The 144,179-nt window shown below is 33.5% G+C and overlaps 3 protein-coding genes, 2 long non-coding RNA genes and 2 pseudogenes across 14 annotated transcripts; 3 read left to right on the top strand and 4 right to left on the bottom strand.

Annotated features, from left to right (window-relative positions):
* The first annotated feature begins 30,170 nt into the window (after positions 1-30,170).
* Positions 30,171-31,430, top strand: LOC131598223 (uncharacterized). The gene has a single exon (XM_058870844.1). The coding sequence runs from the start codon at positions 30,171-30,173 to the stop codon at positions 31,428-31,430; it is 1,260 nt and encodes a 419-aa protein (XP_058726827.1).
* Positions 31,431-46,512: 15,082 nt separating this feature from the next.
* LOC131600143 (uncharacterized) lies at positions 46,513-49,708 on the bottom strand. 5 transcript variants are annotated; one of them, XR_009283030.1, is made up of 4 exons: positions 49,498-49,708; positions 48,328-49,038; positions 47,790-47,888; positions 46,513-47,141 (listed from the first exon to the last, which is right to left on the bottom strand). XR_009283030.1 is itself a non-coding variant. In XM_058872356.1 (4 exons), exons 2-4 carry the CDS (start codon positions 48,331-48,333, stop codon positions 47,069-47,071), a joined length of 318 nt encoding a protein of 105 aa, XP_058728339.1. In that variant the 5' UTR covers positions 48,334-49,038; positions 49,498-49,708; the 3' UTR covers positions 46,513-47,068. The 5 variants fall into 5 exon arrangements, 1 of the variants encoding a protein (XP_058728339.1); XM_058872356.1 differs by having other exon boundaries at positions 46,513-47,166; positions 47,790-48,003; XR_009283029.1 differs by having other exon boundaries at positions 46,515-47,141; positions 47,790-48,003; positions 48,987-49,038.
* Positions 49,709-55,500: 5,792 nt separating this feature from the next.
* LOC131600142 (amino acid permease 2-like) lies at positions 55,501-65,090 on the bottom strand (annotated as a pseudogene).
* Positions 65,091-72,485: 7,395 nt separating this feature from the next.
* On the bottom strand, positions 72,486-76,447 carry LOC131595761 (uncharacterized). 4 transcript variants are annotated; one of them, XR_009282043.1, is made up of 3 exons: positions 73,892-76,447; positions 73,272-73,464; positions 72,486-73,163 (listed from the first exon to the last, which is right to left on the bottom strand). It is a non-coding gene; the product is annotated as an uncharacterized LOC131595761 (long non-coding RNA). The 4 variants fall into 4 exon arrangements; XR_009282046.1 differs by having other exon boundaries at positions 72,494-73,464; positions 73,892-74,003; positions 74,408-76,447; XR_009282044.1 differs by having other exon boundaries at positions 72,495-73,464; positions 73,892-74,023; positions 74,408-76,447.
* A 16,094-nt stretch (positions 76,448-92,541) lies between these two features.
* LOC131600141 (uncharacterized) lies at positions 92,542-96,170 on the top strand. The gene is made up of 5 exons (XR_009283027.1): positions 92,542-92,661; positions 92,896-93,085; positions 93,178-95,306; positions 95,432-95,492; positions 95,589-96,170. It is a non-coding gene; the product is annotated as an uncharacterized LOC131600141 (long non-coding RNA).
* A 2,853-nt stretch (positions 96,171-99,023) lies between these two features.
* Positions 99,024-102,552, bottom strand: LOC131595760 (amino acid permease 3-like). 3 transcript variants are annotated; one of them, XM_058868226.1, is made up of 6 exons: positions 102,058-102,552; positions 100,446-100,524; positions 100,282-100,354; positions 99,846-100,071; positions 99,621-99,754; positions 99,024-99,539 (listed from the first exon to the last, which is right to left on the bottom strand). In XM_058868226.1, exons 2-6 carry the CDS (start codon positions 100,475-100,477, stop codon positions 99,447-99,449), a joined length of 558 nt encoding a protein of 185 aa, XP_058724209.1. In that variant the 5' UTR covers positions 100,478-100,524; positions 102,058-102,552; the 3' UTR covers positions 99,024-99,446. The 3 variants fall into 3 exon arrangements, with proteins under 3 accessions (XP_058724209.1, XP_058724208.1, XP_058724207.1); XM_058868225.1 differs by having other exon boundaries at positions 99,846-100,048; XM_058868224.1 differs by having other exon boundaries at positions 99,028-99,539; positions 99,846-100,060.
* A 24,437-nt stretch (positions 102,553-126,989) lies between these two features.
* LOC131598222 (amino acid permease 4-like) lies at positions 126,990-128,135 on the top strand (annotated as a pseudogene).
* The last annotated feature ends 16,044 nt before the right edge of the window (positions 128,136-144,179 follow it).

Below are 144,179 nucleotides of genomic sequence, written 5' to 3'. Positions count from 1 at the left end.
GCATAATGCATGTAGAACCAGATATAGTTGAAGAAATCACATCACAAAAACAATTAAAGTACTTAAAAAAAACTTGACTTTAGGACTCATGTGTTCTCTAACAGCATCATTATCAATATAATCAAGACATTCACCCTTGAAAAGAAGATGGGTACGTAGTGTAAAAAGTAGATAATTAAAAAGATACCACTATCATGGGCCAACAATTCATCCAACCTGGACGAACGACCATGGTAAGGAAAGCACGGTCCTTGAGATGAAATTAAGGCCCATTCTAATGGTAAGAAAAATAACTTAAACTCTTGTTTTTTCATTCTAACCCAAGTTAAGATTGCACAATATTACTAATGAGTTGTCAAACTATTTTTTTCTAGGTTTAGTTGATTTTAGAAAGGCATTGATCAACTAAATTTATACCACTTTGTTATGTTCCAATGACTATTAACTCTTTAATCTATTTTTCAAGTGATCAATTGGAGAAAAGTTTTGTAATTTGAATTATGGGGATTAACTTTCTATTTGTAAGAAGCATATAACCATAGGCCCTTTAATTTTACTACTCAATATGACAAATTAAATATATAAAAGATTCTTAACGTTCTTGTCGGGAGATTGATTTTTTATTGAACATCATATCTATTGGTTCTATTACTTCTTAATAGTACTAACAAATTGTAAAAATCATTAGTAATTTGTGTGAGAGGAGATGAACGAATGACTCTACGTGAAAAGTTTAGTTGTGACTTGTGAGGTAAGCTTAAATTCAAATGTACAAAGTATTTAGTCAGCAAAATGCGTGCGCACGCACATATTTATATATCTAGCGGATTTCCCGTGTTGTTTTCTTTCTGAAAAACTACACAACCACATGCCACATATCAAATTATTGTTACTGCAACACTAATTAAAGTGGAATTCTTGATTGCTTTTGATTGGGAGGGAGGGGATTTGATTTTCTTTTGTGTCATAATAAGGACAGACACTTCCAATTAAGAACCTATTATTAAGAGTCTCTAAAAAACCTTTTTGTTTGTTAAAATTACCTTAATTTATATAAGAATTGTGAAGTAGGAATATCCAAATGTAATGTTACTAATAGCAGCAAAAATTCTCCAATTTTTTTTGTTTGGTATCACATCAATTCCACTTAAGCTTCCTTGGATAAACTCCATAGTTTCCGTGTTCAAATTTAAATCAAAATCGGTACCTAATGAATTTATCCAAGTATTTCATTTAATCAAAAATTCTAAAAGAGAAGATAGTAGAGACGCCTATAACTTTACTTACACCAATGCCAAGGGAAATGGTTAAGTAAGTGAATGATATTAGAGCAGCAAAAGCAGAAAACCACCATTGTTTGACCAACTCTAGAATTTGAGACAAAAAGATTTCCAAGATACCACAGGAAATCATGTAAATGATTCCTTTGATATGACAAGGATAGTTTCCTCCAATTTTATGCAAACAATTGCATCTACTAATTGCCTTATTACACACACACAAAAATCAAAAATAAACTATGAGAACCACATATTTCATATTAAGGAGTCTTAAAAATTTCAAATATACTTACATAATGCATAATGCATGTAGAACCAGATATAGTTGAAGAAATCACATCACAAAAACAATTAAAGTACTTAAAAAAAACTTGACTTTAGAACTCATGTGTTCTCTAACAGCATCATTATCAATATAATCAAGACATTCACCCTTGAAAAGAAGATGGGTACGTAGTGTAAAAATGGATAATTAAAAAGATACCACTATCATGGGCCAACAATTCATCCAACCTGGACGAACGACCTTGGTAAGGAAAGCACGGTCCTTGAGATGAAAGTAAGGCCCATGCTAATGGTAAGAAAAATAACTTAAACTCTTGTTTTTTCATTCTAACCCAAGTTAAGATTGCACAATATTACCAATGAGTTGTCAAACTATTTTTTTCTAGGTTTAGTTGATTTTAGAAAGGCATTGATCAACTGAATTTATACCACTTTGTTCTGATGCAATGACTATTAACTCTTTAATCTATTTTTCAAGTTATCAATTGGAGAAAGGTTTTGTAATTTGAATTATGGGGATTAACTTTCTATTTGTAAGAAGCATATAACCATAGGCCCTTTAATTTTACTACTCAATATGAAAAATAAATACATAAAAGATTCTTAACGTTCTTGTGGGGAGATTGATTTTTTATTAAAAATCTTATCTATTGGTTCTATTACTTCTTAATAGTACTAACAAATTGTAAAAATCATTAGTAATTTGTGTGAGAGGAGATGAACGAATGACTCTACGTGAAAAGTTTAGTTGTGACTTGTGAGCTAAGCTTAAATTCAAATGTACAAAGTATTTAGTCAGCAAAACGCGTCCGCACGCACATATTTATATATCTAGCGGATTTCCCGTGTTGTTTTCTTTCTGAAAAACGAAACAACCACATGCCACATATCAAATTATTGTTACTGCAACACTAATTAAAGTGGAATTCTTGATTGCTTTTGATTGGGAGGGAGGGGATTTAATTTTCTTTTGTGTCATAATAAGGACAGACACTTCCAATTAAGAACCTATTATTAAGAGTCTCTAAAAAACCTTTTTGTTTGTTAAAATTACCTTAATTTATATAAGAATTGTGAAGTAGGAATATCCAAATGCAATGTTACTAATAGCATCGAAAATTCTCCAAATTTTTTTTGTTTGGTATCACATCAATTCCACTTGAGCTTCCTTGGATAAACTCCCTAGTTTCCGTGTTCAAATTTAAACCAAAATCGGTACCTAATGAATTTATCCAAGTATTTCATTTAATCAAAAATTCTAAAAGAAAATATAGTAGAGACGCCTATAACTTTACTTACACCAATGCCAAGGGAAATGGTTAAGTAAGTGAAAGATATTAGAGCAGCAAAAGCCGAAAACCACCATTGTTTGACCAACTCTAGAATTTTAGACAAAAAGATTTCCCAGATACCAAAGGAAATCATGTAAATGATTCCTTTGATATGACAAGGATAGTTTCCTCCACTTTTATGCAAACAATTGCATCTACTAATTGCCTTATTACACACACACAAAAATCAAAAATAAACTATGAGAACCACATATTTCATATTAAGGAGTCTTAAAAATTTCAAATATACTTACATAATGCATAATGCATGTAGAACCAGATATAGTTGAAGAAATCACATCACAAAAACAATTAAAGTACTTAAAAAAAACTTGACTTTAGAACTCATGTGTTCTCTAACAGCATCAATATCAATATAATCAAGACATTCCCTCTTGAAAAGAAGATGGGTACGTAGTGTAAAAAGTAGATAATTAAAAAGATACCACTATCATGGGCCAACAATTCATCCAACCTGGACGAACGACCTTGGTAAGGAAAGCACGGTCCTTGAGATGAAAATAAGGCCCATGCTAATGGTAAGAAAAATAACTTAAACTCTTATTTTTTCATTCTAACCCAAGTTAAGATTGCACAATATTACCAATGAGTTGTCAAACTATTTTTTTCTAGGTTTAGTTGATTTTAGAAAGGCATTGATCAACTGAATTTATACCACTTTGTTCTGATGCAATGACTATTAACTCTTTAATCTATTTTTCAAGTTATCAATTGGAGAAAGGTTTTGTAATTTGAATTATGGGGATTAACTTTCTATTTGTAAGAAGCATATAACCATAGGCCCTTTAATTTTACTACTCAATATGAAAAATAAATACATAAAAGATTCTTAACGTTCTTGTGGGGAGATTGATTTTTTATTAAAAATCTTATCTATTGGTTCTATTACTTCTTAATAGTACTAACAAATTGTAAAAATCATTAGTAATTTGTGTGAGAGGAGATGAACGAATGACTCTACGTGAAAAGTTTAGTTGTGACTTGTGAGCTAAGCTTAAATTCAAATGTACAAAGTATTTAGTCAGCAAAACGCGTTCGCACGCACATATTTATATATCTAGCGGATTTCCCGTGTTGTTTTCTTTCTGAAAAACTACACAATCACATGCCACATATCAAATTATTGTTACTGCAACACTAATTAAAGTGGAATTCTTGATTGCTTTTGATTGGGAGGGAGGGGATTTAATTTTCTTTTGTGTCATAATAAGGACAGACACTTCCAATTAAGAACCTATTATTAAGAGTCTCTAAAAAACCTTTTTGTTTGTTAAAATTACCTTAATTTATATAAGAATTGTGAAGTAGGAATATCCAAATGCAATGTTACTAATAGCAGCGAAAATTCTCCAAATTTTTTTTGTTTGGTATCACATCAATTCCACTTGAGCTTCCTTGGATAAACTCCCTAGTTTCCGTGTTCAAATTTAAATCAAAATCGGTACCTAATGAATTTATCCAAGTATTTCATTTAATCAAAAATTCTAAAAGAAAATATAGTAGAGACGCCTATAACTTTACTTACACCAATGCCAAGGGAAATGGTTAAGTAAGTGAAAGATATTAGAGCAGCAAAAGCCGAAAACCACCATTGTTTGACCAACTCTAGAATTTTAGACAAAAAAGATTTCCCAGATACCAAAGGAAATCATGTAAATGATTCCTTTGATATGACAAGGATAGTTTCCTCCACTTTTATGCAAACAATTGCATCTACTAATTGCCTTATTACACACACACAAAAATCAAAAATAAACTATGAGAACCACATATTTCATATTAAGGAGTCTTAAAAATTTCAAATATACTTACATAATGCATAATGCATGTAGAACCAGATATAGTTGAAGAAATCACATCACAAAAACAATTAAAGTACTTAAAAAAAACTTGACTTTAGAACTCATGTGTTCTCTAACAGCATCAATATCAATATAATCAAGACATTCACTCTTGAAAAGAAGATGGGTACATAGTGTAAAAAGTAGATAATTAAAAAGATACCACTATCATGGGCCAACAATTCATCCAACCTGGACGAACGACCTTGGTAAGGAAAGCACGGTCCTTGAGATGAAAGTAAGGCCCATGCTAATGGTAAGAAAAATAACTTAAACTCTTATTTTTTCATTCTAACCCAAGTTAAGATTGCACAATATTACCAATGAGTTGTCAAACTATTTTTTTCTAGGTTTAGTTGATTTTAGAAAGGCATTGATCAACTGAATTTATACCACTTTGTTCTGATGCAATGACTATTAACTCTTTAATCTATTTTTCAAGTTATCAATTGGAGAAAGGTTTTGTAATTTGAATTATGGGGATTAACTTTCTATTTGTAAGAAGCATATAACCATAGGCCCTTTAATTTTACTACTCAATATGAAAAATAAATACATAAAAGATTCTTAACGTTCTTGTGGGGAGATTGATTTTTTATTAAAAATCTTATCTATTGGTTCTATTACTTCTTAATAGTACTAACAAATTGTAAAAATCATTAGTAATTTGTGTGAGAGGAGATGAACGAATGACTCTACGTGAAAAGTTTAGTTGTGACTTGTGAGCTAAGCTTAAATTCAAATGTACAAAGTATTTAGTCAGCAAAATGCGTTCGCACGCACATATTTATATATCTAGCGGATTTCCCGTGTTGTTTTCTTTCTGAAAAACGAAACAACCACATGCCACATATAAAATTATTGTTACTGCAACACTAATTAAAGTGGAATTCTTAATTGCTTTTGATTGGGAGGGAGGGGATTTAATTTTCTTTTGTGTCATAATAAGGACAGACACTTCCAATTAAGAACCTATTATTAAGAGTCTCTAAAAAACCTTTTTGTTTGTTAAAATTACCTTAATTTATATAAGAATTGTGAAGTAGGAATATCCAAATGCAATGTTACTAATAGCAGCGAAAATTCTCCAAATTTTTTTTGTTTGGTATCACATCAATTCCACTTGAGCTTCCTTGGATAAACTCCCTAGTTTCCGTGTTCAAATTTAAATCAAAATCGGTACCTAATGAATTTATCCAAGTATTTCATTTAATCAAAAATTCTAAAAGAAAATATAGTAGAGACGCCTATAACTTTACTTACACCAATGCCAAGGGAAATGGTTAAGTAAGTGAAAGATATTAGAGCAGCAAAAGCCGAAAACCACCATTGTTTGACCAACTCTAGAATTTTAGACAAAAAGATTTCCCAGATACCAAAGGAAATCATGTAAATGATTCCTTTGATATGACAAGGATAGTTTCCTCCACTTTTATGCAAACAATTGCATCTACTAATTGCCTTATTACACACACACAAAAATCAAAAATAAACTATGAGAACCACATATTTCATATTAAGGATTCTTAAAAATTTCAAATATACTTACATAATGCATAATGCATGTAGAACCAGATATAGTTCAAGAAATCACATCACAAAAACAATTAAAGTACTTAAAAAAAACTTGACTTTAGAACTCATGTGTTCTCTAACAGCATCAATATCAATATAATCAAGACATTCACTCTTGAAAAGAAGATGGGTACGTAGTGTAAAAAGTAGATAATTAAAAAGATACCACTATCATGGGCCAACAATTCATCCAACTTGGACGAACGACCTTGGTAAGGAAAGCACGGTCCTTGAGATGAAAGTAAGGCCCATGCTAATGGTAAGAAAAATAACTTAAACTCTTATTTTTTCATTCTAACCCAAGTTAAGATTGCACAATATTACCAATGAGTTGTCAAACTATTTTTTTCTAGGTTTAGTTGATTTTAGAAAGGCATTGATCAACTGAATTTATACCACTTTGTTCTGATGCAATGACTATTAACTCTTTAATCTATTTTTCAAGTTATCAATTGGAGAAAGGTTTTGTAATTTGAATTATGGGGATTAACTTTCTATTTGTAAGAAGCATATAACCATAGGCCCTTTAATTTTACTACTCAATATGAAAAATAAATACATAAAAGATTCATAACGTTCTTGTGGGGAGATTGATTTTTTATTTAAAATCATAACTATTTGTTCTATTACTTCTTAATAGCACTAACAAATTGTAAAAATCATTAGTAATTTGTCTGAGAGAAGATGAACGAATGACTCTACGTGAAAAGTGTAGCTGTGACTTGTGAGCTAAGCTTAAATTCAAGTGTACAAAGTATTTAGTCAGCAAAATGCGTGCGCACGCACATATTTATATATCTAGCGGATTTCCCGTGTTGTTTTCTTTCTGAAAAACGAAACAACCACATGCCACATATAAAATTATTGTTACTGCAACACTAATTAAAGTGGAATTCTTGATTGCTTTTGATTGGGAGGGAAGGGATTTTATTTTCTTTTGTGTCATAATAAGGACAGACACTTCCAATTAAGAACATATTATTAAGAGTCTCTAAAAAAGCTTTTTGTGTGTTAAAATTACATTAATTTATATAAGAATTGTGAAGTAGGAATATCCAAACGCAATGTTACTAATAGCAGCAAAAGTTCTCCAAATTTTTTTTTGCTTGGTATCACATCATTTCCACTTAAGCTTCCTTGGATAAACTCCCTAGTTTCCGTGTTCAAATTTAAATCATAATCGGTACTTAATGAATCTATCCAAGTATTTTATTTAATCAAATATTCTAAAAGAAAAGGTGGTAGAGATGCCTATAACTTTACTTACACCAAGGCCAAGGCAATTGGTTAAGTAAGTGAATAATATTAGAGCAGCAAAAGCAGAAAACCACCATTGTTTAACCAACTCTAGAATTTGAGACCAAAAGATTTCCAAGATACCAAAGGAAATCATGTAAATGATTCCTTTGATATGACAAGGATAGTTTCCTCCACTTTTATGCAAACAATTGCATCTACTAATTGCCTTATTAGACACACATAAAAATCAAAAATAAACTATGAGACCACATATTTCATATTAAGGAGTGTTAAAAATTTCAAATATACTTACATAATGCATAATGCATGTAGAACCAGATATAGTTGAGAAATCACATCACAAAAACAATTAAAGTACTTTAAAAAAACTTGACTTTAGAACCCCATGTGTTCTCTAACAGCATCATTATCAATATAATCAAGACATTGACCCTTGAAAAGAAGATGTGTACGTAGTGTTAAAATTAGATAATTAAAAAGATACCACTATCATGGGCCAACAATTCATCCAACCTGGACAAAAGACCATGGTAAAGAAAGCATGGTCCTTGAGATGAAAGAAAGGACCATGCTAATGGTAAGAAAAATAACTTAAACTCTTGTTTTTTCATTCTAACCCAAGTTAAAAATGCACAATATTACTAATGAGTTGTCAAACTATTATTTTCTAGGTTTAGTAGATTTTAGTAAGGCATTGATCAACTGAATTTATACCACTTTGTTCTGTTGCAATGACTATTAACTCTTAAATCTATTTTATAAGTTATCAATTGCAGAAGGGTTTTGTAATTTGAATTATGGGGATTAACTTTCTATTGGTAAGAAGCATATAACCATAGGCCCTTTAATTTTACTACTCAATATGACAAATTAAATATATAAAAGATTCATAACGTTTTTGTGGGGAGAATGATTTTTTATTTAAAATCATATCTATTGGTTCTATTACTTCTTAATAATACTAACAAATTGTAAAAATCGTTAGTAATTTGTGTGAGAGGAGATGAACGAATGACTTTACGTGAAAAGTGTAGTTGTGACTTGTGAACTAAGCTTAAATTCAAATGTACAAAGTATTTAGTCAGCAAAATGCGTGCGCACGCACATATTTATATATCTAGCGGATTTCCCATGTTTTTTTCTTTCTGAAAAACTACACAACCACATGCCACATATTAAATTATTGTTACTGCAACACTAATTAAAGTGGAATTCTTGATTTCTTTTGATTGGGAGGGAGGGGATTTGATTTTCTTTTCTGTCATAATAATGACAGAGACTTCCAATTAAGAACATATTATTAAGAGTCTCTAAAAAACCTTTTTGTTTGTTAAAATTACCTTAATTTATATAAGAATTGTGAAGTAGGAATATCCAAACGCAATGTTACTAATAGCTGCAAAAGTTCTCCAAATTTTTTTTGTTTGGTATCACATCATTTCCACTTAAGCTTCCTTGGATAAACTATCTAGTTTCCGTTTTCAAATTTAAATCAAAATCAGTACTTAATGAATCTATCCAAGTATTTCATTTAATCCAAAATTCTAAAAGAAAAGGTAGTAGAGACTCCTATAACTTTACTTACACCAATGCCAAGGCCAATGGTTAAGTAAGTGAGTGATAATAGAGCAGCAAAAGCAGAAAACCACCATTGTTTAACCACCTCTAGAATTTGAGACAAAAAGATTTCCAAGATACCAAAGGAAATCATGTAAATGATTCCTTTGATATGACAATGATAGTTTCCTCCACTTTTATGCAAACAATTGCATATACTAATTGCCTTATTTCACACACACAAAAATCAAAAGTAAATTATGAGTACCACATACTCCATATTAAGGAATCTTAAAATTTTCAAATATACTTACATAATGCAAAATGCATGTAGAACCAGATATAGTTGAAGAAATCACATCATAAAAACAATTAAAGTACTTAAAAAAAACTTGACTTTAGAACCCCATGTGTTCTCTAACAGCATCATTATCAATATAATCAAGACATTCACCCTTGAAAAGTAGATGGGTACGTAGTGTAAAAAGTAGATAATTAAAAAGATACCACTATCATGGGACAAAAATTCATCCAACCTGGACGAACGACCACGGTAATGAAAGCATGGTCCTTGAGATGAAATAAGGCCCATGCTAACGGTAAGAAAAATAACTTAAACTCTTGTTTATTCATTCTAACCGAAGTTAAGATTGAACATTATTACTAATGAATTGTCAAACTATTTTTTTTCTAGGTTTAGTTGATTTTACAAAGGCATTGATCAACTGAATTTATACCACTTTGTTCTGAAGCAATGACTATTAAATCTTTAATCTATTTCGCAAGTTATCAATTGGAGAAACGTTTTGTAATTTGAATTGTGGGGATTAACTTTCTATTTGAAAGAAGCATATAAACATAGGCCCTTTAATTTTACTACTCAATATGAAAAATTAAATATATCAAAGATTCATAACATTCTTGTGGGGAGATTGATTTTTTATTTAAAATCATAACTATTGGTTCTATTACTACTTAATAGTACTAAGAAATTGTAAAAATCATTAGTAATTTGTGTGAGAGGAGATGAACGAATGACTCTACGAGAAAAGTGTAGTTGTGACTTGTGAGCTAAGCTTAAATTCAAATGTACAAAGTATTTAGTCAGAAAAATGCGTGTGCACGCACATATTTATATATCTAGCGGATTTCCCGTGTTGTTTTCTTTCTGAAAAACTACACAACCACAGGCCACATATAAAATTATTGTTACTGCAACACTAACTAAAGTGGAGTTCTTGATTGCTTTTGATTGGAAGGGAGGGGATTTGATTTTCTTGTGTGTCATAATAATGACAGACACTTCCAATTAAGAACATATTATTAAGAGTCTCTAAAAAACCTTTTTGTTTGTTAAAATTACCTTAATTTATATAAGAATTGTGAAGTAGGAATATCCAAACGCAATGTTACTAATAGCAGCAAAAATTCTCCAAATTGTTTTTGCTTGGTATCACATCATTTCCACTTAAGCTTCCTTGGATATACTTTCTAGTTTCCGTTTTCAAATTTAAATCAAAATTAGTACTTAATGAATCTATCCAAGTATTTCATTTAATCAAAAATTCTAAAAGAAAAGGTAGTAGAGACGCCTATAACTTTACTTTCACCAATGCCAAGGCCAATGGTTAAGTAAGTGAATGATATTAGAGCAGCAAAAGCAGAAAACCACCATTGTTTAACCAACTCTAGAATTAGAGACAAAAAGATTTCCAAGATACCAAAGGAAATCATGTAAATGATTCCTTTGATATGACAAGGATAGTTTCCTCCAATTTTATGCAAACAATTGCATCTACTAATTGCCTTATTACACACACACAAAAATAAATAATAAACTACGAGAACCACATATTTCATATTAAGGAGTCTTAAAAATTTCAAATATACTTACATAATGCATAATGCATGTTGAACTAGATATATATATATATGAAGAAATCACATCACAAAAACAATTAAAGTACTTAAAAAAACATGACTTTAGAACCCCATGTGTTCTCTAACAGCATCATTATCAATATAATCAAGACATTCACCCTTGAAAAGAAGATGGGTACGTAGTGCAAAAAGTAGATAATTGAAAAGATACCACTATCATGGGCCAACAATTCATCCAACTTGGACGAACGACCATGGTAAGAAAAGCATGGTCCTTGAGATGAAAGTAAGGCCCATGTTAATATTAAGAAAAATAACTTAAACTCTTGGTTTTTCATCCTAACTGTTGAATGCAGTACGGGGCAAGCAACAAAAAAGATTTGGAAATATTGATCCGGGAATTATCGTCCTCAGAGATGGAGAGATGCCATTCAACAGTTTCTATAGTTTTGAACTTTGGATTGAATGAGAAAAAAGTAAACAAAGATACAGACAAGAAAAGAATAAACACATTCTTAGAAGAGAAATAACTTATCAGGAATGGAAATATATTCACTCTTCACAAACATACACTAACCAACCCGTTATACTCAACCTACGATACTCATCTATGTCATCACGTATCTCTCACATAAGCGTACATCTCTGGAGCACAAACGAGATCATCTCACAACTAAGGTTATCTCTAACGCGAAGTCACGAGAACATCCGTATTCTCGCGTCGGCGATCTCTCGCGCGCCGCTCCAACACAAAAGCATTAAGTACAGATACCCACAGTGAATGCTAGATCTAAATCTATCTCTAGAGTTCAGAACCAACAGATTATCATCCTAGATAAGGATTCAAGAAGTTTATCTCTAAAGCACCCCAAATCCCCAACATAGAGCAAAAATCCAGGATAACATCAACACAGATTCGTAAAGCAAGTTAAATATAACATTATAATCGGTAAATATACATAAGATTCAAGTAAATATACAAATAAACCCAACCAAAGAGAAATACACAAAGAAGAAGAGAAATGAACCGAAAATCTCCCGGTTTGTCAGCTCCGTTCGACGCTCAATCCACCCCCGATCATCCTTATACAACCTCCAAAGTTGTTTTCTAAGCTAATTTTGATCTAAGAGTGAAGTTAATGGTGTTGGGACTCAAAAATACCCAACCCATGACCTAAAAATGTGATTTTGGCCCCTTTTAACGAGCTGCTGTCTTAGCAGGTCCGCTTAGCGGACCCCCTCCGCTTAGCGGACTCAAATATGCATTCAGACGCTGATTTTCTCCGCTCAGCGGACCCCCCTCCGCTTAGCGGAGTCTGCTAAAAATTAGACTTTGTTTTCGCCATAACTCGAGAACCGTAACTCCGAATTGCGCCCGGTTCGAAGCGTTGGAAATCTTATTCAATGCTCTATCCAATAATGAATGAATGGAAACCAAAATGATGATTTTGGTCATCCTTATTTTGAGTCTTTGGAAGTCCGCTTGACGGTGGCTAAGCGGGCTTTCACCGAAATTGCGAAATCGAAGCCGTGTCTTTGACACTTTATTCCTCAAGGCTCCAATAAGCATGAATACCTATAAAAACAAAGGAAAAACTATCAAATGGTATAAAAGTATATGAAAATACAATTATTCACAAAGTATACGTATTTATACACAAAACGGGAAGTTATTCAAACGGTATTAACAAAAGTATCGATAAGTGCCACTATTTACATACACAAAATGAGTACGTTTTGGCACTTATCACTAAACCAAGTTAATATTGCACAATATTACTATTGAATTGTCAAACTATTTTTTTCTAGGTTTAGTTGATTTTACAAAGGCATTGATCAACTGAATTTATACCACTTTGTTCTGAGGCAATGACTATTAACTCTTTAATCTATTTCGCAAGTTATCAATTGGAGAAAGGTTTTGTAATTTGAGTTGTGGGGATTAACTTTCTATTTGAAAGAAGCATATAACCATAGGCCCTTTAATTTTACTACTCAATATGAAAAATTAAATATATAAAGGATTCATAACGTTCTTGTGGGGAGATGGATTTTTTATTTAAAATCATAACTATTGGTTCTATTACTACATAATAGTACTAAGAAATTGTAAAAATCATTAGTAATTTGTGCGAGAGGAGATGAACGAATGACCCTACGTGAAAAGTGTAGTTGTGACTTGTAAGCTAAGCTTAAATTCAAATGAACAAAGTATTTAGTCAGTAAAATGAGTGTGCACGCACATATTTATATATCTAGCGGATTTCCCGTGTTGTTTTCTTTCTGAAAAACGAAACAACCACATGCCACATATAAAATTATTGTTACTGCAACACTAATTAAAGTGGAATTCTTGATTGATTTTGATTGGGAGGGAGGGGATCTGATTTTCTTTTGTGTCATAATAACGACAAACACTTCCAATTAAGAAGATATTATTAAGAGTCTCTAAAAAAACGTTTTTGTTTGTTAAAATTAACTTAATTTATATAAGAATTGTGAAGTAGGTGTATCCAAACACAATGTTACTAATAGCAGCAAAAATTCTCAATTTTTTTTTGCTTGGTATCACATCAATTCCACTTAAGCTTCCTTGGATAAAGTCCATAGTTTCCGTGTTCAAATTTAAATCAAAATCAGTACCTAATGAATCTATCCAAGTATTTCATTTAATCAAAAATTCTAAAAGAAAAGATAGTAGAGAGGCCTATAACTTTACTTACACCAATGCCAAGGGCAATGGTTAAGTAAGTGAATGATATTAGAGTAGCAAAACCAGAAAACCACCATTGTTTAACCAACACTAGAATTTGAAACTGTGAGATATTGGATCGAACTCTAGTATTGTCGAAGGGTAGCTTCTTGGTTCGACAGTTCGACAGAGTTAAGCATGAAGTCGAAGGATTGTTCACATGCTGGTGTCGAAGTGTGCATGCTGTAGTCGAAGATGGGTCTAGCATGCAGATGTCGAAGATGCTAGAGTTGTTAGCATGTTAAATTAGGTTTTAGTGTTTAAACCCTAATTTGTTAAGTTAGCTTGTTTATTAAGTTGGCTTGTGTAATGGGCCTTGCTGAAAAAGCCCATTAGTTAGTATGTTAGGTTTTATAAATAGCATACTAGTCTCTCATCATTGCTAAGCTGCAAATCCTAATTTAGGGTGAGAGAGGTTATTTGTTATTCTTGTAAACTTGTAATCTTGATTTAAGAGAAAGTGAAAGGATAGCAGTTATAACCAATTCTTGTGTTCTTATTCTCTTCCCTAATTCCCTATTATACTTTGTTATTGGTATCGTTTTTCGCAACAAATTGGTGCGGTGAGCGTGGAGAAGATGCCTTCAACAAAGTATGAGATTGAAAAGTTCACCGGAGTGAATGATTTCGGTCTGTGGCGCTTGAAGATGAAAGCCCTACTGGTTCAGCAGGGTTGTTTGGAAGCGTTGAAGGGAGAGGCAGCCATGAATGCAGAATTGACGGCAGCGGAGAAGACAAATATGATCGAGAAAGCACACAGCGCAATTTTGTTGAGCCTTGGTGATAAGGTTCTCCGGCAGGTATCAAAGGAGACGACGGCATCAGGGTTATGGGTGAAACTTGAAAGTTTGTATATGACCAAATCGCTGGTAAATCGACTCTACCTGAAGCAAGCTTTGTATTCATTCAAGATGATTGAAGACAAAGTATTGGCTGAGCAGTTGGATATGTTCAACAAGCTGATTCTTGATCTTGAAAATATTGATGTGAAGATCGATGATGAAGATCAAGCGCTGTTACTATTGTGTTCTTTGCCTCGATCACATGCTCACTTCAAAGAAACTCTCTTGTATGGAAGGGAGTCCCTGACGTTTGAAGAAGTTCAATCAGCCCTGTACTCTAAGGACTTGAATGAACGAAAGGAGCATAAACCTTCGACTGTTGGCGAAGGTTTGGCCGTTAAAGGAAAACTCTTATGAAAGGATGGTAAGTTCGACAAGAAGAAAGGCAAAAGCCAGTCGAAGACTTACAGTGGCGAAGCATCTGGCATTCGATGCTACCATTGTAAGAAGGAGGGTCACACAAGAAAGGTGTGCCCTGAACGCTTGAAATATCATGGAGGTAAGGATAATGGCAACGCTGCCATTGTTCAAGATGATTTCGAATCATCTGATGTTCTTGTGGTTTCAAGCAGTGACTCTAAGAAGGAGTGGATTATGGATTCAGGTTGCACTTGGCACATGACTCCAAACAAAGACTTGTTCGAGGAATTATGTGATCAAGATGGTGGATCAGTATTGCTGGGAAACAACAAGGCTTGCAAGATTGCAGGTGTTGGATCTGTGAGATTCAAGCTCCATGATGAGTCAATAAGGTTGTTGACTGAAGTCAGGTATGTTCCTGATTTGAAGAGAAATTTGCTTTCTCTTGGTGAATTCGACAAGAAAGGATATGTTTTCCAAGGAGAGAAAAGTATCCTAAGAGTCATGAAGGGGTCGAAGGAAGTCTTGAGAGGCGTGAAGAAACAAGGCTTGTATACCCTTGAGGCTGAAGTTGTAAGTGGTTCGACAAATGTTGTATCCACGAAACCTTTGTCGAAGACAGAAATCTGGCACATGAGATTGGGCCATGTCAGTGAAAGGGGTCTGGTCGAATTAGGGAAACAAAATCTGCTTGGTGGAGACAAAGTCGAAAAGCTGAAGTTTTGTGAACCCTGTGTACTTGGAAAATCTTGCAGAGTGAAGTTCAACAAAGGCAAACAAAGAACACATGGATCCCTTGATTACATCCATGCTGATCTTTGGGGGCCTGCAAGGTGTGCATCACATTCAGGAGCAAGGTATTTTCTATCCATAGTAGATGATTATTCCAGAAAATTATGGGTATTCATCTAGAAGACTAAGGATGAAACTTTTGAGAATTTCAAAAGTTGGAAGACTCTGGTTGAAAATCAGACTGGCAGGAAGGTTAAGAGGTTGAGAACCGACAATGGCCTTGAATTTTGCAATGAGGCATTCGACAGTTTTTGTGCTGCCTTTGGTATTGCAAGGCACAGAACTACTGCAGGTACTCCACAGCAAAATGGTTTGGCTGAAAGATTTAATCGAACTATTTTGGAGAGAGTCAGATGCATGTTGACTAGTGCGGGGTTAAAGAAGGTGTTCTGGGCTGAGGCTGTTTCGACAGCAACATATCTGATAAACAGATGTCCTTCGACAGCGTTAGATATGAAGACACCTGAAGAAGTTTGGTCGGGACATCCACCAGATCTCGACAAACTGAGAGTATTTGGCTGTGTAGCCTATGCTCACATTAGGCAAGACAAGGTCGAACCTAGAGCTCTGAAATGCATGTTCATGGGATACCCTGAAGGAGTCAAAGCTTATAGGCTATGGTGCCTAGAGCCAGGTCACAGGAGGTGTATCACCAGTCGAGATGTAGTTTTCAATGAAGCTGAAATGGCTTTTAAGAAAACTGATGATGTTGGTCGAAGTACAGAAACATCTGACGAAGAGCTGGAACAGGTAGAGATTCCTGTTGAGGTGGAGCATGTTGATGCTGAATTGCATATCCCAGATGAAGTCGAAGAAGAAGCAGAAGATGCTGAAGTTGAGGAAACTGACGATGACTACCTATTGTCGAGAGATAGGTCGAGAAGAGTCATCAAGCCACCTCAGAGACTTGGATATGCAGATCTTATAGCTTATGCCTTAATCTCTGCAAGTGAGGTTCTAGACGAAGAACCTAGAGACTATAAGGAAGTTATGAGGAGTCGAAATAAGACTGAATGGCTAAAGGCCATGGATGATGAGATGAAATCTCTTCATGATAATCATACTTGGGAACTGATCAAGAAACCTGTTGGGGCAAGGTTAGTCAGCTGTAAATGGATTTTAAAAGTTAAGGAAGGAATTGAAGGAGTGACGTCGAAAAGATACAAGGCAAGGTTAGTTGCAAGGGGTTTCACTCAGAAAGAAGGTGTCGACTTCAATGATGTGTTTTCTCCTGTTGTGAAGCATAGGTCCATTCGAATGTTGCTTGCCATGGTGGCACAGTTCGATCTTGAACTGGAACAGATGGATGTGAAGACTGCGTTCTTGTATGGTGATTTAGATGAAACGATCCTGATGAGGCAACCTGAAGGGTATGTCGAAAAGGGGAAGGAAGATTATGTGTGCAAGTTAAAGAGATCTTTGTATGGGCTGAAACAATCTCCTCGACAGTGGAATAGGAGATTCGACAAGTTCATGGCACGCATAAGTTTCATTAGAAGTCAGTTCGACCACTGCGTTTACTTTAGATTTCGACCTGGTAATTCATTTGTTATTTTGTTGCTTTATGTGGATGATATTCTCATAACAAGCAACAATGTTGAAGATGTGACGAGGGTGAAGGCTGAACTCAATAAGGAGTTCGATATGAAGGATCTGGGAGCTGCTTCCAGGATTCTTGGAATTGACATTCGAAGAGATAGAAAGAAGTCGAAGTTATGCCTATCTCAAGAGGCATATCTACGGAAGATTCTTGAAAAGTTTGGTATGTCAAATTCGAAGCCAGTTGTGACTCCAACAAACCCTTAATTCAAGCTGAGTATTGATCAGTGTCCCAGTACTGATGTCGAAAGAGCCTATATGAATAGCATCCCATATGCTAATATAGTCGGTTCTTTGATGTATGCTATGGTCTGTACTAGACCCGACATAGCATACGCAGTAAGTCTTGTAAGCAGGTACATGGCGAATCCTGGAAAGGCTCACTGGCAAGCATTGAAGTGGATTTTAAGGTACATAAATGGATCTATGAACAGAGTTCTAATTTATGGTGGAGCCTTGGGTGAAGATAGTAAAGCAGTAATAGAAGGATATGTCGACTCTGATTATGCAGGTTGTATGGATTCCAGAAAATCTATTTCTGGATATGTTTTCACTATGTTTGGCACTGCAATTAGTTGGAAAGCAACACTTCAGAAGGTTGTTGCTCTATCAACCACTGAAGCGGAGTATATTGCCCTAACTGAAGCTGTGAAAGAAGCATTGTGGCTTGAAGGTTTTGCAAAGGAGCTAAAACTTCAAGGTCGAGGTATCACTGTTAAATGTGATAGTCAAAGTGCAATACACCTGTCGAAGAATTCGGCCTATCATGAGCGAACTAAGCACATTGATGTGAGGCTGCATTTCGTCAGAGGAGTAATCGAGCGTGGAGAAGTCCAAGTGCTGAAGGTTTCGACTGAAGACAATGCTGCTGATATGATCACCAAGACATTGCCGAGTTGCAAGTTTTTCCACTGTATGCAGTTGATAAAGCTGCATGAAGAAAGCTAGTTTGTTCCTTGACGTTGTAGAGTTAGGTCCAAGGTGGAGATTTGTGAGATATTGGATCGAACTCTAGTATTGTCGAAGGGTAGCTTCTTGGTTCGACAGTTCGACAGAGTTAAGCATGAAGTCGAAGGATTGTTCACATGCTGGTGTCGAAGTGTGCATGCTGTAGTCGAAGATGGGTCTAGCATGCAGATGTCGAAGATGCTAGAGTTGTTAGCATGTTAAATTAGGTTTTAGTGTTTAAACCCTAATTTGTTAAGTTAGCTTGTTTATTAAGTTGGCTTGTGTAATGGGCCTTGCTGAAAAAGCCCATTAGTTAGTATGTTAGGTTTTATAAATAGCATACTAGTCTCTCATCATTGCTAAGCTGCAAATCCTAATTTAGGGTGAGAGAGGTTATTTGTTATTCTTGTAAACTTGTAATCTTGATTTAAGAGAAAGTGAAAGAATAGCAGTTATAACCAATTCTTGTGTTCTTATTCTCTTCCCTAATTCCCTATTATACTTTGTTATTGGTATCGTTTTTCGCAACAAATTGGTGCGGTGAGCGTGGAGAAGATGCCTTCAACAAAGTATGAGATTGAAAAGTTCACCGGAGTGAATGATTTTGGTCTGTGGCGCTTGAAGATGAAAGCCCTACTGGTTCAGCAGGGTTGTTTGGAAGCCTTGAAGGGAGAGGCAGCCATGAATGCAGAATTGACGGCAGCGGAGAAGACAAATATGATCGAGAAAGCACACAGCGCAATTTTGTTGAGCCTTGGTGATAAGGTTCTCCGGCAGGTATCAAAGGAGACGACGGCATCAGGGTTATGGGTGAAACTTGAAAGTTTGTATATGACCAAATCGCTGGTAAATCGACTCTACCTGAAGCAAGCTTTGTATTCATTCAAGATGATTGAAGACAAAGTATTGGCTGAGCAGTTGGATATGTTCAACAAGCTGATTCTTGATCTTGAAAATATTGATGTGAAGATCGATGATGAAGATCAAGCGCTGTTACTATTGTGTTCTTTGCCTCGATCACATGCTCACTTCAAAGAAACTCTCTTGTATGGAAGGGAGTCCCTGACGTTTGAAGAAGTTCAATCAGCCTTGTACTCTAAAGACATGAATGAACGAAAGGAGCATAAACCTTCGACTGTTGGCGAAGGTTTGGCCGTTAAAGGAAAACTCTTACGAAAGGATGGTAAGTTCGACAAGAAGAAAGGCAAAAGCCAGTCGAAGACTTACAGTGGCGAAGCATCTGGCATTCGATGCTACCATTGTAAGAAGGAGGGTCACACAAGAAAGGTGTGCCCTGAACGCTTGAAATATCATGGAGGTAAGGATAATGGCAACGCTGCCATTGTTCAAGATGATTTCGAATCATCTGATGTTCTTGTGGTTTCAAGCAGTGACTCTAAGAAGGAGTGGATTATGGATTCAGGTTGCACTTGGCACATGACTCCAAACAAAGACTTGTTCGAGGAATTATGTGATCAAGATGGTGGATCAGTATTGCTGGGAAACAACAAGGCTTGCAAGATTGCAGGTGTTGGATCTGTGAGATTCAACCTGGACGAACGACCATGGTAAGGAAAGCACGGTCCTTGAGATGAAAGTAAGGCCCATGCTAATGGTAAGAAAAATAACTTAAACTCTTGTTTTTTCATTCTAACCCAAGTTAAGATTTCACAATATTACTAATGAATTGTCAAACTATTTTTTTTCTAGGTTTAGTTGATTTTACAAAGGCATTGATCAACTGAATTTATACCACTTTGTTCTGAAGCAATGACTATTAAATCTTTAATCTATTTTGCAAGTTATCAATTGGAGAAAGGTTTTGTAATTTGAATTGTGGGGATTAACTTTCTATTTGAAAGAAGCATATAACCATAGGCCCTTTAATTTTACTACTCAATATGACAAATTAAATATATAAAGGATTCATAACGTTCTTGTGGGGAGATTGATTTTTTATTTAAAATCATAACTATTGGTTCTATTACTTCTTAATAGTACTAACAAATTGTAAAAACATTAGTAATTTGTGTGAGAGGAGATGAACGAATGACTCTACTTGAAAAGTGTAGTTGTGACTTGTGAGCTAAGCTTAAATTCAAATGTACAAAGAATTTAGTCAGCAAAATGCATGCACACGCACATATTTATATATCTAGTGGATTTCCCGTGTTGTTTTCTTTCTGAAAAACGACACAACCACATGCCACATGTAAAATTATTGTTACTGCAACACTAATTAAAGTGGAGTTCTTGATTGATTTTGATTGGGAGTGAGGGGATTTGATTTTCTTTTGTGTCATAATAACGACAAACACTTAAATTAAGAAGATATTATTAAGAGTCTCTAAAAAACCTTTTTGTTTGTCAAAATTTCCTTAATTTATATAAGAATTGTGAAGTAGGAATATCTAAACACAATGTTACTAATAGCAGCAAAAATTCTCTAGTATTTTTTGCTTGGTCTCACATCAATTCCACTTAAGTACTCTATTAAATCAAAATTTCTAAAAGAAAAGGTAGTAGAAGATATCTATAGCTTTACTCACACCAAGGTTGCAACACCCCAAAATAATTAGATTATTATTTAATTGTTTTAGGATGAGTATTTGTGAAGTGTTTGTATATGACGTTTTGATGAAACATTGATGCTTTGAGATGTGATGTGTGGGCTACATTGTTTGGTAGGGCGTCATAAGAGGGCTATGAGGATTAATTATATTTTAGATAATTAGAGTAATTATTTTGAACTATTATTATTAGAATTTAAATAATAAGTTGGATTAATTAGATTTAATAATATTATTTTGAATTAGTATTAGAGATGATAAGGTGAGATAGTCAATTCAAGAGGCTAAGTGAGAGTAAAAAGAGAAAAGAGGGAATAGAAATTCATTACGTACGATCGTAGAAATTGGAAGAAAAGAGAAGAGGCTAGGGCACAGAGGAAGGAGAAGAGAAACCCGGGAGATTTCGGTAGAACGCAGGGAGAAATCAAATCCAACCATAAATTAAGGTAAGAAGAGTTTTATCATTGTTATTATAATTAATTTAAGGTTTAGATAGTTGAAGGATTATTGAGGTTTTGGGGTAGTCTTGTTAATGAGATAAACATGATGAAATTGATGGTGATTTGATGTGGTAATTGCTTCCAATTGATCCATAGAATGTATAATTAATTGAGTTGTTGTATTGGGTAAACATGAGGAAATATGATGATTTTTGTAACACCCCATATTTTCCAGTATTTAGTTTAATTAGAATTTAAATTAATTATTTGGATTAATTGGCATTTTATTGGATTAATTCGAGAAATTGTGAAATAACGGTATTGGGCCAGTGTCGTGTTTAGTAAAGGGGAGGTATTAATTGGGGGTCCTTTTACTAAAGTTGGATTATATTTTCATAAAACAAGGAAATAAGGGAAAAGAGGAAAATAGAAGTAAAAGAGGAGAAAACCAAAGAACGTGGAAGAGCAAAGGAAAGAAGAGAAGAACATTCAAGGGCATTTGGCTAAGGTAAGGGGTGACAATACATCTATCCTATATTATTAGTTTAGATATGATAGAACTTACTTATGTGTGTTATTCATATAGATTGAATGTTTTAGGTTTTGGGATTTTTTGGCGTTTTGGAAGTTTTACGACCTTTGGAGTGATTTGATGAAATTGGATGAATGATGAATATGTTTGATGTTAAATGACCTATAAATGTGTTAGAGCCGTGTTAGAATATGAGAATTGGTTATGTATTGGTGTGATAAAAGTTTTGGTGTGATAGGATTGGAATTGGGTGAAGAGGAGTGCCAAAATCGCACAGCAAAAGTTCTGGTTCTGGTGCGGAGCGCCGGGAAGACAGTTTGAGTCGTCGGGCGAACGTGCGCCTACACGTCTTCACCGAGAAAGTGTAGTGGGTGAGGGGGTGGCATGCTACTGCCATAAAGCTTCGGGCGAGCAAGTCGGGCGAATGAGCCCAGTTTTGAAAAATTTATAATTTTTGTATCTTTTAACCCGTAGGTCCATTTTAAGCGCCGTTTTGAGCATTGTAAAGGGAATGAAATATTTTATATGATACAGTGATGAGACGGGTTGTAGCTCGATTTTATTTTAAAAACTCTTCGTAATGATGCGGTCTTCAATAAGTTAGAAGCGGACAACTTTTCTTGGAAATTAAGTGAAGACGGTTCCTTCGCTGCTAGCTCTTGTTATCACCATTTCAGTAGGGATGATGTTGTATCTTTAGACAACAACATTGTGGAAGTCATCACTCATATTTGGGAGTTAAATGTTCCCACGAATATTGCCTTGTTCGGGTGGAGGTTCATTCTCAATAGATTGCCAACCAAGGATCAATTATGCAGAAGAGGGGTCATTATGGACAGTTTGTGTGCATTGTGCAGTGTCGAGGATGAGACCGTGTTGCATTTGTTCGAAGGGTGTGTCATTTCTAACAGTGTTTGAAGGAATATATATAATTGGTTGGGCAGTGCGGTGAAGTTAACTCTGGTGGAGTTTTAGAGCCTTTTCCTCAATTGGTCCAAAGTGGAAAGTAAGTCAATTAGAATAACTGTGGCGGTAATTTGGCTTGCCACATTGTGGAGTTTGTGGCTGATTCGGAATGACGTTATATTCACCAATTTCAAGTTCAAATTTGACGAATGTAAGACATCTATTGTTATGAGATCTTGGAAGTGGATGCCCTTTTATTATAAAATTTTGATTGATTGTAATTTTTTCTTTTGGAACTCTAATCCTCTACTTTGCTTAAGAGGGTAAGGTTTTGTTTTATTTTGGGGTGAAATATCCCTTATACTCCCTTATAATAGATTTTCCTATTAAAAAAAATCTATTTGCAAGAAGCATATAATTGTAGCCCCTTTAATTTCACTACTTAATAGGACACATTAAATATAGAAAGGATTCGTAACTTGGTTGTGGGGAGATTGGTTTTTTATTTCAAAACATAACTATTTGTCCTATTACTTCTTAATAGTACTAATTAATTGTATAAATTATTAGTAATTTGTGTGAGGAGAGATGATTGAATGACTCTTCGTGAAAAAGTGTAAGTGTGACTTGTGAGTTGTATAAAGATGCTGATAATTTTTGTTATTTTAAATCTTCTAAAAATTCCTTCTTTAATTTTCTTTTTGTTGGCGTTAGCTGTCAACAAGATTGTAGGAACTATAATAGGAATATAGTTATTAATTGTTAATTACCTCGATTTGGTTATAATTATCCTGATTTAATTATAATTAGAAATAGGATTTTCTGTGTATATAAATATAACCTATTTCCCTTTGTAATATACAATTTGAAATATTTAAAAGTGTCGTATCAGTTTAACATGGTATCAGCCGCCAGGTCTTAATCCAAACTTATGGTAAAACTTTCCATCCTTCTTCCATGGCAGAATCGGATTCAAACTCCGATAAGGCTACCTCGTCTTCTATTCTTGCTGAGTTGACGACAAAAATGACGGAAGTTCTGAATCGTGCTTCAGCCCCGTCACAAATTGGCTCTGACCATACGGTGGCACCAATTGGCATCAAGTTAGATGGAAGCAAATATCCCCTTTGGTCCCAAGTGGTCGAGATATATATCTCTGGCAAAGACAAATTGGGATATACCAATGGAGATCTCCCGCAACCCCCTCAAACAGATCCTACATTTCGACGTTGACGAACTGACAACGCAATTGTTAAGGGGTGGATAATCAACTCGATGGACTCTTCTTTAATCAATAACTTTATTTGATTCTCCACTGCCAAGATGGTGTGGGATGCAATTGCGACCACATACTTTGATGGCAGTGATATCTCCCAGGTGTCCGACCTTTGCGACGGGTGACACGTCTTAAACAAGCTGGTGGTTCTCTTGAAAAATATTATAACGATCTCCAAGGACTTTGGCGTGAGATAGATTTTCATCGTCCAAATCCGATGACATGTCAAGTTGATATCCAACACTACAATACACTTGTCCAAGAAGAACGAGTGTATGTGTTTTTGGATGGACTTGATGACCGCTTATATAATATCAAAAGCGATGTTTTACAAATGAAACTGTTTCCAACAGTGGAGAAAATATATGCACATGTTAGGAGGGAAGCTCTTCGTCAGGCAGTGATGACAGACAACTCCAATGAATTATCTAGAGCAGTTCTCGCATCTAAGGTCCTCAAATTACATAACAGTAAGATATTATCTCAATCCAAACAAAAAGAACCATCTAATGGCACTAAATGTTCTCATTGTGGAGGTAACATACATACTAGTGAGACATGTTTTAAGCTCCATGCTTATCCAGACTGGTAGCCAGACTTTCAGGCTCGAAAGCATCGCAAAACAACAGAGAGCAACCCGGGTAAAGCTGCAGTAGCTACTGCTGAACCACATCTTTCCCTCATTCCGAAATCAAGTTCCTACACTACTGAAGGTAATGTTCTAATTTGCTCTAATCATGGTGATGACTCTAATGCATGGATACTTGATTTCGAAGCTACCGATCATATGACGTTTGATGCTGTTGATTTTTCTGAACATTCAACCCCTCGGCGCTCAAGTATCGCGAATGCAAATGGTGGTTTATCGGTGATAACAGGGGCTGGAACTATGATGTTATCACCACCCCTTTTGCTTTCAAATACACTACTTGTTCCCTCTCTATCTCATAAGTTGTTGTTTGTGAGTCAAGTTACAAAAGACTTGAACTGTGTTGTGCTAATTTATCCGTCTTTCTGTTTCCTTCAGGATATTCACACGAAGTAGATCATTGGGCGTTGTACTAAGATAGGGGGACTTTACTATATGGAGGATTTCAGTGTAGGCTGAGCGCATCACATGCATTATCCAAGAAACAACAAAATGGAGCAAGTCTTACTTTGGCATCGTCGATTAGGCCATCCTTCATTTGGTTACCTGATACATGTGTTCCCAAATTTATTTTCTACATCTTTCTTGAACTTCAAATGTGAAGCTTGGATTTTAGCCAAGAGTCATCGAGTCACTTTTCCATTAAGTATGAATAAAAGTAATGTTTCTTTTGCTTTAATCCATTCTGATGTATGGGGCCCATCCCCAAAATCTTCTATCTCTGGTTATTGATGGTTTGTGATATTTGTTGATGATTGCACTCGAATGACTTGGATTTATATGTTGAAAGAAAAAAATGAAGCGCTACACATATTTCAACAATTTCATTAAATGATTCAGACTCAATATTCAAAGAAGATTAGGATCCTTTGTTCTAATAATGGTGGGGAGTTTGTAAATCACCAATTCCATCAGTATTTCAAAAACACTGACTTATTCATGAAACTACGTGTCCACAAACTCCACAACAAAATGGTATTGCAGAACGGAAAAATCTCCATATCCTTGAAACTACTCGTGCTCTTTTACAAGGAGCACATGTGCCTCACCACCATTGGACTAATGTTGTTATTACAGCAGTATATCTCATCAATCAGATGCCGTTGAAGGTTCTTGAATTTAAAACTCTGCTGCAGACCTTGGCCATATATGTACTGCTGCCTACAATACAAATGCTATCACCTCGTGCCTTTGGGTGTGTTGCGTTTGTTCACCTACATAAAAACCAGCGAACAAAGCTTGATCCGTGTGCCATTCGTTGCCTATTTTTGGGATATGGTGTACACCAGAAAGGGTATTGCTTCTATGACCCTACTACTTGACGCATTTATGTAACTATGGATGTTACATTCTTGGAATTGACCGTTTATACTCTTCGGCATCGCCCAATTATTCTCTTCAGGGGGAGACACCAAAAGAAGAGTCGAATTGGTCAACATTTGACTGGTTCAAAGATATTGATATACCATCAACTGAAGTTTTTGGTGATTATTGTCAAACTCAAATAGACCATATGATTCCTGAAGTTGAAGTATCAGAGTCCCCCCCCCCCTCTCCAGTACTCAACGATCCATCTCTTGAGAATATCATTGAGGTAAGCTCTCCTATATCTCATGATAATAATAATAATAATAATAATAATAATAATAATAATAATAATAATAATAATAATAATAATAATAATGGTGATATCTCTATTAGCTATGAATTGCCTCACAGGCATAATCGGGGAAAACCACCGAAGTGTTACTCTTCTGAAGAAGAGGGTCATAGATCGAGGTATCCAATTGCTAATTATGTTTCTATGAAAGACTTATCTGAACCCCTTAAGAAATTTGCAAATGAGCTATCTTCACACAGTGTACCTTGCAACGTTGAAGAGGCCATTGAAGACCTTAGATGGGTTCAAGCTATGAATGAAGAAATGGAGGCATTAAACAAGAATGCGACCCGAGTAAAGATCACATGTACGCAGTAATTCAAATCATGCGGTACTTGAAGTCATCGCCTGGAAAAGGCTTGATGTTCACAAAGAATAATCATGTACAAGTTGAAGGCTATACAGACGCTAATTGGGCAGGAGAGATCACTAACAGAAAATCCACCTCAGGCTATTTTACCTTTATTGGAGGAAATTTGGTTACTTAGAAAAGTAAGAAACAAAATGTTGTATCATTATCAAGTGTTGAAGCAGAGTTTCGAGGGATGGCTAAAGGTCTTTGTGAGCTTCTTTGGCTTCGAAGACTGTTAATTGAAATTGGCTTTGCTCCGAATAGTGCGATGAATCTTTTTTGTGACAACAAGTCTGCAACTGAAATTGCTCATAATCCGGTTCAACATGATTGAACAAAACATGTGGAAGTAGATCGACACTTTATTAAGAAAAATTTGGAGACCAAGATAATTCAATTTCCGTTTGTTAAATCTGAAGATCAATTAGCTGATATACTCACAAAAAATTGTATGTAATAGAGAATTCTACAATGCACTTGACAAGTTGGGCATTCGAGATATCTATGCACCAACTTGAGGGGGGTGTTGGCGTTAGCTGTCAACAAGATTGTAGAAACTATAATAGGAATATAGTTATTAATTGTTAATTACCTTGATTTGGTTATAATTATTCTGATTTAATTATAATTAAAAATAGGTTTTCTGTGTATATAAATATAACCTATTTCCCTGTTGTAATATACAATTTGAAATATATGAAACTTGAAATATATGAAAGTATCGTATCAGCTTTAACACTTTTCATTATTTTCTGATTATTTATTATTATTGATTAACCTTTCTCCCACTAACTTGTAATAACTACGTAAATTGATTAACCATTGCAACCACAATTGACTCAATGTCATGTATTTTGTTAAAGAATGCAACGAAGAATGAGCATAAGCCTTGTTTAACAAAGAGCATGGATTTACTGAAGATGAAGAGAAAAGAAGCTAGCTGCATGTGTATGAACTCTCTTATGTGACTATTTGTTGAGTTAATTTGTTTTTCAATGAAATCCCACATCAATTTTATAATAAATAATATTAGTGTTTATAAAGCTCATATATTCCCTACCAAATAATTGACTTGTGAATATTGAGCTAACATTGACTTGTGAATGCTGAGCTAACACTGTACTGAATCATATGAATACTGGATTCAGAATTTTAAATAAGTTTTTTTTTTATGGATACCTTATTTATCTTACGTTTTACATGAATGCGGACATCGTAGATTGTCCCTTAATCCTTATTGAATCGCTAATACTCCGATCAATTGGATTAACTCCCTCACACTTGTTGGGTTCGTTCCTCCGGGATCGGATGCTTTATCCACAACCTTCCACAAGTTCCGCGCCATCAAGTCTAACATTTGAGGTGGCGCTAGCTATCGAAGTTAGCCGGGACCTGAAGACGATAATTTTAATCGAAAATCCATTGTATATTTGGAGACAGTGCCGATTGTGTCATTGGTGATCCGGGTTAGATACAGGTCGGCATCGCCAATCTTTCGAACCTTTCTTTTTGGAATATGACTGTCGATACCCAGAGCTAGTATTGTCTCGGTAATACCGTGGAGTCAACCTAAGTCTCCTAGGAAGAAGTGACTCTTTCAGTATAATTTGTTACTAAAAGAATAGAAAATAGGATTGGAAAGTTACGTCGCCAATTACTATGAAGTGACGTCGCCAATTGATACTATAGAATGATACAATACAAATTCAACCTGCAAATAACATGAAAGATATTTTCTATCATAAAAAGAAAGGAACAAATGTTAAATACCGGTTTGTACATGAATAGTCGTGGGAATGGCTGGAATTGCAAAAATAGTATAAACCAAATTTTTCACGATTAGGTTTGATGAACATGATAGAGAATCTGAAAGTATGATCGATTATATATAGTAATGATAAAACCGTTTTGGAATGTGGAAGGTGGAGGGCTTGGAAGGTGGAAGGGTTGGAAGTTATGGATCGAAGAATAGAAGTTTGAGGCTGCTGATGTGGAATATTGTGGAGACAGCAGCTGATGTGACAGTCCCAATGATCAAGAAAAGGGAGACTTTTCTTATATGATAGATTTAAACAAATATTGTATTTAGAAACACATTATAGTATTTATAAGAGATAATATAGTACTTAAAAATTTATTATGTTTAAAATAACCTAATTTTTAATTTTATTTATAATAAATATTATGGAGTTTTTATTTTAATTTTTTTAAATAAAAAAATCCATTTAGGGCCGGGTGGCCCAAAGCCCATCTAGGGCCGGGCTCGGGTAGTAAATCTCGAGTCCATATTATATCGGGTCTTTTTGGCCCAGCCCTGAAAAGCCCAAGGCCCGCTAGGGCCAGCCCATATTGACTGCTCTACTACCATGTATCTAATTGAAGTATTTTTTTATTTAAAAAAAATTTAATGACATGGCAGATTTATGACTTTCTATTGAATGACAGTGTAACATGGCAGATTTATGACTTTCTATTGAATAACAGTGTAAAATAACACTTTAATTTATCTATTTATTTTAATATTTTATTTATTTTAAATATGATTAATCATTCTTATTTTATAATTTTAATATTTTATATGTTATTTTAAACCTATTATATCATATATTGTATCTGACATCATATATATATATATATATATATATATATATATATATATATATATATATATTAAATTAACAATTGTTGTAATTATAGTAAGATTTTCTAATATAGAAATAATAAAAATTGTAAACTCTCTATAATTATGACATTTGTCAAAATTGTCAAAAATTGTCAAATATTTTTTTAATTGTATAAATAATAATAATAATAATAATAATAATAATAATAATAATAATAATAATAATAATAATATCATTAATTTGTGTTTATTTTATAATAATGTCCATTAAATAGTGTTTAAATTTTGTAATTGACCAATTGTTTAGAAGAGATTATATTAAAAGCAATTGTTTAATTATGTTTTTAAGTAAAAGTGTTTACAATAATACGGTATGAAAATGGTAGATACCTTGAAATTTGAATCATAAAAAAACATCATTTTCATTGAATATATTATCTATTAACCGTGATAAACTCTCACTTGAAGATCATAATCATGAATGTCACCCATGTAAGTCTAATACATACATTAACATGCTATTTTCTAAAAGTTTATTTAAATAATTTATTTATTTTTAATAAAAATAATATCTAATTTATTGTATCACCACTTATATTGCCTAATCAACTATGATTCTCTATTACTTCGAATCCACTCCACGTGATTTCTAGAGAGAAGGCAGACCTTCTCTCTCTAAAAAATCTTATCGTGTCCCTTGCCCTCCTCCTCTATTGGCTGTAGTGGCGCTCCCCCAGATTCTCTGGTTTCTCAACCTATCTCTTGATTAGGTTTCTTGCTCCCCTTCTTGGGTTTTCGTTCTATCCTCTCACAGCGGTTTTTGGCTCTTATCGACATCATGGAAAAATGGAAAGATTTCTCACTCTCGAAGGAAGAAGAAGAAGGAGTGGTAGTGGGTGAGGGTGAACTTTTTGAAGACGAATCGCTTCAGAGAACTCTAGCTGGGAAACTGTGGACTGAAAGTAATTTCAATAGCCGAGCCTTCAAGAGCACAATGCTAAACGCATGGAAGCTGAAGCACACAGTGGAAGTTCAAGATCTAAACAAAAATCTTTTCATCTTCAAGTTCAGCTCAAAGAGAGACATGGAATACGTACTGAAAACTGGACCCTGGAGCTTTGACAGAGCCCTTCTTGTCCTAAAACGCATCTCAGGTGAAGAACAACCCTCTGACCTTGACCTGCACTTCAGCTCCTTCTGGGTTAGAATTTACGATCTTCCCCTTATACTCAGATCTGAAACTATGGCTAGAAAATTGGGAAATATCATAGGCACCTTTGAAGAGATGGACGTTAGAGAAGCCCACAGGAATGGTAGGTTCATGCGTCTAAAAGTCAATATGGATTTGAAGGAACCTTTGAAGCACGGCACAATTGTATCCTTTAAAGACAAGAAGATTAGGGTCCATTTCAAATATGAAAGGCTACCCATTTTCTGTTTCATATGTGGGAGAATGGGTCACCAGATTAAGGACTGTGAAGCGGTGGAAGAACTCAATGATGAGGGCTTTGAAGATATCGAAGAACAGGATCTAGCCTTTGGTCAATGGTTGAGGGCTTCTCCATTGCCGAAACTCACCGACGAATTCAAAAAGCGTGAATCAAGTTCTAGCTTATGCAGTAGGGAACTTTTCAACGCGTCATCTAGCCAGAGTCAATGTGAAGCAAAAGGAAAAGACAAGGGAGAGGACCTAGAAGTTCATCAAACACAACCATCTCCAAATCAACAAAGTAGCGGTCACAAGGGAGAAAAGGACGCCTCCAAAAACAACGTGGATGTGGAAACAGTGGCAGAAACTCTGGGTGCAGTCATGCTGTCTACCAATAAACATTCACCTAACGAAGCTCCAAAGGCTGGAGAAGAGCAACTAAGGAAGTGGACACGCAGAAAACCGACAAAGCAATCTAAGGTCAATTCCGGGAAAGCTTCTAAACCCAAGATTGGGAAACGCCAATTGGTGGATGTAATGATAACAGAGGGACCCTTGGATGAATATGTTAACGGAGACAAAAAAAGGAAGCAGGCCGAGGTAGAAGGTAATCACCAAAGACTTGAAACAGAGGTGGTGTTGGACGACCAACACCGCCTACACCAATGAAAACGATTAGCTGGAACTGCCGGGGATTGGGGAGCCCCTGTGCAGTTCGAGGCCTTGCGAGGCTTCTAAAGATGGAGAATCCCCAGTTGGTCTTCTTGATGGAGACACGTTTCAAGAAAGATGAATTGGCTATTCTGAAACAGAGATTTAATTTTAAGTTTGAGGTGTCAGTGGACTGTAGGGGAAATGGAAGAAATAGAGCGGGAGGATTGTGTTTATGGTGGAAAGAGGATCTTGATATTGATATTATCTCCTATTCTCAAAACCATATAGCCGGTAGCTGTAAACAGGATGACGAAGACGAATGTTGGTCCTTCGCGGGTATTTATGGTTATCCTGAGGAAGTAAAGAAAAAGGAGACGTGGAGTCTGATTCAAGAATTACGTGAGCAAGGTAGTAATAGGATGATCTTCTTTGGTGATTTGAATGATACAATGTCCATTGCTGACAAGAAGGGAGGCAATAGCAGATCTGCATCTCAACTCTTATGGGGCAGGAACACCATGGAGATTTGTGGCCTTCAAGAGGTGAGCTTTGAGGGCTACCCCTTTACTTGGTCAAACGGGAGAGAAGGTGAAGCGAACATCCAATGCAGATTGGATAAAAGTCTTGCTTCGTATGAATTCCTTCAGTACTTTCCACTCACCAGAGTTGTTCATTTGGAGCGATTTTGTTCAGATCATGCCGCTCTTCGAATCCTTATTCAAAAGGAAGCAGTTCCGGAGAAAAGAAGATACTTGTTCCGTTTCGAGGAAGCTTGGTCTAAGGAATCAAAATGCGAAGATTTAATCAAACAACTTTGGCAAAGAAATTCAGAATCGATACACCAAAGGATTAGATCTTTACATGAGCTGCAGCACGAATTCAAAAGTATGAGGACCAACGCTATCCGAAAAGAAATCCTAAGGCTAGAGGATCTCATCAAGGAAGACAAGAGATGGACGGGTGATCCGACAGAAATACAGCAATTCAAAGCTTTGGAGAGACAAAAGGATTGGCTCCTGAAAACTGAGGAGACACTTTGGAGACAACGAAGTCGGGCTGTTTGGCTTATGGATGGAGATAAAAATACAAAATTTTTTCATTTCAAAGCTGATCAACGGAGAAAAACTAATCAAATCAAGAGACTAAAAGATGAGGATGGCGTCTGGAAGCAAGGTCGGGACAATTGTGAAAGGATCCTAATCTCCTATTTCAAGGAAATTTTCAAATCCTCCAGCCCCTGCAACATCACCCCAGTGTGCAAATTCGCTCATGGAAGGCTTTCAGGCAACGAAAAGCAACTCTGCGCAAGGCAATTCACTCCTGAAGAGATCCATACTGCAATTTTTGATATGCACCCCACAAAATCACCGGGTCCAGACGGGCTGCCTGCACTGTTTTATCAAAAATACTGGTCCATTGTGGGAAATGAGACGGTTCACTATGTATTGGAGATTCTCAACAATGGCAGGGATCCGACGGACATCAACAACACTTTCATTACGCTTATCCCTAAGAAGAAGAATCCTTCAACGCCTAAAGATTTCCGTCCAATTAGCTTATGCAATGTCATTATGAAGGCGGCTACCAAAGCTATTGCCAACCGTTTGAAATCCTTTCTTCCCGACATCATAAGTGAAGAGCAAAGTGCTTTTATTAAGGGCAGACTCATTACCGATAACGCCTTAATAGCTATGGAATGTTTCCATTGGATGAAACATAAAAAGAAGGGCAGGAAAGGAATCATGGCGCTGAAACTCGACATGTCTAAGGCATATGACAGGATGGAATGGTCCTTTGTGCTTGAAACTTTAAGAATCATGGAATTCCCATCTTCCTTCATCACTCTTATCCAGAAGTGTATTACAACTGTCTCCTACCAGTTACTTATTAATGGCCAACCAAGCAATCGATTCACTCCTGATAGGGGTCTCCGCCAAGGAGATCCACTCTCACCCTATTTATTTGTTCTTTGTGCAGATGTGCTGTCCGGGATGCTGAGGAACGAAGTGGATAATGGTAGGATTCACGGCATAAAAGTTGCGCGAAGATCCCCCATCATCTCCCATCTTTTCTTTGCGGACGACAGTTTGCTCTTTGCAAGGGCAAGTGAGGCTGAAGCTGGGCGTATCCAACAGATTCTGAAGGTTTATGAGCAAGCTTCGGGACAGAGCATTAACACTGAAAAATCCGAAGCTTCTTTTAGCACCAACGTTGGTGAAGAGGCAAAAGACAGAATCAAGAATATTTTGAAGTTCAAGGGAGTTAATCATCATTCAAGATATTTGGGGCTCCCGGTGGTTTTTGGGAGATCAAAGAAGGAGGTCTTTAGGCTGGTTGTTGAGCGAGTATGGAAGAAGGTGAAAGGTTGGAAAGAAAAATTTCTCTCCAGAGCCGGCAAAGAAGTTCTGATAAAAGCGGTGGCACAAGCTATACCCACTTACATTATGAGCTGTTACCGTATCCCGGAGAGTTGCTGCAAAGAGATTGAATCTATGCTGGCAAAATTTTGGTGGGGCTCGAAGGAAGGCGAGCGGAAGATTCATTGGATGAAGTGGGAGAGAATGGCGAAGTCTAAAAGGGATGGAGGAATTGGATTCAGAGGCATTCATGATTTCAATATCAGTCTGTTAGGCAAACAATTTTGGAGACTGCTCCAAGCTGATGGATCCCTCATGGAAAGGTTTTTCAAAGGGCGTTATTACCCGCGGTGCTCTATTGCTAATGCTATACCTGGTTTTAACTCTAGCTATGCATGGAGAAGTATCTTAAGCTCAAAGGATTTAGTGATAAATGGTTCTCGATGGCGGATTGGTAATGGGGAGAAAGTCAGTATACTTGGTGATAGATGGATTCCGACTCTGCCTGGTTTCAAGCCTTCTTCACAGGTCTCTACTCTCGAGCCCTCATGCAAGGTGAGCTCATTGATCGACTCAAATATAGCATGCTGGAACATGGAAGCACTCAGAGGAAATTTCAACGAGAATGAAGTTCGGCACATTAGCAGCATTCCTCTCTCTTTTAACCTCCCGGAGGACAAACTCATTTGGCACCATGCTTTGGACGGAGAATACTCAGTAAAAACTGCTTATCACATTCAGGGGAGAACTCGCAGCAACAACAGCCCCAGCTCTTCTTCTTTGGATACTCACGGTTTTTGGAAACAGTTGTGGAAACTCAAAGTTAATCCAAGGATTAAAAATTTTCTGTGGAGAGTCTCAAAGAATATCCTGCCCACAAAGGAGAAATTGCGAGGTAAAGGAGTCGCGTCGGACGGTTTATGTCCTTTTTGCCATACTGACACTGAGAATATATGTCATCTTTTTCTTCGCTGCAGTTTTGCTAAAAGAGTCCTTTTTTCTGGGCCTTTGGGTATTAGAGCACCAGAGGCAGGTGATGTCGCAGATTGGCTAGATGCCATTTTTACGAAAAAAGACTTTAACCTTGGGCAAATGGTGGCTATATATCTGTGGAAAATGTGGAAAGTTCGGAATTGCGTTATTTTTAAAAAGGTGAATCCCGACCCGTGTGCTGGGGCATTGGAAATTTGGAATACTTTTAATGAGGAACTGCTGTATGTTGCTGGTAACGAGTCTCGCAGGAGATATAGTATGGCAGCAACGACTTGTCCAAAAGGATGGGTGGTGCAAACTGATGCTGGCTGTTTTGAGGATGGGATCATTTCTTTTGGTTGCGTCATCCGCGACCCTTCATCCAACATTTTTCTTGCTGCCACGAAGCGAATATTTAGTGTTACCAACCCTGCTGCTGCTGAAGCTATGGCCATTAGATGGGCGCTGCAAGTGGCGAAGGATTTGGGAATTAAGGACTTTACTCTCCAATCGGACGCCCTGGCTGTTGTAGATTGTATTAATGGTTGTACTTCCGTTGCCGATCTTAGTCCTATTGTCTGTGATTGCAAAACATTAATGTCTAGTTTTAGTTGTGTTGGAATTATGTTTATTAGTAGGACTGAGAATATTGATGCTCACCAACTTGTTGGTATTGGCAAAACACTAGGTTCTAGAACATGGACTGGGCATATTCCAAATGTTAGCCCTGCTGTGTGTATTTCTTCTTCATCTGCAGCTTAATGAAATAGTCTTGCTATCAAAAAAAAAAAAAAAACTTATATTGCCTAGAAGTCCAATATCATCATTTCAAACCACAAAAATCTGAGTTGTCTTATTTCAATCTACTTCATCCTCCCACAAAACTTTAGGAAATAACGGTCCCTTTCACCTCTACAAATATGCATGGTAGTAGCTTATTTCAAATTAAGATCTTTAAGTAGGCTTTCCTCGCAAGCATATTTCAAATCACTGATTTCATAATAGACAACCACCAAACCAAATTGGGAAGAAACACAATTGGACAACAACTCAAATATTTGTAGCTGCTTTATAATTTCTACCTTGGCTGTACCTGAAATGAAAAAAAAATTCTTATCGAAAGAAAACAATAGAATTGAAATATAAATATTTCAATGTATGGCTACAATTAACGTTATCAAATACTAATTGAAATATTACTAATTGTAATCTCATTCATGACATGTGCAAAGAACTTGAAAAATTACTACATAAAATGATTTATATGATGCCTTAGATATCCAGTTGAAAATTGGAAATAAATATACTGTTGTCAAAAGTGGTAGTGAGCAAACAAAATGAGTGAAATGATAGTGATTATCTAACAATCATCAACCGTCAATGTTGATGCACTCAATTCAAACAATTTTTTTGAGGTAAACCACAATGATGCAGAAACAGTCCCGCATACAAACATTGTAAAAAACTATTATAGAAAAGAATAATTAACAATCAAACAAAATAGAATCAAAGAGCACGAATGTAGCAGAATCGGTTTCGTCAATCACCCTAAGATTAATACGGTATCTATACATTTAAGAAGTAATATTTAAGTAATAACATTAGTTAACAAACATGAAATACAGTAAATTACTTATGAACAATACGGTAAATCTTGAAGCCAATTGTTGCATATGATAACATCATGTGTTATGCAAAAGAGAAAGACACTCACATTTCTAGCTTTACTCTATATGTTTCAAGTTCAACTCTCCATACACTTAATAATATGTGAAATCGCAGCCTAATTTTTTGAACTACCTTTTGCAAGAAGTAAAAGCAATATATGTTATGTTATTATGTCGACCTCGGCACAAAATTCCAATAAGCATTCGCACACATGACAATTTGCTCTACAGGGTGTGTTAGCATTGTCTTATTTTTACAAACGTAAATACCTGAAAAATAATCAAACTCATTGAGACACTTTAAAAGAGCTTATAAAAATAGTTTATGATCATGTACCCCTCATTTGTTTTTAGCTTATTTCCATAAGTATCTCCAAATATATAATTGGCATAAATTAATTTTTAGATTATTCTATAAAGTTCAATCTCATTCAAATTTCAATAGAACATACATCTGGTATATATGCTAACAATAAGATAATTTTCCTGTTGAATAAGTGCTTGGTTAAATGGTGTATCTAAACAAAGATCATTAGTCAAAGTGTCATGTGTGAGGGGAAATGTCTAACCTCACCCCATAGAGCAAGGTGTCATGTGTGAGGGGCAATTTCTAACCTCTTCTGCATAATTTGGACACGAACCCTTTAGTTTTGCCAAGTCGTTCCTCCACAAGCGTTGAAGTACTTTAACTGTGAAAAAGGAACTTAAATAACTTACAAATATAGAATTGAAATGAGCTAATAAAAAATTTTGAAGTCTGCATTGAGAATTTTATCAATTGAAGTAAAGAAAGGTGTTTAGCAGGAAAATAATTTTTACCTGAAGCTGAAGCAATTGGATATGATAATCCTGAGTTCAACGCATTTTGATGAGCCAAGCTGATGGCGTAAAACATTGGTCCACACATGTTGAACTACCAAATGCAAAGAATAGGACCCATGTACTCGCCAATGTAAAAATCATAGATAGATCTTCCTGCCCTACATCCACATCATTCAATATTAAGGTGAAGAAACCAAGAATAGAGGAAGAAGAGATGGAATCTCAGTAACAACTTAAATTATTTTAAAAAATGAAACTTAAGATAATTCAAGGTCTAGTAGCATTACTCACCATTTTTTCTTCCCAAGCCCCTTCACTCTAATCTTGTTTACCTCCAAAGATGTTGTATCCTATCTCAAGACTCCATATCTGAAAAATCAAACTCATAAAACTCAGCAATCTCAAATTTCCGTTACAGCTAAGCTCACATTGCTGTTACAGATAAGCTCGTGAACACATTCCATTTCACGCTGAAAGATGCCAAGAATGACCAGTGAAGGTACGAAGCGAATATCCGGCCTGCATTGGTAATTACATATAAACTAATGTCTAATAACAAATGAGAAAGACATAATCCATGAAACAAACTATCATAATACAATTTATACTCATATTCATATATAAATGAACACATGCAAACATCTTCTATTTTTAAGTTTCTAAATATTTTGCAACTTCTCAACTTCTTCAAGAGCTTCAAAAAAGACAAAGTCAACCCAATCCTCTTAACCACAATACACATATTTCACCAACCTAGCATAATCTTTAGCAATCTTACCAATGAGATTCCTAGTAGTGTTATCTGACCAAGTGCATGCTTGTAATGATCCATGCTTGTAATGATCCATGATCCTAACAGTGCAATAATATTACTTACATTTCAGTGTGGGCTCACAGGAACAGGTTCTTCTGCTAATATAAAAAGAAAATTAAAGTGAGATGTTAAGCAAGCACATACCGAAAGAGTAGTAACTAATTGGGCATCACTTTAAACCATAGAGAAGTAACGGCTCATTCCATCGTGATCAAGAAAGGCAAGCAATCCACCGTTCAAGAGTTCGTTATTAAAAATCGTAAGATGGGAAAGCTCTGGAGTTGTTTTCCAATAACAAAAGCAAAATAGTTGCACTTAGTTTTCATGACGAATGATGTTGTATAAATGTTGTCCCTAGTTTTCGAAAAACCTGTAAATATGGAAGTTTTTGCATACATATTAACCATCACAATAATCAAGACTTCTCTTTGTCAAAACAATGTTATTGAAAATCAATTTTTAGTTATTAAAGGGAAAAAAATGGCATGGAACAAAACTAGTTCATGAAAACCAAATTGCAAGTAATGTTACAGGTATCATACCCCAAAATTTGCCCCATACATTTTATTTATTTAGGTGTGTCGAATTTTCCTTTATTTATCATTTCATATTTCATTCAAAAAAAAATTAAAAAATATATATATATTTAGCATCATGATATTTCATTTACAATATTCTTTTTTAGTTTTTTATTCACAAATCTCAAAAAGATATAGTTTGTTTTTCAATATTATCTTCTGGTTTGGATTTTAATTCTAACTCAATTTAAAATATCTTTTTAATATGGATTATTATTAAAGTTCAAGTTTTTTTTTAAGTTTTATTATATTTGCATTTTTATTATATTACTATCACTTTTTTTTGTTTATTATTATTATTATTATTATTATTATTATTATTATTATTATTATTATTATTATTATTATTATTATTATTATTATTATTATTATTATTATTATTATTTTGTCCAAAATATAATAATTATTAAATTTGGAAACCACACAAGTTGCTTCATCATTCATATTCATGCCAATTTTATCCTAAAGTCATGTTGTCCAATACAATACAAAATTCGCTACTGCTATACTGTCCAGTACAAAACAAAAAGTCTGTTACTGGCTTACTGCATCTTTCACCAAAATGGACAACCACCAACCTGCACAAAAAAGCAATAAGAACAGAGCCACAATCAACACCGGAAGATCCATGACAAGAAGAACAAGGTAAAAAGAAAACTGAATCAGAACCACAAATAAATCAGAGCAACATACCTTGTTTTTTCATTCACCTTCGTTTAATTTCTGTTATCTTCATACCATGTAATTGTAACCAATGATTGAATCATAGTAAAATTGGGGCTTTAGGGTTTTTGTGGGATAAGGGTATCGATTTTGATTGCTCTGTTTGATATTGTTGTTTGAGCCGCGAGAGTGATCTTGAGCGAGCGAGGGGAGATTGAGAGTTTTCTTTTTCTGCCATTGTTGTTGTTCTGCAGCTAGAAACAGAGAATCGTAAGAACAGAGTGAGAGAAGAGATGAAGCGTTAGAATAGAAAGAGTTTGCATCGGTCCCTTCATTTTTTTTCTTTAATATTTTTTCTGAAAATTAAATAATTGAGTGAATCAATAGAAGGTTAGGTTCCATTTTTAGGGTTTTGATTGTTTAATCCCTCTCTCATTTCCAAGGTTGCTGGCCAAAATGGGCCTATGTCCAGAACCAGCGGATCATTCTTTGATCACAACCCTTATCCTAAGCCCATTTCTTTTGTATGATTTTATTTCTCACTCATTTGATATTTTATGATAGCTGCATTTTTTTTTCATAAATGATAAATAATTATGCTAGACTTTTAAATTAGAAAGAGATTCAGGTTTTCTTCATAAAAAATCATCAAAAAAATATGTTTGTTTTTAGATGTATGTTAGGATTAAAATATTTTTAAAAAAAAGATCAAAAAGTTTCTTAGTTTCAAATTAACTTCTTTTTAGGATTAACTTTTATTTGTTTTTGTCACTTAATTTGCTAGGTGTTATCTTTGTGTGTGAATGCTTGATTCAAATGTTAAATCGATTTTACAATTTAATCCAACCAATCTTGGTCAATACCAAGCGCATTTTCAAAAATACTTTAAATAATCTAATCAAGTCTAGTTTATAATGGATGAATCAAGAAGGGTTTGTACGTACTTGTACAAGTTGTTCTAAAGCATTTAGTTGACGGTCGTTAAGCCTTTGTTTGAATGCTTAGATTCCATTAAGGACTCATTCAAACTCGATTTATCTCACTTTTCACAAAAACACTTAAAAACAATTCCAACCCACCTAATCACTCTTTTCTCGCCCAAGAGTGAATCCCTTTCATTGCCCAAGTGCGAATCTTTTCATAACAAATCTTGGTCAATACCAAGTTCTTTTTTCCAATCAAAATGCTTTTTATAACAGAACCGAGTTTTGTCCATAATGGAAGAATTTAGAAGGGTGTGTACGTACTTGTACAAGTTGTTATAAAGCATTTAGGCGATGACCATTAAGCATTTGTTCGAATGCTTGTATTCCATTAAAGGATTCTTAAAACTCAGATCGTCATCATTTATTTTCTCGCCCAAGTGCAAATCTCTTTCATAGCCCAAGAGGAGTTTGTATGTACTTGTATAAGTTGCTCATTAAAGCATTTAGGCGATGGTCGTTAAGCCATTGTTTGAATGCTTGAGTTCCATTGAAGACTTCTTAAAACTAGATTCGTCTCGCCATTTCGTAAAACACTTTCAATTCAAAATCATCATTTCTTTGCCCAAGTGCGAACCCCATTTCAAACAAAGTCTTTTCCGCCCAAGCGGGATTAGACCCATCAAAATCTTCTAACAAATTTGAAGTTCTCAGTTCGAACTACAATCGCTCTGATTCTTCACTGAAGATATGTAGGCACAAGACGCGATGTCTTAGCGAGCACACTAATAAAAAATCCTAATTTTGTAGTCCACAAACTACGACGCTCTGACTTTCCCATTGCACGAGGGAATACGTAGGCACAAGACTCAAATGTCTTGGTGAGCACAATCATAAAAAATCCAAAAATCTTTTATTTTATTTCTTCGCATGATAATTAGAACAAAAGTAAACATCAAGCTGACAATCGATCACAAGACTAACTAAATGGTTTCCATCGAGTACGATGGAGGTAAGGGGTGCTAATACCTTCCCCTTGCTTAACTGACTCCTGAACCCGAATTTGGTTGTGAAGACCAACTTATCCATTGTTTTTATTTCCAATGGATTTTATCAATATTTTCTCTTTCCCTTTGGAATAAATAAAATTTGGTGACGAATCTGTTTGATCCTTCGAAGTGCGATTATTTTTTTTACCCGCGACAACAGGACTATAACCTCACAAAAGAAGAAGTTCATGACCTCTAACAATCTACTAAGGACATTGTAGCCCAAAACCTCTAAATCCGGAACTTTCCACATTGGAACCTAAAACATAAAACAAACACATCACAATATTCAACAATCCGAAACATTCAATAAAAGCATAATAACAGAAACTTACCAATGATAGGGATAATAGTGACGATCTAAAAAGGAGATCTAAAACGGTCCGACACAATGAATCGAAATGAATTGTTGCGAATGAACAGTTACAGATTTGAAAAGGGGATAACGAAAGGATATGAAGAATTTGAAATGAATGTAAAACAATAAAGTGAAAAGCAAACCTCTAAAATCTGAGAAGAGTCGGCGTCTTTTTCTTCGTTTACGATTCATCTCCAACCACCACACGCAACGAAAACGTAGATGCTCCACAGTCGCTATGAAATAATATTCAAATCAAGTACCATTTTAGTAAAGTAGAAGACCATTTTGTCGTTACCCTATTGCCCCAAGAAGTAAAGTTTTGCATATAATGGAGAACCTGGGTGAAGAAGGAACCACCCTTGATTTGTAAAAAGATATCAAACAAAAACATGAAGAAAATATCCAAATGAGTTATATATAAGGCTAGCTACTTGTTTAGAATCACTGTCAGAAACTGTAACATGGTCAGATACAAAATTCTGAAAGGTCAACATAGAAAATAAATAGACCATATCAACATTCAATATATGTATATATCGTCGGAGTATGTAATTCAATCCAGAGCACTAGTTACACCATCAGAAGTAATAAACAATTGTCTGAAATTGAATGAACAAAGATATAGTTAGTTTCATGACACAAAAGTGATTAATTAATTAGTGTATAAATAAGAAAGAAATTATTGTGACCTTTTGTATTTGAAAGAAGGAGGATTTCTGAAGAAGTTGAGGTAAACAGTTTGAAGTTTAGTACTGAAGACCTAAGTTGTGACGGAAAATCTTCCTTGAAGATTCCAACATTTGAAACGATTGCGTCGTAGATTTGGGAGGAGTTGTAGGTGAATTCGACGAGGGATCCTGAGAATCTTGTGAATAGATATTGAAAGAAATGGATTTCGAGGAAAGATAGGAGAGCAAAGGCGCTGGCGAGGGAGTAGTGGTGAATTGGGATTTAAGATAGGGATTAAAGGAGGAGTTTGTAGGCATCGGAAGAAGAAGGTGGAATGAGTTGGAAGTTGGAGTAGTTGTAATTCATGGAATTTGTCAGTGGATTTAGTGAGAGAGCATGAAAAATGAAAATGAATTGTGAAGAAGAAGAGAAGAAGGAAAAGAGGAAAGATAGGAGAAAAAGAAATGACAGAAGACAAAAATGATGGAAAAGAAGAGGCATTTGGATTCTCAAAACTGTTTGATTTCCAATTGATACCCTTTCAATTTTCAGTGTAAAAATTTCTGAAATGTGATTATTGGATTGCCCTAGGTGTATTCGATTAATATTAATAAAAAAATATAATGAAATAATTAATTAAAGGGTCATGCTAACGAGTGTTCCAGGGGCACTCTTTAAGCATTCTATTTAAAGAAAATATTCTTTAAAAAGTTCATTATTTCAATTTTCGATGCATTAATTAGATATATTTCCAAGAAAAACTTACTTTTTTAAGCTCTTAAAGAGTCCCCCTGAGGCACTAGTTAGCATTTCCCTATTTATATATCTTATTAATTAAAGTTGTTATGTCATTGAAGTATATTTTTGAGGTAAAATTAAAGTTATTTGAGTAATTTCATTTATTATTATTAATCAATTATGAAATTAAAAATAATAATAAATTATTAAATTGGATAACATGACACATTACATACTAAATTACTAAGGGTGTGTTTGTTTTATGGTTTAAGATTATATTCCTTGGAATATTATTCCTAGGATTATTATTCTGAGAATATGGTTCCAACCCATGTGTTTGGTAGAAATTTAGATTCTTAGGTATAATAATAAGATTTGTTTAATTTTAAATTATAAAAAAATAAAAAATTATAATAAATTATAGTTGAAAGTTAGAGTTGGTTTAACTTATTCTGATGAAAATATTTTATTCCCAACCTTTATATCTTAGAATAAGAATTGAAAAAAAATGTGTAAATAATATTTTTTGGAATAAAAAATTTCTTTGAATAACTTTTTAAAACTTGAATCAAATATGAGAATTTTGCATTTCCATATTTATATTTTCATAAATATATTCTATAACCTTGAAATAAATACACCCTAATCCCTTTAAAATTTGTTCAGTTCATAACTTAGACACTAAAAAATAGGAAACTATTAATAATATTAATTTTAAATAATTAATAAAAATATTTTGAATTATTTAATAATTAATTAATTAAATATCATATCATACTAAAATTTGATTCTATAACTTCTCAAACCAAAACTTCTTACCAAAATTTTCAATAATTTAAAATAACAACAATTAATTAAATTATTGAATTAGTTAATAATACATTTTAAATATTACACGTTATTCTATAACTTCTCTTACCAAAATATCGTATCAAAATTTGCATTAAATTAGTAAATCATTAAATCTTAACTTACTAACTAAACATAGAACATTACTACTAATAACACCAGGGCCGGTCCCGACATTTTAGAGGTCACGGGTAAATATTTAATTTTATATTTTAATTTATTATTGTAAAATAAATTTTAATAATAATTTTTTAATAAATGAAAATAAAAAGAATAGACTAAACATAAATAATAATTTATTATACTTGATTATATAAATTTAATAATAAATGAATTTATTATATGATAAAAAATTTAAATATAATTTATATATGTTATTCAAAATTTAATTTTGAAAAATTGAAAAAGTTCTTAAGATACATATATGTTTTTTTTAGTTATATTAATACAATTTTTTTTATATTTATATTAATACAGCGTTTTATTTGGAAGTTTGCTCCATTAAAAATAGGTGATAGTCTTATATTTAAGACAAACTTTTAATTTTTTAAATATATAAATAAAAAGTTAAACCATTAAACATTTTTATAGATGATAGTGTTATATATAAGACAAAATTTTAATATTTTAAATATATAAATAAAAAGTCATTCAAAATAAAGTTGGAGTGAGAAGGTGAGCAAAACATAAATTATCTCTAGATTATCATACATTAACATTTTTCAATTGCTATTGTGGGTCATAAAATAAAAGTTAAAAAAATAGAATTGTAAAAGATACTCTTGATAAGTCTCTAGCAGAGGACACACAGATGGCAACATAAGGAGACAATACCGCTAAGCTAAAGCAGTATTTTATTATGATTATCGCAAGCATCGTATTTATTACTTAATATTTATTATAATTTTTTACATTTCACCCGATTTTGAGGCCCCGGTTTTTTGAGGTCTTTGGTCTAGGAGTGATCAAAACCAAACCAACCCAATAGAAAACCGCAAACCAAACCAAATCAAACCGAAACCGCAAAAAACCGCATTTGGTTCGGATTAGTTTGGGTCAGTTTTTACAAAACCGCACGGTTCGGTTCGGTTTGCGGTTTGTATTTTGTAAACCGAACCAAAAAGAATCAAACGGCACTATGTTACAACCTAAATTTTACTAACTCACATCCAACCCAAACTTAAACTTATTATACATTAGCATTATGATTACGAACAATTTTCTCATCCTTACACATATAATTTCAGTCCCGATCTTCTAAAATCTCTAATAATATTATCGCACCTTCTTTGCCACATACATCTTCCCTCTTCTTCTATAATCTCTACTCTCTTATATTCTTTCTTTTTCACCTTCTCATTTTTATGTAAATGTTCCGTATTTCCGTTTCGTTTTTATCGCATATCTTCTTCTCTAATCTCTCAACATTTTTTTTCTTTTTCACTTTCACTAATCTTTCGTCTCTTCTATTTTTTTTTCGCTATAATAATTTTTATATTGTTTTATGCTATTATTTTATGTTTAATATTCCACTTTTGTCTAATTTAATTTTTACATATTAAATGGAAAATTATTGTCAAAATATAACGAGTTTTGTTGTTATTTGATAGTGTATGAATGTATAAATACAAAATTATGTTATCATCCATATGTGTATGTATGGCTCAATAAAATATTTGTAAAAAACCGAACCAACCGAACCGAATCAAACCGCATTAGTTTGGTTTGGTTCGGATTTTTTTTAAATGCCAACCGAACCAAACCAAACCGCACTATTTTTTCTCTTGCGGTTCGGATGATTTTTTTCGTCAAAACCGCCCAAACCGCACCGCGAGCACCCCTACCTGGGTCGGCCCTGAATAACACACCCAATAACCATGTTATTACTTTCACTTATCCCCAACCAACCACAGCACATCTAAAAAAACCTCCCACTAACCACATATATTACTTATAAAATTGACATATAAACAGCTCATTTGTTAATTTTAATTTTTTTTTCTTCCTTTTATTAGCTAAGTTTCCCTAATAACTTGCATTATCATTGTGATTCTCTTGATTTTTCTTAATTGGTTCAACATCAATTCTCAAGGTATAAAATCTCTCACTTATACCTCATATATTACACTACTAGAAATACACGTATTTCCTGCGGAATTACCTGCGGATTTTTGTTAAATTTCCGCAGGAAACGTGTTTCCTGCGGATTTTCCTGCGGTTTTGTGTCCTCAGCTAAAACCTTCGTGGGTAATATTTTTCGCAGGTAATTCCGCAGGTGTTTCCGCAGCTAAATCCGCAGGAAACAATTCGTAGATAAATTCGCAGGTAAATCCGCAGCTAATTCCGCAGGTAAATCTGCAGGAAATGTATATCCGCAGGTAAATCCGCAGGAAATTTCTTTCTCAAATTAAATAATTTTATTATTTTAATAAACTTTTGAACCATTATATATATTTAAATAACTATAATATAAAATAAAATTATAATTTTCAATTTAAAATAAACTTGAATTCATAAACATAATTGGAAAGAAGTACTTACATAGTCATCAAAAATAAATTCATCATTTTTAAACTTGTGACCTTAAGTCTAAGGATCACAACAAATTCATCATTTTTAGTAATGGTGTGTGAAAAAGTAATGTAACTTAAAATAAGATCTTAAAGATAAAAAGATAAATTAGTTCTAAAATTTATTTATCTGTTAACCAAATATATATATTTTTTTATTAAAATTATCTCTAAGAATTTAAAATGGGGATCACAAATCACATCTTTAATTTGCATTTCCTTGTACATTCAAGTCATCCTTCTTCAATAGGAGAATTGGCATGAACCACATTTTACCTCTAAAAAATCTACTAATACTAAATATAAGAAATGTGAATGGACATGGCTTAAAATAAGAAATTCCATTCTATCAAACTTCACATTTAATAAATCAACCACACCTAAACCTTTAAGGTGTCTTGGACATAAAACAGTAAGGGTTACATATTATTGAAACTGACCGCGATGCCAAAAAGCCAATAAATGAATTCATAACATATCCATACAATAGCTGCCTGGAAAATGGTTTATAGAATACTGTACTCAGAAACCCCCCAGCCTGTTCGCCCTGTTCCACTGAGGTTTCTTATCATGAAGTGCACTAAGGTGCTACATTGAATCGTTAACTTTAAGTCAATGACACTAAGCTGTAATCCTAAACCGACCCTTGGCTACTCTTCGAGCAATTACCTTTTTGCCACCCTTGGTTGCCTTCCTGCTCAAGCAAAAGAAAAATCCTACTAAACAAAGAGTGCAAAAGTGAACATTCAAATTTGATTCCCTTAGCTTGATTTTAAATCAATAATTTGCCCTTTTGCATTTATTATCATATATTATTTTTTTTATGAATTGGCTTGCAGCCATAAAGGGTCAAAGAAAAGCTTTAAAGAGTTATGAGATAGCTATAGGTAGGATCAATTAGAAGGAGAATAAATATTTTATTAGACAATAAATGGGGATTAATTAGGCACCTTCTAATATTAGTTGGAGATTAACTAAGATTATTTACTAGAAACTAGCAATTGGTTGCTGCTAAATTTATCCTAACTAATTCACAACTAATCTCTAACTAATTGAGAATGCATAAAAAAAATAACACCAAATAAAATTTTACAAAAAATATTAAAAAGAAAAGGGTGTGCTCATGGTTCCCTAGCTAGATTGTTTTTTTAAGAAAGTTTAGCTTGAAACTAACTTAAAGAAAAAAGCTAAAAGCAGACTAAAAAGTTACTTACATTTATATACTGTTTCATCAAAGTTTTTTATTTCAGAATACTTATCTCAACCATGAAGTTTCAAAGCAATGAGATTTTCAACGAAAAGTACACAGCAAGAAAAACAACCAAAAGTGCTTTTCTCATACCTTTCACTCTTCTTCTCATCATGTTTCCTCTTATTCTCATGAGAAACACAGAAGAATCATCACCATCATCATCTTCGTCGTCTCCTCCAAACATTTCTTCTATCAGACAAAAAGAAGAAATGAAACAGATTATCAAAACAGAATCTCCCAGCAACTCAATACGTTCCATAGAAAACTTTTCACATGATCTTAAAGTTGTAAGTGCTTCAAGAATCTGACAGACAAAAAGAAGAAACGAAACAGATTGTCATCATAAAAGCACAAATCAATGCGTATCCATTCTACAAAATCAAATTATAGAGGACAAACCAAAGAGCTAGGTATTTTGCGGGAGGCTACGGGTTTTTGGGTGACATATATAAAAGGATGTTTCCAAATTTCAACGAGCTTTGTTGCTTAGATATTTTGGAATGTGAGTCCCTAACATGCCTACCAACTGAATTCTTCAATTTGAAGTTTCTAACAAGATTTCGTCTCAGTGGTTCTATAGAAAACTTAATAGCGCTTCACTTAAACGGTACAGCAATTAAAGAACTACCTTCATCGTTGCATCATTTGGTCGGGCTTGAAGAATTGACTTTGCGAGGTTGCAGAAAGCTTAAGACTATTCCATCTTCCATTGGAAATCTCAGCAAACTTCTCAAATTACACCTTAATTACTGTGAGTCACTTGAAACTTTTCCAAGCAGCATTTTCAAATTGAAGTTGACAGAACAGAATTATTTAACCAGATTATTGTGGACACTAATACCAAGTTGTCACAGTATTAGTATTTTGATGGTATGCTTCAGATATTTTAGCATAAGATAGGTTGTCGCATTGTATTACTAATATAATGCTTTATGGAATTTTTTACAGAATTTGGTGAGTTCACTGGAAAAGAAAATTGATGAAACTGAAAAAAGGTATGAAGAGGAAACTAAAGTTAGTGAAGAAAGGTTGAAGCAAGCTTTGGATGCAGAATCGAAAGTAATCCAGATGAAGACTGCCATGCAAAGGTATGGTCCATGATTAAGTTTTGCTAATATCAGAGAAATATTTAATTGAACATTACGCCTCTGGTTCTAACTGTAATCATCCAGTTACCCTTTTTGCAAATTTCACAAACATTAAATCAAATGAACTGAATTCTCAATTCAATCAGCTTTGCTAACAAGGAAGACCATATCTAGATGTTGTCAATAAGCAAAGACTAACCTCATCTGCTGTCCAGCCACCCTTGGCACGCCTTATAGGACCAGTTATTCTCCTGTACAAACATAACATGGTGTAAATCAGTTGCAACCATATGGTATTATGCATTGCATCATCCTCCCTCCCTAAGATATTTTGTACATATATTAATAACAATTTGAAAAATAGATACCATTTCATTCTAGATATTCATAGTTCAGGATTCAAATAGCACATAAACAACAAAGCGAAGAAATAATCCGGTTGGGACATTTCATCGAACACCTTGCGAGCGAGAACAAAATCCGCATTTTTCTTCATTTCAACCAGTAAGTACTCATCCAATTTAGGTTTATGAAGTTGTATACTCGTGTTAATTTTAATTCAAACTCTTCACCAAAATCGAATCACAATCAAACTGTAATAGAACCCAGTAATAGAACCCGTAATTGAGTCGAAACCGTAAAAATGCCAGAATTCCAAAATGCAACCAATTTTGAACTGAAACAAAACTCGATTTGAAATCAAAACAAACCTGTGAAAAAACTGCTCGAATCCAAACTCTAAACTGAGTTGAAACCTCCAAACTCGAACCAAAACGGCATTGATACACGAAGATGCAGGAGCATTCGACGGGAGGACTCGCGAGGGTGGATAGAGAGAGATTCAGTGCAACCTTCATGTGGATGGAGGCGATTCATGACAAGAGAAGAGAGAAACAGAGCTTCAGATTGAAACACGATTAGATTTTTCTTTCTATATAAAATTTATAAATTTAAAATCCTATATATAATTTGATATTTTAACAATATTATTATTAGAGTAGTAGGATTAAAACTTTATAATAATAATAATAATAATAATTAACAATTGAACATGTATAATTTTCTATAACTCAAAATGTATAACTCACAATGAGATTAAATTTAAAATTTAGAAATAATTTTAAAATATATTAAAAGAGAAATTAATAAAGTATATATAATATTCATTTTAGTAAATTATTTTTTTAATAGTTGATTATTTGGTCCAATATATGACACATAGTAGGTTCGATTCCTATTCTATAAATTTTATCAAATTTTTATTTTCACTGGAAAATATTGGGCTTAATTTGGTTCACTTATTGACATTAACACATCTTTGACAAACAACTAGGTTTTTAAAAGACATCTTGAAGTTAATTCCATTGTTGAATCCTATAGAGCTAGCTATGGCCCTAAGGTTTGTTATTTGTGTTCTTCATTTCTTGCTTTGAAAGGGTACAGCCTGTTTTCTACACACATTTAAATTTTATATAGAATATCATTAATTTCGTTGTTTTATCAATGTGAGAGGTCCATGTGTATTTTCTATTTTTTATTAAAATATAATTTTTCTCTCAAAATAAATGACATATTTGCAACAATAAAACTTGTATTAAAAATAAATTTGGTGAAATTTCAATTTTTAAAATGATATTAGTTCTTTCTTAAAAAATTATAGTATTTATTATATTCGATAATCGCACAATCTAAGTAATATTACACTTACACCCAATAATTGATATATTTCATATTTATCCATGTTAATGGTCATTACATTTGTAGCTATATGAATTACATGATGAATTATCTGTGCATGTGATTAATACCAAATACTTGATATGTTTAATATGATTGAATTGTGTCCACCTTTTCTTTTATATATATATATATATATATATATGGGGACGACTCAAGTGAGAACACTTGGTTATTATGAGAAATGAGAACAATGAATCACGACCATTAAATTTTGATTTTGTTGATTTAAATGGATTGGATTAGTTTCTCTTTTTAGATACTTAATATTTATTTTAAATCAACATAGAAATAGAAACCAATCCAGTCCATTAAAATCAACAATATCAAAATTTAATGGTTGTGATTCATTGTTCTCATTTCTCATAATAACCAAGTGTTCTCACTAGAGTCGTCCCCTATATATATATATATATATATATATATATATATATATATATATATATATATATATATATATATATATATATATATATATATATATTATGTGGGGACGACTCAAGTGAGAACCCTTGGTTATTATGATAAATGAGAATAAAGAATCGCGACCATTAAATTTTGATTTGTTGATTTTAATGAACTGGATTGGTTTATCTTTCTATATGTTAATTTAAAATAAATATTAAGGATCATAGAAAGAGAAACCAATTCAGTCCATTAAAATCAACAAAGCAAAATTTAATGGTCGTGATTCATTATTCTCATTCCTCACAATGACTAAGTGTCCTCACTTAAATCGTCCCCATATATATATATATATATATATATATATATATATATATATATATATATATATATATATATATATATATATATATATATATATATATATATATATATATATATATATATATATATATATATCAGTTAGTTAGTTATTAAAATAAACCATTAATAACTAACTAACTGATATATATATATATATATATATATATATATATATATATATATATATATATATATATATATATATATATATATATATATATATATCTATATATATATATATATATATATATATATATATATATCGAAACTAATATAAACTCAAATTATAATTTATTCTCATAAATATATGATTTTATTATAATAAATAAGGTTAAACCGTATATAAATATTTAAATATTATAAAATAAATTCTGCAATATTATCCTATATTATTAAATATTATTGAATAATGAATTTAATAATATTTAAATATTAAATAATCTATTTAATGTATTGAATAATGTATTATTGAATAATATTCGTATTCAATAATATCCTATATTATTTATTATTTAATTATTTCAGTTAATATATTTAAATTAATTTAATTAGTATCGGTTTATTTTATATATATTAATTTAGTTTAGTTATTTTATATATAATTAATTTTACATTAAATTAATATTATTATATATATATATATATATATATATATATATATATATATATATATATATATATATATATATAGATAGATAGATAGAGATAATATCAAATCACACCAAGGTGTCAAAGTTTAATTTGACACCAAATCTCAACCGTTAAAATAATTGATCAAACGGTGATGCTAAATAGCCTATTTTTTAGGAGAAAAATATGCCTTGTATTTTTTTATTATTATTTTATTTCATTTAGCATCACCAATTGATCAAGTATTTTAACAGTTGAGATTTGGTGTCAAATTAAACTTTAACGTGTCATTTAATCATATCCCATATATATATATATATATATATATATATATATATATATATATATATATATATATATATATATATATATATATATATATATATATATATATATATATATATATATATATATATATATATATATATATATATATATATATATATATATAAGGGAGAGTAAAAATTACAAGTATATTAAAGTTGCCTATATAAGGGAGAGTAAAAATGATAATAAACCCTATTAAATATTATCACATTATACAAACTACTTAATTATACATTAAACAACTAACTTCATACACCATTTCAATAAAGTTCAATAATATTATCCCGTCATCCATCTCATATTACTGTAACAATCCATTTCCATTTCATATCATATAACGAATTACTTAATTATACCTTAAACAACTAACTTTATAGATCATTACATTAATATTATACTAAAAAATAGGTAATGTTAAATTAAAAAATCAGTAATTACAACTGCAATGATTTTTTCATCATATTCAAATCATGGGTACCATGCCGGTGAACAATATCCAAAAACACACAAAATCAGAGCTATTTTATTTCTGAAATTAAAACAAAAACTGTATCAGTTAAATTTCACAATAATTTCAAATGTTGGAATCAAAACCACATTGACCATAGCATAAAACGTTCCTGAGAAAAAGAAGAGGAAAAAGAGATAGATTCTTCTTACATTTGGATATGGAAAGGTTTCGGAGAAAAAATAGAAAGGAATTGAGAGTATGAAGAGAGAGGAAAACGGAAACAATTAGGGTTACAGAGATTCCTTTTCTTTCTATTTCTATATCTATTAATCTATATGCGTACATCAGAGGTTTTTCTTATGGTTTCAAAATAATGTTTTTATGGAGAATTATATATTTTGCGCTCGGGTTATGAAGCAGTTTATGGACATTGTAACTAACTATTATATCGGTGAGACTAGTAGAGATAAAGGGCAATGTGAAATGGATGAAAAAAATCTCTTGCTTGATTGGTTTACAGACAATGTACGAGTTTTACAAAGTTGAATCGGGTTTAATGACCTTGTTGCGAAATTCTTTGGAGTCTGAAACTGAGAATTCAAAAATCATTTTGTCCTGTTATGTTGATCATTTCCAGAGCCTTGATTCTGAGGATGCTGGATGGGGTTGTGGATGGCGCAACATTCAAATGCTTAGTTCTCCCTTGCAAGCACAGAGGCGGAAAGCAAGAGAGGTTTTGAGGTTGCTTGGGAAAAGGGTTTTGATGCCTCGGAAGCTGCTTAACTTGATCATGTTGTTTATGGTTCAAAAAAATGGATAGGAACTACTGAGTGTGCTGCTCTCTTGCATTCTTTTGCTCTTTGTTTAAGAGCAGTGGATTTTGGTCTTAAGGAATCTCAATCTGTGGTTGGAACAAATGTTGATAACACGGCAGATAAATCAAGAAGCGACAAAGTTAGTTATTGGTTGTCTTGTTGCCGCATGTGTGTCCAATAAAATTGAGAAGCTATGCATGCGATAGTGCAATTAATGTCCGAATGTCCCCCAATTGGCGATGAATGAAACTCCTCTAAGATTGTTTGAATGAGTGTGCTCTTATATGGTATAACTGGTCGATTGTGCCAAGACAAAAGACCATGTTTACTGCCGTAGTTCAAATCTGGGCATGAATTTGATTGACATTGCTGCAGTAAGGTCAACAAGCAAGGATCATGTTGAAGTTCTGCACGCAACGCATCCAGAAGTGAACACCTTGGTGCAGACCAAGCCATTAAACACACCCTAGAGAGTGCATCAGCAGCCACGTTCTTTTTACCCGGCTTGTATTCAATAGTAAAATCAAATATAGTGCTCAGACCATCACCCCATTACCCTCTGCTGGTCAACACATGAAGATTGTTTAAGAATTGTAAATACTACTTGGAATATGACAATTACATTTATTGCATTTCAAACAAGAAAATAACATGATGCTTTGCACCATTCCTACTTACCAAGAGATCAATGACACATCATTTTAAATTGTTGAGCTATCGGGAGGAATTGGGGTCAAATACTCTATAAATTTAAAATCAGAAACAAATTCTAACAGTGATGATTAGAGATAAAAACTGAGAAATTCATACGCAAATATACACATCACGAATAAAACACAGGTGTAGAAAAACCTGGAGATCATAGAAACAACTCAAAACAAGGGAGAAATCGATTAAAATATTTCAAGTGGAAATTTAAAAACACAAACAAATTCCTTTAGAAACAATGATTAGGGATCAGGACAGAGAAATCCAATGTCATGCTGAAGAAACAAAACATTACAAAAAAAATTGTAGCTTCATAAACAAGATTCACATGCATATCAACAAAAGATCATTAAAACCTAAGAATCGCAACAACTCTAATGGTAGAGAAGCACAAGAAAAATGGATTATAAGAATACTTATGCGACCAATTTTCATTCCTGAATGAGCCAAGGCACGACGGAGAGCAGCCTGAACAAGCCAAGAAATGGAAAAGGACATCAGATTGTGTGCTAAAGTTTGACACACTCCAAAATTTTCAATTTGACACACTCTGTTCAGTCTTGAATATAAGCAAAACTTTGTCAAAGAAAGTTGATATTATGTATTTAGTCCTAAGCTAAAGATAGCAAACAAACCGTTTTTGAGGTAATTTGCATTTACTAAAGTAAGTTGTTTCAAGAAACTCGCCTTTTCTAAATGGAGCATACAATTAGTTGTGTGATGAACATAATTCCGACAATGGAGTATATCTGTTTTGAAGCAATATCAGAATTTATTTGTTAGTTATTCTGATGTTTGTTATAGATTCAAACTGTTATGGTGTTTTATTGGGAATATGATAATTGACGGTCTCTTCATGGAAGGAGCTACGGAATTGAAGCCATCATGGGCCGAGGTACCATACTCGTTATTTGCATACCCCATGCAGACATTATCGGATGTGTTAGTAGAAATTGATATACCGGTTATGTTCTATATTTTTCTTGCCCTGGTGTAAGCGTATGTTTTCTGCTGAATCTTAAGCCGAATCCACGCAGTTGTTAAATTTGATATTTGGCACAGTTTAGCATTTTGTGGTTGTGCAGCCAGTTTAGCACAATATAGTATTTTGTGGCTGTGCAGCCAGTTTAGCACAGTTTAGTATCATATGCATACCACTTCAGAAACTATTTGTAACAACATCAAACAAATAGGTTTATCAACAAGCTATAGTTTCATTTCAATAGTAGTTACATTTAACATGAGTACAATTCAATTTTTACACTTTGATCCTTGTTTTAGACCGAAACATCGAATGGCTCATAAGTTAAAAAATCAGTAATAACACCAGCAACATAAACTACTACAGAAGCTACACAAATCACAAAAAATACCGCACTAAGCAGGTGTAAACAAATCCATTTTGTGCTCCATTTTGGTATTTTCTGTTGAACAATGTACATTTCCACTGGAAACTACACTGTTAAAGGCCAAAATCCAATAACTACAACAATTCCAATAATATCTTGGAAGAATGGTAGAACCAATGCTATCATAGTTATTAGGATCACAAAAGAAGACCTCCAAACCAATTTAAATAGGTTGATTTTAAACGGAGAGAGGATCCCAGTAATCGAAATTTCAACATCTTTGTTGATAAAATTGCTATCTGGGAATCTTTCAGTCGCGGTTTTCTCGACTTTTAGGTAAATAGGATGACAGTAAACTTGGAATGCGCCAACTAAATGTATAACGATCGCGACGTTGGCTATATCGACTAACCAGAAAGGATTATGGAAACCGAAATCTAAATCGGTTAGTAGGTTTCCTGAGCTGTCATCACCGAAAGCAGCGTATCCGAAACAACCGCATAGCATGTAGAAAGTTGTTGTGCTTATTATACTGATCAAAGAAGCCGGCTTTAATGTTTTTGATTCTGATGGAGGGGAACTGATGGTTTCCTGTTTCATAATAACATAACAAACAATTGACTTTGAGATTTTAATTTAAGAAAATGTTAATGTTCATGAGATCAAGAGTTTCACCAACTTTTGTTAAGATAAATTAATTTTACCCGAGTTTCTATGAGAATCATCAAGTAAGAGTATGCAAAGGCTATGTTTCCAGGAGCTGCGAAAATTCTCCAAAACTTTTGGGACGGTATCACGGGTACACCAGTTAAACTTCCTTTAATGCCCTGATTTTCTATAACATGTGCAGTTCAAATCAAAATTAGTCCAAGTAGTCTAATGAATTTCTCGTAAAAGTAAAGAAAAGGTAATAGAATCATTTATACCTATAATTTTACCAACACTAAGGCAAAGACCAATAGTGGAGTATGTAAAGGACATAACAGCAGCAATTAAAGTACATGGCAGTGATAAGGGATCAAAATCAGGAATTTGAGACAAAAATATCTCCATAATACCAAAAGAAATCACGTATGAAATATCTTTGAAATGACACGGATCATCCCGTCCATTTCTATGCGTACAATTAGACCTTTTATGATAAAGAGGGTTGAACAACTATACTACCAAAACTAGGAATTCACCATTGAATAGCACACAAAATACGTAAACAAGAAAGAAATAAAATTCTGAATTTTTCCTTAAAGCTGCTGCCATGAGGCAAGCTGTCTTAAATACAAACATAACCCTAATGGGTCAAAACGGGTCAGGCCCAACAATGAAATAAAATAAAAACTATAAAATAAAAGTGATTATTTGGGCACAAATCCTGTCATCCATGTGGGCTGTCTCTTAATACGATTGGGCCTTCTATCACTACTATCCGGCCCAATAACAACCTTGTCCTCAAGGTTGTGTGTAATGTTGGTGGGGAAAGCCCAATTTGAAGGTCCACTTGCGGATGCAGCTCCCATAGTGGAGAATTTGAAATTTGGGCGGTGGGAAACAGCTGTAGGCAGACTTGGATTTTGTGTAACAGTAGGGTAGGTGGCGCCAGGCTGTAAAGGAGTATGGGGAGACTGAAAATTAATTGCAGTATCTTTTACCAAGATATTTGGGGCCATGGAGTAAGTTGGGTCACGTGAAGAGTTTACAACAATCAACGGTCCAGATTGTGGCATAGAGGTAGGTGGGGTAATGGATGGAGCAGATTTGTTTGTGATAGATACGTTGGCCAGAGGTGTACTTGAAGTGGGACTTAAATGACTTTGGATGCTTTTCTGTTTGCTCATAAACATAATATCTTTCTCATTTCTTGTTTGAGAGGTACACGCCAAACTCTCTTGCCTTTGTCCTTCTTTTTGAAACTCCCCTTTTCTCTTGTTGTCTTCTCCATCTAAAATATTCGGTTTGTTTCTCGTGAGGTCTGAGACTGAAGGTTGTTCTGTATCTTTTGCATGCATCTCAGTTGGAAACGGAGCGAAGTGCGAAGCCGGATCCTTGCCATGGTACGCGCGCAGTTGGGAGACATGGAAAACGTCGTGAATCTTGGCCGATGACGGTAGATCCAGTTGGTACGCGACCTTGCCGATTTGTCGTAGTATCTGGAAGGGACCAAAGTAACGCTTCGAAAGCTTCTGCGAGGTCCGGCGGTTGACGGAGACTTGGCGATAAGGTTGAAGTTTAAGCCAAACAAAATCTCCTTCGGTAAAGGTACAATCGGATCTTTTCTGATTTGCATGTGATTCCATTCTCTGTCTACTGCGCTTGAGGTTTAGTTTCAGTGTTTCTAAAAGTTCTTTTCGGTGTTGCAGGTTGTCTTCCAAGGTTGGAATGTTCGAGCGACCACGAGTGTAGCGGAGAAGAGATGGTGGTGGACGTCCGTAGAGAGCCTCGAAGGGTGTCATGTTAATGGCAGAGTGATGAGCCGTGTTATGCCAAAACTCGGCAAGATGTAAGTACTGAAACCATTTTTTTGGATTGTCGCTCGTGAAGCATCTTAGATAAGTTTCGAGACAACGATTAGTAACTTCTGTCTGTCCGTCTGTTTCAGGATGGTAAGCTGAACTATACTTCAGCGTTGTACCCTGTGCTTTGAACAATTCTTTCCAGAAGTGGCTGAGGAATAAAGGATCGCGGTCTGAAACAATGGAAGATGGTATACCGTGCAAACGACAAATCTCAACCGAAAACCGGAGTGCCAGATCCTTAGCTGAGAAGTTAGTTGGAAGCGCAATGAAATGAGAAAATTTCGTCAATCTGTCACAGATCACCCAGATAGTGGTGTGTCCAAACGAATTTGGTAAGTGGGTGATAAAATCCATGCTTAGCTCATCCCAAACCATTTCTGGTACATTTAGTGGTTGTAATAGTCCCTGTTTCTTCTGTGGCATAGATTTGTTTTGTTGGCAAACTAAACATCTTCTCACAAAATCTTTTGTATCTCTGTAAATACCAGGCCATAAGAAAGCAGCAGAGATGCGAGCCAGAGTGGGCTGGAGACCGGAATGACCAGCGGAAGGTGTGGCATGATATTCGGCAAGCAACACTTCACGCAAATCTGCAGAAGAAGGTATGAATATACGACCTTTATAAAACACGAGTCCTTCTGTGATTTGGAACTTGGGTTGCAGTGTTGGGTCATTCTGTATTTTTGTGATAAAAGCTTGTCCTTCTTGAGATGTGTTGTAATGTGTTTTTAATTGCTCTATGAGGTGTGGAACTGGTGAAGAAATGGAGAGCAGCACAGCATTGTCCTCAGTTGGTCGGCGGCTCAAAGCATCCGCAACCTGATTTACACGACCAGGTTTGTAAAATATATCAAAATGAAACCCCTGTAGTTTTGCTGCCCATTTTTGTTGTTCCGGTGTTTGTATTGTCTGTACCAGTAAGTTTTTAAGACTCCGTTGATCTGTATATATATGAAAATGCCTGCCGATTAAATACTGCCGCCATTTTTTTACAGCTTCCGTAATCGCATACATCTCACGGACATAAACAGATGAAGCCTGAAGCCTGTTACAAAGCTTTTTGCTGAAAAATGCGAGAGGGTGACCTTGCTGTGAAAGAACTGCGCCAACAGCTACACCTGAAGCATCAGTTTCGATGACAAAGAGTTGGGAGAAATCTGGAAGCCTCAAGACGGGAGTTTCTGTCATTTTCTGTTTTAAACTTGTAAATGCGGTCTCCGCTGCTGTATGCCAATGTAATTTAGTGGAATGTAATAAATCGGTGAGTGGAGCGGCGAGAGAGGCGTAGTTACGAACAAAACGTCTGTAGAATCCGGTGAGGCCTAAAAAACCCCTGAGTGTCGTGAGCGAGGGAGGCCTTGGCCACTCTAGAATAGCTTGAATTTTATCAGAATCTGGGGTTACACCATCACTTGAAATAATATGACCTAGGTAATCAACCTTAGGGACAGCAAAAACACATTTGGATAACTTGGCATAAAACTGATTAGTTAAAAGCAATTCAAGAATCAACTTTAAATGAATAATGTGATCAGAAAGAGAAGAGTTGTAAATTAATATATCGTCAAAGAAAACTAAAACGAACCGTCTTAAGTAGGGGCGAAGTAAATCATTCATTGCCGATTGAAAGGAGCTAGGAGCGTTAGTTAAGCCAAAAGGCATAACCAAGAACTCATAGTGCCCGTCAAACGTTCTGAAAGCCGTTTTGTGTGTATCCTCCGGTGCTACCCTTATTTGGTGATATCCAGATCGCAAATCGATCTTAGAAAATATAGTTGCAGAACCCAATTCATCAAATAGCTCATCTATTGTTGGGATGGGAAAACGATCTCGAACAGTAACTGCGTTCAAAGCACGATAGTCAACGCAGAATCTCCAACTACCGTCTTTTTTTCGAACCAATAGGACAGGTGAGGAATAGGGACTGTTGCTGGGTTTTATAATGCCTTCTTGAAGCATTTCATGAATAATACTAGACATAGCATCTTTTTGGGAATGGGGATACCTATATGGTTTAACATTAACCGGTGCAGAATTTGGTAAAATGGGTATGTGGTGGTCGTGTAGCCTAGGCGGTGGTAAACCTTGGGGTTTTTGGAAAATACTGGAAAAAGAGTGAAGGAGAGTGTAGATGTTTTTGGGAATTGAGGTAGGTAAGGAGTCAAGAGATAATAATGTGGGGGCAGTAGTGTTCTGATCAAGGTTTGAAGAGGGTTGGAATAAGAGTAGATGGATGGAAGCTACTGAATCTGTGTTTATAAGATGACATAAATGGTTATAGGAAGATGGTGTGGGTAGCGATTTAGGATCCCCTTTGATTGTGATGTCATTATTGTTATGGGTGAATGAAATTTTTGGGATAGAGAAATCAGCCACAAGTGGTCCTAATGTACGAAGCCATTCCATGCCTAGCACCACATCGGCGCCTTCAATGGGCAGTAAGTGAAAAGGGATTGTGAACAAATTATTTTGTAGTGTAATAGGTACTTGGGGACATAGGCCAGAGCAACGCAATTTAGAACCATTACCCACCATGACCGAGAAGTTTGGGATAGGTGTAGTTGGTAATTTTAAGTGCTGGGCTATGCGGGGTTGAAGGATGTTGTGGTTACTGTCTGTATCAATTAAAACTGTAACTGTTAGCCCATTGATGTAACCACTAAACTTTAGGGTTTTAGGGAAAAATTGTCCCATAGCTGCTTGAGGGGATAGTTGAAAATAGGTCTCCGTTGAATCTGTATTAGTAACTGATTGGTCAGCTTCTACTTGATCATCCATGATAGAGTCATCATCATCAACCAAAAGTAAAAGGAATTTTCCTGCTGCACATTTATGACCTGGGATGAATTTTTCATCGCAATTAAAACATAGGCCCTGTGCGCGACGCTCTTGGAGTTGACTGTTTGAAAGGCGGCGTATGGGTAAACGGGTAGTATTAGGGTGAGAAACTGGTTTCGGGTGAGTTGCATTTGTTGTTGTGAGTTGGGGCTGAGTGTTTTGGCGGGCTGGTGGGCTGGGTGAAAAGGGTTTTGTATATTTAGGTTTACATTCTCTTAGCTTAGACTCAATCAATTTGGCAAGACCAATTGGTTGAGAGATGGAAGTGGGTTTATGAATAGCAATTTCATGTTGAATCTCAGGTGTCAATCCTGAAATAAAACAATTTAAGATAGCCTCATGCGATAGACCAACCACTTGGTTGCCCAATTTTTCAAAAGCAGCTTGGTACTCCACAACAGAATTTGTCTGCTTCAATTTAAATAATTCCGCTTGATGGTTTTCAAAAGTAGAAGGGCCAAACCTTAGTTCTAAGGCTTTTGTGAAAGAAAACCAATCCAACAATAAGTTATTTTGGTGCATCCACTTAAACCAAGCTAAAGCTTCCCCTTTCATATAAAAAGACATCATAGAAAGTCGATTTTCGGGTGGTAATTGATAAAAAGTGAAAAATTGCTCAGCTTGAAATAGCCATTCGAGGGGGTTAGACCCATCAAAAACAGCAAGCTCTAACTTTGGGGTGCGAAAAGTGGGTAATTGCGGAATCGGGAACGGTTGGGTGTATGGAATTTGTGGGGGGGGGGAAATGTAGGGATGGAATGATTGGGGGAAAAAGCGTCTGTCCCAAGTGAAGGGATGAAGGTCTGGGCTGTTGAAAAGGCTGCTGTTCCCAATGAAGGAACAAAGTGCTGAGCTGTTGAAAAGGGAGGAATATAATGGCTGTAAGGTATGAAGGCAGGTGTTTGGGAGGTGGGTATTTTAGAACTACTAGGAACGGTGGGTTGAGTGGGTGGTTGGGAATAAATAGTGGAGTTTCTATTAGAGGTGCGTGTGGGGGTAATTATAGTGGACATTGTAGATGTGGTCATAGATGAGGGAGAGGTAGTTTGAGGAATACTGGATGCTGACGCTGCTGTGTGAATAGTGGGGGTAGATTGGGTGGTTTTTTGAGCTACTAGCTTTGTAAGAATGGACATCATAGAATCATACCTTTTATCTACAAGTTCTCTATCATTTTCCATCCTTGTGTTCAGTTGCTGCATGTCCGTCGATGCAAGAGCAAACCTTTCATCAAGCTGCTGTTGTGTCTCTTGTAGAGCGTTATTAAGATGAAGGGTGGAAGTTTGTAAAGCTGTTTGGACAGCTTCATCAATGATTTCTTTGGAAGATGGGTTTGGGGGTTTTGGAGGAGCCATGAGAACAATTAAATGAAAGCACCAATGATAAAGAGGGTTGAACAACTATACTACCAAAACTAGGAATTCACCATTGAATAGCACACAAAATACGTAAACAAGAAAGAAATAAAATTCTGAATTTTTCCTTAAAGCTGCTGCCATGAGGCAAGCTGTCTTAAATACAAACATAACCCTAATGGGTCAAAACGGGTCAGGCCCAACAATGAAATAAAATAAAAACTATAAAATAAAAGTGATTATTTGGGCACAAATCCTGTCATCCATGTGGCTGTCTCTTAATACGATTGGGCCTTCTATCATTTTAACTGTCCTGTTAATCAAATTCAAACACAAAAAACCACCAATTAATACAGAGTTCATATCATCAAATCTTTATTATTTCAATTAAACTTTTGTCACATTTTATTTTATTTCATAATTAATACTCACATCATGCATGTGGAAGCTATTAGAGTGGATCCAATAGACACGCCAAAAAGATCCAAATATTGAACACATCCACAAATTTTTCCCTTAAAGCCGCCAAGATACACTCTGACAGCATTCTTGTAAGTGTAGTTTCCACTACGACAACATTCAGTGAGAAGAGTAGAAGTGTAGTGAGTAACTACTGCAAAAACTAGTATCAACGATGGGCCAGCAATCCATCCGAGTTGAGAAATAGACCATGGCAATGAAAGCATAGCCCATGATACTGACAACATCTCCGAACCTATCACTGAAGCGATTATGCGTGCACTTGCTGTCCATTTATTTCCTGTTTTTGTTCCACACAACACAAGATTGAATGAGTTAGGAAAACAAAACTTGTAATGTATAAGAAACTTGATTGGATAAAAGTGAAAGAGAAAGCATTTAAATTTACCTTCCATAGCCGAAACAAATGAGAAAGATTAGCTTGTATGAGTAAGTTCGTAGTAAAAGTCTGAATGAAAATGGAAAAGCCCTGCACTGAATGAGAACTTAGCTTTCAAGGCTTCACCATAAGAGATGAAAAATGAGCTATACAAAACAACTCAAGGAAGAAAGTTTAGACTTTTTAAAGGGTAAATGGAATCAAATTGTTCTTACATACTCATGAGAGAATGTTTCATTGAACTTTATCACACTCCACATAGAACCAAAGGACCTTTAACAAGTGATCCAAATACAAAAGGTAATCTTAAAGCACAAAACCAAACTTGGTCACAAAATGAACTAAGCAAAGATAATCACCAACAATTTATTGAATATTCCAACATACTTTATCAAGATTTAAAAGGCTAGCACAAGATCATAACATGCCCAAAGATTTGTCTTTAAAATGTGACTTCAAAATGTTCAATAATAATCAAACACAATCACTAAACACTAAAGGCTGGTTCACTTTCAAAAATCAAATGAAATAAGTAGAAGACTAAAAAAAACATCATTAAAATAAACTAAACATCCTAGTAACATCTAAATATCAGAACTCATCCTTAGAGCCCTTGGATTCCCATGGAATTGATCCATTGATGTGGAATCAACAAGTGTAAAGAGAACCTAAAAATAAAAACAGAACCTAAAAATAAAAGGAAAATGTTCCTATAATATTGAGTCACTTAGGAACATCACAAAAAAATTTGTTTGATTTTATCAACATCAGAAAGTGATTTTTAAAAATCAACAAGTCATAGAACCAACCAAAAAACCCTAATTTGGATTAACAACTTCAAAATTATATTTTTAAAGTTATATTCCAAATAAAATTAATATAAAAACATCTAAAATTAAATAAAACAGAGAAGCATATAGAAAATATTTTTTTCAATTTTTTGAATAAAGGATCAATCAGAAATAAAATAAAACAAAATAAAATAAGGAAATGACACATTTAATTAATTATTTAATTTAACATGTCACGAAAAAATAAAAAATAAAATAAAAATAAAGTCAGAAATTAGACTCATCAAAGATCATTGTCTAATTTTCTTGGAATTTTTTAAATAAAGGAACTAGTTTAATAAAATTATGAAACTAAATAGAAAACAAAGAAATTAAAATAAAGGCATAAAAAACAATAGTCAAAGCATTGACGGCCACCAAGGCGTGTGGGTCCCAATAATCAACAAAGCAACCAATCAGACTTCGTCTTCTTCAATGGAACAACCCTAAACCGTAAACCAACCATGCTACTTTAGATCCATACCAAATGCTCGTTTCTCCACGTAATCTTATGGAACTTGAATCAAAGTTCAATATCTCATTTCATAGAACATCATTGAATCAAGAGAAAAAACAAACGAACACAAATCCATACAGAAAATAAGACTCAAAGTCACTGAATCAACTATTTTTTTCATCTTTCAGAAAAAACGAAAACACCATATAAATCGAAACCAAATACAAATATGCATTGAAACTGATATTTAAACTCGCCATCAACATGTAAACAAGCTTTACATCATATGATACAAACTAAAATGGAAGCAAAAGGATTTGTGTTTACCTCTTGAGAGTGAGAAATAAACTCACTCAGTGCCTCGGAATAAAGCTAGAAAAACCCTCTGATTCTTCCTCTTTAGCTTCCACGAAGGAGAAAATGAGCAAGAGTTTTGATATGGAGGAAGCAAAAGAGCAGTTTAGTTGCACAACTTTGAAGAGAACTAAAAGTGAGCAAAGCTTCCGTAAGAGCAAGAGAAAAGGCTTCCAGGGTTTATGAAACGATTAGAGAGCTTATATAGGAGCTCAAGAGTGAGTGTAAGAAGGTATTTGAAGCTTAGAGTCGTTAGGGGGCTCTTTGGACATTTTGGAGAAAAATGTAAGTTGTCATGGTGTGATGCGTTTTATGTTAAGAAGCTGAGCATTATTGTGCGTTTTGGTGAGCAAATGGTGAGTGTGAACGAATGAAAAAAGTGTGAGGTGCTGAGCTACTTTGGTGATCACATGGGGTGCTCATGGTTTTGCACGAACTTTGCCAAAAATGGCAATACACTACAAGAGAGAGGTCATGCAAAAAGAATGTATTTGTTTGGCATCTTTTGGTAAGAAAAGTGTGTACAATTCGTGCATAACATGTGCCTTTAACACTGAGCGTAAACAACAACTAATTGTGCATAAAAATGATCCAATATGAAATCACCAACTAACTAAATTGTGACTCAAGTTTCTCTAAAATGGATCGAGCATTTTGAATTTTAGAGAGGCCTTTCGGAAGCTCTCTCTATGAAGATGATGATAGGGCTTTTAATTTTCGAATTTGGAGTTTGCATCATGGAGAAATTATGCCACAAAGTTGAGAAAAAACAGGGCACGGCAAGACTGGCTGCGCGCGTGCATGGGCCTGTATGGCTGGGCATTAAATCAGTTTTGAAACCTCAACTTTCAAGAATCATATCTCTCTCTCATGTTTTGGCCAATTGTAGTGATTAAAATCTTGTTGTGAATCTTACATGGTCATTTACAATTTACTTCCATTTATCCTTTCAGTTGTTGCTTCCATTACAAGAAACAAGCTTGCACATTTAGCCTTCCAACTGTTTGATGAAATACCTATGCATGGTGCAGCATCTGCCTCATAATTTGCCCAACATGACTTGAAATGCCCTGAACTTCTAAGGTCTATATCTCTTAATTTTCAGTACAAAATGCAAAATTTATATAAGAGACAAAGATGTAGATCTAACTTTCCTCTTCAATCTCCCAAAAGAATCACTCCAATCCAATAAAATATAAGGAGTTATGGTCGTTCAAAGTTAGGAAAAAATCATCTAACACTTGAAATTTTTTTTTATCATCCAAAGTATTTTATTATTCAAGTAAACCTTAAAACAATCATTTCTCATGATTTTAACTCACCAATGATCATTTCATATGAAAATATGGTCTTTGAACTTCATGTTGACCAAAGTCCACTTGGTCAACTTTGACTTTATTTGATTTTTAGGTAAAAAGATCATTTTGCCCCTTTTGGTCAATTGATCCCTTTTCACTCAAAATTGATGATCAACCCTTCAATCATGGATTCTTTAGAACTCATAGACATCATAGGAAAATAAATGGCTCAAAAACTCCAAGCAATCCTGATTATATCCAAAACCCTAGTTCAGATCCTTGTCGTAGGAGAATGATGACCAAACTTCAAACCCTAATTCCTCTGGACACTCAGACAAATTTCTTGCACAAAGAATGTTTCAATGAAGAGGGGAGAATAGTGCCTCAATGATTTTGCACACACACAAAAAAACCTCCAGCCCTTTAATCAGTCAAAAACCCTAATTTCAAATGATGCTTCAATAATTGACTCTCCACAGCATATTTCCTTCTTCTAATATATCAATGAGATACCTTGAGGAATGAGGAACCCTAAAAATAAAGAAACCCATAATTTAGGGGATGAGGCCCTCCAATGCATTTGTTACCAACATGACCACATCTCTGGAGCTAATAAAATCCCAGACAACCAAAATGCCTTGATCCATCCTTAATGCAATGAATGTTTATGAGATGCAAGCCAATCATACTTTAGGAATGAAGAGGGTAAATTTTGGGGTGCAACACTTATATATATATATATATATATATATATATATATATATATATATATATATATATATATATATATATATATATATATATATATATATATATATATATATATATATATATATATATATATATATATATATATATATATAAAACAAACACCTATGCGATGCACGGTTATATTTTATTTAAATGTCAATGATAATTATTATAATTTAATATTATTATAAATAATTTTATATTAGTTGCCTCTCTAATTCTAAATATAACTTAGTTGATTTAATGTTTTATAGTATTGTTTAAATACTTTTAATAAAATCTTTTTCTTGATATATAGGTTGAATACTTTATACTTGCACAAACAAAAGATTTTCTAAGAAGTTTCCTTGAATCAGCATTAGGAAGAAATGACCAAACAAAGCATTAAGTGATTTGAAATTATGTAAATTTCTAACTGTAAGTGGAAATCATTGGCTTATATGGGGTCCATATGGAGACTAAGTCAAAGAAAAAAAAACTCAATAACACGTTAAGGAAACTTAATTCTCTCTTTCAAATTATTGACTAAACACAAAATATTTAGTATTTAAAAAAATTAAATTTAAAACTATGAGAGAAGCACACTCTTAGACAGGGCCGGTCCTGAGTTTTTAGAGAAAGTCATTGTGTTAGACTTAAAAATTATAAAAAATAAATTACTTGTCGTTTAAAATATAAAATAAAATTAATAAATTAAAATTTTATAAAATTATAAAATCAAAATTTAAAAATGCAATATTAAAAAAAATATCATTAGAAATATAATACATTTGATAAAGTTTTAAAACCAAGTATAAAGGTATTTAATGTTAATTCAATGTCTCCAAAGATGAAGACTTTGCAATGATATGTCAATGCTGTCTGTCTAACGCTTGAAATTTGAATGACTCAGCAAGCTTAATTAATAAAATCAAATTGTAAAGTAACAGCGCACGTTCGATTTTTTTTGTTGATTCCTATCTAATTTGTTCGATTCTTTTATGAGTCCGTTTGTTTTGGCTTTTTTAAAAATGATTTTTATAGTATTATTAAATTTTGTGAAATTTTTTTTATAACCAAACTTTTTATAAAAACTTTAAATGAAAATTTTGTTTGAATAGTTATTCTTATAATGTGATTTTAGGTATTTCATATATTTATAGGAAAAAAATTTGGATATCAAAATTTCAAAAAATCACTTAATTTTTAATTTTGAAGCTATTTCAAATAAATTTTCATAAAAATCATTTTTGAAATACGACTTTTTGAAAAAATTATGATTTTGACAAAGTTTTGGTCTTCAATTTTGTATATTTATGTTATAAGATGTCAAAATTAGTGTTTCATTTTAGAAAAAACGAATATAAAAAACTTGTAATATTTTGAAAAACGGTTTTAGAAAATCTATTTTCAAAAATACAAAGAAAAAATTCATTTTTTTAAAGCTGAAACAAACTGGCCCTTAATGGATTGGATTCAATTCATCCATTTAAATCATGGATGGATCTAATCCATCCAATATGTTTCAAAAATCCAATAGATTATTTTATTTTATATTTTAAATTTAATAGATCATTTTTATTATAAAACATATAAAATATTTTTATTCAATAAATTAAATTATTTTTTAAATTTTATAATAGAATATTTAAATTTTATCTTTTATTTTATATTTAAAAAGTCGTATTATTCTAAATTCAATCTTTAATCTCTATTTTATTTAAACAATTAACTTTATTAATACAGATTTTGTATCAATTTGTCTACGTCGTAATTCTATAACTGAAATCATAAAAAAACGAAAAAACACATTTTGATTTTTGTTACCTTATATATAAATGAATAGCATATAAATGTATAGCGCAAAAAGTAAAAGTGTAGCATAAGGGTGCAAAAAGTAAAAGTAGCAGAAGGATGCAATATAACACAGAAGGATGTAATATAACACACGTTATTTGTAACTAATTGATTATAAATGGGTGGTTATAGTCCATATAATGTTTAATACAATTATGTGTGATTACATTTTATTTTTTAATAAAAGGACAATTTAGATGGAACTATTAATAGTTTTAGTAAAAACAGAGAATTATGTAATTTAAAAAAATATTTGTTATAAAACTTTTTTTTTTGGAGAAATAAAGAATTTTATTAAGCCAAAACATATTACATCCAAGCGATCCCATAGGATCCAGCTATCCATCCTAGGCTAAGAACCTAAGGCATCATAATTTTGCTAATATGTTTCCTCAATTGAGGCTTCATCCAAATGCGATAAACTACGCTATCTATAATTCTACTGTCAACTAACGATTTATCCGTATGTTTCCCAAAACAGATTTCATTCCGGAATCTCCACGCTTCGTAGATTGTTTCCGCAAACGCACATTTCAGAATGGTAGCTTTCCATCCTTTCCCTCTGCTCTGCGTGATCATCCATTTAAGTTCTTCGGACCAATGCCCAGGCTGGTGCATAACTCCTAACCAGTTCAAAACTTTTGCCCAGATCACTCTCATAGGTGTACAATAGAAAAAGAGGTGGTCTAAAGTGTCAGTTTGCCCACAAAATACACAATTGTTATTATCCACTAGACCAAACCGGTGTAAGCGTTCCTTGGTTGCAAGGCGGTTGTTACACGCCATCCACGTTATGAAAAGAGCACGTGGTCTCGCCGCATTTCCATACATAAGTTTCCTCCACGGTACAAAAGGATATTGTACTTTAACCTCTCTATACATACCTCCAGTGCAGAATTTCTGTTGCTGTAGAGTATTGATCTAGTTTTGATTATTATCCATGCCCCCTCTTTGAGTAAGGATGGCCTTAAGTATCCATGAACATGTCGAACGGATCGGAACCTCCATCACATCAGCTCCCTTCAAGTAATAAGCGTGCACCCACTTTACCCATAAACTGTCTCTTTTACCACTCAAATTCCACAAGAGCTTTAGAAGGCAAGCTTTGTTCCAGTCCGAAAGGTCAATCACATTCATTCCACCTTGTTTCTTTGGGGTACAGACTCGTTTCCACGCAATCGGACTTTTCCGTGTTATTTTATCCGTCCCGGCCTAGAAGAAGGATCTGCACCTAGCCTCAATCTCCTTAATAACACTCTTAGGCATTGGGAGGCATTGCAGCCAGAAGTTAACTAACGCAAACAGCACACTCTTTATCAATTGCATCCTGCCCGCGAGACTAAGCAGCCGTGCACTCCAATGGGTTATTCTCTTCATCACTTTTTCCACCAATGCCATACAATCATGGGTCTGCAGCTTCTTGCCACTCAACGAAATGCCCAGGTAACGAAATGGGAGCGAGCCATTAGAAAAATTAGTCAACCACCTGATTTCGCGTTGATGGTCATCCTCCACATTACCAAAAAACACTTTGCACTTGTTTGGATTTACTACCAGCCCCGTGGACAAAGAGAACTCCTGGAAGGCCTTCATAACTATCTTCACAGACTCAGGCTCACCCCGCGAGAAAATCAGCACATCGTCCGCAAAACTCAAATTAATCACTTTCAGTTTTTCACACTTGTGGTGAAATTTGAAAGGGTTGTTTCTAGCCATATTCTGTAAGATTCTGTACAAATACTCCATCACCAGTACAAATAACAACGGGGATAGCGGATCTCCTTGTCGTAACCCACGGTTTGCGCGAAGGATTTGCGAGCTTTCACCATTGATGCGGTACCTAAACGAGACTGTAGATACTGCCAGCATTACCCACCGAATAAACTTATGAGGGAAATTTAACTCTCTCAGAACACCTTCAAGCGCCTCTCAGTCGACAGTATCGTATGCCTTCTGCAGATCCATTTGAATCATTCCCTTAGGCGGTCCAGTTTTCGTATTATACCCTTTGATTAGTTCAAACGCAAGTAGGATGTGGTCGTGTATATTTAGGCCGGGAGTGAACGCCGCTTGGCTATCATCAATAATACTCCTTAATACCTTACTCATTCTCACTGTAAGTATCTTGGATATTATTTTATAGAGCACAGTGCAGCAGGATATTGGTCGGAAATCTTTGGCCATCGTAGCATTATCGGTTTTTGGGATCAGGGTGACCAACGTGCAATTCACCGCTTTGAACATTTTTTCCTGGACAAAAAACTCTTGTACAGCTTCAATAGCATCATGTTTAATTATGTCCCAAGAGGCCTTGTAGAATTTCGCGCCATATCCGTCTATACCCGGGGCTGAATCATCTTTAATGCCTTCAAGAGCACTTTTAATTTCCATCTCTGTGACAGGCGCTTTCAGCATCTCCCTGAGATCCCTATTCAACTGTTTTCCTTGTCTCAATGCTACAATATTCACACCCTTCAGGTTTTCCTCCTTACACCCCACAATTTTACCATAATAATCCAACACTTCTGCTTCAAATTCATCCTGAGTAGTTAACACATTTCCATCCTCTCTTGTCATAGTTTGAATTTTATTTTGCTTCAGCTTATTTTGCAGGGCAGCATAGAAAAGTCTATTATTACCATCCCCCAATTTAAGCCATTCGACCTTGGATCTTTGCTGCAGTATATGCTCCTCAATGTTGTTCAATCTTATCACTTCTTCTGTCAGCTTTTTGGCCTCCATAATACATTCAGCATTCTGTTTATCTTGGCTAAGAGTTTCTTGCACCATTTTCAGCTTCTCTCTTGTTTTAACCAGTTGGGGCGTAATATCTCTGAAAGGCTGACTTAACTGTTATAAAACTTATTTTTAGAGGTATTACAAAAATTAATACAGTATTTTTTATAAAATAAACAAAATTAAATTAATTTTATGGATGGATGGATATCCATCCATTAAAAAGTTGTTAATAGATGGATTGGGCTTTGGCTAATATGCATAAGGATTCTACTTATGCACCATGCATAAGCCTACATAAGTCCTTGGATCATGTTTTTAATCCAGTATTGAGTATTGAGTATTGAATATTGAGTGGTGAGTATTGAGTAATAACAATTGATATCTAGAATTTGATCTAATGATCCAAGGGTCCATAATAATCTATGCATGGTGCATAGATTTTTATCTATGCACGGTAACTGCACCCGATGGATTGGATGGATTATATTCTTAATAGATGGATTGGATTGGATTTTTTAAAGATAGTGTTAGTGGATTATTAGCGGATTAATGGATTATTTTGATCATCCATTAACAATCCAATCCATATCCATCCAATCCATCCATTTTGTCACCCCTAATTTTTTTATAATTTTATTTTTTATTTTTTAAAAACTATCATACTTATTATTAAAATATAAATTGAAGAATTGTATATATATATAATTCAAAATTTGCATACCATTTATTTATTTTATTTAAAATTAATATTAAAATTAAAATTAAAAATTAACTAAAATATATTATAAAAATAATTAATAACATAGAAAAAATTAAGATTAAAAATTAAAACTAAACTAAATAAAAAAACACCATAAATATAATTAATAAAATAGAAAAAATAATGATTAACGTTTTTAATAAATTTAAATATTGAATTATGTCAAATCCGCAGGTAATTCCGTAGGAATATTTCCTGCAGAATTACCCGTGAATACTGTATTACATTTGGTTTTAATAAAAGTTGATATTTGCAGGAAGATCCGCAGGAAATTTTCCTGCGGGTGAGATTTATGTTTAAAATATATATTCCGTAGTAAAATCCGCAGATTTTCCTGCGAAATAATTTCCGCAGAAAATTCAACCGGTAATACGAGTATTTCTAGAAGTGTACCTCACTGAATCATCTCATTGTTATACAACTTGGTTATATTTATATCAATCCCTAAAACATCTTTAAGCTATTTTTAAAGTCACATGATTGGATGCTTAGATAATATTTAAACTTTAATCTTAATCCTTCATGAGACAATGTAACAACAAGATAGTAGAAAAGTTCAGCAAATTAAAGGCGACAAACCATTAGAAAGAAAAAAACTGAAATAAAAGAATAATGAATTAAACGACACAAACCCAAATGCCACAATAAATGATTTTCTACTTCAGTGTCTCCATCATGCTGCGACTTTGCCAGTTCAAAGTCGTCAACCATGTAGAAATTTAACGCAATCAATTAATGAACCGGACATTAAATCATTTCAAAATTTCTTCATCCATTTATTGTATTTCTAATCAAGGACATAACTTTTGCATTCCCAGCACACATAAAGTTAAATCTATAACAGATAGTTAATGATTATAAATGCAGTAAACAATACACTAATTACCAGAGAAACATGAAGTAATGATTCGTCAACTGGAGATGAAGTAACAAAATTTTACACTTTGTAGAAACTTCTCAGCAAGATCTCCAGGCTCAGCCACAACAAATACGTCATAGTGCCAACTAAATAAAAGGGTAGCATTATCAGCATTTCGTCCTTATGTAGAAAATACTAACTTTTTATAATAAATATTTCTTAATAGTTTCTCATTTTTACAATAATCATCCTACATTTTTAAACAATTTGTTAGTCTTGAAAAGAGGGTAATAACTGTAGCCTTGCTTAGCTTCTTGTCCCACTCTATTCATCCCACCAAAGACTTTGTATGTCTCACAATCCAATAAATCCATCCTTAATGAATAAATTTTAACACCAGCCTCAAGAGTGCAACTTGCATGTCCAACTAAAATTTAATGACACTATCTGAAATATACACAAACTATATTAGATCACTTTCATTTTCTTAAATTATTACTGCAGTCTACATGTCATTATTGTGTAAGAGTTAGTGCTTCATGGCTAGCAAATATATATGTGAAATCCATAATCTGTATTTTCTTATAAGTAGTAGATTTGGAATTATTGCACATGACACATCACACATTGCAAGAAAACTATACGATAAACATATAAATTGTAAAGTTGAATCACATCCAAACACTTGAACCATGAAATTAAAACAACACGAGTTTAAATTATGCATACCTTTTGAAAATTAGTCTCCTCTCATTTTAATTTTCAGTTTTAATAATATATGTAAGGTGATAATTCAACTTGTATACTGAAACTGAAATCATTGAACACACTCATTATGAACTAAATGATTTGATGAAAAAAATCAGTATCCTACCTTCAACATTTCATTTCGTGTAGAAAGCAGCTGATCTTGCTGTTGGGGTTGTTGCACTGCTATTTGGGAGGCAAGCATATCTGCCTCTTTAGCTTTCAAGTCTAATATGCATCTGAAGATCACACACTAAGTCTAATATGCTTTTAGGTCTAATATTATATCATGGTTAATGTGTAGAGTTAAAGTATGTTAAAGAACTTAGAAATAATAAAACCAATTAAAAAGTAAAATTTATGGTTATGTATCACATCAGTTCCCCCAGTCAGGGCTATATCTTGTGACCCACTCCAATGTATCAAGCAGCATGAATCATTTTTCTATATATAAACATATTTAGTAAAGAGATTGATATTCAAGCAACGTGAATCATTATACTAAATATAAACATATGAGCATTTACAAGGATATATGAATTTCATTTTACTAAATAGTGTGTATGCATATATTGAGATACAAATTCATTGATATTCATTGCATTTATATCTCAGCCAAATATTGTGGCAATTAATTATGTACCTTAAACTGTGCCAAAGCTAATGGAATCTTAATGAGGAACTTGATGGCCAAAGACTTTATAGTATAAGTAGCTTTGTAACCAGCTACAAGCAATGCCAACATAAAATCAACTCTTTCCTCATATGAGAATTGTTCATCTGTCACCAACAATGCTCCAAGCATGTCATTCTTTTTCTCTTTGTTTGTTTCAAACTATTTTCTAAGACAATCACAAGCCAAGACATATTAAAAAACTGCATGTTATGTGTAAATTGTTTTGGCATGCATATCACTTGGATCACAAATAAATAACATAACAGAGTCAGACACGTCTGCAAACCAGAAAAAACGATTAACACACATTTTATCAGTTATAGTGGTAAACAATCAAAAGCCATGTCCAGAAATGAAGAGCTTTACATGATGAAATACGAAGTCTTCCGCTTTGATTTAACTATTATAAACAGCAGCATGAGTCACATTATAAACTTATTACATGTTTAACCATATCAAAGTCTTCCGGTTTGACTTAACCATTATATTCAACCAATATGCTATTCCTTTGCATATCCCTAAGATGATAAAAACACAAGAATAATTTAGAAGAGAGTCAAGAGGCAATAGTTTCAAGGCCCTTTTATAATAAGGATTGCAAAATTATGAAGACAATGGGGTTTGTTAGGACCCTTAGCAGCTTTTTTCTATTATTTTTTTCCCATTCGAGCGTCTTTGCGTTTCAATCTACAAAACAAAATCCTGTATTGCAGTCCGAATTCAACCAAATCCTATAACTAATATAAGTTAGAAATGTGGTCATTTACGAACTCTTAGTATATTGCAGTCCGAATTCAACCAGATCCTATAAAAGAGCAACAACCCCAGGTTAAAGAAGCTAAATTTAGCTTACACGTGCATATTTCTCTAAATGCATATTTCAGAAAAGAAAACCAAAACATCCTATATCACACAAATTATACCCAATAAAAACCACATAGAAAAACTTCTCACATTGACAAGCTAGACTTGCAGCAAATGTAACGACATACTATCCCGCTATCGCAACACCAAAGCATCTTGTTGGTAATCGGAGACCGAAGAGATTCATGTCAGTTCCACCTCCCATTGCAGCATGGGTTGCGATACAGTCTTTGTTAGCTCTGGTGGTGTTAAATATCTGAAACCATCAAATAGCACCCAACCCCATTCGTCACAGTTGCCAATATTAACACGTAAACTGACCTTTCCCGGTGATATTGTGGTTGTGTCTTCATATATGGAAAAAATTACACATGAAATGCATCTAAACTAACCAGAAAACAGAACATGAACATGGACATGAAGACACATGAAGCACAATACAAAATCTGTTAGAATACACATATTTTGGACAGATTTTAACTTCTGGTATAAAAATTTCAACAACTTGTATGACACAATATTTGTTAGTGTCCAAAAACCCACATCAACATCAATTTCGTTGTTGTGTGTAAATCAAAATCCAAGAACTCAACAACACACAACAGAAAAGAACATAAGCAGAAACAAAATGAACTCTCAAACTCCCCCATCCAAACTCTTCAATTTTTGAATCATTTTCTCCATCATCAATACAAAATCAAACCTCCATTTTTCAAAAGCACCCTTCATCATCAACAATACAGCAATACCATGAACAACATAAATTTCATACTCAAATAAAAATATAGCAAGAAAATACCAACAAAGTCTGAATTAAAAGAGAAAGAGAGGAAGATACTCAAAACTGTGTGACTTCGCCACCACCGCGGAATCTCCGCCGGATGTTCACTAGTGACCGAATTCGCGACCACACTGCTTCACTATTGTAGTTTGTAAATTTGTTTCTCGTTTCGACATCACCGTATTTGAGAGTCTGAGAAAGGAAAGGCGGAAATCACTGAACAATGAAAGCATATAATGGAAAAGGATTTGAAATGAGGGTATTATTTGTGTTACTCGGGCAATGAAAAGAACCTTAGAAATTTTCGAAAGTGAGACCCAGAGTTTTGGTTAGAGAGAGACTCGGAATTAAAGAAAGGAGAGAAAGAGAGAATGGAAGGAACCATTTGATTGGTTGGTACCATTTTATTTAGTAAACTAGTGTCTTACATGTGCGTTCGCACAGGTATCTGTCTTTTTCACGCATTGTGATTGAGAAAAATAAAAGATATTAGTAAAAGATTAAGTTTTGGGTCAAATTGAAAAAGTTATAAAAATAGTAATATTTTATTTGACAAATTATAATGAAGGAAAAAATTTTAAATCGCAAATTCACAAATTATAATGAAGAAATATTCAATCAAATTATATAATTTAATTAGTGATAACTATTTAATATAATTGATAAAACTACAAACTACTAGCTAGATTAGGAGAAAATTAATTATTTTGACTCAATTATAACTACAAACTATCAGCCTAATCTCAAACTACCAGCTCTCTCTTGTGGGCCAATGAGAAACCACTATAAACTCCATTTATAATACTTTGACCCGTAACTTCATGTTCCCGCTAATACATTATTTTGATAAGTAACTTCGTATTCCCGTTAATATTTCAAATTTCTTTCCCGTTAATTTTCAATATTTTGATCTGTAACTTCATGTTCTTGTTAATATTAATTTGATCAGTAACTTCGTGTTCCCGTTAATATTCATTATTTTGGTCAATAAGTTCGTGTTCCCGTTAATATTTCAAATTCGTTTCCGTTAATATTCAAAAAAATTATCAGTAACTTAATGTTTCTGTTAATATTCAAAAATTTATCAGTAACTTCGTGTTCATGTTAATATTCAATATTTTGTCAATAACTCTGTGTTCCCGTCAATATTTACTATTTTGATCAGTAACTTCGTGTTCCCGTTAATATTCAAAATTTGTTCCCGTTAATTTTTAAAATTTGGATCAGTAACTTAATGTTTACGATAATATTCAAAATTTTGATCATTAACTTTGTGCTCCCGTTAATATTCAATATTTTAATCAATAAATATTTTGATCAGTAACTCCGTGTTCCCAGTAATATTCAATATTTTAATCAATAAACTTCATTTCCCGTTAATATTCAATATGTTGACCAATATCTTCATGTTCCCCTTAATATTAAATATTTTGATCAGTAACTTCGTGTTCTCGTTGATATTCAATATTTTGTTCAGTAACTTCATGTTCCCGTTAAAATTCAATATTTTGATCAATAACTTCATGTTCCCGTTAATATTCATTATTTTGATCACTAACTTCGTGTTTCCGTTAATATTCCAAATTTGTTCCTGTTAATATTCAATAGTTTGATTAATAACGTCATGTTTATGTTATTATTCAATATTTTTAGCAGTAACTCCATATTCGCATTAATATTATATATTTTGCTTTGTAATTTAATACTCACGTTAATATTTAATATTTTGATTACTAACTTCATGTTCTCGTTAATATTCAATGTTTTGATTAATAACTTCATGTTCCCGTTAATATTCAATATAGTTTGATCAATAACTTCGTTTTCCCGTTAATATTCAATAGTTTGATCAATAACTTCGTGTTCTCGTTGATATTCAATATTTTGATCAGTAACTTTATGCTCTCGTTAACATTCAATTTTTTATCAGTAACTTCATGTTTCCGTTAATATTCAATACATTGAATATTTTGATCAGTAATTTAATATTGCCTTTAATATTCAATATTTTGATTAGTAACTTCATGTACCCGTTAATATTCACAAAAAAATTCTATTAATATTCAGTATTTTGATTAGGGATGGCAATTTGGCCCATCCCCAGTGAGTACCCACAAAAATACCCACAATGGGTAGGGTAAAAACCCGCATAAATGGGTACGGGCACGGGCTCGGGTAATTACCCTCTTAAATAAGCGGGTAAGGGTGCGGGTATGGGCAACTTAGTACCCAACCCGCCCCATACCCACATAACATATATATTTATATATTTTGATTTATATTATTATATTAAAATAAATGTCTATCAATTTTCAAAAATACATCGATGTTAAACCATTACATATGTAACATAAGTGTTCGTTTATTTCATAATTTTACAATAAGTTTTTTGAAAACATTTAAATGTTACTAAAAACTTAAAATGATATGATATTTTATAGTTGATATATTTATTTTTTATTAGAAATGCGGGTAATAGCTACGGGTATGGGTACTTACATATCCAAAGGACACGGGTACGGGTGCTAAAGTTGTTACCCAAGCGGGTATGGGCTCGGGTACTGTTGAAAGTATTTGTGGGTAAATATTTTCGGTAATATATCGTATCCACAGGGATTGGTTAATATCACTGCCGTTCTATAGTTGTTTATTTTGAGTTAAGAAATTTGGTTTGGTTTGTTTTATACTAATAATAATATCAAAAGCAAATAATAAAATAAAAGCAAGTAAAGGACTTTGTGTTAACAATTAAAGAAAGATGTTGAGTCTTTAGGGTTCATCAACCTAATCCTATACAATTATCAATTAATTCTCAATAGAACAATCCTTTGAATCATTATCTTCACTTATCCTCAAATAAGATTCCATGTCTGCAAATCAAATTAGATAACTTTTACCGGTATGAGATTCGATCTCTCCAAATCACAATAACGATAATAGTAATTAAGAACGATAATTATGAAAACCCAATTACAATTCCATCTCTGCAAATTGCAATTGAATCAATATAGTAACCTAGGGCAAAAGTTAAATCCTTTCTTTCGATCAAAGATTCAACAATGATGTAAATTAAAAGCAAGGTTTCTTATTGATAATAAATTCAAACAATTGTTCACAGGAATTAATCAATGGTAATGTATATTCATAGGTTAACTACTACCTTAGACTCAACAAGAGGGATTTAGCTCTCCATAGACATGAAGAACATACAAGAATCAATGGAGGAATTCATCTTCATCAATAGAATGTCTTCGATTGGTAAAGAATCCACCTTCAATTGTTGTTCTCAGCTTCAGAATCAGATAGCTCTCCTAATTTCGCTCCCACAAAAGTATCTCTCACCACTTGGAAAACTCGGGCTTTAAAACAGAACTTTTGGGCTTTTAACGCCGAGGCCGCGGCGCGGCAACGGGCTGGCGCGGCGCGCCCCTCAAACAGAAGTATTTTCGCGGCGCGCCTAGGAACTCTCGCGGCACGCCCTTTGTACTTTCCATCTTTTTCTTCAGCCTTTGAGACTTCCAGCTTTCTTTCCTCCTCATGTTCTTCTTAAGTTCTTATTCAGCTCAAAACCTGCAACAATAACACCCACATGTGATTCGATTTGCTTTACGCACGAACTAAACTTATTCAGTTCAATTCTTAATAAAAACCTATGGATTCATCACATTTTTGCATTGGTTTAGAGAAGAAATCACTTATATTAACACATGAATTTACCATTAATTTACTCCTAACAAACTCTCCCCAACTTAGAGTTTTGTTTGTCCCTAAACAAAATTACTTACCTCCAGCAAAGTTTACCGACAATCAAGCAACAAGTTTTTCAAAAAGTTTTTCTCAAGTGGTTCAATCCAGTAACTAAGTCAAATACTCCTCTTCTACCTGCAAACTCAGAATATACACATGAAACAAACGTTGAAAGCAAATTACCTCCAGAAGTTCAAAACACTACACAATTGTAATTGAATCAGCACTAATCACTCTCATCAAAAAGTATGATGAATAAAAGAGGGGTTAAACACTCATCCAAACAATTAAATCAACAAAGATCCATATCATACGTTCACCAAATTGCTCGCATCAAGTCTTGTGGAATCTGAGAATCAGAAGGTCTTTCTATGGTTGTAATGTGGTTTAGATTCAAAGAAAAGAAGATAATCAAGGGTTGTTCCTAATATAGGGAAGCATCCAATTCATAACTTATTTCTTTTTCTCTAAAACTCTACTTCCTTTACCTGTCCATCTTTTTTCATTCGTAGCTTGGTTTTTCTTTTTCACTTTTTTTCAGCAACCGTTATATTCTAACGCTGTTACTTCTCTTTTTTTTTTTCAAGCTACGACTTCTTTTATCTTTCACCGATTACCATAAGTACTTACTCTTCTTTTGAATGTGACTCTCCCCAACTTGGAGATCAACCTGTATTCAGATTATATGAATGCTCCCCTACTTTCTAAAAAGGTCAAAGAGAAAACACATCACCAAATTTTATGGTTGATGGTCCAAAACAAAACTTTTTATTGAGATCAAACTCACCAGGTATTTCCTTGGTGCATATTATGATACTTACCTTGACCTCAGGCCCAAAGAATGGTTAGCAAAGGATCACACTCTCACAGAAGAAAATAATTTTTACGGTGGAGTCGGCTCAAAGAACTCTCAAATTCAAACAATTGCCTAAATCACTTCCACAGATTTCCACAGACGATGCAACAACCGGTTTAGCATGATACGAACAAGTCAAAATAATTGATGGTCTCCTGCATATAGTAAACAATGGAAAGCTTTCCTCACAATGGTTAAGGCTAAGCCGATCCAACAAACAATGTACCATAAAGAACTTCTGACAGTATTTACTAACACCTTAAGTTTCATTGCACACATTAAGAGTTTGAGTTCAAAAATTCATACCTGCTTTGTTACTTATTGAAAAAGAAAGTGAAACTCAAAAATTTTGAACATTCACTTACTACCACTTTCCTACATGTTGCTTCATTGTTGATACTTCGCTTGAGGTTCTTGCTTTGTTATGGGACTACTTACTCTAACTGGGAGTACATAACAGACATAAAAGCATAAAATTGAAAAAAAATGCAAAGAGTAAATCCACCCCCAAACTTGAACTAAACATTGACCTCAATGTTTCAGAACAAGCCCGGGAGGGTTGACTCACAGAGGGTATTGCAACATCAATTGCCTCTTCCTAGCTCTCACCAGAAAGGTTCCCTTATTATTTCCTGAAATAAAATAGACAAAAATAAAACATTAGAAGTGTGGGTTACCTCCCACAAAGTGCTTCGTTTAACGTCGCATGGCTCGACGGTCCATTACCCCTTGTTTTATGGAGGGTATTTCCTTTTCCAACACTTGCTACTTTGTACTTCCATAACCACAAACTCATGAAGATGAAAAGCATGGATAGCTTTTCTCTTCCCTTTACCTTCCCCATTCTTCTCACTCTCCTTAGCCTTCTTAGGGCTTTTGACATTTTCGTAATTTGGTTCCATTGGAGAAGATATGTTAGAGACTTTTTCTTGGAGGTTTTTGAGATTTTTGTCTTCTTGTTCACCTTCCGGCATACTAGTTGAATTTTTCTCATTTACCCCTGACCTATGTTTCTTGACTCCTAACATCTTCAAGGTTACTTCTTCATCAAATGATTTTAGCGTTAGCGTCCCCTTTTCAATGTCAAAATTACAGCGTCCTGTCGACAAAAAGGGTCTCCCAAGAAGGATCGGAGTTTCTTCATCTTCCGGAATGTCCATGATGTGGAAGTCAACAGGAAAAACAAACTTATCAACTTCTACTAGTACATCTTCCGCTACTCCATAAGATTTCTTAGTAGTGTGATCGGCGAACCGTAATTGCGACTTACTTTCACTAATCTTGTCTAATTCAAGCCTTTTGAAAATGGATAAAGGCATTAAACTCACACTAGAGCCAGAATCGAGAAGTACCTTTTTAAATGATATATTCTTGATAGTGCATGGTATCGCTACCGCCCCAGGGTCTTTTCTCTTAATTGGGATTTTTCTTGCTGCAGCGACTATACTACACTTCTCGATTGCAATTTTCGGTTCTCCTTCTAGTGATCTTTTTTTCGCCGACACCTCCTTCATAAATTTCTTATACACAGGTATGTGCTCCAGTGCTTCAAAGAAAGGTAAATTCACTTCTAACTTTTTGAACAAGGACGTAAACTTCCTAATGTCTTTCTCTTTTGAATCCTTCTTTGTCACTCGCAAAGGGAGGGGTGGTTTAATCACTCGTTCAACATCTTTCTTATTTTTTTCTTCAACTGGTTTCATTGGTAGTATTACAACCTCTGGCTCTTTTAGGTTCTCTCTTATTTCCAGATCTACCTCCATCGCTATAGGGTCACCTAGCTCCTCTTTCTCTTTTTCCGATTCTAAACCCTTTTGACTCCTTGTTGTAACAGCATTAATTTTCTCTTGGTCTTGCGGTTTTTTCACGGTTGAGTTTGGCAAGGCTCCTTGTGCCTGTAGAGTAAGCTGATGTGTTATTTGCCCCACTTGAGTTTGCAGATTTTTAATTGCAGCTTCCTGGTTCTTCTGATTTATCACTGATGTTTGAATGAACTGATTCACTGTTTCCTCTAACTTGGATTGTCCTCCTTGCTGTTGTTGCGGTGGTTGAGTGTATGGCTGGAATGCTTGTTGTTGATACCCTTGATTCGGTGGCCTTTGTTGGTACCCTTGATTGTTATATCTTGGTGGATAACCTTGTTGGTATGGCTGGTTCTGATATTGATTCTGCCTTTGTCCTTGGTTATTGTTCATGTAATTCACTTCTTCTTCTTGCACTGGTGGACAGAATCCTGTTTGATGATCTCCCTTGCACAATTCGCACTTAGCAACTTGATATGAATTAGATACCCAGTTCAGCTCCTTAAGTTGTTGTGGTAGTTTGGACATTTGTTGTGTCAAAATTTCCACTTGTGAAGTTAGCAATTTGTTCTGAGCAAGTAGAGCATCACTGTTGTTCAACTCTAACATTCCGGGTTTCTTATCTCTTACTGTTCGATCATGATTGCCTTGACGATCATTTAGAGCCATTCGCTCTATTATCTGAGTAGCTTCTTCAGGTGTTTTGGACATGAGAGAACCACCAGCTGTGGCGTCCAAAAGTGTCTTGTTTGTAGCTGTGAGACCGTTACGGAACATATGGATTTGGTCAACGTCTGAAAAACCGTGTCCTTTGCACTTTCTCAACATAGCTTTATACCTTTCCCATGCTTCATTCAAAGATTCATTACTACCTTGAGAAAATACTGCTATTGCTGTTTTTGCTTCGAAGAATCGGTTTTGAGAGTAAAACCTTTCCAGAAATTTTTCTTCCAATGTGTTCCAATTTGTCATCACTACCTCGGGTTGATCCAGATACCAATCCTTTGCCTTAGATAGCAAAGAGTGTGGGAACAACCTCTTAAATAATGCTTCCTCATCAGCTTGAGCGACACCCGTAGTACCCGCTAACTCATAGAATCGAGTAAGATGCGTGTACGGGTCTTCATGGTCCAATCCGGCGAAAGGACTTGCACAAATCAATTGTATGATACCGGTCTTCAGTTCTGTCGGTCGCCCGTTGGCGGCAGTTCTCGCGAACTGAGGATTGAGTCTTGGACTATTAGCACATGGACCATTAGCAGCCATGTTGCCAACAGTAGGTTGTATAAAAACTTCCGGTTCTTCCTCCGTGAATAGTTCGTGAAAGAAGAATCCTTCTTGCGACTCGTCAATGGTTTCAAGTTGTTGTGACGATGTCGCGGTTGCGTTGTCTCTTGCTTTTGCTATGTTCGCTCTTTTTCGTGCTTTGCTATTTAACCTCCTAGCGGTCCTTTCGATCTCGGGATCAAAAAGAAGTTGATCGCTAGAAACTTTGCTGCGCATACACAATCTTCTGCAAAACTAGCAAACACGTGAAACAACCAAATAGAGAAAATAAAAATTAAAACTCAAAATAAGAACTATTGCAATGCATGCAATATTGACACCAATCCCCGGCAACGGCGCCAATTTGTTGAAAGTATTTGTGGGTAAATATTTTCGGTAATATATCGTATCCACAGGGATTGGTTAATATCACTGCCGTTCTATAGTTGTTTATTTTGAGTTAAGAAATTTGGTTTGGTTTGTTTTATACTAATAATAATATCAAAAGCAAATAATAAAATAAAAGCAAGTAAAGGACTTTGTGTTAACAATTAAAGAAAGATGTTGAGTCTTTAGGGTTCATCAACCTAATCCTATACAATTATCAATTAATTCTCAATAGAACAATCCTTTGAATCATTATCTTCACTTATCCTCAAATAAGATTCCATGTCTGCAAATCAAATTAGATAACTTTTACCGGTATGAGATTCGATCTCTCCAAATCACAATAACGATAATAGTAATTAAGAACGATAATTATGAAAACCCAATTACAATTCCATCTCTGCAAATTGCAATTGAATCAATATAGTAACCTAGGGCAAAAGTTAAATCCTTTCTTTCGATCAAAGATTCAACAATGATGTAAATTAAAAGCAAGGTTTCTTATTGATAATAAATTCAAACAATTGTTCACAGGAATTAATCAATGGTAATGTATATTCATAGGTTAACTACTACCTTAGACTCAACAAGAGGGATTTAGCTCTCCATAGACATGAAGAACATACAAGAATCAATGGAGGAATTCATCTTCATCAATAGAATGTCTTCGATTGGTAAAGAATCCACCTTCAATTGTTGTTCTCAGCTTCAGAATCAGATAGCTCTCCTAATTTCGCTCCCACAAAAGTATCTCTCACCACTTGGAAAACTCGGGCTTTAAAACAGAACTTTTGGGCTTTTAACGCCGAGGCCGCGGCGCGGCAACGGGCTGGCGCGGCGCGCCCCTCAAACAGAAGTATTTTCGCGGCGCGCCTAGGAACTCTCGCGGCGCGCCCTTTGTACTTTCCATCTTTTTCTTCAGCCTTTGAGACTTCCAGCTTTCTTTCCTCCTCATGTTCTTCTTAAGTTCTTATTCAGCTCAAAACCTGCAACAATAACACCCACAAGTGATTCGATTTGCTTTACGCACGAACTAAACTTATTCAGTTCAATTCTTAATAAAAACCTATGGATTCATCACATTTTTACATTGGTTTAGAGAAGAAATCACTTATATTAACACATGAATTTACCATTAATTTAATCCTAACAGGTACGGGGATTTTTTCCAACCGCGGGTATGGGGATGGGTACTATAGCACCCTACCCATACCCTGCCCATTGCCATCCCTAATTTTGATTAATAACTACATGTTCCCGTTAATATTCAATTTTTTTATCAGTAACTTCATGTTTCTGTTAATATTCAATATTTTGATGATATTTTTAAAACAAAAATAAATTAAGTTTAACATTGTTTAAAAATATTTGATGATGATTAAAATATTTTATACTAACAAAAATCTTAAATTGACAAATTATAATGAAAGTTTTTCTATCAAATTAGTAAGAAATCTTATTAAAATGAAAATAGAAAATAGTAGTTAGTTTTTTTATACAGAGAATGACGATGACACATGTTGTAATTTAAATATTTTAAAAATATACTTTTATTAACTATCTAAATAGAAATTTATTATATATTAAATACTTTTATTTTTACTAAATATTTAATATAATGTACATGAGAACAAAATATTATATAAATAAATTAACCATAATGAATCTACATAATTATAATAAATATATCATATAATATATATTAAAATATTAAAAAAGTATGATATCTTATTTGAAATTTGTAATTATTTATTTGTAATATTATAATTATTTAAATTTCAATTAATGATAATTATTATTTTATATAAAACATTCTTAATTATTTTGTAAAATTCACTACAATTAAATTACAAAGAATAAATTGATTGTTTGGTGGAACCTCCTTACTTCGAACTTTACACCTGAATTATTCTTCACCGTGATATGAGTTCTTAAAACAAATACTTACAACTTACAACAAAAGAAAAAGTAAAAACATATTATTTATGTAATTTAATTTAATACCAATACCAATAATGTGATAACTTTTTCATAATAGTAATTATGTATTTTTTAATGAAGAAAATTCATACAATATATAAAGGCAATGATATGCCTAAAACACTTTATTTTTACAATAATAATTATGCATTTTTTTTATGCATTTTGGTCTTGTAATTTTTAAAAAATTAAAAATAGTTTTTAGAAACTAAATCATGCTATCACATATCATACGCTAACACACCAAAGATATAGAGACATATGAAGACACTTATTCAACCATCTAAATCTCAAAATTCCTCTCCATCTGAGTAGGTGCATTGTATCAGTAAATCCATAAAATTTGATTAATTTTAATATCATATCATTGCCACTGTAAATACCATTACACAACGATAGGTTTTGGATCACTAAACCAATCAATCAATAATATTTTCTCAATTTCCAATTTGAATAACTATAAATTGAAAATTGTGATTCTCTGGCCAATCGGAAAGTCAGTATGAATCAGTTCTTAACAAAGTCAAATTTGATCAATAATTAAACAAAGAATTTACCAATGAAAACCGTATCTTTATTCCCCTTTTTGATTTCATGTTATTCTTCGATCACATATATGCCACTTTCAAACGGCCCATCGAAGAACCGAAAATTGTGATCCTTTGGCCAATCTATTAAACATTATAGAAAGTTAGTATGAATCAGTTCTTAACAAAAGTAAATTTTTTGATCAATAAATTTTTTGATTTCATGTTCTTATTCGATCACAGATCTACCACTTTGAAACTGCCCCTCGGTGTAAAATGGTCTGACTTTCGTAAATTTTAGTAGAAGGGTAATGAAGCATGGAACCGTTGCAAAATATGGAATACAAAGGTTTGTGGGAATAATCATTGGTAACTGCATATTGTAAGTACATATTGAATGAAATTAATGGGAAAGGTTTGGAAGGCAGAAGGGTCGGAAAATATGGATCGAAGAATAGAAGGTTGAGGCTGCTGATGTGGAATATTATGGAGACAGCAGCTGATGTGGACAGTTTCATTGATCAAGAAAAGAGAGATTTTTCTTATATGATATATTACAAAAAAAAAATGGTATTTTGTAGTGTAAATAAAATTTGAGTTAGAGGATAATATAGGGTTTTTAGTGGCATGTTTCATTGATAAGTAGGTAGTTGATTTGAGAGACGGTTAGTCTATTCAAGGGAGTTGTCATGGCTTATTTGTTGATGTTTGTGGGGTGTATTATTTTTGCAGACAAGAGTTTTACTTTTGTAGAGGTAAAATATCTACCTTTATTTAGAAATTTGTCAAACTGCGATAGATATTGTTGTTGTGAAGATGAACTGGTCACAGATACACCGCAAGTGTACAACAATAGTGTAGTAAAATTATCGTCCACAAAGACCAAAAATCAAATTATTGAATTCTATTATTTCGGTGCTCAGCTAAAATAATGTACTTGTCAAAAAGTATATGTGTGCATGTTATCCCTGGAAGGGTATGGGCACTCATAGGCTTTAATAGGTGTATAAAAAATCATGGTGGTTAAGGTTTGCCCACGACAGCGAGGAATTATACATGTAGTGTTGGTTTAGAGGACCTACTCATATGAGGTGAGAGACTCTGTATATGTGTTGGATGCTTAGACATAAGCGTATGAGCTAGGATATGCCCTCTTTCGTTGGGGAAGAGGTATTTATAGAGACTTTGAGCCTAGTGTTTTCTTGGAAAAAGTCACCATCCACCCAGTCAATGGTGGATCGTTGAATCTCTATTTTCAAAGGGACGTAGATTAGTTACTAACCCTGAGTTCTCTCTACCCAAGAAACATTTTGTCCCACGTTTTCCATAATTGGGCGATAGACAACCCTTGGAGAAAGATAGTACCTCCCTGAAGGCGACATATGATTGTCATCTTTCCTGGCTCGAGAGTTTAATTAACTTGGGAAATCTAAGTCTCCTAAATAAAGTTATATGTAGTATGGATGATGAGATGAAACTCTAAGCGTTTTATTTGAAATGTTTAATTTTTAAAATTTAATTAATACTAGTTTTTTAACTTAATTTCTTAATCGAACTTTACGTTTTCATTTATATCATTTTGATAGTAATAATTAAGAAGTTAATAAAATTATTAAAAAGAGAGAGATAAATTGATTAAAAAAAATATTTTTAAAATATAAAGTTAAAATATTATACATTGTTAAAATGACTCACAAACAAACAAAAAAGTTTATTTTTTTTTCGGTGAAAAGGAGGGCCTAAGGCCAAAAAGTGTAGTTTTTTAATTAAGTTTTGATAGTATCATTTAAATGCATATTATAAGTTAGACAAAATTATACCCAGGGTCCTTTAAGTTATTTTATTGTAACAAGTTGGTCCTTGATGTTTTTTTCGCTACAAGTTGGTCCTTTATGTTAACTAACGTCTGCACAGTTAACATTTTTCATAAACTTCGTTCCAAAAAAAACCGAAGCGACACTAATGGTGTTGATGTATCACTTAACATACGTTAGAGACCATCATTGAATCCTATAATAAAATTTTTAGAATTTTTTAGAGCATAAAAATATTTTTAAACTATTTAAAATGCACATAAAAGAAATAAATTAAATAAAAATAATAAAACAGAAAATAAAATTCTCAGAAAATTACACAAAGTGTAAAATGAGAAGAAATATTTTTAGGAATTTTTTCATAATTTTTGGACCAACAATGAGTTTAATATGAATTTTAAAAGTTAAAAACGAAATAAAATAAAATTAATAAAACAGAAAAAAGGTCAACGATGCATACATTAGTTAACATAAAGGACTAACTTATAGCAAAAAAAATATAAAGGACCAACTTGTTACAATAAAATAACTTAAAGGACCCTAAGTATAATTTTGCCTATAAGTTACATTTATATTTATATTGGACAATTATATTATTATTTTTTTTGGTAAAATATTGGACAATTATATTATTACTATGTTGTCTCTTAATTTTTTTTCATAAGTTATACAATTGTATTAAATAGGCAAAATTATACCCAGGGTCCTTTAAGTTATTTTATTGTAACAAGTTGGTCCTTGATGTTTTTTTCGTTACAAGTTGGTCCTTTATGTTAACTAACGTCTGCACAGTTAACCTTTTTCATAAACTTCGTTCCAAAAAAAACCGAAGTGACACTAATGATGTTGATGTATCACTTAACATACGTTAGAGACCATCATTGAATCCTATAATAAAATTTTCAGAATTTTTTAGAGCATAAAAATATTTTTAAACTAATTAAAATGCACACAAAAGAAATAAATTAAATAAAAATAATAAAACAGAAAATAAAATTCTCAGAAAATTACACAAAGTGTAAAATGAGAAGAAATATTTTTAGGAATTTTTTCATAATTTTTGGACCAACAATGAGTTTAATATGAATTTTAAAAGTTAAAAACGAAATAAAATAAAATTAATAAAACAGAAAAAATGTCAACGATGCATACATTAGTTAACATAAAGGACTAACTTATAGCAAAAAAAAATATAAATGACCAACTTGTTACAATAAAATAACTTAAAGGACCCTAAATATAATTTTGCGTATTAAATAAGACATTATTAACAGTTTTGTCTATCCAAATTTGCAATGCTTCTGTTACTTAGTTTGGTAGTTGAAACTTTTCAAACTACCTGTCATATTTTTGTAATCAGATGTTATATAAATATTAATTGAACTGATTTAACGTTGTAGTAAAATTAAGTTTTTTTTCGAAATTAATAATTATTTAATACAAATTTTAAATATGAATATTATTGAAAATACATCTATCTTGACAAAAAGCCCATTAATTTCACCAATAGTCCAGTCCATACAGCTGATTATAATTGATTTTCTTTTAAGCTATATAAACTTTGACAATATTTGGAAAACAATTTATGTGGGACTTTAAGAGTAATATTACATCACCTTTAAAAAACACTCTGTTTTGCTATCCATTTCTTCTTCAGTCTTCACCATCTTCAACCATTAACCACTTAAACGCCACTCATAAAACAAGATAATCAAAATGTATTTCAAATGAAAAAACTCCTTTAATCAAAATGTATTATAAATGGAAAACTCTAAGAAATGAGGATGGGGATTGAGGAATGTCACTTGTCCTTCAACAATTTCCACAAGAATAATCTTACAGAGATAGAATCTACAGTGAAGTAAGTTTTTGCTGGTTCAAAATATAGTTTCTCTATTAAGTTCCACATCGATGATGCTTAAGAAGTATTGATGGTTTATATAGTTTATGCAAACTTATCTATATGATTGTGTTAGATTGAAAAGAAGTCTAAGTGTGTTGGCCTTCAGCCGAAATAATTATTTTAAAAATTTATTAAATAATTATTAGTTTCCAAAAAAAAAACTTAATTTAAAATAATCATGAATTAATTTATTTTAAAAAAATATTAATTAATAAATAAGGGTGACTTTTAAAATGGAGGGACTAAAACTTAAAGAATCTTAAAAATAGGGGGACTAAGAGTGTATTTAAGCCTATACTTTATTATCATTAAAATGTTTGTGTATAGTTATTAATTGAATTGATTTAATGTTGTAATAAAATTAATGGTTGTTAATGGTTGTTATAAGCTTTACTTACAAACAGCAGTGAATTAAAAAATAAAATTTAAAATTGTGGTGACCTATTTTATAACAAGTCTCCTATTGCACACACCTCAAAGGTCTGTACATACAACTGGTCTCAAATTTAATCAGGATTCAATAATAATTAACAAACAATATCGACAAAGAGTGTTTATGTGTGAAAAATGCAAAGAGTTAGTCCCATATTGGGTAGCTCCAAAATAAAAATACAGAGCATCCTTATAAATAAACATATGAATTTGAAATGTCTTAATGAAGCGACAAAGTGTATTTATGTGTGAAAATAATGCAAAGAGTTAGTCCCATATCGTGTAGCTCCAAATTAAAAATACAGCGCATCCATATCGTCTGGCAAAGGATTTTTGTTGATTTGTTGGTTAAATAGTTGAAGTAAGGAAAAAAAAATGTGCTTAAAAATTGTTTAGGTGGGATTTTACTTAAAATTTGGCGCTTAAATGTGTATTCTATTTTTAATATATTAAGGATAAGGATTAAGGATTTTTAAAATTAAATTTAAAGATTTAAAAGTTTTGAACTGGATTTAAATTGAACAGGATGTATCCGGTTTGGGACCGGTTTGTTCAGGTATTTAAAAGTTTTGAACTGGATTTAAATTGAACCGGATGTATCCGGTTTGGGACCGGTTTGTTCAGGTAAATAGTTTAATATTTAGTTTTTGGCTTTACCGCAAAATAGACCGGTTGTGATAACCTGAGATATTAAAATAGAGTGAAGATCCATTTTAGTCTCTTGCAAATATTACACGAGTCAAATTAGTCCCTCACAAAAATTGAATCCCTTTCAAAATTTAACCGGATCATATTAGTCTTTTTGCTAATATTTTTCTCAAATCCATTTTTTTCTACTTCTAAATCAGTTCTTTTCCTACTTTTAAACCGTGACTGGACTGACATGTTGTATTTTTTTAAAAAAATTTTTTTAATTTCATTTTTAAACAGTTATCAATGAATAATTGTTAGTAAAGTGACTATCATTTACAACTAGACAAATCCAGTTTTATTATTAATAAAGTGATTATCATTTACAACTAGACAAATCAATTTCTACGGTTAGTAAAGTGACTATCAATAACAACTAAACAAATCAATTTCTATTGTTAGTAAAGTGACTATCATTTAAAAATAGACAAATTAATTTCTATTGTATTAAATTGACTGTCATTTAATCTGAAGAGACTTAGGTTCGAGAAATTTTGTATTTTTTATTTTAAATTTAGAATTGTTTAAAATTAATCACATGAGAATGAGTTCAGCTCCTTATAAGAAACAATTTTGGCTTTTTTATATTATTAATTTATAATTGTTTAAAAATGAAATTAAAAATAAAAATTAATTTAGTATTTAAAAAATGAAAAATAAATAAAATCCAACGTGTCAGTCCAACCACGGTTTAAAACTAGGAAAAAATCGGTCTAAAAAAATATTAACAAAATGATTAATATGATCCGGTTAAATTTTATAAAGGATTAAATTGAGTCTATTTTATTGTGAAGGACTCATTTGTCTCGTATAATATTTGTGAGAGACTTGGGCTTTGGCCCTCCCCTCAATCAAAAAAAAAAAAAATATTTGTGAGAGACTAAAATGGGTCTTCACTCATTAAAATATTGTTAACATATTGATACTTTGTCCCCTTGAATTTTCAAAACTTCATTGTAACTTAAATTTGGTAATTTTAATGTGTCTCCGTGTCCAAATCAAAATCAAGGATAAAAGTACAATTTCCAAAGTTGAACTTTTCTGTTGTTTCATTCACTTCTTGAAAATGGAATGATATAAATGCTTTCATCTTCCTGCTCAAATCATTGTTACTTTCTCTTGCTCCAAAGGAGTTTTCAATTTTATGGCTGTTATCTCTCTTTCTTTCTCAGGTATTTTGGAGTCTTCTCACTTGCAGATATTTTCCATTTTAACTAAAACAGACTTTTTTTGTCTCATTTTCATGCTTCTTTTGTGTTTGATATATTGCTGCAATGATTTATTTAAAATTTTGGAGACATTAAATATTCATATAGTTATGATAGTAATTTATAAACAATTCTATGTTGAAAAACAATTGGTAAGTGAATCTGATTAACTCTTTCTGTTTTTTGTTTTCTTTATAGATTTAGTCACCTGTGTTTGAAATGAAAGTGGTTGTCAGTGGAAGCATTATTTGATCAGAAAGTTTGGAAATTTCTCTGTAAATTGCGATCCTTTTGGTAGCATTTGCGGCAGCTTGAAAGGTCAAGGAGAACGGGGAAGAACATATGCGGGAAAGAGGCAGCCTGCAATTTTTGTCCTAAAAATCACTAGGTTTTGTATAGTTTAACTTCATTAAATAGTAAAGTTTATATTTATTTATTGATAGAAATCCTAATAACGACACTGATTTTACACTGTCAAAGACAAAGGAATTCACAAAACTTTGAGTGCGGGCTCCATCAAATGAAGGATCTGCAAAATATTTGTTTTTTGCTGGAGGGGGTCAGTTGAGACAAGAAAGATCGCTCTTAAGTGCTGCTACAACAGGCCTTGTGCATTATATGCTGTTAAAGCACCACACGAATAAAAAACTAATGAAAATGAGATACAGTATGTCGCTTCAATTTGATTTCTTTTGAAAGTGATTTTGTTTTATTAAGTTTGGTTATGTTGACCTCAAATTTAAAGGTGTTATGATGCAGCTCATTTGTAATAATACATTTTCCAAATAAGCTATTAAATGAGCATGGTAATTTCGTTTGCTTTCGGTTTCTACATCTCATACTGCTCTGCTTCATAGAGTTATTGTGACTTTTTTGTATTAATTTTAAAGACACCAGTTGTGCTATGTGCTGTGGATGGGGACTTTCCCGGGCCTTACTATTCAAGTATCCTTAGCAATCCATGGTTTTCCGACGGCCACACTTTCATGATACCCTCTGTCCCACGGCAGTCAAGTTTTACTTTCTGTCATTGTACTGAGGTAAGATATTTATAACTGTAGTAATCATGTTTATGATGTACGTGTAAACCATTACACAAGTCATCATGATTAAAATCTGCATATTTTCATCAAATATTACGGGTCACCCCTGTGGACTCAAATTTCTCGTGGAGTCTCCTTACGTTGCATGATAACAATAGATGCTCAATTTATCTTTGATCTTTAGTATTGGTCAGTCTGAGTCATATGAATTAATAAAAGTGGCATGCAACATGTCCTTTGTATGGTCTGCAATTCGCTTGTGTGATGTTGATATTTCCCATCTGTGAGCCTTCTGCCACCACCATGGAACTGTTATGGCATCCTGTTTTGGCATCATATCTACATATCAGGTGCATGTCAGACAGATACAATATGTTTTGATGACTCATGCCTAACACTCACATCAAAAATGGATTCTCTCATGGGTGTTTTCCACATGAGAGAGTAAGTGTGCTCTCCCACCATTCAAATTCATCACATCTAAACTTCTCATGTGTTTCTCTCTCCTTTTGAAAGGCTGCAAGTCATGCGTCTGCACTGCTATTATATTCTTTTTAACTTGTTTATTTAATGTAGACTAAATGAAATGTTAAATAATATAAATTACTGAACTAATGATAGCAAATGAACTGTTTTGGAGGTAATTTGAATTAACAGAAGTAAGTTGTTTTAAGAAGTTCGTCTTTCCTATAAAATCCATATTATTAGTTGAGATAAACTAAATTCCGGTAATGGAATATATTTGTTTTGTGCCAACATCAGAATATATTTGTTAGTGCTTCTGTTAGTAGTTTTTTACTTGGAATATGATAATTGATAGTCTATACATGGAAAGAGCTACTGAATTGAAGCCATAATGGGCCGAGGTACGAAACTCGTCATTTGCATACCCCTTTATTGATGATATTTATATGTATACTTTTTGTACTCAGTTTTTTCAAGTACTTTCAATTAGTAGTTATTACACTAGAGAAAATATAAAATTATAGCTTAATTATGGATGAGTTTCATTTGAAGATGTTAGAAACCAGTAAACAAACAAGGAAATAAAGGTAATAAGGAATATAGGGGAATGATTCAGACAGCTTATTATATTCAATCATGAGGGAATTTGAAGTGAAGGCATCACCTTAACTGACACAGAGCAGGGCTCACTTTCCATAACTAACTCTAGCTATTTTCCAAGATGATCCTCACACTCTCCAAGGTCTGCCACTAAAATATATTAAGGGAATGGTTACAGTCTCTCTCTCTCTCCAAGGCCAGACACAATCATTGACAACTCATGGGATTCTAGAAGGATCTCTCTTATCCCTCCCTACTGTAAAATAACCATTGCTTGGGCCCCTTCGTGCTATCGTGGGCCAATTGATTAGTCAGCCCTGTTACACCCCTAACAGATGATATTTCACAAGCTCTGAATTAGTACTAGTTTATTTTTAAGTCTCCCTGTTCAATCATTTATTTTTAATATTGATCCTTGCAGAGTCACACTTGGCAGAGCACTGCTTAATTATGGCGAGCTTGGTAATGCAATCGAAAGCTTTGACAGCTTTAGCTCTAAAGGTCAGTCTTCGTGAAACTTGGTGATTGGTTTTATTGTTGCTCAAATTTTCTGCACTGTTTTTTCTTCACCATTTCACACCAATGGATCGAATATGATATATCAATATGATTCTGCATACATGCAGGCATGACAATGCTCATTTTCATGATCCTGAGCTGCCCCTACAACCCCTCCAATCTCTTCTGGTACTCCCACCATATATATTAATCTATATGCGTATATGAGAGGTTCCTTTTATGGTTTCCAAGCAATGTTTTTATGGAGAATTATATGTTTTGCAGAGTGAATAATCAGTTAGTGTCACGGGGTATGAAGCAGTTTTTGGACAGTGAGACTAGTAGAGATAGAGGGCAATGTGAAATGAAAGAAAAAATCTCTTGCTTGATTGCTTTCCAGACAAGCAACGAGTTTTACAATGTTGAATCAGGTTTAATGACCTTGTTGCAAAATTAATTGGAGTCTGAAACTGAGAATTCAAAATTCATTTTTGTCCGGTTATGTTGATCATTTCCAGAGCCTTGATTCTGAGGATGCTGGATGGTGCAACATTCAAATGCTTAGTTCTCACTTGCTAGCCCAGAGGCGGAAACAAGAGAAGTTTTGTTTGGTGGTTCAGAATTTGTTCCTTAGACCCCATCATTACAGAGACGGCTTGAGGTTGCTTGGGAAAAGGGTTTTGATGCCTCGGAAGCTGCTCAACTTGATTGTTTATGGTTCAAAAAATGGAAAGGAACTACTGAATGTGCCGCTCTCTTGCATTCTTTTTGTGAATTTGTATTCATAAAATTATATACCTCTTGAAATCTCTTGAATTGTTCCCTGTTGTAGCTTCAATTGTTTGAGTGTTAAGTAAGAGCTAAATATATTGACATTGTTTCATTTCATTTTGTTTGTTTAAGGCAGAATCAGGATTCAGTAATCATTAACAAAGAAATATAGTCAAAGAGTGTTTATGTGTGAAGATAGTGCAAAGAGTTAGTCCACATTGGGTAGCTCCAAAATAAAAATGCAGAGCATCCTTATAAATAAATATATGGACTTTATGTATTGTTGAAGCTCATCAATCTCTGAATTTAGACTATCTGAAGTGAATTGGCCCGAGTCATTATCAAAATTTGTTGAATTGGGCGAATATCTTAGCCATGAGTAACAGTCTCTGAATTTGGCCTTCATCTGAAGAGAATTATCTTTTTTTTGTTTATTTTAATTTTCATCCTCTCTTCTTCCGTGTATTATCTTTTTTTTTGTTTATTTTAATTTTCATCCTCTCATCTTCCGTGTGTATGATATAACACAAGAAAGAAATATATAATGCAAGAATAGTTATGTATGAAATATTAGGTAAAATGATTTCCTAGAGGAAAACAAATGCATAGGGGAAATTAATGCTTCAAGGTTCGCTTAGTCCTCCTTTCCTGTTATTTTCATATGCCGTTTGAGTTTTTCCAAGGCTTAAAGTCTTGTAACACGAATTTGAGTTCTTCCCCTTTGAATGTGTTAGTTTCAATGAGTTTTCTTGATATATGTGTTCATTTGAGAGTCATTGTTATTCTCATCAATTGGTTTTTATGCTGGTACTGGTTCTGATACATTTTGGTTGTCAAATTATCTTAATTAAAAACGACAATCCTCATGCAACTGCTGCATGTTCTTGATGTTTTATCCAGACCTTGTGTAGTTATGTTATGCATTTTCTAGATGTTTTTATCCAATCCTTAACAATTAATCTTTGCAACAGAGTATTAGTTCATTACAGGAGAGTTGCAATGTTGCTGCTCACATCATAAAAATTGCTCAAGTAATAAAAAAAATCCCACATCTTTTTATTTCAAACTAACTTTAGTGTTTATAAAACTAAAATTTATGAGCTAACTGAAATAATTGCTGAATGTCTCTAATAAAGTTAAGCAAATTGAAACGATTACTAAATGTCTCTTGTAAAGTTTACGACCTAAGTGACTGTGAAATTTCCCCTTAAGAAATTTAATTATTATTCACTAACATCCAAATGTATATTTTTTGACATAGCAAAGAAAATATATGCAATAAGAAACTTATGCATAAGAGATGCCAAAACCAAAAAAGCAAGATCATATATTGATTTCCTAAACAAATTAATAACACGCCTAAATTCCAATCACAAATGATTTGCCAATATTATACTTAGACCTTTGCAATATATTGCAAAACTGACTTGGAAACCAAATGCAAAGCCTGAACGAAGAAATCACCCTGCACCTGCCAAATCTTCTAGCCAAAGACCAATCAATGACGGAAGATATTTCCCCTCCACGCCGACCACGACACCAATGTTTGATGATAAAAAGAATGGCAACATCTATACATGACCAACACAAACTAAACCATCACACCAAATAAAGCCTGATTGACCAACACAAACTAAACCATCACACCTCACCTGACTTGGAAACCAAATGCAAAGCCTGATTGAATGAAGAAATCCCTGCACCTGCCAAATTTTCTAGCCAAACAATCCAAAACAGACGACACTGATCCACAGTCGCAGCCGAGCCGACCACGGCACCGATGTTTGATGATAAAAGAATGTCAGCATCTATACATGACCAACACAAACTAAACCATCACACACAGAATATTATATTAAAAATCTCACCCTGACTTGGAAACCAAATGCAAAGCTTGATTGAATGAAGAAATCACCCTGCACCTGTCAAATTTTCTAGCCTAACAATCCAAAACAGACGGCACTGATCCACAGTCGCAGCCGAACCAATCAATGACGGAAGATATGGCATTGATCCACAGTCGCAACCGTACCAGTCAATGAAGGAAGATATTTCCCCTCCACGCCGGCCACCGCACTGATGTTTGATGATACAAGAATTGCAGCATCTATACATGACCAAACCACTACAAAGGACACGGAAAGTAACAACAGCTAGCATTGAGATAAACTGCAGACACTGATAAGAAATTGCAGCAACACAAACTAAACCATCACACCAAACCTTATTTAATCCACATGAAATATAAAAAAACAAAAGCAACATGTATATCAACAAGCCAAACTATAAATTCCATTAGAATTGCAGCCACACAGGCCTGAAATTACATCCATATATTGATTCAAACCACAATAAACTGCTTAATTATACAACCAACTTCATACACCATTACAATAATAATCATACAGAGATACCTCATACCAAATGAGAAACTACTTAATCATACATTAAACAACTAATATTTGAATTTATATGGAAAAACTAAATGGTTTGTAAACCATGAAATCAGTAATAATGGCAGCAAAACAAGCCACTGTAGCTGCTATAGAAAAAAAGTAGAAAAACAGCACTGAGCATCTTGAGAAAGATCAATTTTTTACACCATTTTTGGATTTTCTCCTCAACAATATAGATTTCCAAAGGAAAATACATATTTAAAGGCCAAAACACCAATGCTCCAATCAGTCTCCCATCATCATTGAAGAAGGGGAAGATAGTTGATAGTAAGGTTGTCACTACCACAAAACTTGTTCTTGAAACCAATCGGAAACGGTTGATTCTCAAATGAGACATCATTGTTGGGATTGAAATTCTAACTTCTGCATTGATAAATCCATTGTGCGGGAATAGTCGAGCCACCGTTTTCTCCACGGCTGAGAAAATCGGCTGAGAGAATGTCTGATAAGCCCCAGCTAAATGCAATAAGATTGCAGCATTGGCTATGTCCAATCTTATTGCATTTAGCTGGGGCTTATCAGACATTCTCTCAGCCGATTTTCTCAGCCGTGGAGGAAACGACGGCTCGACTATTCCCGCACAATGCATTTATCAATGCAGAAGTTAAAATTTCAATCCCAACAATGACGTCTCCTTTGAGAATCAACCGCTTCCGATTGGTTTCGAGAACAAGTTTTGTGGTAGTGACAACCTTACTACCAACTATCTTCCCCTTCTTCAATGATGTTGGGGGACTGATTGGAGCATTGGTGTTTTGGCCTTTAAATATGTATTTTCCTTTGGAAATCTACATTGGTGAGGAGAAAATCCAAAAATGGTGTAAGAAATGGATCTTTCTCAGGATGCTCAGTGCTGTTTTTCTACTTGTTTCTATAGCAGCTACAGTGACTTGTTTTGCTGCCATGATTACTGATTTCACACCAAGTAGAACATTGTTGTCACGGCAACCGTGATTAACATAGCATTCTTGACTGATTTTGATTGTGGTGGAGGGGATTTGATTTTCTCCTGTCATAATAACAACAAAAACTTTAATTTAACATGATATTAATAAGAGTGTCGCAAAAATTTTTTGTTTCTTAAGATTACCTGAATTTCTACAAGAATTATGAAGTAGGAATATCCAAATGCAATGTTACCAATAGCAGCAAAAACTGTCCAAAATTTTTGGCTTGGTATCACATCAATTCCACTCAAGCTTCCTTGGATATCACCATTGTTTTCTGTGTACAAATTCAAATCAAAATCAGTATCTAATGAATCAATCCAAATACTCTAATTAATCAAAATTGCAAAAAGAAAAGGTAGAAATACCTATAAGTTTACTCACACCAAGGCCAAGGCCAATGATTGAGTAAGTGAATGACATTACTGCCGCAAATCCAAAGAACCACCATTGTCTGTCCAACTCTGGAATTTGGGACAGAAAGATTTCCAAGATACCAAAGGAAATCATGTAAATGATTCCTTTGATATGACAAGGATCATTTCCTCCACTTCTATGCAAACAATTGCACCTGATAATTGCCCTGTTACACAACTATGATACTCCAAATCAAACACAAAGTAGCAATTTAAATCCAAATCAGAGCATGTCTAATGCCAAAGTTACAACTAAAACAAATTAGAAACTCACTAACACGGGGCTTAGAAGAAACTACATCTGTCTTTCAAGACATTTGCACCAATCCTATAGATTACAGATATCCCCAATGACCAAATCATTTATCAGCTACAAATACCAATGTACCTGAAGAAAATCGCTAAGATCAAGGTTCCCGCTGGGGCATTGACCACCAACACTCCACGTTGCAGCGAAAACTCTGATTAAAATCACAAGCAAATAACTCTAACTGTTAATCCAGTCACAGATATTGCAACAAGAACAAGATATAAACAAAATCTTCTAATTACTTGAAATTCTGAACCGCTTCACCAGAAGACATCGAAGATACCGAACCTTGATTTTGGACCGATAAATCAGAAAGTGCTTCTGCAATGCAACAAACACAAACTGATATCAATAATATATTCACAGAAAATATGAGGTCTGTCAACTCGATCATGTTGATACGAAACTTTCGTACAGTAAAAGTATGATGTTATGCTATTCTCAAACAACCTCCACCATTAACAAAAGAACTTTCATACAGTAAAAGTTGTAGATAATGAAGAAGAACAAAGAAAGATTAATAATTGGACTTTCGTCCTAAAGTCTATATTTGATTATATTCCGAGATTTCGATCAAATCCCCAGATGCTGCTACACCTTATCTTATAACTTTTACATGTAAATCAAACCATGTCATATTCTAAAAGAAGATAAATTTGATAATTTATTTTTTGTCAAAAAATTCTACCTAAAAGAAGATAAATAGAATGAAAAATTCTCTCAACCACAAATAATAGATATGAAACTATAGATAACATATCTATTATTTTCTCAATATTTTGAAGGAATTTTTTATGCCAAGTTGAAAATGAAATGTATGCACCATCTTTGATTCATTTTATTTACACAATCTGAAAATCAACTAAGAATATATTCTTATACACTTGAAGCTAAAATAAAATAACTTGGGTTATTCCATTTATTTGATCTGTTAAGCCAACTCATCTTCTCATCTTTACAGATAGGATATGTATTTTAAAATCATCATGCTTTCACAGAAGATAAAGAACAAAAAGGTTCCATACTTTAAGTCTAAGGGAAAAGTAATGATTCAAATTTGCATTTTCTTCACTTGAAAAGTAGTGATTCCACCTTTTCAAGAAAGCAAGTTGAAGTATTGAATTGAATGATATAAATTATGAAAAATTAACATTGTCTATGCTTTGTCGCCGACTATAAAAAATAAAGACTATTCTAGCTTTAAATATTGTAGGAATATTGTCTGTCTCTTATTTAGATAAATATAGAATGAAATTCATATAGAACTCACCATGAAACAAAAAAAGGAAAACAATAATAGAATATAGAACTCACCATGAAAAAAAAAAGGAAAACATGACTTTGAAAATTGAAACTCACGTGTATGACAAATTTTTACATCCAAAACATAACAAATTAATAACGCTAAAAGGCATAAACTATCAGAATAGATTAATTTAGAGATAACAGTTTTTTTTCAAAACTCAACGCGAAAGCCGACAAAATCCAAATACCAAAACTTTCTCTTTTCTTGTTCATTTATTCTAAACACCAACATAAAAATGTTACAGAAACTCGGTAACCGAAAGGAAACTATCCTCATGCAATTATCAACTATATGACCTAGACCTAGTTCCTTCCAACAGACTTTCATTTCCATTCAATATGTTCAGGCCTCAAAGGCAGCAAACACCACATAATTGAATACTGTCCATTCAAAATTCCTCTTCCTTGCAGCTTCCACTAATTTCTATCTCACAGTTTCATAAAACAATAACAAACAGAACACAACAATGCATAACATAAACAATCACAAAACTACTAACCCTAATTCTATAATCAGAATCTCGAACAAAATCAAAATCAAACACATACCCGACGCTTGCCATCTTCCAGATGCTCTTGCTTCCGAGACGAAGCAGAGTTGTTCGGCAGCACCTGAGCCGACGCCATTGAACAACAGCAATCGATCTAGAACAGAATTTCAAAATCTACAAAATTCAACATCTCACGAATCAACAACATCCATGTTGCAATGAATTTCAATCGAACAACCTCAAACCTAAAAATTCGAATAGAATTTCCCAGATCGATGAAAATTTGGGAACGAAAACGAAGATTGAACCAATTTGATTTTGGATGAAAAATTTGGGAACGAAGAATAAAGAATGCAACGAAGAATGAGCAGAAGCCTTGTTTAACAAAGAGCATCGATTTACTGAAGATGAAGAGAAAAGAAACAAGAGCTGAATGTGTAGGAACTCTCTTATGTGACTATTTGTTGAGTTTGTTTTTCAAAAGAGTCCGACAGTGATTTGATAACAAAATAAGATAAAGTTTCTAAAAGAAAACTCATATGTTTGGTGACAAACGAATGACATTTGAATGCTAGCATTGAACGAAAACTTACTTAAATATAAATATATCAATACGGATTCAGGGCAATAAATGTAACACTTGAGTTATTTTTTGATAAAAAAAAATCATATTTTAAAATTAAAAAATAAAATTCACTTTATTATTTTCTCTCTGCAAACTAACGCATTTTTTTATTCTCCTGAAACACTAATCCACTCTATTTTGAAAAAAATATTGTTAATTTTTTTATACTAAATTAATCCTAATTTGATAATAGAATATTTAAATGGTAGTTATTTAATCAATAAAAAATATATTGTATTTTTTAATTTATCACTATTAATAAAAAACTTCTTAATTTAAAATATAAAATTTAAATTCACATTATTATTATTATTATTATTATTATTATTATTATTTTCTTTCTCTTGAATAAAGTCATTATACTATTTATTTTTTTTACTCATCATCCTTTTTTTTCTCCTATCAAATTAAAATCCACCATTCTTTTTTCCTCTCTCGGCAAAATTAGGATACACTTAATTTTTTTCTCTCCAATATATCATTAACTATCTTAAACTTCATTCAATTTTTTTTCTTCAAATTTCTCTCTAAATATTTCAATGTACTTCACCACGTATTTCCCTCAAATTTTTTGGTTATTCTTCTTTATATAAATTTAGACTAACTCCACCACATATTATGATATTAAAATGGCTTTAAATCACTTTGCTCTCAATGTTATCTACCATATAAAAAAGTTGATACCTCTGGAAAAAACAATATTACCCCAGCTTCTTTGATATACACGTTAGTTGTTTTTGTGAAAAATTGGTCATTTGGTGCCCCTACCATAACTATACAACTGAATGGTTGAAATGCAACTAAATTGTTCCATACAGCTAACTCTTCCTCCAAAAGCAATTACACTTACATCTGCTTTGCACAGTTCCCATATGCCACTTCAACACATCTTTCTTCTTCTATCATACTGACCTACTCTCTATCTCACTTCCTTTCATATTTGAAACTCTGGAAATTATCATTCCTCTCTACAAGCTTATCTTTGTGAGCATTCAACAAATCGAAAACAATCAGTGTTTGCAAACACGACGAAAATGGAGAGACTGTTCGAGAAGATAATCGACATCACCGTTCTACACCCTTTCCCATTTCTCTAAAACTCACTTCTCTTTGACACTCTTTCCCCCTTTCTCGTCCCTTTTCTCTTACTTCTCTTCCTAATTTCTCAGATCTAAAGTTCTGCCTCTCCTTCATTTTAACATTTTTTGTGTGAAATTAATAGATCATGAAGAGATGGCTCCTAAGAGTAATTTTTTGGATGATTTGCATTTTTGTTGGGTGATGGTGGTCTGAGCTGAAACACAAATGACAATAATTATGATTTTCTGTGATGAATTTATCGTCGGTGTTCATCAGTGTGGTTGCCGGTGTGTAGCGGTGAAATTTGTGAGACTAAAGCTATTGAATTGACTTAGCTCATATATTTTAAACAGAGTCGCCACCGCGCTTTATTGTTTCCAAAGGAAATGGGAGAAAGAGCGAATAAAACTCACATAAGTTTTTTTTTAAAATCAAAACTAATAAAATTATCAGAGATTTGGATACGGGGGGTTGTTATGCAAGGGGGAGATTTTAAGAACCCCTCACATCTATGGTACTCCATAGGAACCTCTTTGAAAATATTGTTATTACTGTTTTTGTTATTATAAAATGCCTTTGTGTTTTGGTTTTGTTTAAATAAAGTGGGGAGATGAGAAAAGAAGGTTTTAAAAGTGAGCTCGATAAGACATCGCATATTAGGCCTACATACCCCTTTTACTATAGGAAAGTCAGAGCTTTTGTAGTTTCCCTTAAAAGGGAAATAAAAGAGCTAAGTGGCAAAACATTTTTAGATGTTGAGCTTTAACAATACTCAACGAGTTTTTAAAATGTTATGCTTTAACAATACTTAACAAGTTTTAATAAAAAGAGTCAAGCTTTAACAATACAAGGCCAGATGGTCTAAGAACAGTTTTACCAGGAATAATGCTCCTCTTAGTACCAAGGTTTGAAAGAAGGTTATTTGAGCTTTAACAATACAAAACCAAGGTTGATTTTAAAAAGGGTTGAGCTTTAACAATACAAAACCATTTTCAAAACAAGTGGGGTGCAAAGCTTTAACAATACTAAGTACAAAGATAAGAGAGATTTAGAAAAGAGATTGAGTACCTCGACAATTTTAGTCAATAGCATTCCCATTCCTTTGAGTATTTCAACAACAACTTAAGCAATAAATACCTCAAGTGTGTGTGTGTGATAACATGTGTCACAAAAGCAAACAAGTGAGTATAACAAAGAGATCAATGTAAACTCAAATGATAATGGATAAGCAAATGTTTATACCTTGGGAATCATTTCATGTATGAATGAATATGATGGATGGATAAATATCTCATGCATGTGGTTAGTAAACAAAAATATATATACAATGATAATACAATGAATAAAGTACAAGTGTACAAGGATAAAAATCAACAAGTATATGTATATAAACAAAGACAATGACCAAAGCAACAAGTCATATTTAACAAGGTGAGGCTAAAGATCATGGATTTCAAATTAGGATTTTGAAAATTAGGGTTTTAGAACCACATTTAAACCTAATTGATTTTTAATGATTAAAGTACCAAATTCTAAAGGAGAATTGGTCTAAGGGTTCATGGTATAGTCAAGGAAATATTAATCTAACCCTAAAATAATTCACATAAAAAATACAAGATCTTACTTGGTGAAAATATCAAAAAAAAATGATTTTTTTTTGTATTTTTAAACATGTAAAAGAACTTGTTTTGATTTAATTTTTAAATGATGAAACAATAAATATTTTTGAATTTTTTAATCATATTATAAAAATCGACAAGGTAAATAAGAAGTACAAAAAATTCCAAGTCAAAATAATTAAGTTTGCTATTTTAAATAAATTATCAAAGTTTAAATAAAAAGCAAAATAAGTAAGAGATAAAAAAGAAAGTTTTATCTCCAAAAAGGTTTGAACTTAGGCCCCTTAGATAGCAAACCCAAAACCTTACCACTCAACCCACGCGTCATGGTTGATAATAAAATGAATCTAGTTTAATATAAGTGAAAACAAGTTATAATTGGTTTCAAAATAAAAGCAGAAAATAAAAGTGTCAAAAGGGAGGATCAAACCTTCGCTCTTAGGGACACGCACTGCACATACACACACAACCAACTTAGCCAAACGATGTAGTCGTTAGTGGAACACGCAGTATTAAACATAAAATGAACACATTTTTGAAACTGAAGAAATGGCGCCATGGCCATCATCATCTTCTTCGTAGCAACAACAACAACAAAACCTCCATGGGTGAAACTCAACTCCCTCATTTCTCAACCATTTACAAAAATGTAAACATGGAAGTTGCTTGAAATTTCATCAGGAATTCAACCATGTGGCTATCATGCATTAATTCATACTGAAACTTAAGAATTTCATTCAAAACCATATGAACCCTAATTCTAACTTATAAAATTAAATGCTTAATTTTAACAATCAATCCCTAAAACTTTAGGTCTATTAATCCCTACATTTTGCTGAGTGGATTTGTATCAAATTTTATTCAGAATGATGCTTAAATGAATGAGCTCGAATTTGAGCTTGTTACCTCTGAAAATGGAGATTGAATCCAACAATAGAGGAGTTACAGAACTTGTTTAAGGATCTGGATAGCTTCCTTGTGCCTTAGGGAAGCTAAATGAATACTCACTTGGACCTCAACACCTTTGGAACTCAGAACCCGATGGTACCTGCAAAATAAGAAATTTGAATTGGAGTTTTGGATTCTAGGTGTTATAGAAGTTGTTTGATGATTTAGATAGTCTCTATATGGTATATAGAAGGTGTATGGATGATTAGTTTGGTCAATGTGTGAGTTTGGTGAAAATTTGAAGGTTAAGGCTTCAAAGAGGTCTTTAATGGAGGTTTAATGGTGATTTTTGGTTTGGGATGTTTCTGAGGGTGGTGTTGGTGATGAATAACTCACAAATGATGTATGGAAGCTATTGGAATGATTGGTTGACACTCAGAACTTCTACAACTCAAAATTGTTCTAAAAATGCAAAGATGTAAAAATGAGAATCTCAAGTGAGGGGGTGACTAGGAGAATTATGGTGTGTTTGATGCCGTGAGCCTTGCTCTCTACTTATAGGCATAAGTTAGGGTTTGTGGGTGAAGGAATCTCATAACTTAGAGATCACATGTGAGAGTTGTGTCCTTTTGCTTCTTCATGAAGAAACATAAAAGCTATGGTTCCAAGGATATGGTACAATGCTTTAGCATGCTTGTCTGAACTTCTCTCAACATAATAAGAGGTTGCTTGTTGAGTTTGTATTGCTTTTGCTGCAGAAGACTTGAAGTTCTAAAGAATTCAAAGTTCATTCTTTTTCTTCCAACTCATGTTGTGAGCCTCTAAAGTTCAAAAAGAATAAGTTAACCTTATACTGTAGTACAAAAGTACAAGGTATAAGCGGATATTTCGCTCCATACCAAGAAAAGGACAAACGTTGCGTACTATCTTGTCTGCCACTACACACAAGCTGCCAACATTCTGCAAGATTCAAAATTTTCCCTCTAACAATTATATTATTTTATTGGCTATAAAAAGGGCTTAAAGACTCAAAGAAGAAGCTAAACCTCAACGAACACACTCACTCTGTATAGATTGTTAATAGCTTCATTTTTCTTTTAGTCTTAGATATGAAAAAGAAAGTTTACATCCTGCTTGTGTAGAAGCATTTATACTGTAAACAAACTATGATCAAAGGTTATTTGATCGTTCCTTGAGAGAACGAGTGACGGTCAGTTATCTCAAGAAGTCAGGACTAGAGAGTCGTAGAGGTTGTTAGTCACATGGGTTGCCTATGAAGGTTGTTAGTCACAGGGGTTGCCTGTTCAGGTCGTTAGTCACAGGGGTTGTCTGTGCAAACGCTAGTCACCAGCTGTTTCATGTGCGATTGTAATCGGCTATGTTATAGTGGATTAAGGCCTCGATAGAAGTTCTAAAGAAACCAGTTCTGAAGACCAAGTGATGAAAAACTCTTAAGATGTGGTTCTGAAGACTTGAAGTTCTGAAGATTCAAATTTATAAAGACAAAAGGATTCCGAAGACCAAGTGTTGGAGACTCTGAAGACTTGAAGTTCTAAAGAATTCAAAGTTCATTATTTAGCTGAGAACAATAAAAAATTACAAGTCTTAAGTTTTCTCTCTCTCTCTCTCTCTCTCTCTCTCTCTCTCTCTCTCTCTCTCTCTCTCTCTCTCTCTCTCTCTCTCTCTCTCTCTCTCTCTCTCTCTCTCTCTCTCTCTCTCTCTCTCTCTCTCTCTCTCTCTTTATTTATGCTTTTTAAACTGCCTCTTAAAATTAAAAAGTTTGTGTTTTGAGAAACTTTTATAAGTTTATTATAAAATAATCACAAATTCTTATTAAAAATTAATATAATAATGATGTATCGTAACTTATCATTTGAACGTTGAAAATGTTTATGTTGATGTTAATGCAATTGAAAATGAAAATATATTTGTTTTGAAAATTTAAATTTATTTTAGGTTTAAAATGATTTATATATTTATTACAAATGATCTTAAAGGAAGATTTTCGACTATAAAGAATCTTAAAGATGAATATTTAGACGTATACTAAATTTTATAAAAATGATTTATTTTTATTTTTTATGTTAGTGCTGTTATTTACAATTTATATAGAGAATAGGTTAAGTATAAAAATGTGTTATTTTATGAGAGGCCATTTTAATTTCAATATTAGAAGTTCAAACTAATTGAGACTTAAAATAGTGTAAATATACTTAACAATATAATACAACACGTTTTACGAAATACCACGGCTTTAAAGAAAATACAAAAAAAAAAAAAAAGTGTAAAATATATAATACGAATAGAATTTAATATTTGATACAAATATACGTGACATATGTATGATAAACATACATTATGCATACTACAATAGTAGAAATAAAAAATAATATTGTATCCCTTAAAAGATGCACGCACAAAAAAGACCAATCGAGTCCTATTAACGGTACAAAAAAAATTGAATTTTACACAACCCAACTAAAACTCATTAAATGCTCAGGAAGTGATGTAATAACTGATGGTAATAAAATAAGAGAAAGCAAATGGTAATCTTATTAGCACTCACTCGTACATTGGTAAGGAAAACAAACTGCACCAAATTCAGTGCAAATCTTACCCATCATAATCAATTCCCATTACGTAGGATTTTGAAAATGAAGAACAAGAAAAAATTCTATCGATTGATTGAATCTTGTTCATCAAGATTGATTCGGAATTCTCCATAAATTTATGTAATTCCAACAACATTTGAATCCTATTTGCCCAAAGTTTATTTATAAAACTATTATTACAATTTCAAAAATGAAAAGAAAGTTATTATTACATGAGAATGATTGCAACTTATCACTTTATTATTTACCAGCGAGTGTATATACTAATATAATTTTAATTATTAAAAATATATTGAAAGATATTTTTGTAATTATTTAATTTTAATTCTTCTTTCAATTTTTTAATTTTGATTTTCAACATAATTATTGAAAGGTATTGTTTAAGGTCTTACGTCATTTAAGTTTCGCATAAAATAATTATTAAATTTTTTAATTCGTATGAAATGACCAAAACGTATTAGTATAATTTAAGAGGGATAAAGCATTTAATTATCTTTATTAATGTTAAACTACATTGTGCAAGCAAAATAATCATAACAAGAGGATGAGAGGAATATTGTTCAAATTTTAAATTCTTGAAATTAAACTAATTTCGATAATTTTATATCATAAATTATATAAAATAATAATATTTATTTTTCAACTTTTAAATTCTTGAAATTATTTAATTATTAATATATTTTAGCAGCATAAAAACTTCTAGCATGCTAATATTTTATTTTCTATTATAAATTTTATAAATTAAATTTTTTTCATTTGTTTATGTTTATATTGTTAACTTATGATTTTATTTGTTAATTATTAATAATTTTTTAATTTTAATTACTGAGTTAACTTCAATTGGTTGAAATTCAAAATGTTACATATTTAACTGAGAACAATAAAAAATTACAAGTCTTAAGTTTTTTTCTGTTTATTTATGATTTCTAAACTTCCTCTTAAAATTAAAAAGTTTGTGTTTTGAGAAAATTTTATAATTTTTTTATAAAATAATCACAAATTCTTATTAAAAATTAATATAATAATGATATATTGTAACTTATCATTTGAACGTTGAAAATGTTTATGTTGATGTTAATGCAATTGAAAGTGAAAATATATTTGTTTTGAAAATTTAAATTTATTTTTGGTTTAAAATGATTTATATTGGTAAGGAAAACAAACTGCACCAAATTCAGTGCAAATCTTACCCATTATAATCAATTCCCATTACGTAGGATTTTGAAACTGGGAACTCAATATTTGTTGTACCAATCACGTTCCAGTATCCTATTTTTAGCTAGTAGTAATATCTGACTGGTACATCCATCAATTTACATTTTACTGTCATTAAATGAGCACTTGCGCCAATGCTACTCTCAATGTAATAAACGGCCGGTTTGACGGTTTAATTTGTAACCGGATCGGTCCTATATTGCCTGGTAGCCACTACTAGTACTATCTTTGCATCATTTTATCTTTGCACCATCTTTCAATTTTTAAATTCTTGAAATTATTTAATTATTAACATATTTTAGCAGCATAAAAACTTCAAGTATGCTAATATTTTATTTTCTATTTTAAATTTTATAAATTAAATTTTTTTTCGTTTGTTTATATTTATATTGTTAACTTATGATTTTATTTGTTAATTAATAATAATTTTTTAATTTTAATTACTTAGTTAACTTCAATTGGTTGAAGTTCAAAATGTTACATATTTAACTGAGAACAATAAAAAATTACAAGTCTTAAGTTTTTTTTCTTTACTTATGCTTTTTAAACCGCATCTTAAAATTTAAAAAGTTTGTGTTTTGAGAAACTTTTATAAGTTTATTATAAAATAATCACAAATTCTTATTAAAAATTAATATAATAACGATGTATTGTAACTTATCATTTGAACGTTGATAATGTTTATGTTGATGTTAATGCAATCGAAAATGAAAATATATTTGTTTTGAAAATTTAAATTTATTTTAGTTTTAAAATGATTTATATATTTATTACAAATGATCTTAAAGGAAGATTTTCTACTATAAATAATCTTAAAGATGAATATTTAGACGTATACTAAATTTTATAAAAATGATTTAGTTTTATTTTTTATGTTAGTGCTGTTATTTACAACTTATATAGAGAATAGGTTAAGTATAAAAATGTGTTATTTTATGAGAGGCCATTTTAATTTCAATATTAGAAGTTCAAACTAATTGAGACTTAAAATAGTGTAAATATACTTAACAATATAATACAACACGTTTTACGAAATACCACGGCTTTAAAGAAAATACAAAAAGAAAAAAAATGTAAAATATATAATACGAATAGAATTTAAAATTTGATACAAATATACGTGACATATGTATGATAAACATACATTATGCATACTACAATAGTAGAAATAAAAAATAATATTGTATCCCTTAAAAGATGCACGCACAAAAAAGACCAATCGTGTCCTATTAACGGTACAAAAAAATTGAATTTTACACTACCCAACTAAAACTCATTAAATGCTCAGTAAGTGATGTAATAACTGATGGTATTAAAATAAGAGAAAGCAAATGGTAAACTTATTAGCACTCACTCGTACATTGGTAAGGAAAACAAACTGCACCAAATTCAGTGCAAATCTTACCCATCATAATCAATTCCCATTACGTAGGATTTTGAAAATGAAGAACAAGAAAATTTTTTATCGATTGATGGAATCTTGTTCATCAAGATTGATTTGGAATTCTCCATAAATTTGTGTAATTCCAACAACATTTGAATCCTATTTGCCCAAAGTTTATTTATAAAACTATTATTACAATGTCAAAAATGAAAAGAAAGTTATTACTACATGAGAATGATTGCAACTTATCACTTTATTATTTACCAGCGAGTGTATATACTAATATAATTTTAATTATTAAAAAATATATTGAAAGATATTTTTGTAATTATTTAATTTTAATTCTTCTTTCAATTCTTTAATTTTGATTTTCAACATAATTATTGAAAGGTATTGTTTAAGGTCTTACGTCATTTAAGTTTCGCATAATAAAATTATTAACTTTTTTAATTCGTATGAAATGACCAAAACTTATTAGTATAATTTAAGAGGGAAAGAGCATTTAATTATCTTTATTAATGTTAAACTACATAGTGCAAGCAAAATAATCATAACAAGAGGATGAGAGGAATATTGCTCAAATTTTAAATTCTTGAAATTAAACTAATTTCGATAATTTTATATCATAAATTATATAAAATAATGATATTTATTTTTCAATTTTTAAATTCTTGAAATAATTTAATTATTAACATATTTTAGCAGCATCAAAACTTCAAGTATGCTAATATTTTATTTTCTATTATAAATTTTATAAATTAAATTTTTTTCATTTGTTTATGTTTATATTGTTAACTTATGATTTTATTTGTTAATTATTAATAATTTTTTAATTTTAATTACTGAGTTAACTTCAATTGGTTGAAATTCAAAATGTTACATATATTTAACTGAGAACAATAAAAAATTACAAGTCTTAAGTATTATTTTCTGTTTATTTATGATTTCTAAACTGCCTCTTAAAATTAAAAAGTATGTGTTTTGAGAAACTTTTATAAGTTTTTTTATAAAATAATCACAAATTCTTATTAAAAAGTAATATAATAATGATGTATTGTAACTTATCATTTGAACGTTGAAAATGTTTATGTTGATGTTAATGAAATTGAAAATGAAAATATATTTGTTTTGAAAATTTAAATTTATTTTAGGTTTAAAATGATTTATATTGGTAAGGAAAACAAACTGCACCAAATTCAGTGCAAATCTTACCCATTGTAATCAATTCCCATTACGTAGGATTTTGAAAGTGGGAACTCAATATTTGCTGTACTAATCACGTTCCAGTATCCTATTTTTAGCTAGTAGTAATATCTGACTGGTACATCCATCAATTTACATTTTACTATGTCATTAAATGAGCACTTGCGCCAATGCTATTCTCAATGTAATAAACGGCCGGTTTGACGGTTTAATTTGTAACCGGATCGGTCCTATATTGCCTGGTAGCCACTACTAGTATTATCTTTGCATCATTTTATCTTTGCACCATCTTTCAATTTTTAAATTCTTGAAATTATTTAATTATTAACATATTTTAGCAGCATAAAAACTTCAAGTATGCTAATATTTTATTTTCTATTTTAAATTTTATAAATTAAATTTTTTTCATTTGTTTATGTTTATATTGTTAACTTATGATTTTATTTGTTAATTATTAATAATTTTTTAATTTTAATTACTTAGTTAACTTCAATTGGTTGAAGTTCAAAATGTTACATATTTAACTGAGAACAATAAAAAATTACAAGTCTTAAGTTTTTTTCTCTCTTTATTTATGCTTTTTAAACTGTGTCTTAAAATTAAAAAGTTTGTGTTTTGAGAAACTTTTATAAGTTTATTATAAAATAATCACAAATTCTTATTAAAAATTAATATAATAACGATGTATTGTAACTTATCATTTGAAGGTTGAAAATGTTTATGTTGAAGTTAATGCAATTGAAAATGAAAATATATTTGTTTTGAAAATTTAAATTTATTTTAGGTTTAAAATGATTTATATATTTATTACAAATGATCTTAAAGGAAGATTTTCTACTATAAAGAATCTTAAAGATGAATATTTAGACGTATACTAAATTTTATAAAAATGATTTATTTTTATTTTTTATGTTAGTGCTGTTATTTACAACTTATATAGAGAATGGGTTAAGTATAAAAATGTGTTATTTTATGAGAGGCCATTTTAATTTCAATATTAAAAGTTCAAACTAATTGAGACTTAAAATAGTGTAAATATACTTAACAATATAATACAACACGTTTTACGAAATACCACGGCTTTAAAGAAAATACAAAAAGAAAAAAATGTAAAATATATAATACGAATAGAATTTAATATTTGATACAAATATACGTGACATATGTATGATAAACATACATTATGCATACTACAATAGTAGAAATAAAAAATAATATTGTATCCTTAAAAGATGCACGCACAAAAAAGACCAATCGAGTCCTATTAACGGTACAAAAAAAATTGAATTTTACACTACCCAACTAAAACTCATTAAATGCTCAGTAAGTGATGTAATAACTGATGGTAATAAAATAAGAGAAAGCAAATGGTAAACTTATTAGCACTCACTCGTACATTGGTAAGGAAAACAAACTGCACCAAATTCAGTGCAAATCTTACCCATCATAATCAATTCCCATTATGTAGGATTTTGAAAATGAAAGAACAAGAAAAAATTCTATCGATTAATTGAATCTTGTTCATCAAGATTGATTCGGAATTCTCCATAAATTTATGTAATTCCAACAACATTTGAATCCTATTTGCCCAAAGTTTATTTATAAAACTATTATTACAATTTCAAAAATGAAAAGAAAGTTATTACTACATGAGAATGATTGCAACTTATCACTTTATTATTTACCAGCGAGTGTATATACTAATATAATTTTAATTATTAAAAAATATATTGAAAGATATTTTTGTAATTATTTAATTTTAATTCTTCTTTCAATTCTTTAATTTTGATTTTCAACATAATTATTGAAAGGTATTGTTTAAGGTCTTACGTCATTTAAGTTTCGCATAATATAATTATTAACTTTTTTAATTCGTATGAAATGACCAAAACTTATTAGTATAATTTAAGAGGGAAAGAGCATTTAATTATCTTTATTAATGTTAAACTACATAGTGCAAGCAAAATAATCAAAACAAGAGGATGAGAGGAATATTGTTCAAATTTTAAATTCTTGAAATTAAACTAATTTCGATAATTTTATATCATAAATTATATAAAATAATGATATTTATTTTTCAATTTTTAAATTCTTGAAATAATTTAGTTATTAACATATTTTAGCAGCATCAAAACTTCAAGTATGCTAATATTTTATTTTCTATTATAAATTTTATAAATTAATTTTTTTTCATTTGTTTATGTTTATATTGTTAACTAATGATTTCATTTATTAATGATTTTATTTGTTAATTATTAATAATTAATTTAAATTTATTTTAGGTTTAAAATGATTTATATTGGTAAGGAAAATAAACTGCACTAAATTCAGTGCAAATCTTACCCATTGTAATCAATTCCCATTACGTAGGATTTTGAAAGTGGGAACTCAATATTTGTTGTACCAATCACGTTCCAATATCCTATTTTTAGCTAGTAGTAATATCTGACTGGTACATCCATCAATTTACATTTTACTATGTCATTAAATGAGCACTTGCGCCAATGCTATTCTCAATGTAATAAACGGCCGGTTTGACGGTTTAATTTGTAACCGGATCGGTCCTATATTGCCTGGTAGCCACTACTAGTATTATCTTTGCATCATTTTATCTTTGCACCATCTTTAATTTTTTTTTCACATGTCCACTATTTATTTAATAAATGAAATATTATTTATTTTGTAATAATTTAATTATGGGTAAACCCGTTCAGACCATTAAACATTGAATATTTACTCTTACTAATTTAATGATCAATTCATTTTTAATTACCTTGAATCGTAAGTCCGTTTGAAGCGTTGTTCGAAGCGTTAGAAAGCTAACACGATGAACTACACTTTAGAAAAATAAAATGAATCATATGATATATTTTTCAGTGATGTTGCAAAGATAAAATGATGTGTTTATGCGTTGATGTAACATGATGTATGCTTCATACGATGAATTGATGTGATTATGCCTTGATGAAATATGACATATGTTTCTTATGATGAATTGATGTTGTTATGATAAAGAGGTATGTATTATGAAGTATGTGATGATATTCTAATGATTACATGAATGATTATCATGTTTTATTGTGTTGGTCATGTTTTACTGCGTCTTGATTAGCAGTTGTCATGTTTTATAATGTTGTTGCGCATTACGCATTCATGGCATATGTTAGAACTCCGGTCTAGTATTATGACGTAAGGAACTAGCCGTTCCCGAGGACGGGAGACAAGCGTGCTCAGATAGTCCTTAGTCGTGAGAGGTTTGAAGCCAAGCCCAGTCAAAGAAGATATGTCCTTTAGCTGGATCAGGGGATTGAGCCAATGCTTATTGAGCCACCTCATGCTAGTAAGTGGATTGAGCCTATTGGAACAATTGGGCCAGTCTAGAAAAGTAGCCCCCCAAGTTGTTACTTCCGGTCATGGAAGTGATGACTTAAGGTCGTCAGGAGCGGGCATAGGAGACCCTCTAAGAGGAGACGTGTCTGTGGGCGGATAGATTAGTAGCGAAGAAGTGGACTCACCGGTAGACGGGGAAATGAACATCTGTTGGAAAAGTGAAGAGGTAACGTGTGTGTGTTCGCCTCGAGTTTTGTGTCGCATTTAATGCATTGTGATGACTAGCCTAGCCTATAGGGTTTAGGGTTTAGTGATGATTTTTCCCTTTTTCGAGTGGAACGTGCAGGGCGCGTGAGGGCTTTAATTGTTTATAAGTACTTTGAACCCTTTCTCATTTGAACTTTTACACACTCCCTCTGCACTCTCAAATCCTTCAACTGTCCATCGTTATATCCTCCGTTCGCGCCTTACCCTCTTACATTCCAAGCTTTCTTCCAATCATTCAAAGTAAGTAGGACTAGCTTATTAAGGATTAAGGATAGCTCCGGATTCGTTTAGTTTTTTTTCGCTAAATAAAGGGTCTTGCTCTGATATGTACTATCGGGTTGGGATCGTATGATTTGAATACTTTAGTTGTTTGAGAACATGATTCTATGAGTTACTGTTAATAGTTTGAAGTTGATTTTGATATTTAAATAACGAATGATGAAACATGATGGATACTTTTTATTTTATTTTAATGTTGAGATTCAGCTGCATGATATTCGAATTTATGTTGATGTTTCAAAAGAAAGATTAATTGTTATTATGTATAGAACACGTGTTACGGAGCAAGATCTTTTATGATGACGTGACACTCTTGTTGATGCTTGTATTTTAATAAATTGATTTAAAATTACTCGCGAAATATATATTGGATAGAAGGGTGTTACATTAGTGGTATCAGAGCAGGTCGGTCGGCCCGGCCAGGTTCTCTAATGTTGTTTGTTCCTTAGTACTCGACATGTGTGTGAAACACTGTCGGTGTTTGCTTGCTTTTATAATCTTTTTCAGCAGGAGTGAGATTGAAACAAGTGGGGGAGAAGCTTTTGCTTCTCTAAGATGTTTCAATTATGGAATTTTGTTTGGTGTGTTGTTGATTGTAAAGGTGCAAGTGTTATTGAGGATGTGTTATTTCTAGAACCCGAAGAGGGCGTGGAATCGAGTTTCCTGTATGTAGGTCAAGTTGGAATGTATTTGAGGGAGAACGATCAAGTATTGTTGATCCATACAATTGAACTTGGTGCTGAGACACAGTTCTTCGTTTTCGGAAGGTTGATATAATTCGTTTTAAGTTCTTTCCAAAAATAAGATTTTTGTCCTTAGAGTTAAAGTTCCAGCCGTTACTAGAAGATCTTGAATTTAATGACTTGTAACGGAACTAAGTATCAGAATGTTATGTATTAGAGCATTACGTCAGCATTTGGTGCAAGAAGCATTTTCTTTATCAGAGCTTGATCGGAATTTCTGCTTCTGAGAAATCACAGTCAAAACCTAAGCGCATTTTCCTTATCAGAGCTTGATCATAACTTCTGCTTATGAGAAATCACGGTCAAAACCTGAGCAATCGATAGCCTTACTACTTTGATCTTGGAGAGCTTGTTGTAGTGACTTTCAGAACATGATCTTCTTAGAACAGAGATCAAGTGGCAAATACTTCTTGTTCTTGTCAAGTGGATAAAACTTCTTGTTCTTGTGCTTCTTTCAGAATTGTTTTCTTATTCTTTGATCTGGGTAAGCATCAGAACTTCTATAACATAAATAAATGATTAGGGAGCATATATGTTCTTATTAAAATTATGTTTTTGTTATCATCAAAACTATTTCAAATATGTAGAAACAAACTTTGTTCTGACAACTTCACTTAATGTGGTTGGCCGGAGTCCAACCCTTTTCCTGGGTGTAGATGCAGATCAGCCAGAGCAGCCGCATGAGGAACCAGAGGAGAATGTAGATGATGACTTGGATCCGATGTGGTGATGTGGATGGATGGAAAAAAAATTTAATTGACTGGTGATATTTTGATGTTTTTTTAATGTTTTTATTTGTGTTGTGTTATTCGTACTCAAGTGGTCTTTAGGGCCACCGTAACTCTTTTATCTAATTTCCACATTTCAGTTTCAAAATTTTAATTTTCCCCAATTTAGCATGAGTATGTAGCTAAAACAAAAAGAAAAGATCAAGTGGAGCAATGAAAGTATCAACAATTGAGCAACATGTGTTCGAATGGTAATGATAGAAATAAGTGTTGAAAAGCGACAAAACAGGTATAATTTTGTCAATCTCAAACTCTTGATATAAATATGAAACCTAAGTTGCTAGTAAATTCCATTGGAAGTTTTTGTATGGTATATTAATGTTGGATCGGCTTAGACTATTAACCATTGTGAGGAAAGCCTTTCACTTTCTACTAAATGCAGGAGACAAACAATCTTTTTGACTTTTTTTTTATCATGCTAAACCATATTTGTGCGTTATCTTGTGAAAATATGTTAAAGTGACTAAGGCAATTGTTTCAAATTGAGAGGTTGCTTAGCCTAATTTTTCCTTAATTTACTTTTGTGAGAGTGTAATCCTTTGCCAACCGTTCTTTGAGCCTGAGATCAAGAAGAAAAAAAAGAAAAAACAAACAGATGAAATTCAAAAAGAAAAAGAAATCTTGATCTCAATAATTTTTTTGTTTGTAAAAATCATTAACCGCAATCTTTGGTGATGTGTTTTCTTCCTTAAACATTCTTAGAAAGTAGGGGAGCATTCATAAAGTATCTGAGAGGTTGAAAACCAAGTTGGGGAGAGGAAAGCTAAAAAGATAATTGGGAAGAAGTTACAAAAGGCGTGAAAAGAGGAATGCTTTTACAGTTTGAATGAGAAAAATATAACTAAAAAACAAAAAAAAAAAGAGAAAAGACTCAAGAGATCGAGCAGTGAAAACAGGTGAAAGTGGTTAGAAAATGAGCCGCAAAGATAAAAGTACTCAAGATACAAGTGATACTTAGAATGATCCCATAGAGTAGGATATCCAATGAATGTCTTATTCTTTGAATCTAAACCACATTACAACCCTAGAAAGATCTTTTGATTTTTAGATTTCACAAGATTCGACATTTAATTGTGGTAAACGTGTGATATGAAGTAATGTTGATTTGATTGTTTGGATGAGTGTTAAACCCCTATTCTATTCATCATACTTTCTGATGAGAGTGCTTAGTGCTGGTCCAATGGTTAATGTGTAGTGTTTTGAACCTTCAGGGGGAAATTTATTTTCGAAATTTGTTTCATATGTGTATTCTGAGTTTATGGAGTGATGAATTGTGCTTAAAAGAAAACTTGTTGAAAGTGTTTAAAAGAAAACTTATTGCATGATTATTGAAGAGTATCATTGGTTTCACTGAGGTGAGTACTTTTTGTTTAGGGACAAATAAAACTCTAACTTGGGGAGAATTTATTAGGAGAAAATTAATGGTACTTTCAGGTGTTAGTATAACTACTTTCTACTCTAAACTTAAGCAAATTTTACTAGTTTTATGGGTTTCTCAATGAGAATTAAACTTTATCAGTTTGGTTCAAGTTGTGAAGTAAATCGAATCACTTTGGATATTATTAATGCAGGTTTGGAGCTAAAAAGTGAATTTGGATGAAGAGGAAAGGAAGCTAGAAGAATTGGAAGCAAGCCAAGGAGGCAAGAGAGAGTAAGGGCGCGCCGCGGGAGGAGGAGGCTACGTCGTGCCAAACCTTCTGTTTGGGTCCGCACCGTTTGAGTCTGTGTCGCGCAGCGAGCACGGAGATTCAAGAATTTTCTTACAAATAGAAATCATTGCCGTCATTATTCATGTGCAATTGTTGGTGAACGAATTAAAGAAAAAAAGCCTGATTCTACAGCAGAGAACAACAATTGAAGGTGGATTCTACACCAATTGAAGAGATTCTTTTGATCCCGATGAATACCCAATCAAACTTTGTGTGTTCTTCATATCCATGGAGAGCTAATCCTCTTGTGTTGATTTTAAGGTAATAGTTAACCTATGATCATGAAGTACCATTGATTGAATTCTTGTGAACAATTGTTTGAGTATATTATCAATAAGAAACCTTGTGTTTTGTTAAATTATTGTTGAATATTTGATCGAAAGAAAAGGTTCAACCTTGTGATCTAGGTTACTATATTGATTCATTCATAATTTGCAGGTATGGAATTATAAATGATTTTTCATAATTATCATACTTTATTACTCTCATCGATATCGATATTTTGAGAGAACGAATCTCATAACGGTGAAAGATCATCTAATTTGATCTCAGACATGAGCTCAAGTTTGAGGATAAATGAAGATAATAATTCACATGATGGTTCACTTATGATTTAATTAATAAATTGTATAGGAATAGGTTGATGAACCCTAAAGCTTAACATACCTCTTTCATTATTAACCAATTTTCAGCACTCTAGTTTTGATAATTCTTTATGTTTACAAACAAATTTAGAATAGTAAAACAAAACCCCCCACTTTTACCGACTCAAGGTGATTAGACTATAGAACGACAGTGATATTAAACCAATCCATGTGGATATAATATATAAAATATTTACCCTAAAATACTTTCAACAGATATCATACATTTATGTCGCAAATAACTTCTTATACTTTGATTTTAAGGATTTTATTTATGTTCTGGACTGACGAAACGCCTAAGAATTTGGCACAATCCGCTTCTGCACCCAGGACGACCCAATAGCATTGGCCCAACATGACTGAGGGAAAAATATACCTTTTCTCCCTTGCCCCTCCGTCGGGGACGCTCACTGTCGCTACCGCGAAAAATAGAATCAGAGTCACCACTAATATATTCATCCCATCGCGGGAAAGGAATATCAGAAACCTAACTCGAAACAAGAACAAGGTCTTTCGACCAGAGAATAGGGTACGGAAGTCGGTTACGCAAGGGGAAGGTGCTAGCACCCCTCACGCCCATCGTACTCGATGGTATCCACCTATGTTTGTTTCTATCTAAAGGGTGTATCTATCACTAATGCAATGCATGATTAAACCTAAAGTTTTTTAATAATTATTGTGCTCGCTAGAGTTGCCTCTATGCCTACGTATCCTCTTAAGAAGAATCAGAGTGTCGTAGTTCTGCTCAAGATTTTCTATGTTTTTTAGGATTTGTTGGTGTTTTTTTAGTGAACAGTTACAGCACACTCCGCCGCTCGACCTTTGGAGACTCACGCTGGGATTGGAGTGGAAGTAACATGCTCTTAAAAGCTAAACAAAAGTATGTCGAGCATTTCGAGTGACCCTTAAACAAGGAAGACTCAATCAACTTTGGGTTTGTGTTTTTTAGGTTTAGGAATCTCCACTCAAGTGATCCCCTTAAATAAGAGGGACAAGAGCTTCCATTCCATTTTATTACTTTTCAGCCCTTATTAATGTTTTATGGTGTTTTATGGATTTTTGTTTGTTATGTAAAAAGGGAACATACATTTCTATCCTAATGCTAACATATAAGAATGGCCCTAAGGTCAAGGATAAGGGATCTCTACCTATGTTATCATGCATAAACTACAACCTAAGTTGTTCTATATGACTCATCTTAATGAAGATTGAAGTCACCGCCCTAAGGGAACATGGTAAGCATATAGTAAGAGATAAACAAAAGCAACAAGCAAGGTAGGTGACTTAATGAAGTCCCTAACCAAGTCTACTCCTAAGAGAGACTACACACAATGAATCCCAAGAGAAAACAATCCACAAAAGGTGGAGGAAGAACAAACAAGCGTCGCCTCTAACAATAATCAAAGTGTGAAAGAAGAGGCAAAGCGTGAGAAAGAGGGAAGAAAGCCCTAGGGCAGTAGCAAACAAAAGAAATTAGTGTCCTAAATCAAACACAAAAGCATCATGGCATCACACAAAAATATTCACAAGAAGTTACCAAAGTATCGCTTGAATCGTTACTTAACAATTAACAAGCAAACATCAATTAGTCAAAACAAAAAGTAAATGAACACATGAACTAAGCTTGAGGTCAGTAGCATATTAATTCATTTATAGGTCTAAGACCTTACACCAATCCTTGTTAGTCAATTAGCTTGAAGCAACACAAAGTTCGAACAAAAACTAGACAAAACTAGGTCAAACTAACTAAATGATTTCAAATTGTGAAGACTAAAATATCCTCACAATCAATTTATATTTTTTTAACTAATTCATACTCCCTCCGTTTTTTATTATAAGTCGTTTTAGACTTTTCACACAGATTAAGAAAAATAATAATTGTTGTATGAAAATGAAAAATTATAAAGATTTGGGTCTTGCTAACTACTCAGGACAATGGTTAAACATTCCTATAAAAGAAAATATTTTATAGAAAGTTTAATATTTCAATTTCCAAGACATTAACTACGCAGATTACCGAGATAAATTTACTATTTTAAAAGTCTTAAACATTGCCCTGAGGGCACTAGTTAGCATTTCCCTAAAGATTTTTACAAAATTATCCTTCATTAGTGACATGTGGAAGATAAATTTATATAATTGAAAGAAGAGAGAATAATAAATATTTAAGGATATAATAGAAAAAATAGCATTAACTATTTATTGAAATTGTAAAACGACTTATATTTAAATACAAATTTTTCCCAAAATAATTTACGAAAGTAATTTTAGCTTTTACCCATAACAATTCGGTTCAAAATGACCAATTTAATAATATTTGAATTTAGATAATGTATGAGTTATATATTTTTTTTATAAATCGGATATATATATTGTCTACATTTTAAATATTGAATTTAAACTTAAACTTTTAATTAAATTGAAAATTGAAAGAGATATTTGACATCTCATTAAAGTGTTCTTGTGTGTTTTATTTTATCTTTTAGTAATAGTAATCAATTGAAAAAGAAAAGAAAACAAAAAAAACAAGTGGAGAGTGAATTGTCCGAAAAATTTTGTTCACACCCACTAGTCTTACCATTATATTCATTATGGGAGCAAGCACAACTTAAAGTCTCATCCAAATGTTTTCCCTAAAGGAGAGGCAAATGATGGCATAGTAAATCCTTTTCTTCTTATAATATGGCATATTAAAGGTGTTGTAGTACTTTAAAATATTGGGCTTAATTTGGTTCACCTTAACACATCTTTGACAAACAAAAAGGGTTTTAAAAGACATCTTGAAGTCATTGGTGAATCCTAAGGAAGTGAATCTTTTGTAGTTTCTAAAGCTGATCAAATCAAGTATGGGAAGTGAATCTTTTGTAGTTTCTAAAGCTGATAAATATTCATTTCTCTTCTTGAACACATGTTCTGCAGCACCATTCTTTAAATTCCAAGCCACTCATTATTTTCAAACAACAGCATGACACCTACAAAATAGAACAAATCATCATTTTTGCTACCAAGTGAGTCTCTTACTACGTACAACACACACGCGAAGAACATATATTCAATTATTTGTTAGGAATATGACAGAAGGACAAAAATTCGCCATCTAAACACGTCATTGAGTTATTGATAAATATTTGAAAGTTTTGCCTCATTGTTGTTTTATCGTTACTCAGAGTTAGGGCCTATGTTCTTTTAATCTGCAGAGTTTGCTAATATTTTTTCCATGACTCATCTATAACCTCATATCATTACAAATATATTGAATATTGATTTCAATTTTCCTGATATATATTTAAATGGCCTTCTCTATAGATATAGAGCAGTTACAAGTGCATACTACATGGGTACTATTGTAATGAACCTATAGCTTGTTGATGTATATTTAAATACATTATATCAACTTTCTTTGACAAAGTTTTGCTTATATTCAAGACTGAATGGAGTGTGTCAAATTGAAAATTTTGGAGTGTGTCAAACTTTAGCACACAACCTGATGTCCTTTTCCATTTCTTGGCTTGTTCAGGCTGCTCTCCCTCGTGCCTTGGCTCATTCAGGAATGAAAATTGGTCGCATAAGTATTCTTATAATCCATTTTTCTTGTGCTTCTCTACCATTAGAGTTGTTGCGATTCTTAGGTTTTACTGCTCTTTTGTTGATATGCATGTGAATCTTGTTTATGAAGCTACAATTTTTTTTTGTAATGTTTTGTTTCTTCAGCATGACATTGGATTTCTCAGTTCTGATCCCTAATCATTCTTTCTAAAGAAATTTGTTTGTGTTTTTAAATTTCCACTTGAAATCTTTTAATCGATTTCTCTCTTGTTTTGAGTTGTTTCTATGATCTGCAGGTTTTTCTGCACCTGTGTTTTATTCGTGATGTGTATATTTGCGTATGAATTTCTCAGTTTTTATCTCTAATCATCACTGTTAGAATTTGTTTCTGATTTTAAATTTATAGAGTATTTGACCCCAATTCCTCCCGATAGCTCAACAGTTTAAAATGATGTGTCATTGATCTCTTGGTAAGTAGGAATGGTGCAAAGCATCATGTTATTTTCTTGTTTGAAATGCAATAAATGTAATTGTCATATTCCAAGTAGTATTTACAATTCTTAAACAATCTTCATGTGTTGACCAGCAGAGGGTAATGGGGTGATGGTCTGAGCACTATATTTGATTTTACTATTGAATACAAGCCGGGTAAAGAGAACGTGGCTGCTGATGCACTCTCTAGGGTGTGTTTAATTGCTTGGTCTGCACCAAGGTGTTCACTTCTGGATGCGTTGCGTGCAGAACTTCAACCTGATCCTTGCTTGTTGACCTTACTGCAGCAATGTCAATCAAATTCATGCCCAGATTTGAACTACGGCAGTAAACATGGTCTTTTGTCTTGGCACAATCGACTAGTTATACCATATAAGAGCACACTCATTCAAACAATCTTAGAGGAGTTACATTCATTTCCAATTGGGGGACATTCAGGCATTAATTGCACTATCGTACGCATAGCTTCTCAATTTTATTGGACACACATGCGGAAACATATCAAAGCTTTCATTAAACAATGTATTGTGAGTCAACAAGCCAAGACTTCCACGACCCTTCCGGCCGGGTTGCTATCACCATTACCCATTCCTACTCAGGTTTGGGAAGACGTTGCGAAGGATTTTATCACGGGTCTGCCAGCTTCTAATGGGTTCACTGTCATCATGGTTGTAGTCGATCGATTAACGAAGTTTGCGCAGTTCTTTCCTCTCAAGGCAGCTTACGATAATAAAAAAGTTTCTGAAACTTTTATGCACAATATAGTGAAACTTCATGGAATGCCTTCTTCAATAAAATTGTTTAATAGAGAATAACTTATAAGGACTAATATAAAGAACTTAAGGTTTTTTCAAAAGAAGAAGTCCATTACAAAACGACCAACCTATAACAAAACTACCAACAAGACAACCAATAACTAACTTTATCGCTACTTGATTTATCTACCGTGTTATCAACATTTGCTCCAACCACAGATTGAGATTCCTTAAGACTAAAATCCGCTGATCTTAAACAAAGAGCAAAAGAATGCAAGAGAGCAGCACACTCAGCAGTTCCTATCCATTTTTTGAACCATAAACAACACGATCAAGTTAAGCAGCTTCCGAGGCATCAAAACCCTTTTCCCAAGCAACCTCAAAACCTCTCTTGCTTTCCGCATCTGTGCTTGCAAGTGAGAACTAAGCATTTGAATGTTGCGCCATCCACAACCCCATCCAGCATCCTCAGAATCAAGGCCCTGGAAATGATCAACATAACAGGACAAAATGATTTTTGAATTCTCAGTTTCAGACTCCAAAGAATTTCGCAACAAGGTCATTAAACCCAATTCAACTTTGTAAAACTCGTTCCTTGTCTATAAACCAATCAAGCAAGAGATTTTTTTCATCCATTTCACATTGCCCTTTATCTCTACTAGTCTCACTGCTATAATAGTTAGTTACAATGTCCATAAACTGCTTCATAACCCGAGCGCAAAATCACAGGTGTTTAGATTGGTTTAAATTTATATAGATCAATTTTTGTAATTTACAGATTGAAAAAGGACTCTTTTCTGAATTATACAACTCCTCTGTTCTATATAGTACAACTCCAAATTGATTATAGACTTTCTGGGTCCAACCACAATTTTTTTTCTTAAATGATACTCCCACTTTTTTCACATATTAGGTTCACTTCCACAAACAGATGTGACAAAGGTATTTATTGGTAAAAGCAGAAAAAGCATAAAGTGACAAAAGTACAAGCAGTAAGTGAACATAACATATCAAGCTACATTTTGATCACTACTAACATGATGGGCCAGCAAAATAATACAAGTCTTCAACAATTATTATTTAAATTGTGGTCTAGTGATCATTATTTAAGGACTTATCATCTTCTCCTTGTAACTCATATTCAACCTTCAAACCAGAAAAAGATCATCAAACAACAACAGTACATGTTATTTCAATTGGCCCTTTGTCCCCAGAGATCTGTCTTGATGTACATGCGAAAATATTTGATTTTCTATTTGTTTCTTGTTATGCGCCACTACTGATCTCTACCCGGAGATATGTTGTTTTCGGAGCTCTTTCTATCTCTGTCGTTACCACCTCACTTTCGAGATAGATTCTTTTGGGTTTCTTTGTCAACTGTGATTTTCTTGATTAATTAGGTAATAGTTCTATATTATAGTATATTTTACGTTAAAACTGCAACTGAAAGATTCCCAAATAGCAATTTTATCAATAAAGACGTTGAAATTTCAATTCCTGGAATCTTCCCTCCGTTTAAAATCAACCTGTTTAAATTGGTTTGGAGGTCTGCTTTTGTGATCGTAATAACTATGATATCATTGATTAACTTTACGATCTTACTCTTACAAGCTAACCTTTCTCAACTGTCTCTGAAGCTCTTCGGCTATGGAAGGTAAATTTAAATACTCTTTCAATTTTATCAAAACAAGTTTCTTATACATTACAAGTTTTGATTTCCTAACTCTCTCAATCTTGTGTTGTGTGGAACAAAAACAAGAAATAAATGGACAGCAAGTGCTCGCATAATCGCATCAGTGATAGGTTCAGAGATGTTGTCAATATCATGGGGTATGCTTTCATTACCATGGTCTATTGGCAAACTTGAATGGATTGCTGGCCCATCAATGATACTAGTTTTTGCAGTAGTTACTCACCACACTTCTACTCTTCTCAATGAGTGTTGTCGTAGTGGAAACTACACTTACAAGAATGCTGTCAGAGGGTATCTTGGTGGTTTTAAGGGAAAATTTTATGGATTTCTTCAATATTTGGATCTTTTTGGTGTTTCTATTGGATCCACTATAATAGCTTCCACATGCATGATGTGAGTATTAATTAAAGGAAGCTTAACTGGTGTACCCGTGATACCGTCCCAAAAATTTTGGAGAATTTTCGCAGCTCCTGGAAACATAGCCTTTGCATACTAGTACTTGATGATTCTCATTGAAACTCGGGTAAAATTAATTTATCTTAACAAAAGCTGATGAAACTCTTGATCACATGAACATTAATATTTTCTTAAATTAAAAACTCAAAGTCAATTGTTTGTTATGTTATTATGAAGCAGGAAACCGTCAATTCCACTCCATCAGAATAAAAAACAATGAAGTCTGCTTCTTTGGTCAGAGTATAATAAGCATAACAACTCAATTCTACATGCTGTGTGGTTGTTTTGGATATGCTGCTTTCGGTGATGACAACTCAAGAAACCTACTAACCGATTTAGATTTCGGTTTCCATAATCCTTTCTCGACCGTTATACATTTAGTTGGCGCCTTTCAAGCTTTCTGTCATCCCGTTTACCTAAAAGTCGAGAAAACTGCAACTGAAAGATTTCCAGATAGCAATTTTATCAACAAAGATGTTGAAATTTTGATTCCTGGAATTCCCTCTCCGTTTAAAATCAATCTGTTTAAATTGGTTTGAAGGTCTGCTTTTGTGATCGTAATAACTATGATATCATTGATTAACTCTACCATTCTTCCAAGATATTATTGGAATTGTTGTAGTTATTGGATTAAGTCTACCATTCTCCCGTGAAAATGTACATTGTTCAAGAGAAAATATCAAAATGGAGCACAAAATGAATTTGTCTACTGATGCTTAATGCATTTTTTCTTGCGACTTGTTTAGTTGTTGCAGTAGTTTCTATTTCTAGTGTTATTTCTGAATTTTTAGTTTACGAGTCATTTTGATGTTTCGGTCTAAAACAAGGATCATAGTATAACAATTGAATTATACTCATGTTAAATCCAACTACCATTGTAATAAATCTAGAGCATGTTGAAGAACCTATTTGTTTCATGTTGTTACAAATAATTTGTTGTTCATATGATAGTTAAGTCAGTTTCATTTTTTATTTGTTAGAGCTAAAATTGTTACTAATAAGACTGTTATTAAAATTTTATTTTAAGTTTACAATAAAGGATTGGGTTATCAATCTATTTTACTTTTATTTACAAATCTTTTAGAATAGCAAACAGATAAAAAAACAGTGTGACTTCATCTATTTGTCATTGTCAAAAGAAATGAGGACTACACTACTTATCACATTAGTATCAGCATCATGCCACATATACATACATTCAAACATTATGAACTTTTAACACCAAAATATTACTTTTCTTGAAGAACTTAAAAATTAAACCAATTTAACCTTGCCATAAATCAGTTTAACCAATTCTTTCTTTTAGAAATTAAAACGTGGCTCCACTTACAGAAACTACACACAATGAATATCGTCAACAATGAACTTTTGAATATTACTGACCCACATAAAGAAAAGCAAAATATAAAGAATAAAACATAATAATACTATACTATGGTTATTTTTTCGTTGGGTTTGGTTCGCTTCTTACGTGAAGAAAAACCTAAATATAAATTGTTAATTTGTCTCATTTATTTAAGTGGAGGGTGTCTGTTGTGAATTCAATGCCAAGAACAAAGTATAATGCAAGAGAAGAATAAAGGACAAGGAAGAAGAGGAACACAAGAATTGGTTATAACCGTTATTCTTTTACTTTCTCTTAAAACAAGATTACAGGTTTACAAGAATAACAAATAACCTCTCTCACCCTAAATTAGGATTTGCAGCTTAGCAATGATGAGAGACTAGTATGCTATTTATAATAAAACCTAACATACTAACTAATGGGCTTTTTCCACAAGGCCCATTACACAAGTCAACTTAATAAACAAGCTAACTTAACAAATAAGGGTTTAAACACTAAAACCTAATTTAACATGCTAACAACCCTAGCATCTTCGACACAAGCATGTGAACAACCTTCGACTTCATGCTTAACCCTGTCGAACCAAGAAGCTACCCTTCGGCCATACTAGAGTTCGATCCAAAATCTCACAAATCTCCACCTTGGATCTAACTCTACAACATCAAGGGAACAAACTAGCTTTCTTCATGCAGTTTTATCAACTGCATACAGTGGAAAAACTTGCAACTCGGCAATGTCTTGGTGATCATATCAGCAGCATTGTCTTCAGTCGAAACCTTCAGCACTTGGACTTCTCCACGCTCGATTACTCCTCTGACGAAATGCAGCCTCACATCAATGTGCTTAGTTCGCTCATGATAGGCTGAATTCTTCGACAGGTGTATTGCACTTTGACTATCACATTTAACAGTGATACCTCGACCTTGAAGTTTCAGCTCCTTCGCAAAACCTTCAAGCCACAATGCTTCTTTCACAGCTTCAGTTAATGCAATGTACTCCGCTTCAGTGGTTGATAGAGCAACAACCTTCTGAAGTGTTGCTTTCCAACTAATTGCTGTGCCAAACATAGTGAAAACATATCCAGAAATAGATTTCCTGGAATCCATACAACCTGCATAATCAGAGTCGACATATCCTTCGATTACTGCTTTACCATCTTCACCCAAGGCTCCACCATAAATTAGGACTCTATTCAGAGACCCATTTATGTACCTTAAAATCCACTTCAATGCTTGCCAGTGAGCCTTTCCAGGATTCGCCATGTACCTGCTTACAAGACTTACTGCGTATGCTATGTCGGGTCTAGTACAGACCATAGCATACATCAAAGAACCGACTATATTAGCATATGGGATGCTATTCATATAGGCTCTTTCGACATCAGTACTGGGACACTGATCAATACTCAGCTTGAATTGAGGGTTTGTTGGAGTCACAACTGGCTTCGAATTCGACATACCAAACTTTTCAAGAATCTTCCGTATATATGCCTCTTGAGATAGGCATAACTTCGACTTCTTTCTATCTCTTCGAATGTCAATTCCAAGAATCCTGGAAGCAGCTCCCAGATCCTTCATATCGAACTCCTTATTGAGTTCAGCCTTCACCCTCATCACATCTTCGACACTGTTGCTTGCTATGAGAATATCATCCACATAAAGCAACAAAATAACAAATGAATTACCAGGTCGAAATCTGAAGTAAACACAGTGGTCGAACTGACTTCTAATGAAACTTATGTGTGTCATGAACTTGTCGAATCTCCTATTCCACTGTCGAGGAGATTGTTTCAGCCCATATAAAGATCTTTTTAGCTTGCACACATAATCTTCCTTTCCCTTTTCGACATACCCTTCAGGTTGCCTCATCAGGATCGTTTCATCTAGATCACCATACAAGAACGCAGTCTTCACATCCATCTGTTCCAGTTCAAGATCGAACTGTGCCACCATGGCAAGCAACATTCGAATGGACCTATGCTTCACAACAGGAGAAAACACATCATTGAAGTCGACACCTTCTTTCTGAGTGAAACCCCTTGCAACTAACCTTGCCTTGTATCTTTTCGACGTCACTCCTTCAATTCCTTCCTTAACTTTGAAAATCCATTTACAGCTGACTAACCTTGCCCCAGCAGGTTTCTTGATCAGTTCCCAGGTATGATTATCATGAAGAGATTTTATCTCATCATCCATGGCCTTCAGCCATTCAGTCTTATTTCGACTCCTCATAACTTCCTTATAGTCTCTAGGTTCTTCGTCTAGAACCTCACTTGCAGAGATTAAGGCATAAGCTATAAGATCTGCATATCCAAGTCTCTGAGGTGGCTTGATGACTCTTCTCGACCTATCTCTCGACAATAGGTAGTCATCGTCAGTTTCCTCAACTTCAGCATCTTCTGCTTCTTCTTCGACTTCATCTGGGATATGCAATTCAGCATCAACATGCTCCACCTCAACAGGAATCTCTACCTGTTCCAGCTCTTCGTCAGATGTTTCTGTACTTCGACCAACATCATCAGTTTTCTTAAAAGCCATTTCAGCTTCATTGAAAACTACATCTCGACTGGTGATACACCTCCTGTGACCTGGCTCTAGGCACCATAGCCTATAAGCTTTGACTCCTTCAGGATATCCCATGAACATGCATTTCAGAGCTCTAGGTTCGACCTTGTCTTGCCTAATGTGAGCATAGGCTACGCAGCCAAATACTCTCAGTTTGTCGAGATCTGGTGGATGTCCCGACCAAACTTCTTCAGGTGTCTTCATATCTAACGCTGTCGAAGGACATCTGTTTATCAGATATGTTGCTGTCGAAACAGCCTCAGCCCAGAACACCTTTGTTAACCCTGCACTAGTCAACATGCATCTGACTCTCTCCAAAATAGTTCGATTAAACCTTTCAGCCAAACCATTTTGCTGTGGAGTGCCTGCAGTAGTTCTATGCCTTGCAATACCAGAGGCAGCACAAAAACTGTCGAATGCCTCATTGCAAAATTCAAGGCCATTGTCGGTTCTCAACCTCTTGACCTTTCTGCCAGTCTGATTTTCAACCAGAGTCTTCCAACTTTTGAAATTCTCAAAAGTTTCATCCTTAGTCTTCTGGATGAATACCCATAATTTTCTGGAATAATCATCTACTATGGATAGAAAATACCTTGCTCCTGAATGTGATGGACACCTTGCAGGCCCCCAAAGATCAGCATGGATGTAATCAAGGGATCCATGTGTTCTTTGTTTGCCTTTGTTGAACTTCACTCTGCAAGATTTTCCAAGTACACAGGGTTCACAAAACTTCAGCTTTTCGACTTTGTCTCCACCAAGCAGATTTTGTTTCCCTAATTCGACCAGACCCCTTTCACTGACATGGCCCAATCTCATGTGCCAGATTTCTGTTTTCGACAGCGGTTTCGTGGATGCAACATTTGTCGAACCACTTACAACTTCAGCCTCAAGGGTATACAAGCCTTGTTTCTTCACGCCTCTCAAGACTTCCTTCGAACCCTTCATGACTCTTAGGATACTTTTCTCTCCTTGGAAAACATATCCTTTCTTGTCGAATTCACCAAGAGAAAGCAGATTTCTCTTCAAATCAGGAACATACCTGACTTCAGTCAACAACCTTATTGACTCATCATGGAGCTTGAATCTCACAGATCCAACACCTGCAATCTTGCAAGCCTTGTTGTTTCCCAGCAATACTGATCCACCATCTTGATCACATAATTCCTCGAACAAGTCTTTGTTTGGAGTCATGTGCCAAGTGCAACCTGAATCCATAATCCACTCCTTCTTAGAGTCACTGCTTGAAACCACAAGAACATCAGATGATTCGAAATCATCTTGAACAATGGCAGCATTGCCATTATCCTTACCTCCATGATATTTCAAGCGTTCAGGGCACACCTTTCTTGTGTGACCCTCCTTCTTACAATGGTAGCATCGAATGCCAGATGCTTCGCCACTGTAAGTCTTCGACTGGCTTTTGCCTTTCTTCTTGTCGAACTTACCATCCTTTCGTAAGAGTTTTCCTTTAACGGCCAAACCTTCGCCAACAGTCGAAGGTTTATGCTCCTTTCGTTCATTCAAGTCCTTAGAGTACAAGGCTGATTGAACTTCTTCAAACGTCAGGGACTCCCTTCCATACAAGAGAGTTTCTTTGAAGTGAGCATGTGATCGAGGCAAAGAACACAATAGTAACAGCGCTTGATCTTCATCATCGATCTTCACATCAATATTTTCAAGATCAAGAATTAGCTTGTTGAACATATCCAACTGCTCAGCCAATACTTTGTCTTCAATCATCTTGAATGAATACAAAGCTTGCTTCAGGTAGAGTCGATTTACCAGCGATTTGGTCATATACAAACTTTCAAGTTTCACCCATAACCCTGATGCCGTCGTCTCCTTTGATACCTGCCGGAGAACCTTATCACCAAGGCTCAACAGAATTGCGCTGTGTGCTTTCTCGATCATAGTTGTCTTCTCCGCTGCCGTTAATGCAGCATTCATGGCTGCCTCTCCCTTCAACGCTTCCAAACAACCCTGCTGAACCAGTAGGGCTTTCATCTTCAAGCGCCACAGACCGAAATCATTCACTCCGGTGAACTTTTCAATCTCATACTTTGTTGAAGGCATCTTCTCCACGCTCACCGCACCAATTTGTTGTGAATTCAATGCCAAGAACAAAGTATAATGCAAGAGAAGAATAAAGGACAAGGAAGAAGAGGAACACAAGAATTGGTTATAACCGTTATTCTTTTACTTTCTCTTAAAACAAGATTACAAGTTTACAAGAATAACAAATAACCTCTCTCACCCTAAATTAGGATTTGCAGCTTAGCAATGATGAGAGACTAGTATGCTATTTATAATAAAACCTAACATACTAACTAATGGGCTTTTTCCACAAGGCCCATTACACAAGTCAACTTAATAAACAAGCTAACTTAACAAATAAGGGTTTAAACACTAAAACCTAATTTAACATGCTAACAACCCTAGCATCTTCGACACAAGCATGTGAACAACCTTCGACTTCATGCTTAACCCTGTCGAACCAAGAAGCTACCCTTCGGCCATACTAGAGTTCGATCCAAAATCTCACAGTGTCAATTTAGGATTAAGAGAGACAGAGAGAAAATAAGAATTCAAAAGATGAAAATATGAGAGAAACTCATTTCTGTTTTTTCTGCATCAGTCTCACTAAATCGACGATCTCCGACTCATCCACCGTCGGATTTAGCTGAAATTTTGAGGGCATGTTCGAAACTCCTGTATCTAAATTTTGACTGTCATACTTTGAAAACAATGTCAGCGCTTAGAGATATGTAACTCGCATTGGAGCTGCAGATTTTGGGTTATTTTTCAACTTTTTTAATCTTATTTTGTAAGTTTATTTTGTTTTGTGATTTGCAGTTGTTAGCTCTTATTTGTGAATCCCTTTAAGACTCTCTTGTACCCTCAATTGTTTTAGTGAAACTATTTCTTTGGTCTGCACGACTCATGATATTTACTCACATATCGAGGGGTTTTCTACGTTAAAAATATCAGTGTTCTTTTGAGTGTTTATTTGTTTGATTTGTTGTTGATCATCAAGGTTCCTACAAGTGTGAGGAATTTTATATCTGTTGCGTATTGGTCTATTATTGTGCCTTAATTTCCCATCGGAGTGGTATCAGAGTCGATGGTTCAATTTAGGGACCGGGTCTTTGTATCGAAAGTCTTCTTAACATGGTCGTGGTCAGGAGGCGTGTTTTGTTGTAGTGCCCGCAACAGCGGTGCAAACTGTATGTGGATGAAAGAGCTTCTGCTTAAGGGGGAGTATAGTGGAGGAACTCACACTTTAGGGGGAGATTGTTGTGCACAAGTGTGAGTTGTTAGTCCCACATTACTTGGAATATTGGAGGTTGAGCACTTTATAAGTTAGAGGATCCATACACCTATCACTTTAAGTTGTCTCTTTCACTTGTATGTTGCTCTTGACTCAATGTGGACGCACCTCAAGATGACCCAACAGTGGTATCAGAGCTCTTGATTAAGGGTTGTTTTACTTGTTTGAATGATGGAGTCAAATACAAAGATGAATATGGTATTGTTTAATGGTTTTAATTACCATTTTTGAAAGGTTAAGATGAAAGACTTACTATTTATGAAGAAATTGCATTTACTAATTTATAGTTCCACAAAGCCGGATTATGTGTCTAATGAAGAATGGGAGTTTGAATATTAACAGGTATGTGGTTTTATTCGACAATATGTGGAAGATAATTTTTATAATCATATTGCTAATGAGACACGAGAAAAAACTCTATGGGAGAAGATAAAGTCCTTGTATGTCTCTAAATCAGAGAATAGTAAATTGTTCTTGTTGAATAACTTCAAAAATTTGAAGTATAAGGAAGGGAATTCTATTTCAGATCACTTGAGGGAATTTTAATGGCTCCTTCATCAGATGTCAGGAATGGGTATTAAATTTGATGATGAACTTTTGGGACTATTTCCATTGCTATCTTTACCAGAGTTTTTGGAGACGTTTCGGGTTTCTATCATAAGTTCTGCTCCTAAAAGGTGTTGTTTCTTTGGAAACAGATAAGGGTGGTGTTCTTAATGAGGGGATGAGAAGGAAGGAACGAGTTTCTTCATCTCAGTTCGAGGTACTTGTCACTGAAAATAGGGGAAGTCAGAAAAAGGAATCAAAGGGTGGTAGAGAGAATAGCAGAAGCAAGTCCAAGTCACGATACAAGAATATGGAGTGCCATTATTGTCATAAAATATGATACATACAAAAGAGAAATTCTGGTATCAGATATGTGATGTCGAATGAGATATCACTACACAAATATCTGTTGATTAAATACTATGAAACAAGATGGTAACAGTAATGAAAGAATAGTGAAGAAAGATAAATGACACAAGGAATTGTTTACCCAGTTCAGAATAACTTTCCTACTCTGAGGGCTACCAAGCCAGGGATGAAATCAATATACGATAGTATCAATTCGAAGTTAAACTCCCCCATTTAAAACTTCTCACTTAATCACTACCCTTCCTATGACTTCTGCCTAAGACTCACCTAAGTATGAAGTCCTCCTCAAATCCCCACGGTCACAACCCATGACAAACACCACAAACAATTAAAAGTAGAAGACACTCTTCCAAGACACATAATTCTCAATGCTTAAAAGCTTATGAGAACTAACACTACTTTCCTTGCTTAATAGCTTTGGAGATTAAACCATTCAACACCTACAGATTTGTGAATGAACAAACATGGAACTCAACTAAAAATACTCTGACTCTAATATCAAACCAGCATTAGAGCAGACTACAAGCCACAAACTCAAGACTAAAACACGATAACCACTCACTCTATTCAACACTTAAGTTACACACACAATTAGGATTGTGCAGACTTTATAACGCAGCAGCAACAGTAAGAATGGGCTTGGGCCACCAAATAGGGTTCCATCCCTCCAATATAGTTGAAGAAGCTCGATAAAATTCATCATGAGATTCCGCAATCATAACGACACACAAACACCTAAAAAACAAAACCCTAAAATAGAAACGGACACATCGTTCAGTTTCAGTAATAAATGTGAAGGTGTTTGCTTTGACATCTCGCAGAATATCTAACATTATGTTTAGCCAAAATTGTTGCCAACACAGAACCAACAAACTCCCCCTTTGACAAATTTTGGCTAAAACATTACCATCAGAGCAGCAGTAGCCACGATCAATACAGAGAAGCTAATTAGAGCACTATAGTTGCTCCCCTCATTATTAGCTCCCCCTCAAGCTTACAATAGCAAAAAATCTATTACTATTAGGCTTTCTCCCCCTTTTAGCCATAATATGCCAAATATATAACACTAATAAGAGAGTAGGGATGAATAAAGAACAACCAATAGCTAGAGCCAAAACAAGTATTAGTACAGATCAAGCAAAATAGGGTGCCAAAATGAAAGTTCTAAAGCAACCATAAAACAGAGCCAAACATCTCAATCTGTTAAGTCAGGAATATCCGTCTTATGTGTTTTGATGAAGACAAAGTGCACTCAATTGTATCAATATCAAAAGGAATGGAAAAAGCAATCAAGAGTACCATTATCAAATCAAGTGACCAAGTTTCATTGATCAAAATTTAACATCAAGTATTCAAGACTATGTTGGAGATCTTTGAAGACTTAGTAAAATCATTGATTGATAAAAGGTATAACAATACAACTGATTTTGATAAACATAGTGCTCAATTCAATATCCCCATGCATATCATATTCTACATAGTTTCATATGTCTACACATATATTAGAAAGCATTAGAGACCAAAAAATATAAGAGGAATAAAAAATTCTGCTTCATAAAACGTTTATGGAATTCTGCTTGAAGTTGTAGAAACCGGTTTCCTGTTTTATAGAAACCGGTTTCCTGTTTTGTAGAAACCCGTTTCCATCACGTGTTTTTCAAAAAAAAACTGGCAGCGCTTCAACAAAAACCGATTTCCTCCTTTTAAAAAACGGGTTTCCACTCACAAACAACAACTTTTTATTGTTTTCAAAATCTATTTCCATTTCCACTATACCTTTTCAAAATGCCCTTTTTCTTCTTTTAAAGGCATCTTTTCAAAAGGGTTTTAAGCCTCTATATATAGTACATTATTTCAAGTTCAAAAACACCTTTCCCATTGCAATTACAAAACTCTAATACAATTTCAAATAGTGTCGTTGTTCTTGAGATTTCAAAGAGAATTTTTTCTGCATTTGTATTCATATCATTTCAGAAAATACTTCTGATTTCCATATACCATTGAGCACTATATTATCTTAAATTTCTTGTTGGAAAATAAGACCAATCAAGTGATTGATAGTTTATATTTCTATGCAAAAACTCTTGTAAAAAACACAAACATATTTTTGTTTACTTGTTGTCCAAGATTGTTGGAAGTAAGTGTGTGCATTGAAGAGGATTGTTCTTCTTGCACTTAGTGTTTATATCTTAAAGGTTTTAAGAGCCTTTGATCTTTCTATAGGGTAGATAGTAAAGCATCACATTTGTTATGGATAGGCTTGTACAATCATCCTAACTATAGTGAAATCTCTTTCATGTTGAAAGGAGACTAGAGTACTCTTGGACTGTGAGGAGAACCAGTATAAATCTCTTGTGTTTCTTTATTTTTCTGCACTTTACATCTTTCATAACATCACCATAAACCAGAAAAATAATCCAAACATCAATAAAATCCGGAAAAAATTTAAAGTACCTAATTCACCCCCTCTTAGGCGTACTCCGATCTTACAATTGGCATCAGAGCAGGTTATAGTTAACATGTTCCTAAAAGATCCAGATGGCTTCCGCAAATCAAAATCTGTTTTTAGAGACAGTGGTAGCAACAACAAACTTCCATTATTCTGTGGACAATACTTCGACTTTTGGAAAATTCGGATGAAGGCTCACTTAGAAGCACAAGGAGAAAAAAGTATGGGAGGTTATCCTAGATGGTCCTTTTGTTCCTGTAACTATCATCGATGATGTTGGATTAGATAAACCTAAAACTTAATGGGATGATAACGATAGAAAGAAGGTTCTTGCTGACAAAAAGGCTATCAATCTTCTTCAAGGAGCACTTAGCATGGATGAATTCTTTCTGGTTTCAGCATGTACAACGGCTAAAGAAATATGGGATACATTAGTAGAAACTCATGAAGGAACCATTGAAGTTAAGAGATCTCGATTAAATACATTGAGTCAAGAATATGAGTTATTTATAATGCAGCCCGTAGAATCCATTCTTGGTTTACAAAAGATATTTGTTCACTTAGTAAATCATTTAAGTGCACTTGGAAAGAAACTCTCTACCGAGGAACAAAATCTTAAAGTCCTAAGATTCTTAACCAGAGAATGGCAACCAAAGGTAACGACAATATCCGGGAAGAAGACTCTAACTAAAACGACTTCCGTAAAATTGATCGGAAAACTTCAAGTATGGAACTTGGAAGATTTGAAAAGCATGAAAGTCTAGAAATAAAATCCAAAGGCATCGCTTTTAAAGTAGATTCTATGTTTGATAATCCATTGGTAGAAGATGAAAATTTCATGCTCCTTATTAAAAGACTTGGTAAGCTTTTTGATAAAAATGATAAATCTTCTCCATATGCAAAAAGAAAGAAACATTTCTGGAAAAAAGAGGCTTCCACTTCTACACAAGATGTTACATGTTACGAATGTGGTAAGCAAGGTCATATCAAGTCGGATTGTCCTAAACTCTCCAAGAATGGCGGTGTCAAAGGCAAAAAGGACTTCAAGAATAAAAAGGTCTATGTTGCATTGGAAGACAATGAGATAAGTTCATCATCCGATTCAGATAGCGATGAAATTGCAAATCCAGCATTGGTGGCTTCACACCATTCTGATGATGAGGACGACGAGGTTAGTAATGAATTTTCCATTTATGATAATGATGCACAAGGTGTCATAAATGAACTCTTAAATGAACTCTTAAATGAATGCAAAATATTGTATAGAACTGTATCAACACAAGAGAAACAAATCAAATCTCTTGAAGAGAAAATTGATATTATGCAAAAATATTTTGAGACTGATAAAGAAAAACAAAAATCTACATGTAATAATTGTGAATCACTTTGTTTAAAAATTGTTCAATTAAAGAGAGTTCTTGAAAGATATGAAAAAGGACAAATTGGTTTGGAAGGTGTCTTAGTCAACAAAGATATTCTAATGATAAAAGTGGACTTGGTTATTCAAAGTTCTCAAAACCAATTTCTAACAAAACTATTTTTGTTAATGCTAGCAACCAAACATCCCAAGAGAAAGTTATCAAGCCTAAAGTGGTTCATCATCATCCTAAGAAAATATTTTCTAAAAATAATTCTTATGTTCCTAGATATAGAAGTAAATTTTGTTCCTACATGTTTTTATTGTGGTATAAGTGGCCATACACCTAATGCTTGCTATGTTAGAAACTTTAGTGTAGCAAGTGGGCATTATGTGTGGATAAAGAAAGGTATTAATTATGAAGTACCCAAAGCAATTTGGGTACCTAACAAAACTTAATTTGTTTTGTAGGTATGCTTGAAGACCACGTCAAATCTATGGTATCTCGATAGTGGTTGTTCCAAGCATATGACGGCAGACATAAACAAATTTTAAAATCTAAAGCTTAAGGCCAAGGGTTATGTTACTTATGGAGATAAAAATAAAGGAAAGATTTTTGGCATAGGAAAAGTTGGTGAACTACCTTTCACATCCATTGACGATGTTCTTTATGTTGAAGGACTAAAACACAATCTTCTTAGTATTAGCCAGCTTTGTGACAAAGACTTAAAGATCAAGTTCACAAAAGGTAAAAGAATTAATAATATATTTCACATATGAGGTTAAACTTAAAGGTAAAATAATTAATAATATATTTATGATATATCTTTGAAGGTGAAATGTCTCATGGCGAACAATAACGACTCATGGCTTTGACACAAAAGAATTGCTCATATGCACATGGAACATTTGAATAAACTAATCAAACATGATCTTGTCATTCGATTGCCTAAGATAAAGTTTGTCAAAGATAAAATTTGTGATGCATGTTGTCATACCCCAAAATTTTCCTGATCAAATCTACATCTTTTAATTCATCAAGGGGCAAAATTAAGAGTCATGGGGTTTGACATTCCTATTGTCACACCCACCCTCTTATAAAATATCCTGAGTTTAAATGGGGTGAAATAAACAGGTATCTTGGGTCCAAACATTTGGCCCATCTATCTCAGGTTTGGATCATGTTTAAGAATTTTCTAATGCCTTATTTTCTAAATTTATTTTTAATTGGTAAGGTATTGATCATGTAAGTCTATTAGTATTAAATTTTGTTAATTGTTTATTATTAATATCATTACTAACATTAGGATTTGTCATTTAGGATTTTTTTGATTAGTATTATTATTAATAAAATTATCATTAGTTTCAATTATCATTTGATTTCTTTTATTCATTAAAAATAAAAAAAATAAAAATACACAAGCACATGGGGCCTTGTTTCTCAAAGGCCCATTAGGTTAACTTTGACTAATATAAATAAGATATTTTTCTACACATTAAAGGGGGCTAATTTGATTCACCACTAACCCTATTTTTCACCAATCCTAACCCTTATATTCACTACTCTCACGGTACAATTTTCTGACCGATTTTTTCCACAACTAACAATTCCTTTTTCTTTTTTGACGTGCATACTCTCCTACTGTTCTAACACTCACCACTATGCCGTCTTCGCAAGCAACTCATTCACCAAGCTACAGTACTCTCGTGCATAATTTCTAACACAAAAGTCAAATTCTTTCCAACCATATACTAACAATTTCACTTAAATTTTCAACCTTGTACCAAGTCAAATCCGTTGTTACTGCTTCTCATTATTTTTGAGTAAACTAACCGGCATAAAGCTCACCATCAACTCATATTCAAATCGAAACCAATACAACCAGTGAATCAACTTTACTCCATCAAACTTTAACCATCAGCTTCATAACACCAACCATTCAAAACATCAACACAATACCTTTGCACCTACCATGACAATCTCCCATCCAAACTCAAAATACAGAGTACAGAAGGGAGATTTTGTTTGCATCAAGTGCCACCGTCCGGATGAAGTCCCACCGTCAAAGCGCCATCAGCCACGCATCAACACCGCAGCCATCCAAACTCACGACCGCGGGTCGTCGCCAAAGTCGTCCTCTCGCATCGATCTGGTTGCGCACCACCCCCCGGTATCGTACAAGCCTCGACGGTGTATTGTCGCTGGAAACAACCGTGAAGACTCACCATTGTCTTCGCCGACGCCGGATCCGTGATTTTGTTGCTTTTCGTTTCCATTGTTGTTGTTGGAGCATTCATTGTGTTTTGATAATTTGAAACAAAGATGAACTGTTGGTGGGATGAAAGTATTGGAGAGGATAAGGTGTGAAGGTTTGGTTTACAGAGGAAAAAGGAGTGGTTACACGCACCTATACACTGCAGGGTTCATTTTATTTTATTTTTTTCTTCTTTTCTTTGGAGGTGACGTGTCAGATTCCTATTGGGTTCAATTTTATTTTGAAAAGTCAAACAAAATGGTGATGAAAATGTGTTAAGCAGGGAAACGCACGTGTCTTGGTTTTTGGTTGTCCATTCATGACCTTTGTTGTGTACATAATTGATTATGTGTCATAAGAATGACTAACATGAAGCAGCAGCGCTGATGACAAAAGCCCCATATTTTGTAAAAGACCTGGGTTCGATCCCTAGGTCTATATTATATATTAATTGTTACTTCATTCATGTTCCAGCGCGTATAATACAAAGAAGATCATGGTACACCTTCACGCAGTAGCCACTGGATCTCCGTTGATTCAAATCTAACGCCCAGGAAGATGGAACTCCACCATGGACCTCTCCAATGCGCCACACAGGACCTCACCACCAGGTTTCTTTATTTTTTTTTTTGTATATATTATTTATATGTTATTTATATAATTACTTAATTATCTTAATGTATTAATATATATATATATATATATATATATATATATATATATATATATATATATATATATATATATATATAATTTAATTTTTAAATTAGGATTAGAATATAAAACTAGGATTAGGGTCAGGAGTATAACATTCTTCCCGATTATTCGATTATTCGACTTAATTGATTTAATTAATTTTAATTAATATTAAATCATAAAAAATCCTAGGAGTGTGTAACCAAAATATTAGGGTTTGCCCGCGATGATCAACCTATCGATCTGAGTAACCAGCAATGCCCCATTAATCCGTTAGCTATACTGACCAAATCTATTGGTCATCGCATCTAACGGTGCCATATCAAATCAGGGTTGTACGCCCAAATCTAAAACAATTTCATCACTTCAAACCAAACCACGGATCTTCATCCTTTTCAATCAGGCAATTCAAAATGCCTTTCAAATCACAACTTCTAAAACTACGATAGGCCATTCAAAAAGCCTTCAAACCATTCATATCAAATTCTAAGGCGTACAATCATGTGCCCGAACTACGTTGACTCTGATTCTCTCTAAGGAGATACGTAGGCACTTGGATAACCAAGGCGAGTCCCCCTCCCTAAAATCTCAATTCACTTAAATTTTCAATTTTCCCCTATTCAATTCTTTAGCTATTAAACCTCAATATCTTATCCACAAACCTTTACCTTAGATTCAAAGCCAATAGGAAAGGGTTGAGGGTGCCTAACACCTTCCATCGACCTGATTATAATAACTTACCCTGAATCTCGTAACTGCGTAGGTTTTCCTATTCGCCCTTCAGAATAGGTGGCGACTCTAAAAGCTTATTTTTAGGGCAGGTTGCTACAGCTGGCGACTCTGCTGGGGACAAAACTTTTGGTTAATTATTATGCTCCTAAGGCTTGAGAGGGTTTAGGTTTTGGCAAACCTTTTTAGGTTTTTGGCGAACTTTTTTAAGGTTTGGTAAATTTGCCAAAATTAGGGTTGTGAATTAGGGTTTAGGTTTTATTTCTTTCCTTTTATATTTAAATATTTAAATTTTTATTCATATATTTATTTGCAATTTAGAGGGTTTATGGTTTATATATAAATATTTAAATTGTTTAATTTTATTTATTTATTTATTTACAATTTAATTTGTTTATAGCAATTTTAATTAAATATTTGATTATTTGAATATTTGTTATTTTTATTGTATTTTGGGTTGTATATAAATTGCCGTTAAACCTAAGCGTGGGAATTATATTAATGACCAGAGGGGAATTACATCGCCTACGAGTCTTATTATAATTCCACTCAGAGTGGGTTGAATATCCGGAAAGGTCTGATACGAGGCTCGACCTTGTTGAGGGCTGGACTTGGTATTTAGCTGATCTCTCTAGGAACCTACCCCTAAAACTCGAACCTCATGGATAAATGAGTTGTTCTAAAATCCAAAGAGACAAAAAGTCTCGGCGACTATGAACGACCCCATGAGACCTTCTAGAACATACCAATGGGAAGGGTAGGCACCCTAAGCCGTTACGTCGAACCTATGAACCTAGGGCTTATGTGCTTACATGCTTATTATATATGAAATTTATATACTGCGAATGTCTTGCGTGTCAATTTTGCAGGTACCCCTACGCGTTCCCTGGCCTGCAGGGATTCTATATCCAAGACCATGTCCTTCCCACGAAGGGCATATACATTTATGCACGTTGATTGGCCTCTCGATGGCCATGAGACCTAGTGACTGTCGTGAACGGTCACTCCACGCCGCATTTACGCACTCCCTAACCTGTGGGGAGTTTTCTTCTTATATCCTTGTATTCTTACAACTACGTGTCCTTCCCACGAAGGACATCTTCGATTACGCGCGTCGATTGGCCTCTCGATGGCCATGCGATCCAGTGACTATTTTGAACAGTCACCATGTGCTTACATCTACGCGTTCCCTAGCCTGTAGGGATTATATTTCT

Source organism: Vicia villosa, linkage group LG4, assembly GCF_029867415.1.
Source record: "Vicia villosa cultivar HV-30 ecotype Madison, WI linkage group LG4, Vvil1.0, whole genome shotgun sequence".
NCBI lineage: Eukaryota > Viridiplantae > Streptophyta > Magnoliopsida > Fabales > Fabaceae > Vicia > Vicia villosa.
This window is presented reverse-complemented; position numbering and strand designations above follow the sequence as displayed.

Coding starts and splice junctions, on each gene's coding strand:
- LOC131600143 (XM_058872356.1), bottom strand. Junction 47,167..47,789: donor GATGAGAAGAAGAGTGAAAG/GTATGAGAAAAG, acceptor CTCTTTGTTTAG/TAGGATTTTTCTTTTGCTTG.
- LOC131595760 (XM_058868224.1), bottom strand. CDS start 102,135: ATGGCGTCGGCTCAGGTGCTGCCGAACAACTCTGCTTCGTCTCGGAAG. Junction 100,061..100,281: donor ATCTTAGCGATTTTCTTCAG/GTACATTGGTAT, acceptor GTTGTGTAACAG/GGCAATTATCAGGTGCAATT. Junction 99,540..99,620: donor TAATTCTTGTAGAAATTCAG/GTAATCTTAAGA, acceptor TTATTATGACAG/GAGAAAATCAAATCCCCTCC.
- LOC131598223 (XM_058870844.1), top strand. CDS start 30,171: ATGGAAAAATGGAAAGATTTCTCACTCTCGAAGGAAGAAGAAGAAGGA.